Below are 144179 nucleotides of genomic sequence, written 5' to 3' on the forward strand. Positions count from 1 at the left end.
GCGAAGAGTTATGGAAGAGAACTATATTAATACTCTCTTTTTGTCCACGTTTGTTTCCTAATATATAATATGGAATACTAGTTCTGCCTTCAGCAAACACAATTCGTCTTAGTAAATGATAAGAATTATATAGCTTACTACAGGATTAATTTATTGAGTTAACCGGTTAAAGGCCAGCATCAGAATTTAACTATCGTTGCCAAAGGAGGTACAATGTTTATAAACCTTAATGTAAAAATGTGTTACACACCTGGAGTGAGGCACAAACACACAGTAAACAAAATCTTTGAGAGTGTAATGGTAAAGCAATTTAAAAGGTAAAAAGCTGAACGATAAATGAGTATAAAGGGTGCAAACAGGAGAAACATTAACACTATATTCGAAATCTGTGCCTATATAACAGCTTGCATTAAATAAACAAACCAAATAAAATAAAATTAGTACTTGACGAGACGAGTTCAAGAGGTGTTAGACAAGGAAAGTGATACTGAAACCAACAAGTCAACTCATTAGGTTAACACTCTATAAAATAAGCAATATAGTACTTTCCATTTATTATAGTGTTGTTCTACCAAGAACCGACAGGCGAATCTGTTCTCGTTTGTTAATACCCAAGCAAGTTCCTGAGAAGTTTCTCCATCTACGTTGGGTTTATTTATTATCTGTCAAATGACATACAAAGAAATTTTTCATTATAATACATAAATGATTTTGAGATTATAACATTTACATTGATAATACATTTTTAAAAAATTTAACAAAAAATATATACCTTAGTATTACAAACTGATGTTCAGCTGGCTGTCTGACGTTAGCTGTACAGCTATTATTTTTCTCCAGTTTGTCAATCAGAATTTTTTAATGTTATCCTACGTAATTAGCCAAAATGATAAGCTGAAAAGTGAAATTATTGATATTTTTCATTATTGGTTAAAAACAGTCTTGGTTGCAATTTTAGTTTTTTTATTTTTCAGCTACGCTTTTCGTCTTATTTAGGCATCTTCAGGTTGAGCTTAATTTGGTATTTCTTAGAGCGATCCTTCAGACAGTGCAGCCAAAGGGCATCGTCGATTACATCAGGCCAAACATCGCCTTCGCAGTGTCCTTTGGCTACACTGTCTAAAGGATCGGTCTAAGAAATACCAAATTAAGATCAACCTGAAGATGCCTAAATAAGGGGCAGGCGTAGCTGAAAAATAAAAAAAATAAAATTGCAACTAATACTGTTTTTAACCAATACTGGTAAGCACTGGTTTGCTGTATGCCACATATGGATTGGAAGAATTTCGATATTTTTCATTTTTTCTAATGGTGTATTGTAGTACTACTGTATTTATATCACGTTCTGCTGTCAGCAGAGATTCATTGGTTTACTGGTTAACTGTCGTATATTAGGTTGAAGTACTAGTTTTCGAAAATATGTTGGAGGTATGGTGATTATAAATGCGCTTTGTAAATTGGTGAGTAGGAGGCATTTGAAGGTTGCCATTGTAGGCCGAAACCGGTTATGATTGTTTCATTAAAAACGATTGTTTCAAAAATAAACAAAGATCGTTATTCTTTTCTGTTTATACTCTGTTTCAACTTTTGACATACATCTACATCTACATCCATACTCCACAAGCCACCTGATGGTGTGTGGCGGAGAGTACCTTGAGTACCTTTATCGGTTCTCCCTTCTTTGTGAGTGCCACGGATTGTACTGTTGGGAATATCACAACAGGATCGCGAGGTCGTTTGTGATCTCGATTAAGATTTCAGAAGTGCAGCAGACTCGCTGAAGAAAAATCTTCCTAAGAATCGCCACACTAGCTAACTACTTTTTTTTTTTTTTTTTTAATGCAAGAAGAAGCGACTGCCTTTGATGCTCTTACTGTCTGGCGTAGTTCATCAGCAGCGTTTTACGCAACGTGTCCTTCAGCCAGCCCACCAGTAGACGGCAATTTCTGTCGATGCTGCTGTAACAAATGGTTCTTTACGTCTTCTTTTCTGCCGAGAACACTAATCAAGACACTTGAGTCATGCTTGCGAGTGATTCGTTACATCGTTGAACATCAGCACTTTTTAAAAGGAGATGGCCTCACCACACTGTCTTACGTAGGTTTCAAAAATATTGCGGCATCATCTAACTGTATTTTATGAAACTTCATTCCGTAACAGCAGCTATTTCTGATCCACGCTCGTAAGTTCCCGTCGCCTTTGTTCCACCGAGTTCCTCTGTTCGCATCAGTGTACGAAGCATGCTTGTGGCAGTGGATGCCTTTATACACGTCTGGTTAGGCGCTATCACTACTCTTGTGTATTTTTTTTACCTTACAGGTCGCACATATTCATTCAAAAAGGTAAGGTAGGAATTGTACTTTTCAACGTCTCGTTGAAGTCGAAATCATTTGTGACGGAGTAAAATGTTTAGTTTGCACTGATTGAGCAGAAAGTGGGCCACATTCTTTTCATGATGTTTGACTCAAATGACAAGCGAAAAGGCCGCACAAGAATCTGAACCGCTTACACGTCGATTTCCAGTTAATTATTCCGACGACTGCTCACCTTTTAAAGATAAGTAATTGATATTTTTCATGTCTTTCTAGAATACCAACCATTTTACTCTGAATTATGTCAATGACAATCAGTTTTTCATTCGTTTTGATTCATTATTACCGTACCTAATTCTGTTTTTAACGTAACTTGATTAAACTGAACTCAACGATCTGGCCCAGACTACCGCGCCACGCCGACCAACCACCGTGTCATCCTCTGCCGTGTGACGTCATTCAGATGCAGCGTGGAGGGAGGTGTGGCCAGAACGCCGCTCTCCCAGGCATTGTCGACTTTTGACATTGGAGCCGCTACTTCTAACTCAAGTAGACCCTTTAACTGGCATCACGAGGATAACTGGGTGCTGTTCCAGTACTCCCGACAAGGAAAAAATCCCCAGCACTACCCGGAATCGAACCCGAGTCCACCTCATTGCAGCCAAATACGCTGCCCACTCAGCAACTGTCCTTTTTTTTTTCCTCGGGCCTCCCGTCTCCCATTATAGCCGATACTCGCTCTGTCCAAAAATGGCTTCTACGCCTAGCTTCCCTAATCAATATTTTTCCCCTTATTCTTCTTTTTCTTTTTTATTTTGAATTCTTGAAATTAAACTTCTTCACCCTCAAAATGGAAAAAAAGAAAAAGAAGTCTCTTTCTTGGGATTAGCATATTCTATAAACACGTTCCTCAATTGCGGATGTTCACCGATCAAATACTTTCTGATCTAGTAAAAGACAATTAGCACTCCAAGACCGTCGTCGGTCTTCGCTGAATTCCAACTTGCCTTTCTCGTCATTGCAAACCAGGAGAGATTATTAAGATGTTCTGGAACCACTTAGCATATTTTCCGTCGCTCCCTTCTCGGACGATTCGATGTTGCTGTTGCAGATAAGACCGAAAGTCCAATATATCCGCAGTAGCTGTGATTATTGAGTAGTGGCTGACATGTGCCGCATACCAATAATATGACAATGTTTGGTTCCTTGGAACATGTGGCAGTTCGGCTGTAAAACTACATTCAAATTTCTGGTGGTGGAGCAGGTTCCGGTAATTAAAGCCAATTGCGTTTTGGTCAGAAAAATTGAATATATATCCGCGGATTTCGTGTAACTGACACTTTCTACAAAGACAGGCCGGCATTATAGTGATGTTCTGTAACATGTCTCTAGTTGTAACCTTCCCATAGATTACAACCAAGCCAGTGGATATGACATCTGACGGCAAGAATTTTTGATTAAGATTCTCTCGATGGATTCCTGTAAAGTGGCTGTACAGCTGAGTTCTGAAATGCTTGGTAGCATAAAAAAGCTATGGAATGATACAGAGAGTCCTCCCCCGTGTATCGTACCATAACGAAACTCGACTGCACGTAATGCGACGGGGTTTCTGGTCAACTGGCCTAGAGGCGCTAAACAAGACTTTAGTCACAGTATTTCTGGCAGCTGATAAGAAAATGAAAATGGATCTGACGCAATTAATGTTGACACTCACTAGAGGATTGCGCAAACACGAACTTCGTTCGGAAATTGGATTGGCTGTCGTCAGAAACGGTAACATGAAGATATTAGACGAAGAAGTTGCCCAAGCAGTTGCTGCCCGAATTTATTTCGTTGCGTTGACCGGGATGGAGTAAACTCACGCGGCATGGTGGAACTTAGGTAAAGCTTTACGGAGGTGGACCTCTGAACTATTATGCGAAACTTTATATCTCTGCCATCTTAGTCACGCTTGTTTTGAGAACGTTACGCTTGTAAACGTGGTAGAATTCTGGATAATGGTGGAGGTATTCTCATCTGGGAAATGTTTATGTGGGATGATGTGGGACAGCTGACAAATTTGTCATCGTCTCCCATCTGCAGGCGATACATGAAGTTGTTATATGGTTATGTGCATCTATCTGTATATTCGCTTACCACACCCGGCAGGCCATAAGTATCTTCAGCAAGACAAATTGTCCCACGTTCGTTCTCAAACTGTATAGTGAGGAACACTCCATGGACATGGGGCGCTTGTGTGGCCCCCAATATTCCATGATTATGGCCCTAATGAGCCTTTCCATGATGTTGATGAACGAAATTTGCACAACTTTGACCAAGTTGCGAACAATTTCCGTGAGTTGGTGCGGTCATGGGTTTTAATTGAAGGCTTTCTGTATGTAGGGGAGAGCTCCTGCCACGAGGCGATACCGCCGTTAATAGGGTCATAGTAAGGGCGACACTGGATTGGTAACGGGGCTGTCGACCAACACAGTTACTACGACACAAAATAGCAGTTAAAGTTTCAGACCATTTTACTCATAACTACTAACCCTATGAACACCCAGCAGGGTAGCCGAGAGCGCTAATGCGCTGCTTCCTGGACTCACGCAGGTGCCCAGGACCTGGATCAAATCCGCCGGGTCCGCAGCTCGTGGTCGTGCGGTAGCGTTCTCGCTTCCCACGCCCGGGTTCCAGGGTTGGATTCCCGGCGGGGTCAAGGATTTTCTCTGCCTCGTGATGACTGGGTGTTGTGTGATGTCCTTAGGTTAGTTAGGTTTAAGTAGTTCTAAGTTCTATGGGACTGATGACTATAGATGTTAAATCCCATAGTGCTCAGAGCCATTAGAATCCGCCGGCCGGATTACCAACGGGGGCCAGTACGCTGGCCAGCCTGGATGTCGTTTTTAGGCGGTTTTCCACATCCGGCTAGGTGAATACCGGGGTGGTCCCCACGTTCCGCCTCAGTTACACGACTCACAGACATTTGAACACGTTCGCGCTATTTCATGGCCTACACTAGATGCAGAGAGCAGGGGTACACTACTTACGTCCCAGGGGGTTTGGGATGGCGGCAGGAAGGGCTTCCGACCACCCTCTGTAACTAACACTCCCAAATCCGTAATTAACACGGTCGACCCCGCGTTGGCGCGGGACATGGCCCAAGGAAAGAAAGACAAAATAATTCTGTGGATCTGCGGTAGTCTGCAACAAACTCTTTTACGAGTACAACTTACTTTTCTCGAGAGTTTCCTGCAAAGTTGTTTACTGTCTTAAGCCCACGATTCGCTGGGTAATGTAAGTTTCTGGATGGCCAGTTGCCAGATGACGACATACCATACATGTCACATCACTGACGCGGATCCAAGGAGGGAGAGGGTGATATGTGTTTTGAAGAGAGTACTTCGATATTCTGAGTGGCTCTGCGTCCGAAGTTTTTTACTGGAATATAGCCTTAGGAGAGTGCTAAGACTACCCAAGTATGACTTCAGCTTTTACGGAGTCATTCAGGTAGCGCAGTTCACAACAGGCGAGTTCATCTTTAATACCTGATGGGAGCTCGTATCAAATGGCTCAAATGGCTCTGAGCGCTATGGGACTTAACATCTATGGTCATCAGTCCCCTAGAACTTAGAACTACTTAAACCTAACTAACCGAAGGACAGCACACAACACCCAGCCATCACGAGGCAGAGAAAATCCCTGACCCCGCCGGGAATCGAACCCGGGAACCCGGGCGTGGGAAGCGAGAACGCTACCGCACGACCACGAGATGCGGGCAGCTCGTATCACTCTGACACCAACTGCCAAGAATGACGAACTCTAAAGCTTGCTGAGAAACGGCGCTCAAGGGGTTTTTAAGGCCGGCCTCTGTGGCCGAGCGGTTCTAGGCGCTTCAGTCCGGAACCGCGCGGCCGTATGGTCGCAGGTTCGAATCCTGCCTCAGGCGTGGATGTGTGTGATGTCCTTAGGTTAGTTAGATTTACGTAGTTCTAAGTTTAGGGGACTGATGATCTCAGATGTTAAGTCCCATAGTGCTTAGAGCTATTTGAACCATTTGACGTTGTTAAGTAACTACGCGTGTAGGTATACCAACTCACGTAGGAGTTTCACTGAAGAAGTTGCCTGATGAGATAGGCAGATACAATATCACGTGAAATCAGTGAATCCATGAACTACCACAGAATTACCGGCTCATCCTGTTCTACTTACTAAATACGAGTATTTCTTTTTCAAGACTCTCAACGCCTAGACATATTTCCCTAACACAAAAAGTAATTTAGCGGTGAAAGAACTTCCTCCCACTCGTGGATCGATCACATGTCCATTTTTCAACTTAGTAGTTTGCTCGCATGAAGGCCATTTATATCGGCAAAGGACCTTCAATGTCCTCTCCTTCCCCTCACCTTGGTGGTTTATAGTTAAAAACTAGTTGAAGGCGATACATTGTGAGTCTGAGCACGCAAAACCCTTCTGCACGCGACAATCAATCCGAGAGGCAGCGTACGCATGCGCACGTGATGTCTGTTTATAGTCTTTGGCGTGTCCAGAAGGCTTTTCAGTATCCGTAAATTTCATTATAATCAAACTGATTGGTGTATTCAGTTGCTTTGTCACAGGCTGTAGCAAATAAATGAAATGACACTCGTTGCAAATTTACAAACAACTAAGGCCTGTGTGGCTTGGTTTGCTGGTGGCCACTCGTGGATCGTCCGCAATGACACTTCTCAGTAAATATACTGTTGTGAGCGAAAGATAATGGAATCCTCAGAACTTTTTGTTTCAGTGTGCACTACTGTATCGCATACCTAATGATCTAAATACACTCAAGTAACCAAAGTCATTGGATGGCGATATGCACATACAAAGATGGCCGTAGTATCGATGTATAATAGGGTAGTGCATTGGCGTATCTGTAATTGTACTCAGGTGATTCATGTGGAAATCTTACCGCGGTCATTTTGGCAGCACGACGGAAGTTAACAGACTTTGAACGCGGAATAGTAGTTGTAGCTAGATGCATGGGACATTCCATTTCGGAAATCGTTAGGGATTTCCATATTCCAAGGTTCACAGTGTCAAGAGTGTATCCAGAATACTACATTTCAGGCACTATCTCTTACCAGCGAAATAGCCGGCGCCCTTCGCTTGAAGACTGAGAGAAGCGGCGTTTGCAGAGAGTGGTCAGTGCTAACAGACAAGCAACTTTGCGTGAAATAACCGCATAAATCAATGCCAGACGTATATGGGGAAGAGGTTGTGAGTGATAGTGCTGTGGGGAAGTGATGCACGAAACTCTAGGCTGGTAGCACAGATGAGCACGCTGAAAATGGTCGAGGAAGACATTCAGATGTGAATGATGAACTCGTGCAACATGGTGACGAAATTGTGCATGCGAGATGTCGCTTCACAATTTCCGAACTTTCAGGAGATATGCCTCAGATTTTAAAGACAACGTTGTTTAACATTGTCACGGAGAGGTTACGTTTTGGGCACGTTCCGTACCGAGATTTCTAATCAATATTCATGATATTGAATGAATGGGTTCAGACTTGACTTTCCTTCAGCGCTGCCGTGAAGAGGGGAAGCAATTTTCGAAGAGAATCGTGACTGGGAACGAGACATGGGTGCAGTATACGAAATATGAATCTGAAGAGTAGTCCTAACAGTGTCACTCATTTTTCCAATGAGCCTAAAAACTTGATGGGTGAGAGAGTGGTGTTGTGAGGCAGTGGTGCAGAAAATTTGAGGCTGGTCGCACAGATGTACATGCTGAAAATCGTCGAGGAACATTTTCAGATGTGGCTGATGAACTTGTACAACATGTTGACGAAATTGTGCGTCCGAGACATCGCTTCAAAATTTCGGAACTTTTAGAACAAGTGTCTCAGATTTCAAGGACAAGCTTATTTGACACTGTGAAACAAAGGTTAGGTTGCCATCAGATTTCTGTACGTTTAGGACAGAAATGGCCAATCAGTACTCACAAAACTGGAAGAATTGATACGGTCTTGGCATTCCTTCAGCGCTACCATGAAGAGAAGGGAGGAATTTCTGAACGGAATTGTGACTGGGGACGAGACACTGGTACAATAAGTGATATCTGAGTCTAAGAAAAGTCCAAACAGTGGATGCACACTTATTCTCACAATAAGCCCAAAAAATTCAACTGACACTGGCAAACTGCAAAATGATGGTCACAGTTATTTCGGGCCGCAGGCGTATTTTGACAACAGATTTCATGAGAGTAACGCATGAGGTGCAGTGGCATCACATGTTTGTTGTGAGAAGCCAATGAAACTGCGAAGTGGATGAAGCAGGAATGCCACAGGATGGTTACCGAAGCAATCACGACAATGTGTTACCCCACGCTGCAAATCGAACGAAAAAAACACTCAGAGTTTCTCGCTGGGAGATTTTTCAACGTCCTCCCCATGTTCAGAACTTGGCACCAATCGACTTCCATCTCTTTCGCAGGATGACGGCGATAGAGGCTACTCAGCACTTCACGATGGACAGTATTCTGTCAACAACGGGCTGAAGCAGCAGGTGACCATTCTTTGCAGAGAGGTAAAGAAGCTGGTGGCACGGTACAACAAATGTTTTCCAACTGAGCTACCCATACACGAATCACAACCTGTCCTCACAGATTAACTTCGAACAGCACCTCATCGATTACCTTCCAAACTTGCTAGTCTTGCAAATTTCACAGGAGAGCTTCTGTGAAGTTTGGAAGGTAGGAGACGAGGTACTGACAGAATTAAAGCTATGAGGACGGGTCGCTAGTCGTGCTTGGATAGCTCAGTTGGTAGAGCACTTGCCGGCGAAAGGCAAAGGTCTCGAGTTCGAGTCTGGGTCCAGCACACAGTTTTAATCTTCCAGGAAGTTTCATAGCACCGCACACTCCTCTGCAGAGTGAAAACCAGTCGGTTCCACGTAAACACATTCCACACCTTTACGGAGTCACCACCACCTTGCACAATACCTTGTCGACAACTTCGTGGGTTCTGCGTCACACTGAAACCTTATCATCAGATCTTACCAACTTAAATGTGGACTCATCTAACCAGACCACGATTTTCCAGTCGCCAAAGGTCCAACTCATATGTGATCAGGAGCCCAGGAGAGGCGCTACAGTCGATGTCACGCTGTTAGCAAAGGCACTCGCGTCGGTCGTTTGCTGCCACAAGCTATTAACGCCAAATTTCGCCACATTTTTTATCTCTTGCGAACAGAAACCAGACTGTCGCCATGTTTTTTAATTGTGTGTCTACTATCTTACTTGTCTGATTCCTGTGTATTTTATTAACATTGCCAAACCCTTTGCTTTATGTTTTAACTATCCACAATTTTCCGCCGTTTTACAATTTAAGTCACCGTTTTATCGCCTGTTTTTCTTGTTTCTTTTCTCCTTACGTTCTTTTTAAAAGTCTGTAGGCTGTAGAGCAGCGTACTGCTGCCAGCCCGCCCCCCTTCGGGGGGAATTGAAATTCAATAAAGGAAAAAATATGGGTATAAAAATCTTTTTATTTATGTAACTTTGACTAATTGCTTGTAGATGACGTACATGATTACATACTAATATTATAACTTTACAGTGTAAATTGCCCTGAAGATGATCCCATCGCGGGTTGAAATTGGTTGGCGGCAAAATAAATAATGCGATTGTGACTGTCATTTTGAATAATTGATTATAAGTAAATTAATCGCTGTTATCTCCACACAACTATGTTGTCTAAAAATTTAAACACTGTCGAACATGATCGCTTTGGTGGTCCAGCTGTTATGGCGTGGGTGGGGGGCCTACCGACCTCCAGATCTTTGAACACGGTACACTCACTGGTCAACGTTACTGCGCCGCTGCATTCCTTCCCCGTGTGCTTCTTTTCCGGGGACCATTTGGTCCTGATTTCATTTTTAAGGATGACCTACCGCATCGAAGAGCACAGGTGGAGGACCTCTTGGAACGAGAGGAAATTCGGCGAATCGACGGGCCCGCCCTTTCATCCGACTTAAATCCCATCGAGCACGTGGGGGACACGTTGAGCAGCCGTATTGCACAACATCCACGTGCGGCAACGGCCATCCAGCAGTTGTCAACCGCGCTGGTGGGGAATGGAACGCCCTACCACAAAGACTCCTCACCATCCTTCTGGCCAGCATAGAAGAAAGTTGCAGAGCATGCACTGGCGTCCGTGGTGATCCCACACCTTATTAAGAACGTCTTGCCCTTCGTAATGTTCAGAGGACCATCACGAAAACTGGTGACTTCAGTGTAATTATTGTCTTTGTGTAAAAGCGTGACTTCTGTTCGTCTCATTGCGCGTTCCTGGAGTTACCTCTTGTACTGTACCGCAGCACTGCTTTCCGGGAATGGTTACACCGAGCCATGTTACTTGGCAGTGACACATCTTGCGAATGTCACTTTCTTCCTTAAGTTTTGCACACTATATTTACGCTGGTCAGGAACAGACTGAAAATCTTGCAAGGGTATTGCAGGGTAATTGTATTGAGAAATAATTTTTAAGAAAAAATTCGCTATGTTACACAGTTTCCGAATCAATTAGCATTGAAGTTATCCAATCACGCCGTTGCGCGCGCAGGTCCCTTTTTACTGGAACGCTTGTGCTTTTATTATTGTATACTTTCAAGATTTTCGGTTCGATCCCCAGCCAGTCTTACAATTTTTAGCGGTCACTAGTCACTACTTTCTCCTCTGTCAATGTTTGTCAATGTGGAAAATGCTGCGTTCCGCAGCGTTTCAGAGCGCACATTAAATTGTAGGCCTCATCCCCCATAACTGACTAGATAAATCAGTTCAGAAATCGGAGTAACGCAACGACTTACCACAACAGAACCATGCCTGGTGAAGCTCTGTGGTGTTCGAACCAACCTCCGGGCTGACGGTTGCTTTCTCTTCCTTTTCTGCATTGAGATATGTGCGTCTTGCACCCTTGAATACAAAAACCATGTAATTTTACTCAAATTATTGTATGTCTAAGTTTCATGTCACTGTGTATATTCGTGTGATGTTTTATATTGGAAAGTTTAGTGTTAACATTAGCTTAAATTCAATTGAAATAAGTAGAAATGCTGTTTGCAGCGACTGCGATGTATATTCTATAGAAAGTATTTAGAAAGTACGGGCTCTGTGTTCTCTGCAGCGAAAGAAGTAAAGTGAAAGCAGCGTTGTTCTATGACCATCGACATTTACAAATTTTCGATGTTGGGGTTGTAAATCATTGTTTCAAAATTGACAATGAAGTAAGCGTAACATCCAAGTTAAAGACAAAATATCTACCTTCGACGTTCCTGAGTTACCGCTGTGAATAAGTTTTACGTCATTTAAACAAATCTCTTTTTTAACATGACTCATTATGACACCTTTGCAACACTTTTGCGACTTGTCAAGCGATGCCGTGGGACGGTGGTGGCGGAGGGGACGAGAGGGGAGGGGGAATGGAAGTAATATTTATGAACTAATTAAGCTAGGCAAATTAGCTATTGTGGCTAAGCGTGTACTACTGCTATTCATTTTCAGTTCTGTTCATACTTACGTGGTGCCAAGTAGCGTATGCCTGTATTGTTTGGAATGTTTTTTGCTTAATTACTAAAAATAATTCTTCGAATTTATGAATACATTCTCCGTTTGTAACACGAAACATTAAATGTGAGTCATGTAGATATACGTACTTACACACAAATTGGCTAAAAAAGTGAAGCAACCAGAAGACATGGTCACAGATCAAAGTAATTACATTCATATACAAATCAGCGGCAGGCATGTAAATGAAATGCTCCGTGCAAGTCTCGTATGAGACGGCATTATCAGCACCTGACAGAGATTAGAAAGAGGCCTCATTGTGGGGATCGACTTCGCGCACGATTGTTATAATAAATCTCATTCCAGAAAAGGCAGCTGAAGGTATTGTTAAGGATGTCCTTCAAAGAATTATTAAGTGGTGCTCAGAAAATGGACTCTCCCTTTAGTTTGAAAAAACTCTCTATATCCAGTTCTGTACACCGAACAGAGCCATACCAACTACTGATGTAGCATATGAACAGGGCTCAGTTAACAGGGTAGATTTCTCCAAATTTTTGGGTGTTCACATTGATGACAACGTAAACTGGAAGAAGCATATTAACTGAGCTTCTCAAACAATTAAGTTCAGCTTCTTTCGCTCTTCGTATAATCGCTAGTCTTGCTAATAAACAAATCAGCCTCCTAACGTACTTTGCATATTTCCACTCAATAGTTTTTGGGGTACTTTATGTCACTTAGACATAAAGTACTGGTTGCACAACAGAAAGCAGTGAGAATAATTAGTGGTGTTCACCCAAGGACGTCATGTAGGCACCTATTCAAGGAGTTAGGTATTTTAACTGCACCACCAGAGTTCATATATTCGATAATGAAATGCGTTATAAATAATCCAGCTCAATTTGCGAAGAACAGTGATGTTCATACTACAAGAGCAGAGGGAAAAATGACCTTTCCTATCCTATTGAAGCTGTCAGTTGCTCAAAAAGGAGTAAATTATTCAGCAACAAAAGTCTTTGATCATGTGTCCAACAACATAAAGTGTCTAGCAGGTAACAGATCAAGATTTAAAAATCATTTCTTTTGGACAACTCCTTCTATTACAAGAACGAGTTTCTCTTTCAGAATTGGTAAAAAAATTGTACCTCTAAATGTAGCTGCATGTATAAAACTAAAAATTTTACAGGGTTGAAGTGGGAATATTCCACTATGTCCCTAAACAAATTCCGCATTTTTTCACTCTAAATCAGCTGGGAACGAAAATATGTTGCATTAGTCATTGAACGCCCCTCATATCTGTAGGTTGCTTTCTTCACTATTCTATGTTTTTCATTTATCGATGGTAAAACTATTGATGTTTTGGGACCAATTATCATCGATCATTGATATTGAGAGGTCGATGGTTAAATCAAAATCAACATGAGTAGCCGTCTTAGATTGTTTGCAGACGATGCTGTCATTTACCGTCTTGTAAAGTCATCAGATGATCAAAACGACTTGCAAAACGATTTAGATAAGATATCTGTATGGTGCGAAAAGTGGCAATTGACCCTGAATAAGGAAAAGTGTGAAGTTATTCACACGAGTACTAAAAGGAATCAGCTGAATTTCGATTACACGAAGTCACACAAATCTGAAGGCTGTAAATTCAACTAAATACTTAGGGATTACAATTACAAATAACCTAAATTGGAACGATCACATAGATAATATTTCGGGTAGAGCAAACCAAAGACTGCGATTCATTGGGAGAACACTTAGAAGTGCAACAGGTTTACTAAGGAGACTGCTTACACCACGCTTGTCCGCCCTATTTTGGAGTATTGCTGTGCGGTGTGGGATCCGCATCAGGTGGGACTGACGTATGACATCGAAAAAGTACAAAGAAGGGCAGCTCGTTTTGTATCATCGCGAAATAGGGCAGATAGTGTCACAGACATGATACGTGATTTGGAGTGGCAATCATTAAAACAAAGGCGTTTTTCGTTGCGACGGGATCTTCTCATGAAATTTCAATCACCAGTTTTCTCCTCCGATTGCGAAAACGTTCTGTTGGCACCCACCTACAGAGGGAGAAATGATCATCACGATAGAATAAGAGAAATCAGGACTCGCAGAGAAAAATTTAAGTGCTCGTTTTTCCCGTGTGCCGATCGAGAGTGGAACGGTTGAGAGACAACATGAAGGTGGTTCATTGAACCCTCTGCCTGGCACTTTATTTTGAATAGCAGAGTGATCACGTAGATGTAGATGTAGCATCGACGATGTTACGGTGCCCGTTTATTTCCAAGTCCGTATCGATCTTAGTGCTGAGTTTTCACTCATACGGCGCTTTGGCGTTTGGCGGTTGTTTCCGTGTGTGATCGCTGGCGTGAAGACAGTTCGGCTCGGCTGGGGTTGTTTGCGTCTGGACGCCGAGTGGGGCCCGATGGGAAGACCAGACCGTGATTTTACGGTTAATAGTGTGGACAGCGGCGTGGTGTGCCGTTTGACTTGATTCGCAAGGGGAGCAAAATATCACCTGTTTAGTTTGTCGAGCCTGAGTTTGAAATACCTTCTATGTGCGGCAGGATGTCATTTCGTCGTCCTGTCTCTCCGTCGCTGGGATTGCTATCCTCATTTACCTTCCCATGGATGTATATCGATGGGGTACGCTGCTCTCCGTACTCTACTAGACGCTGGTGATGGAAGTGCGCCGTTCAGCGGCATGCTAGTCTGGGTGCTTTATGTTTGATCTTCAAGTGCATAGTCTTCGAGTTTGCCTTGCGCAGTTGGATTGGAGTTTATTTTGTCTTGTGGTGCTTCCGCTTTCCGTTAACGAAGGTTAAGCTTGATTCGGCACTGCGTACGACGCTTGCCACCTCAGCAGGCGGGTCGGAGGCACCTTCGCGACTAAACGGGAGCCTTTGGACTGAGAGGTCTTATGTTTTGCATATTGATCATAAATTGTTGTTTTGGTATTAAGTTGGCTGACGTTTCTTATGGATTTCCCGGCATTTTGTCTGTTGTCCGGCCCGGGCTAGGTCTCGTTATGTTAAAAGTCGGTCCTTGTTTTGGCTTAGTACGATTTTGGTTTACTGTCTGGTGGTTGTGGTAGTACGCCGGGTCGCTATGGTTGTGTTGCATTTTGTATGGGGCTGTGTGCTCGGAGCCGTGGAGTACCATTTGTGTGAACTGCTTCACTGGGGAGTACTGATCGGGCCATTCTTGGTTCTCTGCTATAGGAAATGATTTTATTATTATTTTAAAGTAACATTATCACTTAAATGATTTAATTCTTGTTGCGTCAATTGCAACTTGGGTACTGAGAAATTTAGTAGTGTAATTACGGAAGATTTAATAGTGGCACATGCCCCTTTACCTGTTTCGTAATCTGTTAATTACCGAAAGACCTTAAGCTTATAGTCATATGATGTGATTTTCTTAATTTATTGTATTTTTATGTCATGTTATTGTTGCTTTTATTTGCTGATCACTGGTGTACTGTTCCAAGTATTAAAATGTTTTCGCCCGCCGGTGTGGCTGAGCGGTTCTAGGCGCTTCAGTTTGGAACCGCGCGACCGCTACGGTCGCAGGTTCGAATCCTGCCTCGGGCATGGATGTGTGTGATGTCCTTAGGTTAGTTAGGTTTAAGTAGTTCTAAGTTCTAGGGGACTGATGACCTAAGATATTAAGTCCCATAGCGCTCAGAGCCATTTGAACCATTAAAATGTTTCAGGTAGCTATTACTTGGGTGGAACGCGCGGAACCGCAACGGAGAGAGTAGTTGCGTGCATTACGTGTCCGTTGTTGGCGCGGCCTGGTGTCCGTTGTTCGTTTTGGTGCACCTGAGTTAAGTATTGTGTTGCCACCACCCTTGCGGCCCCGTCGTAGTCTTCTCATAAACATTTCCTTCAAGGCATTTTAGTTAATTTTATGCTAGTATTTTTTTTTAATTTCTTACATTGGTAAAATTGTGCGGCCTTCATTATGCACACTGTTTGTCATAGCGGAGTTGATGTGCCATTGTAATTTCTTAAACTCCATTGTGTGTGCCCTTCGTGATACGTATTGTCATAATAAATTGAGTATGGCAATTATAATCTCATATATCATGATGTGCGTGTGTAATGGATGATTGTTATTTCTGTTTTGGCGCCCTTCATGCCTCCTTTCTTGTCCCTATTGGTACGCTATCCTTGTGTTGGTAACCCACACCAGATGATTTGCCAGCATCGCCCATCCGCAGGACACTCCACTGCGGAACCCGTGCTCAATGAGGGGCAAAACGACTGTGCACGTTACAGTAGACATTCGGTGCTGAACGTGATGTTGCGACGCGGGGTTCTGTAGCGCAGGGAGGGCGCGGGAGCCGAGCTGCGTGGCGGGGTGAGGCCGCTGGCCCGGCCCGGCGCGGCGCGGCGCACCCTTGACTTTTATCGCGGCCGCCAAGGCCGGCCCGCGGCTGCCAGAGCGCGAGGCGTGGTGTTGCGCGCCAGTCGCCGCCACCATGTCTTCGCGAGCGGCCGCTCTGCTGCTCCTCCTGCTCTCAGGTGAGCCGAGCCGCGCAGCTGCGCACTCGCCGCGGAGCTTCAGCAAGGGGAGAGTAGAAACCGATCTCTAGCTACCCTCGTTTATACTTTCCAAACCGCCCTACCGCACGTGAAGGAGGGTACTTTGTCACTTCCCGCCTTTCGTCTGCCAGTCGCGAATAGTGCGCGGGAATGACAATTGTTGGCAAGCCTCCGTGTGTGTTCTAACTTTTCTAACTTGAACTTTATGTCTCTCCATGATATATACGTATCAGGAAAGAATACATTAGTACACACCCTCTCCAAATTTTAACAGAGAAGAACATCGCGATACACAATACCTCTTGTAACGTCTCGCACGGGCGTTGAATGTCCATCTCCGCGACGCTTTCCGGCTTACAACTTCTGCTGCTCTGAAATTCACACTCATATTTGGCAGAGCGTTCACAGAATCGCTTCCACACTATTTCTTCACTGTTCCACTGACGCATAGCAAAAAAAGGGCTCTGAGCACTATGGGACTCAACATCTCAGGTCATCACTCCCCAAGAACTTAGAACTACTTAAACCTAACTAACCTAAGGACAGCACACACATCCATGCCCGAGGCAGGATTCGAACCTGCAACCGTAGCGGTCGCGCGGTTCCAGACTGAAGCACCTAGAACCGCGGCCGGCTGACGCATAGCACCTGGCAAAAATTAACCCTTCAGTCTTACGGTATGACCTATGATTTGTTTTATTACTCCAGTCATTTCTCCCTGCGTAGACCTGAGTCATAAAATATTTTGGCACTCGGAAGAGAAAGTTGATGGTTGAAATTTCGAGAAGCCGGCCTGGGTGACCGAACGGTTCTAGAGGCGCTACAGTCTGGAACCGCGTGACCGCTACGTTCGCAGGTTCGAATCCTGCCTCGGGCATGGACGTGTGTGATGTCCTTAGGTTAGTTAGTTTAAGTAGTTCTAGGGGACTGATGGCCTCAGAAGTTAAGTCCCATAGTGCTCAGATCCATTTGAACCAATTTCGAGAAAATATGTCACCGCAAGGAAAACCGCCTTTGTTTTAAAGAATATCACACCAACGCACTTAACATGTTCGTGACACTCTCTTCCCCACTTTGCGGTAATATAAAACGAGGTTCTCTTCTTGAAACTTTTTCAATATCCTACTTCAGTCATATCCGATAAGGGCCCCACGCCTCCCAACAATACAACAGAAGACCATGTACCAAGCGTAGTGCAGACAGTCTGTTTGGTAGTTTTGGTACAGCTTCTAAGTGTTCTGCCATTAAAACGCAGTCTGTCGTTCGCTTCTCCACAACATTTTGTGTGTCATGATTCCAATTTAAGTTTTTTTGTAATTGTAATTCTTGGGTCAACTGCCACTGTTATCACCCTGCACATATCTTTTGTACATCATTTTACAATTAATTTTGGTTTCCTGTTGACTGTACTAAACAGTGAACGATAACGTCATTTGCAAACAGTCTAATAGGGCTCCCCAGATTGTCTGTTAAAACGTTTACATTGAGTAACAACAGTAGAAACTCTGTAACTCTTCGTTGGGGAGCCCCACATACCATTAGATGACTTTCCGTCACTTACTACGAACTGTGATTTTTCCGACAGGTAATCACGAATGCAGAGGCATAACTGAGATGTCACTCCATAGGCGCGCAATCTAATTAGCCTCCTCACTTCAAAATGGTTCAAATGGCTCTCAGCACTATTGGACTTAACATCTATGGTCATCAGTCCCCTAGAACTTAGAACTACTTAAACCTAACTAACCTAAGGACATCACACAACACCCAGCCATCACGAGGCAGAGAAAATCCCTCACCCCGCCGGGAATCGAACCCGGGAACCCGGGCGTGGGAAGCGTGAACACTACCGCACGACCAAGCCTCCTCACTCCTTATATACTACATCTGACTTTCATTTTTATTTTTCTAGCTCAGGAAATAAACTAACGCCGCTGTGCGTGACTGTGGCATATACTTTATGCAATATGAGGCTTGCTCCTTCGGAATGCACGTACCGCTTATAGGCGTTGTGTGCGTTCACTGCTCGGTAAGTTCTGGGAATGTTCAGCTGTCTGCGGTATAGCGTGGCGTAATACATCTACATTCTGCATAGCACTACGAAGTGCGTAGCGGAGACTGCGTCCCATTGTACAAGTTGCTGGGGCTTCTTCTCGTTCCATTCACATATGGAGAAACGGAAGAATGACTGAATGTCTATGTGCGCGCTGTAATTAATCTTTGTCTTGACCTCAAACTCCTCATGGGAGGCGGCTGTAGTATATTCTTGGAGTCGTCAGTCTTGAAACTTTGTAAGTTGGCCTTCTCGGTCTAGTTTACGCCTATTACCTATGACTATTCGTGCTGCCCTTCTCTGTATACGTTCTGAGTCCCCTGTTAGTCCCACACACTTCAGCAATATTGTACGGTGGGTCGCACACTTATTTGCAAGCGATCTCTTTTATAGAGTGCATTTTCCATGTATCCTACGAATAACCCAACGTATCGTGCCCGCTTTACCCACAACTGAGCCTATCAGATCGCTTCATTTCATGATTCTACAAGGTATTACACCCAGGTATTTGTATGAGCTGACCGATTTCAGCTGTGACTTATTGATACGATAGTCAGAGGCTACTACATTTTTTGGTTTTGTGCAGTGAGCGATTTTACATTTCTGAACGTTTATAGCAAGCTGCCAAACTTTGCACCACTTTCAAACCTTATCGATGCGTGCAGCTTTTTTCGGGCAGTATTTCACTACAGATAACCACGTCATCTACACAAACTCTGAGGTTACTATTAATACTGTTTGTCAGGTCATTTACATACAACACGAGCAGAGCACATCCGAAGTTATTTCTATATCTGTCGCTAATTCTTCATCCGACGTAACTTTCTGCGTTCTCCGCTCCCAAAAAATCTTCAGTCCAGTCACAAACTTCACTTAATAGCCTATACTATTGTACGTTTGATAATAATCGTGAATCAAACGCTTGTCTGAAATCGAAAACTACTGAACCCTTACAGCACTACCGAGATCGGGCGTACGTAAGTAGACCTCCGACGCAGAAAGGGTAATGTGTTTGTCAAGGCTACGGTGAGAAGACCTTCGGCTGTTATGATTTCATCGTCGCTGGTCGCATCCGTGCAAGTGAATCCTGTATTCCCTTTCTGTTATTTTCCGAAAGCAGTGGAGAATATTTAGGAAGATTTCGTCTCCTTAGTACTGTTTCCAGAGGACTGTCTTGGCGGTTGTTAATGCATATGACGCATGTTGGCTGCCTCTACGCAAATATTCTGTTATTGAGAGGAATAGCGTTTTCAGATTCAAGTATCAGTAGCGTGTGATCTTATCCCACTATTCGTTCACAATACATGTTTTAGCTGGCTCCCTTAGGTGCAGTCGGTAAGTCGAGTTCGCGAAATAATGTGTGGGTTTGAGTACCACCGTGGGCATCCCTGCGTATTTTGGAAAAATAATTTCGTTCTTGAAAGTGCTGCCATACTGTCTTCCAGCAGCGATTAAGTGTCAAGCTGCCCACATGATCACCGAAGCTCGCCTCTGTGTCAACTTATTCTGAAAAGATACACACGCACGTCACACGAAGGGACGCAACACTGAAGATCAAATATCTCAATTTATATTCTACTGTTTGAAGTTCACAAAGAAATCTTATCCAAACCGCTTCTTCCAGTCTAGTGTTTTTCTCAAAATCGAAATGTATGGAAGGTGGAGCCGTGTATGAGGCACAGGTAAGAGGCAATTATCTCCTGTAGGTTTGCGTCAGTACCTTTGCTGAACGTCAGCTGACTACATACAATTCATTCCTCTGACGCAACGTTGCTAGGGTAATTATTTTAATCGAAGGACGAAGGTGAACAGACCATGGATTTAATGTGTAAATGTATTAATTACTGTTAAAAAATTGAACGGACATAGTCTCCCTAAATAAGATTTGAACATGGGCAACTGGAACTGGCTCAAGACCGTCTGCGTGGTGTCATCTCGCTCAATACTACGATCCCAATTAAATCAATAAAAGGTCCAAAATAAATGTAGAGCAGAAACGGTACTTGATAGATTGGCACGGGAGTAGCTCTGTAAAGTATAACCTGCCATAGCTCGCATTCTCACCGACTTTCCTTCAGATCCTCTCCTTCCACTTGTGCTGCGTTGTTACGAATGTGTGGTTACACCAAGGAGCAGCGGTTTCACTCACTGACCCAGAGCCATCGTCCTCAGTCTGCGCGTCCCTGGGACCTACTTAGCGACTACGGCCGACAATCTGCTTCAGTCGCAGTTTTCAAGGCTTTGCCGGTGAGATTCCCTCCCTTAGAGTAGCTCTGCGGAACAGGTAACCCTCTGTCAGAAGTTCAAATACTCTAATGCGTGAATGCATACAGTAGCCTAATTTGTCAGTTTAGGCCCACTAGGAAGCTAAGGTCAATCCCATTAAGTCTGTTCCCTGCCTAGTGTATTTTGATCTTGAAACGATTTAGGATCCTCAATAAATAGGGTTATGAGTTTTGCTGTATTATCATTATAGCAAGGTAAATTAAAGCAGATCTTCTGTTCGAGATCGCCTTACTGAGCAATACCGTCCTCAAATCAGCGCTAACCATGGTCACAGTATTTTGGCAACCAGTAAGCGCCAGGGGAAGCACTGTGTGTGTTTGTTGTAAACATTATCCCTATAGAGGTTCTCTACTATTCTACAGCGTGAGTAAACTTCCCGTTATTATGTAACTTGGTATGTGTCAAGACAAGATAGATTAGGCACTTATGTAATATTAAACATTCAATTTTGTAATTGTAGGTAATTGTCCAGCTATTTAACAACATGGAAAAATGTCTTCGTAGATTAACATGAAGTCCCAGTACTAGCTACTAACGCATTTATATTAAAATAAATTTCAGTTACATATCCTACTATACAACAAACACTTCGCACAGAACTTTTTACATTATTACGCACATTTAAGCTCACTCCTTCCTTAATGATCGTCGTTAAGTCTGTTACTGAATGGCTCTTGTGTATACTTGCCTCTCGTCTATGGATAACAGAACCATAAAATGTCCCACTTTGTTGTAGTAATCCGACATGTAACACATAAATATACAGGGTGAACCGAAATTCTCACATACTGTATAGAGCGATTGGTAGCATGCTAACAGTGCAAAAATGACTCCAACAAACTTTCGTCCTATACATATTTTCGGCAGATAGAAATGTAACTTGGCAGCACTGTAAACCCATGTCTCACAAGCGTCTTCATTTAGTGCTGTGTGCTAGCGTAGTATAGTTAGTACAGTAGGCAGTTTGGCATTAGAATAGTCGAGTTGGAGAATTTCGAGGCTAGCTGTAACTCCTTTTGTTTCCTTGTTTTGATCTCTCCAATAATGCTATAGCAAAAACTGTTTCTTAAATGATACATACCTTACAACAACTATTTTTTAAACGTTGGAAATAACAATTATGCCGCCCGGGGTAGCCGCGCGGCCTGGGCGCCTTGTCACGGTCTGCGCGGCTCCCTGGTCGGAGGTTCGAGTCCTTCCTCGGGCATGGCTGTGTGTGTTGTCCTTAGAGTAAGTTAGTTTAAGTTAGGTTAAGTAGTGTGTAAGCTTAGGGACCGATGCCCTCAGCAGTTTGGTCCCATAAGACCTTATCGTAAATTTCCAAATTTAACAATTATGCGTCAGAAATTCAGAAAAACTCATGCAGAGTAATAATCAGTTGAAAATAAATAGGATTAAATTCATCAGTATGAAAATGTTAGACATATGTATCACATTGAGTGAGAGCGGCCTGTTGTAATATTTTAAACAATCAGTGACAGCATGTCTTTCATTGCACCTCAGTTCTGTGTTAGTATTAAATAATAGTTCACGTGTTTGGCATAAAACTTACTCTAATTGCCGTATAATAAATGCGACAGCAATTACCATATCACGCATTGTAAAATTAGAAAACAATAAAAGCTGCACCTAGATCCATAATCGAACCCTCCAACTCGAGTGTTGCAAGGCAAAATACTACCCACTGCTGCCAAACTGGCTTTCTTTCTAGGCGAAAATATGCAGGAACAGAAGTTTGGTACAGTCATATTTGTACCGTTAGCATGCAAGGAATCACGCTATTGCATCTGAGTGCGCGAGTTTTGATTCTCCTGTGTATTAGAATTGCAGCAGAGCTTTCGAGCGACGAGTCAATTCCCTTCAGTTGTGTGATCTCAATTTTTAAATTTATACCAGGCATCTACTGTTCTCTAGACTACTACTCCGCAAACCACTGCATTGAGGACTGCGGAACGTACTTTGCACCATTGGTGGTCATTCCTTTTCCTGTTCTACACGAAAATGAATGGAGGCGACAATAACTGCATGAACGCCTGTATACAAGCCTACGCCCCTCTTACAATGCCCTCAGTACTAAACGTCTTAATAGCGTTCCAAGAAAATTAAAATATAGCCTTTACTCCGCCGTCTCTGTTGCACATTTATTTTTATTGTGAGTATTTGATCATCTTCAGAACCATGTAAGCAACATGCTCTATGCATACAGATCTACACAGCACAATGACTTACATAAGATGTCCCTTCTACACTACACTCTTGTATGCAGAATATGTCTTTTCTTTCAAAAACCACTTCTTCTTAACCCAAGGATTTTCATCTAGGCTCATGGAGCATTTTCGTAGCTCACTCTTAATGAACGATCTGCATGTTAACAAATCTAGCAGCAGGCCTCTGAACTGCTTCGATTTTTTTTTAAATGCGACTTGCTGGTGTCCCAAAGACTCATGCAGTATTCAAGAATGGGTCAGACGGTGTTACGTACGCATTCTCTTTTACAGGTGCAGTGCACTTTATCAGGGCTCGTCAAATAATCCTTAGCCACTCCTTCGCTTTGCCCTCAACTGATCTTATGTACTTCTACCATTTCGAGTCGTTTCTCAGCACTATGCCTAAACATTTAATCGATGTGCCCGAGGCAAGCGGTATGCCGTTATTACCGCATTCAAACACTACACGAATCCATGGAGGTATGTCCTGTCTTTGCGACTAAATGAAACGTAATTTGTTATTTTTCATACGTGTTTCGCTTCTTTAAATGATGAATCTTCTTCAGCGGCCCTTAATACAGGTTTTTTTATACATAATATAGAGTGACAATTGAACTGTATGGAAAGAAACGTAAATTAGTTATAAACTGCGGCGTGCACACCCTTTATTCAACATGTAACCGTCACTACAGATATTCGAATTTAGGTTCCGACATGTTCGATATCGTCGCCATCACTGGTTATGATGTGGCACAGACGAATAGCGAAATTCTGCATGACCCGCTGAAGTGTCGGAACATCAATGTTATCGATGACCTCCTGAATGGCTGTTTTCAGCTCAGCAACGGTTTTGGGATTGTTGCTGTATACCGTGTCTTTAATACAGCCCAACAAAAAGGAGTTGCATGAAGTTCAGATGCGGAGAATATGGTGGCCAATCGAGACCCATGGCAGTGGTCTCTGCGTACCCTAAGAGTCAGAACGCGGTCCTCAAAGTGCTCCTCCTGGACGTGAAACACTCTCCTGCTTCAATGGGGTCGAGCTCAGTTTTGCATGAACCACATCTTGCTGAAATGAGGGTCACTTTGGATAATGAGTATGAAACCATCTTCCAAAACCTTCACCTACCGTTCGGTAGTCACCGTGCCATCAACGAATATCGCACCGATTATTCCGTGACTGGACATTGCACATCCCACAGTCAGCCCTTGAGGGCAAAGAGACTTCTCGATCGCGAAATGCTGATTCTCAGTCTCACAAATGCGGCAATTTTGATTATTGACGAACACATCCAAATGAAAGTCGGCTTCGTCGCTAAACCAAACCATGCATGCGCATACTAATTCGCATCATGCTCTGCGGCCAACTGTGCAGTTTCAACGTCCTAACGCAAACCGTTCAGAAGTTATGAAGATTTTATTTCTTATATTTCAGTAACTGTCATCCTGTACATTATGCATTAATTAGAAGTGTGTTACTATGTTACGTTGTCTCATGGTATTCTCTTGTTTTTCCGGTTAGAAACGACTTTTGCAGCGTAAGTTTTGTGAGCTAACGTCATCGTTTGGTGTTATTTGCGATTCCCCATATTGGTAGTCGATGTGTAGAGTCCTGGAGATATGTTCACTTGGTTCCCATGTTCCAGGTGACCGATTTCCGTCGTTTTATCGCCCATATTTATAACAACACTTCAAGTTGCACTTTCCAGTGTGTGTTGAGCATGTGTGTGTTTACAGTGTGTATTGTTGCCAACCGTCGCTGTGTGTTTATCTTTCGTCCTTTATTTGCTTGGTCTGTGTAGTTTGATATTTGTTCATTTCTTTTATGTGTGTCTGTGTTTGTTCTATGTGAAGGTGTTGTTCTTTATGTGAGTGGAGATTTTGTGTGTGTGTGTGTGTGTGTGTGTGTGTGTGTGTGTGTGTGTGTGTGGGTGGGTGGGTGGGTGGGTGAGAGAGAGAGAGAGAGAGAGAGAGAGAGAGAGAGAGAGAGAGAGAGAGAGAGAGAGAGAGAGAGAGAGAGAGAGAGAGAGAGTGAGTGAGTGAGAGGGAGAGAGGGAGGGAGGAAGAGGCCTCCCCCCCCCCCCCCACCCCACACACACACACACATACACAAAGAATATCAGCTTCACACACTCACACACACACAAGAACACACACACACACACACACACACACACACACACACACAAAACAAATGAAAAAAATTTCAAACTAAACACACCACACACAAAGAAGGATGAAAGACAAAAATACCGTCACAGTTGGCGACACTACGCACCATAAACACATACACGCTCGGCACACACTGGAAAGTGCAACTTGAAGCATTGTAGTAAATGTGACCGAGAAACCACCGGAAATCGACCATCTGGAGTATGGAGACCGAGTAAACATTTCTGCAGGACTACACATATGGACTGCGAACAGGGGAAATCATACGTAACACCAAACGATAATGTAACTTCATGAAACATATGCTGCAAAAGTCGTTTCTAATCAGAAAAACAAGAGAATAATACTGGATAACGTAACATAGTAATACACTTATAACTCCTATGTAATGTATTCATTATACACACATCAAAAAAAAATTTGCATCACCTCGGTTCCGAGAGTTTCGGAACCTGCACAGAAAATTGGAATAGAGACCAACATAACATCATTTCCTCCCTTTTTATTGCTCGTGGAAACCACACATTGCATATTGTACCACCATATAGCGAGACCAGATTGCTGTACACACTGGTACCTCTAATACCCAGTAGCACGTCCTCTTGCATTGATGCATGCCTGTATTCGTCGTGGCATACTATCCACAAGTTCATCAAGGCACTGTTGGTCCAAATTGTCCCACTCCTCAACGGCGATTCGGCGTAGATCCCTCCGAGTAGTTGTTGGGTCACGTCGTCCAAAACAGCCGTTTTCAATCTATCCGTGGCTTGTTGGACCGCGTTCATGTCTGGAGAACATGCTGGCCATTCTAGTCGAGCGATGTCGTTATCCTGAAGGAAGTCATCCACAAGAGGTGCAAGATGAGGGCGCGAACTGTCATCCATGAAGACGAATGCCTCGGCAACATGCTGCCGATATGGCTGCACTATCGGTCGGAGGATGACATGTATCGTACAGCCGCTACGGCGCGTTCCATGACCACCAGCGGCGTACGCCGGCCCCACAAATACCACCCAAAAACAGCAGGGATCCTCCACCTTGCTGCACTCGCTGGCCAGTGTGTCTAAGGCGTTGAGCCTGACCGGGTTGCCTCCATACACGTCTCCGACGATTGTCTAGTTAAGGCATAGGCGACACTCATCGGTGAAGAGAACGTGCCAATCCTGAGCTTTCCATTCGGCATGTTGTTGGGCCTATTTCTACCGCGCTGCATGATGCAGTGGTTGCAAAGATGGACCTCGCCATGGATGTCGGTAGTGAAGTTGCGCATCATGCAGCCTATTGCACACGGTTTGAGTCGTAACACGACGTCCTACAGCTGCACGAAAAGCATTATTCAACATGGTGGCGTTGCTGTCAGTGTTCCTCCGAGCCATAAGCCGTAGGTAGCGGTCAGCCACTGCAGTAGTAGCCTTTGAGAGGCCTGAGCGAGGCATGTCATCGACAACAGTTCCTGTCTCTCTGTATCTCTTCCATGTCCGAACAACATCGCTTTGGTTCACTCCCAGACGCCTGGACACTTCCCTTGTCGAGAGCCCTTCCTGGCACAAACAAGCAATGCGGACGAGGTCGAACCGCGGTATTGACCGTCCAGGCATGGTTGAACTAGAGACAAAACGAGCCGTGTACCTCCTTCCTGGTGGAATGACTGGAACTGATGGGCTGTCGGACCCCCTCCGTCTAATAGGCGCTGTTCATGCATGGTTTTTTACGTCTTTGGCCGGGTTTAGTGACATCTCTATACAGTCAAAGGGACTGTGTCTGCGATAGAATATCCACAGTCAACGTCTATCTTAGGAGTTCTGAGAACCGGGGTGATGCAACACTATTCTTCATGTGTGTACATAGAAACAAACATCTATTAAAGGCCATTGAAGATGATATTTATATAAAAGAAGCGAAAGGCGTACGGCAAAAAACAAACTGCCTTTTTTGGTTGAATTGCAGGGACAGAACACATGTCCAATAATTTTGAAGAAACTAAGCAACCACGGAAAACGGAAAAATGAGGACATTACAGAAATGTCTACACCACCTATCCGCTGTTCATTTATCCACAAAAGTTTATTGTTTCCAGTTCAGTGTTGATTGAATAGGAAATCGTCGGAAAATTATTTGCTGTTTTAAGCGTTATGTTATGTTAACTGGGGACCTAGAAACGACGGAGAGGCTCCGTCCCCGCCGCAGCCGCAGTGGTCCGCAACCCCACGACGACTACCGCAGTCCACTTCACTTCTCCGCCGCCCCACACTGAACCCAGGGTTATTGTGCGGTTCGGGCCCCCGTGGACCCCCCCCCCCCCCCCCACCCCCCCCCCCACCCCCAGGGAACGTCTCACACCAGACGAGTGTAACCCCTATGTTTGTGTGGTAGAGTAATTGTGGTGTACGTGTACGTGGAGAACTTGTTTGTGCAGCAATCGCCGACATAATGTAACTGAGGCGGAATAAAGGAAACCAGCCCGCATTCGCCGTGGCAGATGGAAAACCGCCTAAAAACCATCCACAGACAGGCCAACTCACCAGACCTCGACACAAGTCCGCCGGGCGGATTCGTGCCGGGGACCAGGCGCTCCTTCCCGCCCGGAAAGCCGTGCGTTAGACTTCACGGCCAACTGGGCGGGCTGTTTTAAGTATTTATTTGGAAGACAGTACGAAACGTAGATCAGAGGGGGGACAGGGAAACTGCGGGAGTCTCTTTAGAAAGTTGCTGCGCTCGGCAAAACCACGCAGTTGCGGGACGCTATGGGCCGGAGAAGTGAGCGGGGCAGAACAGAAGAGGCCGCAAGAAGCCGGCGTTCTCGCTCGAGCCCACTGCCCCGGTCGCTGCCCTGTCACAGACAGGTGGCCGGTCCGCGCAGCAGGCAGCCACCGTAGAAGGACAGCCTGCCGAGTAACCGGTCACCCGCTGGCGTCTGCACAGTCAGTTGCGGCTCTTGTAACGACTGAAAACAAAACAGAAGCTACAGAGAATTTCGATTATTACTTGCACTTTCTCTGATCCTGTTGCGGGTGGTATCCTGATAACATCGGGTGTCATTTTTTCAGGGACATGCGAAGTCGTCGAAGGGGCGTCCAACTGAAAGATTTGCACCGGGCTGTTGACCCTTGCGATGCTATTATTATTATTATTATTATTATTATTATTATTATTACTAGCTAACCCGGCGAACTCTGTTCCGCCTTAAAGCCAATGAATAATCAGATTTTGGATATTAAGTTCAGTTTTTATTAGGAACTACAAATAAAAAGTATTTTAGTGATTCTTCATTCTTTGTTTTTTGGTGCATAGCTTCCACTCTTCAGTTAAGTACCTTGTGATACACTACATTTTTTGTTTTATTATCAGGCGCAAGAACAAACAACGCAGATGGTGCTTGAGGCTTTCCCGACGGACAAAAATGGTCCAAATGGCTCTGACCCCTATGGGACTTAACTTCTCAGGTCATCAGTCCCCTAGAACTTAGAACTACTTAAACCTAACTAACCTAAGGACATCACATTCCCGAGGCAGGATTCGAACCTGCGACCGTAGCGGTCGCGCGATTCCAGACTGTAGCGCCTAGAACCGCTCGGCCACTCAGACCGGTCCCGACGGACATGTTGTATATATGGTTCTCGGGCGAGACGTCGGATGTCATAGTGAAAACTACCCAATATTTCATCAGCGCATCGAGCAGAGAGGAGTATTATTGCTCATACTACGGATGCCGATTCGCCAGCAACATAAATATTCTGTTGACAACGGGAGGATAGTCACGCACCTACGCGGACGCGCATGTTTGATTGCGGCTTCCGACAGAAGTCGCTGGGGCGGCCGATGGCAGCGCAGAGCAGCAGCGGCAGCCTCCGCGCGTGCGCCGAAGTCTTTGGTTCTTCATCCTGTAGGTGGCGTTGCTGTCCTTCCAACTATCGGTTGATATCGTCGCTATTGGCCATCGAATTTGGCGCCTCCTCGCAAGCACACTTTCTGCCTAAGACATAAATAGGGGGCTCTGGTCCTGCCTTAGCAGTGTGTTCGTCGCACCTAAAGATGTCGGCCAATTGCGCTGATGAAATATTGTGGAGTTTTCACTATGACATTCGACGTCTCGCCCGAGAACCATAGTCATGCCTTATCAGTGTGTTCGTCGCACCTGATGTCGGCCAGTTGCGCTGATGAAATATTGTAGAGTTTTCACTATGACATCCGACGTCTCGCCCGAGAACCATATATACAACGCAGATGGTCTTCCGACCCGTGAACATGCCACATATAGTTGACCATGTGAAAAACATGGATATTCCAGATTTAGACCACAAACTTTCAAGGACTGGCCTTGTGATTTGTTAACGGTCATGGCGAATGCAAGACGGATCGGAAATTGAAGTCTTTTAAACTCAAACGGCATATCGGCTGGGATCATCGGGATCGTCGGAATGAGAGCTTCCTCACCTTCGAATTTTCCTTTGAGTATCGTCGCGTAAATAACATTGTTCATCAATTTACTTACCACCAAACTCGTACCGTTGCACAGTTTTGGTTGGTTTATGTTTCCAAGCATTATTACTACGGAGCCAACTTTTAGGTGTAAATTGTGCGGTGGTAAGCCAGGCACATTCAAGGAGTTTAAAAATTCAATTGGATAGTTGGTGGCTTTATCTTCATTTGTTACACAGTCAACAGATTTGAATGAATGCATTTTACCAATGATCTCATTCTGAATCATGTAGTTTAGGTCATCTACATGTTTATTCTTAGCCGCTAAAATTGCTCGCTCACTCAACCATTCATTACTTTTGTAGTTAGCAATGATGTTTGGGAATACTTTGTTGATAAGTTCGTCTTTCGATGAGACAATGTTATAGAAATTATGACGAAACGAAATTTTTAATTAATGATATATACTGATACTTAACCATAGACATTTAGCTGTCATTTGCGTTTTGTTCTTCCATGTCAGATGCGTTTTTGTTATATCACGTTTTATAGTGACGTTTACCTGACATTTGCGTTTTGTTATTCCATGCCAGTTGCGTTTTTGTTACACCACGTTTTATAGCGCTCGAACGGGATAAAAAGTATCCTATGTCCGTCTCCTGGTTCTAAGCTACTTCTCCACCAATTTTCAGCCAAATCGGTGCAGCCGTCGTTTAGCTGACATTTGCGTTTTGTTATTCCATGCCAGATGCGTTTTTATTATACCACGTTTTATAGCGGTCGAACAGGATAAAAAGTATTCTAGTCCGTCTCCTGGTTCTAAGCTATCTCTCCACCAATTTTCAGCCAAATCGCTCCAGCCGTTCTTGAGTTACAAATAGTGCAACTAACACGACTTTCTTTTATATATATATAGATTATTACTAGCTGGATAATTCCGCATTGCCTGGGTATTTTTTTGCCAATATTCTATTAGAAATGAAAACAAAAAATGAAGGCTGTTTGTACTGAAGTGTCGAAAAAATTTCATTTCAATGTACTCGTGAGAACATCTTTGAAATTATGAAACGGTCGTACAAAGAAATATGCGTAATGTACAGATGTGTAAGTGCAATATCGAAATTAAGAAACATGGTCCCAGACTGTTTCTGCACCCTTAGCGCAGCTGCTTCGCGTGTCTACAACGTGACTTTGTAAATGTCTCTGTGACAACGCCTCTCCACAGGACTTTAGACGGCTATCATTTCGGCTACAGTCGTTTGCACTTCGGAGTTGAAGGCTGTCAAAAGCGCTATCAGCTGTCAGGAATTTCCTTAGGCTGACTCAACTGTAGGAGTGTCTTGGTAGTAAAGAATAAACGTGTTAAGACATCATACATGATGAGCACTTTCTCACGCATCTCAGTGTTTATGACGTCACATCTTCTGAACAATGTGGGATACCACGATATGCTTTTATAGACGCTCAAATGGTTCAAATGGCTCTGAGCACTATGGGACTTAACATCTGACATCATCAGTCCCCTAGAACTTAGAGCTACCTAAACCTATCTAAACTAAGACATCACACACAACCATGTCCGAGGCAGGATTCGAACCTGCGACCGTAGCAGTTGCGCCGTTCCGGACTGAAGCGCCTAGAACCGCTCGGCCACAGCGGCCGGCTTTATAGATGCATTTAGCAGCATATATGGATACCTTTTGTGAAATGTATTGAGAATAAGTAAGTAGCACAGAAGTTATACACTTAAATGTCATGCATATGCATATGGCGGCAGTTTTTCACGCATCTAATTGTTTATGACGCCATATCTCTTAGCATATGATAGGCAGGTGGTTGTTACTCGACAGCGATTGACAGTAGGGGATATGTGCACCAAATACACATACACACACACGTTTTTATAATATGTGTGGATTATATTAGAGTAACCTCTCTGTTTCCTATAAACACGAGATCTATACAACTGGCACTACACTGTCAGGGCTCTGTACTGCGAACTGCGTGATGTACCTCAGCCATTCACTGTAAAACATTACTCAGTGAATTACCGCTAAAATCTCTTCACCAGCTGCAGAATGTAACTGTGATCTGTTAATTTTTTCTTGATGGGATACTCATTGTATACAGAGAAGGGCAGCACGAATGGTCACAGGTTTATTTGACCAGTGGGGGAGTGTCGCACAAATGGTGATGAAACTGAACTGTGAAATACTTGAAAGTTTCACGAACCGGCTTTAAATTATGACTCCAAGAATGTACTACAAATGTCATGCATTGCTCCCGGAGGGACAAAATAATAAGTGAATGGAATATATACCTATATAGGTAAATGAAGGAACATTCCTTGCTGTGGGGTTATGCACTCACTCAGTCTTCAGGCCACGAGTGGCCTACCGGAACCATCCGACCGCCGTGTCATCCTCAATGGAAAATACGGATAGGAGGGACGTAGGGTCAGCACACCGCTCTCCCGGTCGTTATGATGGTATTCTTGACCGAACCCGCCACTAATCGGTCCAGTAGCTCCTCAGTTGACATCAAGAGGCTGAGTGCGCCCCGAAAAATGGCAACAGCGCATGGCGGCCTGGGTGGTTACCCACCCAGGTGCCGACCACGCCCGACAGCGCTTCACTTCGGTGATCTCACGGGAACCGGTATATCCACTGCGGCAAGGCCGTTGTCCGCTGTGGGGTTATGAGCACACTTTATTTAGTTATTTTGCAGAGATTTACACCAATGAATTATAATTTCTTAGCAGAATATTATTTTTTCTATCATATAGTTGGTGTACTTAAAACCAACAAAGTACAAATTACTTTAAATCAAATTGCTAATAATTTTAGTTAGTGAGCTGGAAGCGTTCGAAGTTTTAGGGGTCTATGCAACGCGTGTACATAACTGGCTGAGCTAAGATGGAGATTCTGGTGGCGCACTGTTGATTTAAATGAGGTTGTCAAACGAGTTTTCAGAATACGCAACTCAATGAGCCTTTCAAAAGACGTAAGGACGAGATGTATAGTTGCTGGTCTCACGGAGCGACACGCTTCCTTGCTGCACTGTATAAGGTCATATATATCCCTACTAATAAATCTACAAGTGTCAAATTAGGCAACTGTGCATGCCAGTCCTGAGGACCATGGAGCCCTAACTATCTTCCAGCAAATACAATTAAAAGGACAATCATTCTGTCACACAAAAGCACTTTGGGTACAATCACTAAAATTTTCCTCTTCTTAATCTTGTCTATGATCTACAATCAGAAATTATTTAGAAGACATCGATTTATTCCACCCTCACAGTCTTGGAGAAAAAAATTACGATCTTTCGTTAATGTACTTAACATACAATTTTCCTAAAGAACAGTTGAATTTGTTGTGCGATTGCTTGCCTCTAGCAAACAGCTGGGAAAAATCAGGCTATTGCTTCCGATGCGTTGTGAATCTGGCGCCGGTGCTGTTAACGTTTCGTTCCCCACTGCTGTCTTTGCATTGTGTTCAAGATAAACATTTTGTACGATTTCAGTTGGAAGTCCTTCTCCCTTGCCAGGTACGATGTACTTTCAAAGTATTTCGAAAGAGACAGTGGTTTGAAGCATGCTCTTTTTTATCTAATAGATAAAACGTGTCGTCCACAGTTCAGTTAACGGTTAAGTTGTGTCAAAAATAGAAGTAAGGAATCGTCCCTAATAGCGGGTAGTAACAGTTTGCACTATTTTTGGTACCCAAAATTTGGCTTCACTTTACACAAACAGATGTTCCGAATTTTTTTTCAGATGCCACATTTCTAGTGTTTGAGAGACAAATGGCGTTGGGCCATTAATGGGTTGGACATACTATAGAGCGAGAACAATGGAAGCGGCTGCAAACGGTTTCAAAAAATGTAGGACTTATCCTCGTGACCTCCTGGTTTCTTCACTTATGGATTTTCCTCCTTGCCAATCAGCTATAAATGGGGTTAAGGCCTCAGAAGCCACAGCAGTGCCATTGTCGACTGCAGTTCATGGAATGCAGGAAACAGTGGTTTCTACTTTTCAGCGTAGACCATATTCTGTACTTGCACCATCAAACCCAACGCCAACAGCCGGTAAAACAGTAGTGTTGATTTTATCTCCTTTTAAAAACGAGTCACCGGCTAAAGAGAGCTAGAAAGCAAGTACCAAGACTACAGGGAATACACCACTAAAAATCTCTTTCAGGATCATCATTTGATGCTTCTAACAGAGCTTCAACATCTGGCTCTTCCAAAAGGAAGTTTTTCGTAAGAAAGAACCAGAGAGTTAAGAAGAAGGAAGATCATGACGAGGAAGACTCCGATTCAAGCATTGATGAAACTGTGTTGAAAGACTCATCATCTGAATAGGAAGGGAACGGGGAGTGCATATACTGCAAGCAGCTGTGATCAACTAGTACCTCTAAAGAGACCTTCATGAAGTGCATAGCTCGCTTGCGGTGGTGTTACGAGCTTCGTGCAGGGGTCGACTATGATACTTTGCAAGCTTTTAAATGATATTTTTTGCAATGTTATTATTTAAATATTCCGTGGTAGTAGTATAGCACATTTTCCTTAGATTAAGACCTATAATTTACTGGTAATTTTAAGTTTAAAAACGTTATCCGATAAAAGGGAACTTTCCTCTAGTATTGCCAACATGACAGCAGAGAAATGTCACAAAATTTTCTAAAAGTCGGAAAAAAGACAGCAGACTCCTCCCTTCTGCGTACACCACATACAATTTACTTTCCGAAGTCGATACGAGAGTGAAACCGTTGTATTTTTGATCGGCCTGTTCATCTGCACCCAATGATAGGCGAACTGATGCAGTTATTGGCTGAATCATGCTTTCAGGCGAAACAGAGGCTCCGCTCCAACGTTCTAATGGCGCCAGCTCATCTGTCCTCAAGACGCCAACGCAGAGCAGCCTAATTATCGTACTCACTTATCTCCAGAGGGTAGTGGGCGCCCTCCTGACGTCGCCAGCCCAGACAGAAAATGTGGTAGGGTGCGGGGTTCAGACTTACGCCACAACTCGGCCACGAACCATGGGTGCGTGGCTGATACAGTGAGATTTACTGTCGGGCTCCTCAGTCCGATGGAAAGCTTCTCTTTTCCACACATACACAGCCCAACCGAGCTCGAACGTTAAAGAGGAAACTATGCTGGCGCTGACATGAATCGATATTGTACAGTGATATGCGACGATCATGACACAAATTATACGTACCAGCAAAACAATATTGCGTTCGGTTACCCAATGATGCTATAGGTATCCTGTTCGTTGTTTGTATGTATATCAATACACAAAAAATAAGTAGCATGATTGTGGAAAAACTACACGTAGGAATAAAACAAAGACAGTTCGATTTGTTGAACAACACACATTTTTCTTCCCTACAGATGAAATATCTCATCCTTGTTTATGCGTACATGATCTCTTGGTGCTGTGAGGCGTTCACGTGGGCGTCTGAATTGGGTCGATTTGGTTCCAAACTTTTTCATGACTGTCCCCCCCGTCTACGAGTTCAACATTTCCGAATATATTTCACCGCAACATAGACAGTTTCTTAATACCTGGCTGTGGAAACAAGATAAGTAATTTCCCAGCAGATATCATAAGCTTTAAACATAAGCGAACTTGTTGCGTTTCCGTAGTTTTTACATTAATCTACCTTTCAATCATAAAAAAATTGAGTTGATCGAGGGAATCAGAAAATGCAAGTCTTCCGGAAAACGCATACACCACACTCTTATTGATATCTTTGTATGGAAAAACCTCAAGTCTATAATCACCTGTGGAACATGTACTTCACTCACATCTCACACTCTGCTTTCAGAGAAATGATGGCCCCCGTCCCGTCTTTTTGTAGAACGCTGTGGCGCCCGAGTGACCGACTTCGTTGTATCACGTGATCGCGGTTGCCCTCAATCACGAGGGTCGAATACGTTACGAAAAGAGGACGTCGTCGAATTTCCCGAAACATTTATACAGGGTGTTACAAAAAGGTACGGCCAAACTTTCAGGAAACATTCCTCACACGCAAAGAAAGAAAATATGTTAAGTGGACATGTGTCCGAAAACGCTTACTTCCCATGTTAGAGCTCATTTTAGTTTCGTCAGTATGTACTGTATTTCCTCGATTCACCGCCAGTTGGCCCAGTTGAAGGAAGGTAATGTTGACTTCGGTGCTTGTGTTGACATGCGACTCATTGCTCTACAGTACTAGCATCAAGCACATCAGTACGTAGCATCAACAGGTTAGTGTTCATCACGAACGTGGTTTTGCAGTCAGTGCAATGTTTACAAATGCGGAGTTGGCAGATGCCCATTTGATGTATGGATTAGCACGGGGCAACAGCCGTGGCGCGGTACGTTTGTATAGAGACAAATTTCCAGAACGAAGGTGTCCCGACAGGATGACGTTCGAAGCAATTGATCGGCGTCTTAGAGAGCATGGAACATTCCAGCCTATGACTCGCGACTGGGGAAGACCTAGAACGACGAGGATACCTGCAATGGACGAGGCAATTCTTCGTGCAGTTGGCGATAACCCTAATGTCAGCGTCAGAGAAGTTGCTGCTGCACAAGGTAACGTTGACCACGTCACTGTATGGAGAGTACTACGGGAGAACCAGTTGTTTCCGTACCATGTACAGCGTGTGCAGGCACTATCAGCAGCTGATTGGCCTCCACGGGTACACTTCTGCTAATGGTTCATCCAACATTGTGTCAATCCTCATTTCAGTGCAAATGTTCTCTTTACGGATGAGACTTCATTCCAACGTGATCAAATTGTAAATTTTCACAATCAACATGAGTGGGCTGACGAGAATCCGCACGCAAATGTGCAATCACGTCATCAACACAGATTTTCTGAGAACGTTTGGGCAGGCATTGTTGGTGATGTCTTGATTGGGCCCCATGTTCTTCCACCTACGCTCAATGGAGCACGTTATCATGATTTCATACGGGATACTCTACCTGTGCTGCTAGAACATGTGCCTTTACAAGTACGACACAACATGTGGTTCATGCACGATGAAGCTCCTGCACATTTCAGTCGAAGTGTTCCTACGCTTCTCAACAACAGATTCGGTGACCGATGGATTGGTAGAGGTGGACCAATTCCATGGCCTCCACGCTCTCCTGACCTCAACCCTCTTGACTTTCCTTTATGGGGGCATTTGAAAGCTCTTGTCTACGCAACCCCGGTACCAAATGTAGAGACTCTTCGTGCTCGTATTGTGGACGGCTGTGATACAATATGTCATTATCCAGGGCTGTATCAGCGCATCAGGGATTCTATGCGACGGAGGGTGGATGCCTGTATCCTCGCTAACGGAGGACATTTTGAACATTTCCTGTAACAAAGTGTTTGAAGTCAAGCTGGTACGTTCTGTTGCTGTGTGTTTCCATTCCATGATTAATGTGATTTGAAGAGAAGTAATAAAATGAGCTGTAACATGGAAAGTAATCGTTTCCGGACACATGTCCACATAACATATTTTCTTTCTTTGTGTGTGAGGAATGTTTCCTGAAAGTTTGGCCGTACATTTTTGTAACACCCTGCATAAAAGCTCTTTCTAAAAGGGTGCATTTGGGAGATATGTACAATTCGGCCCATCGACTACACTGCATAGTTGCATAGTAAGCAAGTATAAACAGTAAAACCACAAAATAGAAGCCGGCCGTAGTTGCCGAGCGATTCTACGCGCTACAGTCTGGAACCGCGCGACCGCTACGGTTGCAGGTTCGAATCCTGCCCCGGGCATGGATGTGTGTGATGTCCTTAGGTTAGTTAGGTTTAAGTAGTTCTAAGTTCTAGTGGACTGATGACCTCAGCAGTTAAGTCCCATAGTGCTGAGAGCCATTTGAGCCACAAAGTAGAGTACTTTAGTTTCACAAACACGTAGCAATAGGATGCCAGCTCAGTTTACTTCTATCATCCAGTTATAAAATGGGGTATGTGACGTTTACGCACGCGTCACATATTACAGATGGAAAAATTGAATTCACACTGCACGAGTAGTAAGCCAAATTTTAGACAGTTACATTCTTTGGCGCAGCCAACTAAAAACTTTCAATCTAACACCGAATGCTGGTTACCCTACACCTTCACTATCATAAACTTCATTTTACAAAACAGTAAAAATATTATTGAATACATGTTGAAATAAATGTTCTCAGGTCCTGTTTTGTTGTCAGAAACGCATTTGCACGTCGTCACATGGTCTCGAACGAAGTAGACGTCATGTTGATTTACTTGTTTGTGAAACTGGGCTGTATTTGGTGGTTTCCATATTTATGCTTGCGCCCTATGAATAAACGCAGTTTAATTGACTCACCGCATTAACGATCTCTCCAAAATGCCTCATCTTCGGCACGATGTGTTGTGCAAAATTGTAGGAGATGTGACGTTGACTCCAAGTTATAAGAAATGAGGACTTCATTATTGAGCGAAAGGGAATTTTTGGTGCTGAACCTAGGAAGCTTTTGAAAAACATGAAGAGACGAATACCTCAAGCACAGGTGAAGGTAGCAATACAACACCTTGCATTGGTCTGCAGCTTTGAACTACGATGAATACTCTTGCGGGCACAGATACACTTCAGTCGGTGTACACAGTCCTAAGTTCTTGTTTCAACCCCAGGATGACTAACGCTGACAAGGCCTGTCTCGAAAGTGTAGATATTCTGAAGAGATACAAACATCTTCATAATTTAGTCGAAAAGTAATTTTCCTTGTGAGCAGAATACATTGTCAAATGTATACTGTTGTGCTGAAGAAAGTTTGGCATCCACTTTGAAATCCAGGCCTTAAGAGGCAGCTCTCACACTGTAGTGAAGTGTTGGTGAACCAGCAGCATAAGAACTTGGAATTCATGTCAAATATTCTCAGTAGAGTATGGTCGAATTATGGAAGAAAGACAATGCACCACCCCATCGGTCCACAACAGTCAGTGATTTAAGGAACATTCACATGGACATGCAGGACCTTTTATTCAGCCGGCTTAAATCCAGACATTTGCCGCACAATGGTTTTGAAGAAGTACTGCGGTTCCGTAGAAGCACGGCTAACCTTAACCACACAGCGAAAACAGTTACCATATGTGCGCTTGCAAATCGCTAGCGGTCGTCAGACATGCAAATAACTGGCGCCTTGTGTCATCCAAGGCCTCAGCCCGAACTTGAAGTTCCTACTTGATGGGAAGGTGAATAGCGAGATTGACGGCAAGTGACTGCTTGCGTCATCAGCACGCTCGTGGCCTTCCACATGGTTATCCCTACGTTTGCAGCAAAGTTCATTTTAATTGTCCATTTCTTATCTCGACAGCTCTCTGGGAAAAAACCCAGGATACAGTATGAACAATACTGGTGTAGTCCTTCAAAGGTGAAAGGTCTTGACTCCTGTTATTCGTGTAACGCATGTAATACCAGTTTAGAAAATCGACGATTCTGTGATAATAGCCTTGCAAACTGTTATAGAAAATGACAGCCATTGCTTTTAATATTGTTAAAGCTGCTATAATTGCTTTCAAGAAAACTGTTTGGACTTATAATGTCCTTTAAACTGGTTTTCTACTTCGTTCTTTTTCTGTTTTACTTCCTAAGGAATCGTTATTTGATAACATATACTTTTTGCTCGTAGTTTAGTAAAAGTAATAACACATTTTCTACGCATGTTTGGCCGGGGGAGTGGGGAGGGAGAGGAGCAATGGTTGTCTTTATACTTTCGTAATTACGAGAAGGGCTGAAGACTCATAACAGAATTCTTCGCAAAACAAAAACGGATAGTAAGGACTGGCGATGAACAAACACACGAAACGAGTATTGGAAGAAGTGCTAGATGAGGATTTTATTTGCAACCTACTCTTTTCAGACTAACAGTCAAAGCGAAGCATTAGAGAACGGGTGAGGAATAAAAGTAGCAGGAGAACAGTTGAAGACAATTAAGTATGCAGACGACCAAACAGTGTTCGCTGCATCAGAGGAAGAATTACAATTTATGATGAATATGACCACAAAACGGGGGAAAAGAGAATAAAATTAATAAATTTTCAAAAGACCAAATTGATAAAAATCAGAAAACATGAGGGTTTGACGGAAATACCATAAAAAGGTAAGTCCTCGGAATTAGTAGATTTTTTTAGGTCCTTAGGATATTTGGTGACAAAAAATGAAAGCTGTACGGAGGAAACAAGAAATGGAATATCTATGAACAAAGGGGTTTATAAAAAGGTGAAAGGTTTATTGACAGCAATAGAAATTCCGATGGGATTAAGCGATTTGCCGAGAGTTTCGTCTGTGAAGTACAGGGCAGTGACCCATGGTATATAGAAAGAAAGAGGAAAAGTACTAGGATACTTCTGAAAGGTGATTGTGAAGAAATTTTCCGAAAGTAAAATGGACGGACAAGAATGATAAGTGTTTCTAACAGCAGGAGAGGACAGAAAATTAATGGAAAGAATAAAAATGAGGAAAACGTCTTAGCTGGGATATATGCTACGACGAATTTTCCAGCAGCGAGAAGCCATCGAAGAACAATTGTAGGGGATGAGAGGAAAAAGAAGACTTGGAATGCTGAATGATGACATTGAAATGACTCAAGTTAGCCGCAAATTAAGAAAGAGACACATGAAAGAGGAAACTGGAGATTATTCAATCCAGACCTGTCTAAGATAGATACTTCAGGCATTAATTGTATTATTGAAACAGTGATAATTTACATTGCATTGATTGACTATTCCGTCGGTTCTTGGTAGAATATTTTATACGTAATGAAAACACATACAAAACTGATGTCGTACTCTACAATATTTGTTATTTATTTCAGAAAACCGGTTTTCGGCTGTTACACCAACATCAGGTACAAACGTAAGTATGTTGTGCAGCGAAATTCCGTTGGAGCACAGATTTTAAACTAGTGCATCTATAGAGCACCTCCATTTCCAGAGATGAAAAATGTTAACGTTAGGTTTACGAATAAAACAAGAGGGATTGTTTCAGTGTCAATGCAACGTAAGATTGTTTAGCTAAGATAAAATATATGACACATTAAATAATGAACTATATACAAATTATGACAATTGTTCATAGAACAAAATAAATTGAACAATCAACTTTGGTGATATGTTCCAAAGGGATGGCTGAACTAAATAATCTTGTCTTTAATAGGTCCTAAATTAAAACGGATATGATATACTAGTGGTTCTAGGCGCGCAGTCCGGAACCGCGCGACTGCTACGGTCGCAGGTTCGAATCCTGCCTCAGGTATGGATGTGTGTGATGTCCTTAGGTTAGTTAGGTTTAAGTAGTTCTAAGTTCTAGGGGACTGATGATCTTAGTAGAAGTCCCATAGTGCTCAGAGCCATTTAAACCATTTGATATACTAGTGAGGTTAATCAGGTAAATGAAGCAGCTGTGATTGTACAAAGTGATGCTTTATCACAATATGACAAAATATAACAACTGAAATAAAAGAAAATGGGGCATTTGAGAAGCGAGATAATTTACAATATGGCCTGGATGGATTATGAGTAGTAGCTCATGTTGCTTGTAACAAAACTTTTTGGGTCCATAAAGTCCTTTAAACTGGTTTTCTAGTTCGTTCTTTATCTGTCTCACTTCCTAAGGAATTTTGTGATTTGTTAAAAATACTTTTTGCTCATAGTTTAGTAAAAGTAATAACATATTCTCTAACCTTGATTGGCCAGGGAAGGGGGGCACGGCTAACCTTAACCACACAGCGGAAACAGTTACCATATGTACAAGATCGCTATTTCACTTGCAACAAGAGAGATTGTTTCAGCGTAAATGCAACGTAAGATTGTTTAGCTAAGTTAAAATATATGATACATTAAATAATGAACTATATACAAATTACAACAATTGTTCATAGAACAAAATAAATTGAACAATTAACTTAGGTGATATGTTTCAGTATCATCACTGTCAGTTTGTATCTGAGGATGGCGTAACAACCGAAATAAGTAATAAATATTGTACAGTATGACGCCAGTGTTGTGTTTGTTTTCATTCATAAAGTAATAATTTAACACATATAGTTAATGCTTAAATGTGTCTGATGGACATATGTTTATTAATTTCCACTGTTCCAAGATAGTTCGCCTTCCTTCCTTTATGGATTTGATGATACTTAATGTTTCATCTTGCAACTAAGGCCTTCTTTAAGTAGGTGGTCCTTAAAAGATTAGTCCCCTTTTCTGAGTTTCCAACTTCTGTGACGTCCTTTCAAGCAGGTGCATATTGCCCTGTCAGACTGACCTATATTGATTTTGCCACAACTACAAGTAATATACAGAAGCTGGAAACTTAGACCATGTGCTTGAAGACGGCCATAGTTACAAGATAAAACATGAAGAATTACATCACGTCCGTAAAGGAAGAATGAGTTGTCTTGAAAGAATGGAAATTAATAAACTTATGTCCATCAGTACAAGATTAGTACTGAATGACCGGACACAGTTCCCTTACTCGCCACTTCTAACTGCAGATACTGCTCATAATCCCATCCAGGCCATGTTTCAAATTACCTCTCTTCTCACATTTCCCATTTTCCTTCATTTCATTTGCTATATTTTTTCTTTTTGTGATAAAATATTACTTTGTATAATCACAGCTGGTTCATTTACCTGCTTAACCCCTCTAGTATATCCGTTTTAATGTAGGACCTCTTATAGACAAGATTATTTTGTTTAGCCATGCCTTTGGAACATGTCACCAAAATTTATTTTACAATTTATTTTCTGCTGTGAACAATTGTTGATTTTTACATAGTTCATTTGTTAATGTTTCACATATATCATCTTAAATAATCTTAAAATGCAGGAGATACTGTGTAGATGCACTAGTTTGAAATCTTTGCTCCAACAAAATTTCACTGCACCTCATGCTTATGTTTGTATCTGATGATGGTGTAACAACCGAAAACCGGTTGGCGAAATAAATATTAAATATTGTACAATATGACAACAGTGTTGTGTGTGTTTTCATTCATAAAGTTATAGTTTAACACACACAATTAATGCTTAAATGTGCCTATTGTGCTTCTTTCCTTATGAAGCTTTTAACCAATCAGGAAGAAAAAAGTACTCAGGCGCAAAAACAGAACCCTCTCGTCTTTCAGCCTGACACTGTGACCATTTCACTACATTAAGCAGAAACAATGTATTCCAGTTCTTGGTATTGCTCTTCCAAAGAAGCATCATTTCCTGTATTCGTTTTTCGTTTAAGATAATTTAAACCGTGTCACCTTGTTATCAAAACACAGAATGCAGAACCATTAGAATCGGAACAGTTTAAAATTCCCAAAAACGAGCACGCGGCTGCTACGGTCGTAGGTTCGAATCCTGACTGGGGTACGGATGTGTGTGATGTACTTAGGTTAGTTAGACTTAAGTAGTTCTCAGTCTAGGGAACTGATGACCTCAGATGTTAAGTCCCATAGTGCTCAGAGCCTTTTTTTGTAGCAAAATTCTGATTTTAAGTTTTATATCACACGACCTAAAATCGAAGTTACAGTAAGCAACTGTACTACTGCTTAGGAGCAAACATTAAAGGCAGTTTTGTACACTTTGACGTAGATTGGTGCAACTTTGCATGCGAATTTTTCACATGTGCACCACACACAGTTGCGTCGTGCCCAAACTGTTAACTCGGGGGTGTCGAGTCATGACGACATATCTACAAAAAGTGGCTTATGAGATGAAGGCAGGGGAAATAATGCAACACTAGGAACACTATCACTGCCACCACCAAGTTCATGTTGCTGATTATCATGATATCTCACTGCGGTATGTTGATAATTTTTAATTGAGGTTGAAGATGATGCCTCATGGTTCTTAGACTGCGTTTACATTTATTCAACAATTTCCCAACTTTAACATTAAGACAGTGGTGAAACAGATCGCTATGAGATCAAAAGTATCCGAACGCGTGGCTGAAAATGACTGACAGGTTCGTGGTGCCCTCCATCGGTAATGCTGGAATTCGATATGGTGTTGGTCCACCCTTAGCCTTGATGACAGCTTCCACTCTCGCAGGCATACGTTCGATCAGATGCTGGAAGGTTTCTTGGGGGATGGCAGCCCATTCTTCACGGGGTACTGCACTGAGGAGAGGTATCGATGTCGGTCGGTGAGGCCTGGTACGAATTCGGCGTTCCAAAACATGCCAAAGGTGTTCTGTAGGATTCAGGTCATGACTGTGTAGGTCAGTCCATTACGAGGATGCTATTGTCTTGTAACCAATCCGCCACAGGCCGTACATTGTGAACAGGTGCTCGATCATGTTGAAAGATGCAATCGTCATCCCCGCATTGCTCTTCAACAGTGCGAAGCAAGAAGGTGCTTAAAACATCAATGTAGGCCTGTACTGAGATAGTGCCACGCAAAACAACAAGGGGCTCAAGCGACCACACCATAACACTACCGTCTCCGAATTTTAATGTTGGCACTACACACGCTGCCAGATGACGTTCACCGGGCATTCGCCATATCCACACCCTGGCATCGGATCGCCACATTGCGTACCGTGATTCGTCACTCCACACAACGTTTTTCCACTGTTCAATCGACCAATGTTTACGCTCCTTACATCAAGCGAGTCGTTGTTTGGCATTTACTGGTGTAATGTGTGGCTTATGAGCAGCCGCTCGACCATGAAATCCAAGTGTTTTCACCTCCCGCCTTTCTGTCATAGTACTTGCAGTGAATCCAGATGAAGTTTGGAATTCCTGTGCGATGGTCTGGATAGATGTCTGCCTATTACACATTACGATCCTCTTCAACTGTCGGCGGTCTCTGACAGTCAACAGACGAGGTCGGCCTGTACGTTTTTGTGTTGTACGTGTCCGTTGATGTTTCTTTTTCACTATCATATCAGAAATAGTGGACCTAGGGATGTTTAGGAGTGTGGAAATCTCGCGTACAGACGTACCACACAAGTGACACACAATCATCTGACCACGTTCGAAGTCCGTGAGTTCCGCGGAGCACCCCGTTCTGCTCTCTCACAATGTCTAATGACTACTGAGGTCGCTGAAATGGAGTACCTGGCAGTAGGTGGCAGCACAATGCACGTAATATGAAAAACGTATGTTTTCGGTGGTGTCAGGAACTTTTGAACACATAGTATGTACCCAAATGGCCAGTTTTGTAGACACTTCGCTACGACTGCAAATTCCCGAACTTGGGTTGCAAAAACTAGCCTCTTGTTTTGCAATCACCTGTGACGATACTATGCATTGTTCACGGACAAATGTGCTAAATTAGGTATGCACGCTTCAACATTCTCCCAGCATGCGTTTCTTTTGTACGGACAGAAAATATTTCAGACGCTTTTGAGACATAGTAGATACTTATCAGTGACATAAGTTGCCCAATTTACACTCTCGTGTTTCTAGTACTATAGACAAGACTATCACCTCGAGCTTCAATAAGAATCCTTAACAAATTCTTCACTTTCAAATTGCCCTTCCATAAATGTAAGTTATTAAGGCAGTATCCAGTCTTTCTTTCTCTTGTCGATTTAATAGCCAAGACGAACAGCAGAATTCTGACGGTTTGCCATGAAGAGAGCAACTATTCAGATGTCGCCACATTGGAACAGCATTCCTTACGAGACGACAATGTTTTTAGTACCGTACGCTTACTTTCATGAATAAATCTAATATGAGCCTACACCTACATCACACTCAGTTTGTTCGTGCCTAAGTTACAAACACGCTGTAGTTTCGTTACTAACACCGGTCGTTTAAATAAATGCACCGTATATCACCTTACTAATCAAGGCTGTTTACCTGTGCAATATAGTCTCAATGTTAGCGGTGTCACTTTCACCGAGCTGGATGCCGCATCGTGCAACCGTAACATCGAGGTGCCTTCCCGCTCGAGTCACGAATATCGTGAGCTCTTCACGCAATCCTCAAGCCATCTAAATCTCTCTAAACAAGAACTAGAAACCGTAAATTATGTCCTTGCAACCACCCCCTCCCAATTCCTCTCCAACCTCCACTACTGTATCATCATTTGCACAATTTAGCTAACAAGTTGGTCATGTTTCTTGGGAAGATAGTATCAAAAGTGGAAATCAGCTGTGAAATAACTGACGGAAAGGCCTGCACACACAACACAAGATTACGTTCGAAACAGAGATGCATGCTATGATCTCTTGCCACTTTGTAAAACTATTAATCCTATCTTGTGTTTGAGAAACATTCTAGAATGGATGGCACGAGTATGCTGTAAGCAATCACCGTTGTAGTCTGCATTTAACCAGTGTAGGCTGCTATCAGTGAACCGAAGTCTGATACCTGCTTTGCCTACGAATGCCATTTCACATTCCCTCAAAACGTTACATTCGGGTACTTGTAATAATTGGCCGAATCAATTTGTGAGTCACAGATGTTATTTCCAAAGCATACTATGTTTCTGCGTTTTGTGAAGTACTCTATTTGAATCACTTTCAAATTTTATCAGGATGTGAATAGATATTCGTGAATTTTTTTCTGGTGTTTCTTCATTGTAGGTAACTGCATTATTAGCAAAAATCTGAAGTTACTATCGATGTATATCTGCCAGGTTGTTAATACACAATCATGTCATTGAGGTACATCTGAAGATACGTCTGCATATGAAATAAATGTAATATTTGCGCATAAGTAGACGAGAAGATACAGTCCAATTCGATTACGGTGGTCGACGAGAAATCTCTGGAAACAGTAGCCACTGTAAAATACCTACCAGTTACTATTAGGAGCTACTTAAAGTGGAATGTTCACTTCGAGGAGAGCATATGTCAATTCAGATTCAGTGGAAGAGTTTCGAGGAAATACAATTAATCGACGATGGAAATAGCTTATAAATCACTTGTAAGGCCAGTTATCGAGTTCATCGGCTAGCAAGTAGGATTAGCAGAACAGATAGAGAAGATCGGACGAAGAGCGGCACGTTTCTTGACGAACACATTTAGGCGACGGTAGTTTCTTACGGAGATGCTCAACAAACTCCAGTAGCAGACTCTACAAGATAGGCTCTGTGCATCACTAAGAGGTCTTACTGTAGAAACTTCGAGAGTCGGGCAACATACTTTGTCTCACATACGAAGTTTGGCTATAAAATGACGGGACTATCGCTGTAAAACATATTCTTTCCGAATCATACACATTTAGTTATTGTCACCCTCAATATACTCCCCTCCTCTATACCTACAACATTACTGGAAGTCTTCCTCTATGAGCTCCTTAATGACGTGACCCGCTTTTTCTTCCACTGCTTCAGTGGGCTGATATTTTGTTCCTTTTAACGTAGGTTTGACCTTAGGGAACAGGTAAGTCAAGTGGTGCTAGGTCAGGCGATTAAGGAGAGTGGCCTAAGACTGCGATGCTGTGCTTCGCTAGAGTCCTGCAGTATAATGTAGTATAAGCCGGTGCCTTGTCTTGATGCAGAAACCATGGGTTCTTCTTCCACGATGCGGGTCGTTTTTTCTCTTATTTTCTGACTGAGTTGAGCAAGAAGCTCAAGGTAGTAATGTTCATTGATAGTTCTACCTCCAGGAACCCAGTGAAGATACAAAGTTCCATGAGTATCAGAGAAAGACAATCATCATCGCTTTGAATCTTGATTTTCTCATTCTAGCTATTTCCCTATCTTTGAGGCTGCGCCCATCCAATGCATGGACTGGCGCTTAGTTTCTGGATCAGAAGTGAAAAACCATGATTCGTCATATGTTATAACTCTTTCCATGAAATTAGGATCATTTTCAATTGTATTCGGACTGTCAATACAAACATTTTGACGAGCTCCTTTTTCTTCGATCGTGAGAGTTTTCGGTGACAGTTTCGCACACACTTTTCTAATATTGCATTGATTACATAAAATTCGCCTTGAGCATTCTTTGACAGTTTCTGCAATTTCATAAATCCATAGAATAGCCAACCGACGGTCAAATCGAATCAGATTACCTACCTTTTCGATATTTTCATCTGTTTTTGCTGTTGAAGGGCGTCCCGTTCATGAGTTATCTTGAACATCTCAGCCATCTTGGAAACGGCTGAACGACTGAAACACTCGCGAACGTGATAAACTGTCTCCTTTTAGTAAAACGTATATTTCAGTTCCAGTTTTGTGTGAAACTTCACGACAATCGTTGCACTGCTGTTACACTTGTCATCTTTCCGCCAAAACCAAATAAAAAAAAAAAAAAAATGGTTCAAATGGCTCTGAGCACTATGCGACTTAACTTCTGAGGTCATCAGTCGCCTAGAACTTAGAACTAATTAAACCTAACTAACCTAAGGACATCACATACATCCATGCCCGAGGCAGGATTTTTACCTGCGACCGTAGCGGTCACGCGGTTCCAGACTGAAGCGCCTTTAACCGCACGGCCACACCGGCCGGCAACAAAATAAAAGCTGTTACACTAACAAAGATCACGGCAACACGGATTTGTTTACACACACCAGATATGCCGCCAGAGAAAGCTTCACGCTTCACAAATATTGTTCGTTTGCCTTTGGGGCATGCGTACTTACTGTGTGACAGCTCATTTTATAGCTACACCTTGTATGTCTCGCGAAACGACCAAGAAGAATGTAGGAGAAACTAAAGCTCACACTGAGGTTTGTAGACAGCCGTCCTCTCCCCCCCCCCCCCCCCCCATACACCATTCGGGTATGCAAGGGGATAGGGTGTAAGTGAAACTATTATTAGAAATGCCCTCCACTACTTGCCGTACGGTAGCTTGCAGGGTTTAAATGTAGATGTAAATATACACGGGCTGACAAAAAAATGAAGCACTCATAAGGAAAGGAGGAAACGAAATGAAACACCACGGGTTGAGAGGGTGTACGACTTTACTTCCGTGATTAGAAAAGGGAGTAAGATATATGGAGAACTTGGCAGTGTGGACCCACTTCTCAGTATGACGTTGCACCCTCTCTGGCCTTGATGCATGCACGATTCGGTTGGGAAGCCTGTTATCAGGCCGTTGTATCATCACCTGACGCAAGTTGGCCCTTAAGGCCTGTATTACATTATCAAATTTCTTTGTCAAAGTTGATATGTCAAATATTTTTGTCAAGGAAGTTTGATGTTGTAATAGGGCACTGTGTTAAATCTCGTCTGTCCTCAAATAAATTTGATCAAATCTAGGGCCTCGCTGTATATCTGATCATAAAAGTCGCTTGTTTTCTGTTCACTGTAATGTGACATGTTGCCACGTGCAGCGTTCTGTCATCTGTAGTGTGTTTATAAACATGGCCGGTAAATACAATTGGTGTGTACCGACAACTACAAAATTAATGGAGGTGTATGAAGCTGATGAGGCGCTTTACAACGTGAGGCACTCTGAATGCAAAAATAGATTAAGAAGATTGGAGACCTAACGTAACCTAACCTAACTCTCTCCTGTAGCAAGGAATCGGAGTGTTACAGCGAGCCTGTCTTCTGCAGATATAGCAGTTTTTAAGTGAGTATTGTGCTTAGTGATATGAGGATACACTTCGCTGAGCAAATACTGAAATGTATGCTCATCCATTCTTAAGTAATTTATGTACGACTTGACGTCCTCCTCTACAAGCTCACGTAACAAGTTTTGTTGAATGCTTTTATCGTCTCGTGGGAAAACCCACGGCTTCACCCAGGTACGTTCCCTTTTTTTTCCCCCGCTTCTCTTCCACGTGCACACAGTACAGTTGTCAAACATGCAACTGCTGCGGTTAATGTTGGCGATCTTGAACTTTGACGAAAAATATGATGAGAGTGTAATACCCCTTTTTAGCGCCACGTCAAAGATTTTGTCAAATAAATTTGACGAATATTTCATCATATCTTTGATCAAATCTTTGACAAAGAAATTTGATAGTGTAATACCGGCCTAACTGTTGCACCTCGTCCTTGATAACCTGGACACTGGCACTGGGGCGGAGTTCACTTCCAGCTGGCCCCACACATGTGCTATTGGAGACAGATCTGGGGATCTGGTTGGGCATGGGAGTACCTCAACATCACGCAGGCAGTTCATACAGACACATGTTGTGCATGGAAGAAAGACTGACCTGTTGAAAAATTGCACCACGATACTGTCGCTTAACAGGTAACACATGAGGGCGCAGGATACCCGTGACGCAGCGCTGTAAAATCAGAGATCCGTCAATCACCAACACCTGTGACCTAAAGTCATTACCAGTGCCTCCCCACGCCATGACGTCAGGAGTGTCACCAAGGTGTCTCGTTGCAACACTAGAAGATCGAAATCTCCGTCCAGGTCGTCGCTATACTCGCCGACGGCGGTCGTCCGCGGTAGCAGATGTAGATGGAGTACAGAACCGCGATTCATCGCTGAACACAACGCGACGCCTGCCCGGACACACCACCACTCGAAACGCACCTATTTTCTGGAGTTAACTGCAGCCTACATATGGGACGATAATTCACTAGTCCGACAGCTGTTAGTCTGTGACGTATGGAGTGGAATGACATAGAATGTTGCAGGGAGTCTTTTATTTGTTCTCCAATTGAAAGTACGGACGTGCAGGGGTTAAGATTTGCACGGTGCACAATACGGTGATCCTGCCCTGTGGTGGTCAGGCGTGGTCCACCGGAACCTTCAAGACCAGTAAGCTTGACCTCGCACTCCCATGCAGCCCGACATTGGGCCACTGTCGCATCCGAATGCATCACAAATCCGGATATTGCATGATTCGACCAGATCACCATACGCGTACTTACAATAAGAACCCTTCCAAACCCTGTCTGGTGCTGATAAGGAATACACTGTGTCTCCGTGTGCTTCACAGCAATCACTCAACACCTGACGCTGTTCAGGCCCCTTATATACCCTAACAGTCCTGGTAACAACACTAAACACGAGCAACACTAATGCATTATTTTGGCTGCTCTGCCTGTCACACAGAATTGTAGCTCAAATGATTTACATACCCGCCGATGGTATAACGCACACCGTCCAAATTTGCACTGTCGCGCAGCTTTTTCAGTGCAACAGAGACAGAGAGTGGTAAGAAATGTAACGAAATGCAGTTCTCCTGCAACGAGCCTCCGGAACTATGGATCCACTGTGCCAAAATACTCAGATAATTTCCGTCAACGACTTTTGAAATTTTGTCGGTGGATTTCTGATTCATATTGTGTATCATATATAAAAATCAGTGTTTCTGGTATCGAATGTTCGATATATCGAAAATAGAGACTCTTATGTGAAAAACAGTTGTTAGATTCGGAATAGGAAATTTATTATTTACATTTGTTCTGTGGAAAGTTTCTTATTGATGATTTACACATAGGTTTTCCAGCAAATTTGTTTCATTTTTAAAAAAGTTGAGATTTTGATTGTTATTAAATCACAGAACATTTATATATATGTTTGAGTCTAATGAAATTTTATTAAGTGGGGACGTCGATGAAAAACACACACTATTTCAAAACTGCACCAAATCCACAGTTTTGGAGATATGGCAATGAAATTTTGTACCATGCTTTAAGTGAAAGTAACACATTTACAAATAAAATCCTTAGATTATATATATTCAACTTTTTTAATGAAATTTGAAGTTTTGTTTTCAAAAAATAATGTGTGTTCCTTTTTCTCAGAAAATGTTCAAGAGATATCTACAAAAGTTTCTCTGTTTCATCTCTTCGTACATTGTAAGCTTCTCTCATGAAGTTTTTGGAATAGGTCAAATAGGAGAATTTTCATAATTTTTTAATTATATTTCCACAAGTACAATTTCAAATTCATAAAAAATTCCAAGCACTTTGCCCCATATCTAAGCCTGCAATCAGAATTTCAAAATCTGCTCTTGAGACAACGTTTATTAAGTTAACAGAAATATGTGTGCAAATTTCATAATTCTAGCATTCATAGAATCTGAGGAAAAGGTACGTAAACTTTAAAAAACAAACTTTTCAGGAAATGCAATTTAAAGTTCAACCTAACTTTTTTCCTTATGTCACTTCTTCAGAAGGCACCACATTCGTGTTCTGAGTCATCTTTCGCTTCAAGGCTTCTCTTTTGGTTTCTTGTTGTCTGTCTTCTTTCCTTTACCAGGTCTTCAATTGACTTTTCAGCTGTAGAGACGTGCTGTAAATCTATTTTTCTCAGGATGTCGTGAGTAAAATTTCCTATGTTGAAGCCCATTCATTCTTTCTAATACCTACATCCTCCGGAAGTTCCTATCTTTGAAGACACTAACTACATCATAAGTTGCAATTCTGTAGCAGATGCAAATGTGTTTTTAGGGAATCGTTTACATATGAGTGAATTTAGAGACTCATTTGGATTTGGGGTTTTGCCATGAACACACTTTTTGAGAAGTGCAGGATCAGCCAAAGATGATCTATAAAACCAAAGAGTATGTATCACGGCCTTCTAGATGTATCCCCCACGTTTGGTTGAAGGTAATACACAGAATCATTGTTCACTGAGCTGGTATTGAAGTGCTGCTTCAAAACGTGGGCGTGGCAGGGAGGCCGCGTCACACTTTTAATTAATTTTCAGGCACTTCGTATGCGATTTCGACATTGAAACTTAAGGACCTTATTGTCCATGAATTGTACTAAAATAAAAAAAAAATCGAAAATTGACATTTTTGGTCAATTTCATCAACGTCCCCCCGTAATAAAGTTACAAGAAAGAAAATATTTCTCCGAACTTGACAGAAAGGAAGGGTCGGTTGATAGATTACATCTTCTGAGTCACAAGGTAATTTACTGTGTTCCGCCGCCGGCCGCTGTGGCCGAGCGGTTCTAGGCGCTTCAGTCTGGAACCGCGCGACCGCTACGGTCGCAGGTTCGAATCCTGCCTCGGGCATGGTGTAACCTCCCCACCGTAATTTTATAAGAAAGATAATTGACAATACTTAATAGAAATGTGGGAGCCAAGTGTAACCTCCCCACAAAAATTTTAAAAGAAAATAACGATACTAATTAGAAATGCTGATGGACATGGCTCTATGCGTAACCTGCCCTCAATCAAATGTACTGACAATGGCAACAAATGTGAAATTCGCAATCTGACTCAAATATAAATTCCACATGAAAAATTAAAGTCCATTCAGTGATAAGAAAATTCAATTAAACCGAAACATCGGTCTTTGGCCCTGTGTAAAACAATCAGAATTACAGTCTTACCTCAGAATAAATGGATGTCACATATCTGCTCTTGTTGTTGCGCACCGCTTGGAGGAACTGCATTGCAAATAATAATATTCTCTTTTTTTGTGATTTTAGTGGAATTTCTCTTCAAAAGAAGTGGAATGAAATGGGAAGTGCAACGAAATCTTGAGTTCAATAAAATTAAACTTTTGAGAAAATGCTTTTGAAATAAAAAATTATTATTGGGAGACTTGTTGGAGAATAATTACAATAAATAAAATTTTTCATTATCTAATGATTATATTAATTAACAGTATACCTTATTCCTCATCTTGACCATTGTTGCCGACCGCCTACATCACACAACCGCACTGGGCTGCTACTACTGACCGACCGCTCTGCATGACGACTACAGACTGAGTACTGCTCTCAACTAGACAGAGCTACAGACTCGCAACGACTGAACTGACAGACTCGCAACGACAGACTGACTGCTACTGACTGAGAACCGCTCGCAACACTCGCGCGGTCAAGCGCATACTCTCTGGTCACAGATGCTACAATGCCTCGCCATCGCTGCTGCGTTACATACGTGTTTCATAACCCTCCACTCGGGGGGCAAAAATTTGGCAGCGATGGTGAGTCATTTGGACTTGCCAAGCGCGGCAAAATTTTTCTTTAATTAACAAAATCCTACAACTTACAGAATATTTAAATGTTGTGCACACGCACTAAGTACAAAATATATCAGACAAGGACAAAATGTGAATACTAAACATAGTAGCAAATCAGAAAAAAGTATATACAAACTTTTTGACAGATAAAGTGCACAGGCACTGAAAAAATTCTTTAGCATATGCAGAACAAATAAACAGACTGGCAAGAATAATTAGATGTAGTACATAAAGTAAATGTTGTGCACACGCACTAAGTACAAAATATATCAGACAAAGACAAAATGTGAGTACAAAACATAGTAGCAAATCAGAAAAGTATATACAAATTATTTGACAGATAAAGTGCACAGGCACTGAAAAAATTCTTTAGCATATGCAGAACAAATAAACAGACTGGCAAGAATAATTAGATGTAGTACATAAAGTAAATGTTGTGCACACGCACTAAGTACAAAATATATCAGACAAAGACAAAATGTGAGTACAAAACATAGTAGCAAATCAGAAAAAAGTATATACAAATTATTTGACAGATAACAAAGTGCACAGGCACTGAAAAAATTCTTTAGCATATTCAGAACAAATAAACAGACTGGCAAAAAATATTATGTTGACAAGTGTACATGCACTGAAAAATGTCTTTAGCATTGTCACAACAAATAAACATAATGGCAAAAAAAAAATTCATGTCCAAAGTGCACATGCACTGAAAAATGTCTTTAGTATTTTCACAACAAATAAACATAATGGCAAAAAAAAAAATTCATGTCCAAAGTGCACATGCACTGAAAAATGTCTTTAGTATTTTCACAACAAATAAACATAATGGCAAACATCATGTCGACCAGTGACATAAGTGTACTCACACTGGAGTTTAGCGAATCGAAAAATGTATAACCTATGAACATAAATGATGTTACCAAAAAAAAATTTTTTTTTTTTTTTTTTTTTTTATGTGACAAGAATCAGGATAGGAAAGGGAAGGATTGCATCATGGTTGTAGCACTTTAGATTGCACACAGCTGCTCTGAAAGTCCATATCTTTCCACAGTAGTACAACACCAAGTGACACAACTTGAAGTTCTTTTCCCATCAGAATTTATCAGTGTAGCCAAGACACTGAACTGTCGTAGTAATGTTCCATGTTTTCATTTTGGCAGTACATTAGGTACACCAAACAGTGGGACCATAATAATGTCTTCATCGCTCATGGTGGTGGACAGCATGTCGTGTCAACACCACACTCTTACAAGGCACACCAACGTAGAATTAGTGCAAAACCAAATATAGTGCTCCATGATCACTGGGATAAACAGGACAAATGGACATTGCAGTAATTCAGGGTAGTCAGCTTATGAGGTGAAGGACATCAAGTCACATAATATTGACAATTACAGTCTTCATTGATAGTTCGTGGCATTCATAGCCCAGTTATTGAACATTTCTGTACCAAGTATGTAGTATTACAGAAAAATGTTCATTAATTGTTTTACATAGAATCAGTAGCCTTCTTTTCCTGGTTACAAAATATTATGAAATAATCGCATTCTTTTCAGTTACAGAGTATAATTAAGAATCATTAACCTTTTCCTAATTACAGTTAATTAATCATTTGTCATTAATTAATCATTTGTCTAATTACAGTTAATTAATCATTTGTATAATTACAGTTAATTAATCATTTGTCGTTAATTAATCATTTGTCTAATTACAGTTAATTAATTAATCATTTGTAGCCTTAATTAATTACAAAGCATTATTAAACAGTACCATAGTTAATTAATTATGTGTCATTCCAATCTATTAAGAATCATTAGTCTTTTCCTAATTACAAAGCATTATGAAACAGTCACATTTATTTCCAATTACAAAGTATGAACATTGAAAACAAGAGTTAATTAATGGCATAATTAATAACAATTCGTGGAGTGACATTAATTATTGGCACTCAGTGGCCATCAAGTATTGAATAGAATAAAACATAGTTCATCATTCAGTATTATTCAGATCATTACAAAGTCATTATTAAAAATCAGTTAATTACAGTCAAATCATTAGTAATCACAGGCATTACAATAAACAGTGGCAGTTATTAGCTAGTGACAAAGCATTATTTTGAATATAGTCTCATTAAGAGGTCATTACTCGAGTGACATGCTATTCAGAGTTGATCAGTATTGTTCAGAATTATCATAAACTAGTGACATTATGTGGGACTGGTAATACATTTTTTTGGTAGCAATGCATTGCGTTGGGATCGATAATTAATTGCTGAGGCATAATACTTTTTGCTTTTGACCTATTGCTGCAAATGAGGATAGGTAACGTCATTCGTCATGAGTCAGCTGTAGCAAGATTATGTAACAAGGCAGTACATGTGATCACATTTATAAATGATAAACACAAATGGGTAAAAAATATAAAAATGCAAGTACTAGAACAGGTATAATAAGTAACAGGTTTAGTAAGTGTCATGAAAAACTTCTCCTGGAAAAAATACAAAAACGGATTATTGACCTGAAAGAAGAAACGCACACTATGCTGAAAAGTAGTGAACTTCGAATTAACAAGTAGTGAAATGTGTATAAAATGTGTTCCATAGCTGTCCTTTCCAAAACTTTCCGTCATCCTACTATGCAATGTAACACCTGCTGTCAAAGCAAACCGCAACAAATACTTAAATAACTACGTGGCATATCATCATAACTTCACCATTATCATCACCTGTAAAGAAAAACTTCATTATTCATAATACCATATCCTTCGTCATTATTCATCAGTATTCACTATCATCTGCAAAAAATCACTTCATTACTCATTACATAACTATTCCTTATCTCTAGCATATTTCATCACTAAAATAAGATGTGTAGTTCTCTCTGACAGCCTGCATCAATCACCTTGTATTCTGAAAGAAAAAATTAGTTAAGACTGCTATTCTGTGATGAGTATAGTATAGTCTTGTTAATGCTTGTTAATCCTGATCCCTTTACTCTTCCTCATAAAGTTATTGCATCTCCTTTCGTTTATTCCGTAGGTGAAATTCCCATTTATGTTAAATTTATTTCTTAGAATCATCATTCCTTTCTGAAATTGATGAACAAAGATTAATGTCTTGCATTTAAATCCTATACCCACTAAATAATGACTGGTTTATGGTGACACAATTAACCATACAGCATAACATGACAGAAAACGTAATATGTCCAAGACATTGACAGTGTTCGGATGTAAAAAAATGTACACAGAATAATACAATGCAGTAGCAAAAAAAAAATGTGAAACAGTCACGATGTTGAGATGTCATAAGGCAAAAAAAAAAATGTCAAAGTCAACTGGTGTGTGTTATATCTTAACTATTTCATAGTGCATACAAACAAAACTGGAGTACAGTCATATACACAAAAAAATGGAAAATGTGCACGGTCTGATGTGTAACGACAAGAAAAGCGACCTGCTAACCTTACCTTGCCGGGCACTTGCCAAGAAAAAAATACGATAATCATCAATAAGTAGTCACATAAATATAATTGCAGAAATAGTCGTAAATGTGTAAATTCATCTGGAAAAATATGCACGGTCTGATGTGTGACGACAAGAAAAGTGACCTGCTAACCTTACCTTGCCGGGCACTTGCCAAAAAAAAAAAAATACGATAATCATCAATAATTAGTCAGGTGAATTAATTGCATTAGTAAATGGCATCATAGTGTGTTGAATCATACAGTGGTTTCACTCAATAAACGGTTTAATGTTTGAGATATGGTGATTGCCTTTCGATTTTCTGGTTCTCAAAGTTTCGACGTGTACAACATTGGGGTGAGGGATGCTGCGAATCCGATACGGACCTGCGTATAGAAGTTCAAATTTACTGCACTTACCTTTTAATTTGCTGGATAAATAGTGTGTACGTACTAATATCTTCTGTCCAACGTGAAAGTCGCGGCGTGTACAAACCTGTTTTTGCTGTCTTCTCCGGCGCTCTGCGGCACGTTTGATGTTGTTCAGCGCAATGTCAATTATTTCGTGGTGTCGTAGGCGACGATTTTTGGGGAATTCTATTAATTCTTTAATTTTGTTCGGTGGTTCAACGTTTTTCAGTATAACAGTCGGAGATAGCATAGTGGATTCATTTGGAATGGAATTAATTACATCTTGGAATGAGAGTATGTGTGTATCCCAATCAATATGTCTTTTGTGGCAGTATATTCTGCACAGCTTACCAATTTCCTTCATTAATCTTTCACAAGGGTTCGAAGAAGCGTGGTACTTGGATATATAGATCGGAGAAATGTTTCTAGCTCGTAACATGCGTGTCCATATACTACTACGAAATTGTGATCCATTGTCGGAAATTACTTTCATTACATGCCCTACATGAAATAGAAAATGTTTTACAAATGCTTTCGAAACAGTTTTAGCAGTAGCTTTGCGTAACGGAGTGAAAGTAACAAATTTTGAAGTGAGCTCAACAGCGACAAAAATGTAGCAAAAACCTCTGTTAGTTCTCGGAATCGGACCAAAAATATCTACTGCGGCCATGTGTCTTAATTTCACAGGTATAATGGGATATAAAGGAGGAATATGTGAAGTGGTGTCTGATTTAGCTTTCTGGCAAATTTTACAAGGCGCTAAAACTCGTCGTATACGTTTTTCCATGTTGGTAAAATAACAGTTCTGTCTCAGTATAAGAAAACATTTTCGTGCTCCGTAATGTGCGTAACTTAAATGAGTGTACCAAATTAGTTTGTTAACCAGTTCGTCAGGAATGCATAATAACCAAATGTTGCTGTCAGGATGAGAGCGGCGAAACAGAATGTCATTGCGTACAGTGTAGTGGTTCCTAATCGTAACATTATTCTTATCTTGCCAAAGCTGTTTAATTTCTTTCCACACATTGTCTTTGTTTTGTTCTTGTGCTATGTCCTGTAATGACGATGAAATAAAATTTTCAAATGCAACTTGCTGAATGTACATGACACTGAAATTTGTTTTGCAGAAGTGGGTTGCTACGTCTTGCTGATTGTTGCTGAGAGAACGCGATCGTGCGTCTGCTATAACATTTTGTGTGCCAGGAATGTGGACAATCGTAAAATTAAATTCTTGTAAATATAGTTTCCATCTGCTTAACCTGTCGTGAGTGAATTTAGCTGAAAGTAAAAATTGTATCGCTCTGTGGTCTGTGTAGACGGTGGTGTGTCTGCCATAAAGAAAGTGCCTAAATCTCGTGAAAGCCCATACAACACATAATGTTTCAAGTTCTGTGACGGAATAATTTCGTTCAGCAGGTGACAAAATGCGACTTGCAAATGCGATGTTTTTAATTACTGTAGAACCATCTTCTTCAATTTCCTGAAAAATATGTACACCTAAAGCGGTGTTAGAGCTGTCAGTGGCAAAGGAAAAATTTCTGGTGAGATCTGGGTGCGATAAAAGTAGAGCATTCAATAAAGCATGTTTCAAATAACATTCTCGTGAACAAAATTCTGCGTGTCAAAAGTAATGTTTGCGTTACTGTAGTATGCAATCTGTGCTGTATCTGGTTAAATTCTATCGTTCGTCCTGTTATTTACGGGAGGATGCTGTGGCATATCCACTATATGAACTGTTCTGTTATTTCTTACTGACGTGTTACGCTATGGATGACACCTATTGTCTGTTCCATTCATGATTATTTGTTGTTGCTGATGTTGTTGCTGCTCATAAGATCGACTGTTATTAAATGTACGCTGAAAATTGTGCTCATCATTCTTTTTACGTCTGTCATGATAGTAATTTCTATACGGCGCTTTGCGATACGAGTTGAAATAGTGTGTTGTCTGTACGTAGTTATTTCTTTGCTGCCATGCGTTACTATTTGTTGGAGCTGGGACTATACGTGCACGCGGCGAAACATTAAAGTTTGGTTGACCTTGTAGACTGCATTGTTGGTTACGTATGCTAAGCGGCTTACTTTCATGCTGTTGTGGTGAAAAACATCTATTGTTACAAAAATATGGTTCCTATTGCTGATAATTTTACACATACTGATGATTACGATTTTATCTGTTATTAAAATTACGGCGGTAGTTGTCATTACGGGAGTGCCTACTGAAAATTGTCACATTCGGTAAAAGTTTGTCACATCGGATATTCATTACATGTTTCTTAATACTACAAAGAGCAATAGTTAAAGAGCAGTTTGGATAGATATAAAGGATAGTAGAAGAGAAGGCAGCAGTGCAGAAAACTAAAGATGAAACAGCACTACTACAGCTCGGGGCCCTATGCTCGCTACGGCACATATTCATTAAAGCGTAATGAATCCCCTGAGGTCTATTACGCACTGCAAATAAATTTTAGTTTCTGCGTTACAGGCAATAGCGGTAAAAATTCAAAAGCAAATAGTTGTATCCATGTTAATTCAAGTTTCCTTATTACGGGCAATGCTGATGAAAATACAAAAATAAATTGTCGCATCTGGTTCAAAGCTAGCTTTTGCATTACAGGTAATAGCGGTGAATGTACAAAGATAAATTGTCGTATACAGTGCAAAGCGTGTATCTGTGTTCTCCCATTATTAAATTCCTTACATTTTCTTACAAATGCACACTGCTTATTATCAACGTTCTCGTCACTGAATTTGATAACATGCTCAGGCTTGTGTGTGAATCCGCTCGTCTGTGTCATTTCGTACTTTAAGTTGTGTAGCTTTTCAGATTTTAATTCGCGTGGCTTTTCGGATTTTAAGTCGCGTAGTTGCTGTAAATTGCTCACATTATACACGCTGCGTGAGTCAGACAAATGCTCGCAACGTGGCGGATTCTGTGACGTATTGGTGACTGAGATAGTTTTTAATTCTGTTACTTGAAAACTTTCGACATTTTGGTTGTTCTGTCGTTCACTTTTATAATTGACTTCCGTATTCGCAGTGTGTGAAACTTCCACTGACTCTAAATTAACTTCGTCGCAAATCTGTACTGCGTTTTTAGGGCATTGTTCAGTGATTGCATTAATTTCGTGTACCTGTGTTTCGTTTGCTGAACATTGTTCGGTGACTCCAATAATCTCGTCTTTATGTGATTCTGTTGTGCCTACACGTGTGCTACTTAATTCTTGTGCAACAGTGCCAACTTCTTTATTACTGTTTTTAGCACAAGCCTCAGTATCCTCACGTAATTGTACTTTATTGTCCCGACATTGAACGGTAACAGCTGTAATCTCTTCCCTAACTTGTCTGCTCCGTTCGTTAAGGTTGTCTTCAATAAGTTTGTCAAATCTTTCATTAAGCTGTTTGAAATTTTCCCGCAAAAATGCCATATATTGATCCCAATTAACATTACCTACTCCATGATCTGTGCTGTTTAATAGTGGATCTGGAACTTTCTCGCTTACTGTAACCATTTGGTTATTCTGAGATTTAGAAAAAAGTTTGTCAGTCGAATGTACATTATCAGTCATTATTTCGCAATTAAATAAATCCGTCCTACTTTCATTACATTGTTCATTTTCACTAGACAAATTTGTCTGTACGTTACTTGAGTTTTCCGAATCGGGTGTGTTAAGCTGGGCAGCGCTCATTACAATAGAGCGTTCTGCGTCATCAATTGTCAAATTAACAGACGAGACAATTGAGTTCGTTTGTTCATCATTAAGGTAAAAGTCATCATTAGTGGTTGGAATGCACTGATTGTTAGTGAACGCAGGATTGTCATCATTACGCTGCGTATCACAATTACTATCGGTCACGTTGTTTAAGTCGGTAATTTCATTCACAATACTTCGCGATACACTATTCACAGTCTTTCGCGGCATTTTTACAATAGTCAAAATTTTTCACAAAACAAATAAGCACAATGCAAAAGCAACACACAAATACAACAAAGCAGCAAATTGCCGTTGACCTGTAGAAAGAAAGTCACAATATTATTAAAAGCGTTGCGCCAAATCCTAATTATCTAAGCAAATAAGAGCAGATATCTGACTGTCGCTCAAAAGACTCTCAACGAAATACGATCCTGGACTGGGTGTCGCCAAGTGTAACCTCCCCACCGTATTTTTAAAAGAAAGAAAATTGACAATACTTAATAGAAATGTGGGAGCCAAGTGTAACCTCCCCACAAAAATTTTAAAAGAAAATAACGATACTAATTAGAAATGCTGATGGACATGGCTCTATGCGTAACCTGCCCTCAATCAAATGTACTGACAATGGCAACAAATGTGAAATTCGCAATCTGACTCAAATATAAATTCCACATGAAAAATTAAAGTCCATTCAGTGATAACAAAATTCAATTAAACCGAAACATCGGTCTTTGGCCCTGTGTAAAACAATCAGAATTACAGTCTTACCTCAGAATAAATGGATGTCACATATCTGCTCTTGTTGTTGCGCACCGCTTGGAGGAACTGCATTGCAAATAATAATATTCTCTTTTTTTGTGATTTTAGTGGAATTTCTCTTCAAAAGAAGTGGAATGAAATGGGAAGTGCAACGAAATCTTGAGTTCAATAAAATTAAACTTTTGAGAAAATGCTTTTGAAATAAAAAATTATTATTGGGAGACTTGTTGGAGAATAATTACAATAAATAAAATTTTTCATTATCTAATGATTATATTAATTAACAGTATACCTTATTCCTCATCTTGACCATTGTTGCCGACCGCCTACATCACACAACCGCACTGGGCTGCTACTACTGACCGACCGCTCTGCATGACGACTACAGACTGAGTACTGCTCTCAACTAGACAGAGCTACAGACTCGCAACGACTGAACTGACAGACTCGCAACGACAGACTGACTGCTACTGACTGAGAACCGCTCGCAACACTCGCGCGGTCAAGCGCATACTCTCTGGTCACAGATGCTACAATGCCTCGCCATCGCTGCTGCGTTACATACGTGTTTCAATGGTTGTGTATGATGCCTTAGGTTAGTTAGGTTTAAGTAGTTCTAAGTTCCAGGGGACTGATGACCTCAGATGTTAAGTCCTATAGTGCTCAGAGCCATTTGAACCATTTTTTGTGTTCCGCCAAAAAGCATATCCAGCAACGATACACTGCGGTCTATGATGCACTTTGTTTTCCTAAGCAGCAACATGTTTATTGTATAGTTTGTAAGTATCACAAAAGATGCCAGCTACACAGAGACACACACAAACCTTTATGATTTTTCGAGATTAGTGGCACATGATAACGATGGTTCGCTATAGTTTAGTAGAGACCTATAATTAAATTACGCTCCACCAACTGATGATACGATATCAAAACTAACGTTTAATAATGTAATGCAATATTACTCACGGCAGTCCTGTCTTCCTTTATCAGATTTTTTCGTAGTGTATGAAGCTTCTGACTGAAGTAACGGGAAAAACAGGTTTGTGCAATTCTCAGAGGCCACAGAGCTCAACATTAGCTCAAGGCGCACGCACAGAAATTAACTGCACGCTGTCTGTATGTCAGCATATGGCAGTGACGACACATGGCGTATTGCGTACGGACTACCACTTCCATCAAGCACCAACAAGTACCGCTGCTGACGGGTTTCGCAACGAAGAGGCGCAAAGGTAAATATCACGGCACTTCCAAACGAATGCTTCCAGACAAGCTGACATATGTACTGATTCTTTATATGATGCTCCCCGTTATTCGATGTCACGTCATTCAAGGAACGTAATCTGAGTACTTGCAAAAATTAATGCTCTCTATTTCCTTTCTTTATTGTTCATTACAATTATGCAGTTTACGTGGCGCACTGTCATAGTGGCGTAGCTCTGAATAGTTTGCATCCTTAATGCTATTACAGAACCTACATTTCTAAACACATAATTTAAATTTTTAGCAGAAGGTGACTTTTTTCCTTGTCCTGGTTCATTGTCACAGATAACTCCAAAATACTCTCAGCACAGAGAACGAGAAGAAACTTAGTACTGTTGATAATGAGAAAATTTTTAGTATTAATCTCTTTTCGTTATTCTAACAGCAGTTACCGTTACAACGTTTTCCATTGAGTACCAGTTTCTCGTAATATCTAGTTGCTTTTAGACTTATCGGGAAGAGCTCACAAAAATAGAAAATAAAAAACGTCTTGAAGGAGGGAAGGTTAGATTTTAACGTCCCGCCGGCGATGAGGTCAGTGGAGACGGGGCATGAGCTGGTAGGGAGCATGAGGAAAAAAAAGGACGTGGAATCCTGGCTGGCATTCACCTTCAGGTACACTCCTGGAAATTGAAATAAGAACACCGTGAATTCATTGTCCCAGGAAGGGGAAACTTTATTGACACATTCCTGGGGTCAGATACATCACATGATCACACTGACAGAACCACAGGCACATAGACACAGGCAACAGAGCATGCACAACGTCGGCACTAGTACAGTGTATATCCACCTTTCGCAGCAATGCAGGCTGCTATTCTCCCATGGAGACGATCGTAGAGATGCTGGATGTAGTCCTGTGGAACGGCTTGCCATGCCATTTCCACCTGGCGCCTCAGTTGGACCAGCGTTCGTGCTGGACGTGCAGACCGCGTGAGACGACGCTTCATCCAGTCCCAAACATGCTCAGTGGGGGACAGATCCGGAGATCTTGCTGGCCAGGGTAGTTGACTTACACCTTCTAGAGCACGTTGGGTGGCACCTGATACATGCGGACGTGCATTGTCCTGTTGGAACAGCAAGTTCCCTTGCCGGTCTAGGAATGGTAGAACGATGGGTTCGATGACGGTTTGGATGTACCGTGCACTATTCAGTGTCGCCTCGACGATCACCAGTGGTGTCCGGCCAGTGTAGGAGATCGCTCCCCACACCATGATGCCGGGTGTTGGCCCTGTGTGCCTCGGTCGTATGCAGTCCTGATTGTGGCGCTCACCTGCACGGCGCCAAACACGCATACGACCATCATTGGCACCAAGGCAGAAGCGACTCTCATCGCTGAAGACGACATGTCTCCATTCGTCCCTCCATTCACGCCTGTTGCGACACCACTGGAGGCGGGCTGCACGATGTTGGGGTGTGAGCGGAAGACGGCCTAACGGTGTGCGGGACCGTAGCCCAGCTTCATGGAGACGGTTGCGAATGGTCCTCGCCGATACCCCAGGAGCAACAGTGTCCCTAATTTGCTGGGAAGTGGCGGTGCGATCCCCTACGGCACTGCGTAGGATCCTACGGTCTTGGCGTGCATCCGTGCGTCGCTGCGGTCCGGTCCCAGGTCGACGGGCACGTGCACCTTCCGCCGACCACTGGCGACAACATCGATGTACTGTGGAGACCTCACGCCGCAATTCGGCGGTACGTCCACCCGGCCTCCCGCATGCCCACTATACGCCCTCGCTCAAAGTCCGTCAACTGCACATACGGTTCACGTCCACGCTGTCGCGGCATGCTACCAGTGTTAAAGACTGCGATGGAGCTCCGTATGCCACGGCAAACTGGCTGACACTGACGGCGGCGGTGCACAAATGCTGCGCAGCTAGCGCCATTCGACGGCCAACACCGCGGTTCCTGGTGTGTCCGCTGTGCCGTGCGTGTGATCATTGCTTGTACAGCCCTCTCGCAGTGTCCGGAGCAAGTATGGTGGGTCTGACACACCGGTGTCAATGTGTTCTTTTTTCCATTTCCAGGAGTGTATTTCGGGGGAATCATGGAAAAATAAAATCTAGGTAGATGGACGCAGATATCAACCACGGTCCTGGGTTTGCTGCGCCAAGACGCGCAGGAATAAGCGACAAGCTGCAGAGACCGAAGACTGGACTGGCGTTGCCCTCCACATTAGTCTGTCTTATGCAAGTCTCTTCATATCAGCATGACTTCTGCAGCCTACAATTGTTCCTGACCCTCACCCCCGCTGCTGCCCCACCCCCCACACCCTCACCCCAGCGTCACTCTACACACACAGTCTCAGACTTTATCATATCGACTTATCCCTTCTCTTGCGCACGACGCACTTTCTTCTTCAGTGCGACGCAGTACCTCTTCGTCAGTTACTCGACATACCCAAGCTTCTCATCTCGGGTTGTCTTTAACGCTTATTGTCCATGTTTGATTTCCATTTAATATTACACTCTACACGAATACTTTCAGAAACCACATTCCAAAACATTCGTATTCAGTGCTAATGTATTCCTCTTCCTCAGAGACACTTTTCTTGTAGCTGCATGTCAGTATTTTATATTCTTTTTACTTCGAATATTTTTGCTTCCAAAATAGCAACACTCTTTTTGGTGTTTTATTTTCTAACCTATTTCCCTCACCTGATTTATTTCGCCTACACGCTGATATACTACATTTGTTTTCGTTGTGTGTTCATTATACATATGACCACTGTTCAACCTCTGTTCATTCCATTCAAATGATCTTCGAAGTCCTTAGCTGTCTCTGGCATGATTGCAGTATCACTGGCAAAATCTTTAATATCTTCTTACGTCTCCCCGAATTTGAATTTCGTTCCAAAATTTCTCTAGGCTTCCTGTACTATTTGCTCTAAACACACTCACAGACGAAACAACGGCCGGCCGTAGTGGCCGTGCGGTTCTAGGCGCTACAGTCTGGAACCGAGCGACCGCTACGGTTGCAGGTCGGAATCCTGCCTCGGGCATGGATGTGTGTGATGTCCTTAGGTTAGTTAGGTTTAATTAGTTCTAAGTTCTAGGCGACTGATGACCTCAGAAGTTAAGTCGCATAGTGATCAGAGCCATTTGAACGAAACAACGTGTGGGACGGGCCTCAATCCTATCAAACAACTTTCGCAACTGCTGCCTCACTTTCAATGCCTTTGACTTCAGTTAGAGCGGTTTGGTTCCGTACACGTTGTAGCTAATTGTACTTTAACCCGACGACTCCAGAATTTTAAAGATGGTATCTCGATCAATATTCAAAGAAGCGTTTTCTAAACCTAGAAATGGTACAAATCTGGTTTTGTTTTTCTTCAGCATGCCTTCTAAGATCAATCGTGGGGGCAGTATTGCCTCGCATTTTCCAATGTCTCCGAGACACATAAAGATCCTCCTCTCGGTCGGCTTCTACCAATCGCCCCATCCTATGTAAATGTATCCATGGAACACTATAAAACCTAGCATAATTAATTATCAGTCTGGATACAACCACTAGCTATCAACGAAACACTTGATTGTGACTCTTGATTCTGACAGTCGCTATACGATTCATTTCGTTTAACTGTCCATGAGCATTACTGTATACGCTATCTTCAGACAGAAACGCGAGTAACTGCCAGTAACATCTCGCCGCGCCCTGAAACTCAGTCAGCTTCCACAGTCGTACTGTGATGACTGGGTGTTGTGTGATGTCCTTAGGTTAGTTAGGTTTAAGTAGTTCTAAGTTCTAGGGGACTGATGACCATAGATGTTAAGTCCCATACTGCTCAGAGCCATTTGAACCACAGTCGTGCTAGAGGCATTTGTCAATAAACACGCGATTGGCGACGGATTAACGGCAGCCATAACAGCAGCTTTCACACCGCTGCGCAATGAACTGCACCTCTGTAGGCCTTCAGTTCGATACGAACACGAGCGATAGTTCGCTGTAGAAACCGTGTTTTAAAAGGACAAAGAAGCATATCAGCCATATAGAATACTTCTGAGAGTTCTGACAGATATGGGATCTAGTTACGGGGAGATACAACGGAAGACTCCAGTCTTTCTGGAGTCAGGATTTAAGATCTGTCCGTTGCTTTTCGAAGGCAGGAACAGAGAGAGCGAGCAGTCTCATAGTTCCGAAAGAGGTAAACCTCACTTGATTCGTCACGGGACATCGACACGACTGAAAGGCTTTTTACTAGATTGTGTGTGGTGTGCTAAAACTTTGTTTGCCTCCAGGACAGCCGTCGGCATTCTACGCCGTTATCCTGTAAGTTGGTAAGCGTGCTACAAACAGCGTACAGAATGGCCTGTAGGTGGCAGCACAGTGCAGATGCACACATACCGTCGCAGTATAAAGATGGCCGCCCCACTTGCGACTTGCACCAGGGAAGAACAGCGTTCTCTTATTCGGTTTTTGCGTAGTGAAGGTGTGAAACCTATTGAAATTCATCGACGAATGAAGGTTCAGTACGGTGTTGCATGTTCGTCACAGCAGCAAGTCTACGAATGGAGTAGGAACTTCGCAAATGGTGTGACTTCAGTGGGAGATGCTCCTCGTCCAGGTCACGCACAACGAGTTGTGACTCCACAGAACATTGCAGCAGTTGAAGCCATAGTGAAGGAAAACCGCCGAGTGACACTGAATGACACTGCATCATGTTTACAGATTAATCATGGGTCAGCACACCACATTGTGCATGATGTGCTCCAGTTTCACAAGGTGTCTACAAGATGGGTGCCACGGCAGCTGACTCCTGAAATGAGAGAACGACATGTAGATGCTTGTGAAGAACTTCTTCGGCGCTTTGAACGAGAAGGTGATGGCTTCCTTGCAAGAATCGTTACTAGGGACGAAACCTGGGTTCACTTTCACCAGCCGGAAACGAAGAGAGCGAGCAAGGAATGGTACCATTCCTCATCACCAAAACCAAAGAAGTTTCGAACAGAACCATCAGCAGGGAAGGTTATGCTGACACTCTTTTGGGACGAAAAAGGCGTCATTTTGGAGCATTACATGCCTAGCAGGACCACTGTCACCAGTGCATCATACACAGATCTCCTGAAAAAATCATCTGCGGTCTGCAATCAAATCAGAGCCACGTGGATTGCTGTCAGCAGGTGTCCTTTTGCATCTTGACAATGCTTGGCCCCACACTGCCCGTACAACAGTTCCAGCAATCACAGACCTACATTTTGAGTGTTTTCCTCATCCACCATACGCACCAGACCTTGTCCCAAGTGATTTCCATGTACTCAAAGACGCAATGGGAGGTTCAAATGGTTCAGATGGCTCTGAGCTCTATGGGAGTTAACTTCTGAGGTCATCAGTCCACTAGAACTTAGAACTACTTAAGCCTAACCTAAGGACATCACACACATCCATGCCCAAGGCAGGATTCAAACCTGCGACCGTAGCGGTCGCGCGGTTCCAGACTGTAGCGCCTAGAACTGCTCGGCCACTCCGGCGGCCGCAATGGGAGGAAAGAAGTTCCGTTCTGATGAAGAGGTACGCCACGTGGTGCATGAGTGGTTGTGCTGACTATTCAAAAATGGTTCAAATGGCTCTGAGCACTATGGGACTCAACTGCTGAGGTCATTAGTCCCCTAGAACTTAGAACTAGTTAAACCTAACTAACCTAAGTACATCACAAACATCCATGCCCGAGGCAGGATTCGAACCTGCGACCGTAGCGGTGTGCTGACTATCAAAAGAATTTTTTTTTTCTAAAGGAATTTATGCACTTTGTAAGCGCTGGAGAACTTGCATTGAGCGTGGGGGAGATTATGTTGAAAAGTGATACAGCTTTGTACCACTTCTGCACGATAAATAACATTTAAAAAAAGTTTAGGTTTTCATTTGACTCACCCACGTACACCTAAAATGTTTAAAAATATTTTCCTGATTTTTATTTTTGTGTTATAGATTGGCATGTCAAGGCAGAAAACAACTGAGCTAATTATGTGAGATACTGCGTTGTGGGTTGGCAGGAGAGCCAACACCGGGTACTAGAGGAAGCCGAAAGGCATGCGTTTTAGCTCACGCAGGCTGGTGTGAGGTCTGGAACAGGACAAGGAATTTAGACTTTAGAAAAACGGACGTAGCTGGTGGAATACTTAACTTTAATCCATAAATGATGAGCATCGCTCTTGACTGTACATGATTCAGTATTAATAGTAACTGGTAATGGCGGCTTGCTAGGTCTTAGCAATGACGTAGCTGAAGGCTATGCTAACTATCGTCTCGGCAAATGAGAGCGTGTTTTGTCAGTGAACCATCGCTAGCAAAGTCGGTTGTACAACTGGGGCGAGTGCTAGGAAGTCTCTCTAGACCTGCCGTGTGGCGGCGCTCGGTCTGCAATCACTGATAGTGGCGACACGCGGGTCCGACCTATACTAACGGACCGCGGCCGATTTAAAGGCTACCACCTAGCAAGTGTGGTGTCTGGTGGTGACACCACATTCGTTCCCCGCAAATCGGCGCACGGTTGTGGCATAAGGCTTCCGCCCGCTGTGGGGAGGACCCCATGTTGACGTATGCGACGAGGTGGGGAGCCTAACAACAGGCGAGGCTGTGCCACCCGCACCCTGCCATTCGGACCGTGGGGAGCTAGGAAACGCCTGAAAACCTGCTCCAGGGTGCACGCCAACATGCGGTGTATGCGCCCGCAGAGAAACAGGAGGGGCCGAAGGGTCAACCTCCATCGGGCCGGGGCACCCAACGGGGGAAGACGACATATGGTCCGGAGCGGGCAAGAGTTCCATGTCGGAGGACAACTGGTCATGGGAAGCGATCGGCGGCGCGTGACCCAGGGAGGCGCCTGGCAGTTGCAGCATCGCGTCCACTGCGGGAGAACAGGCGGCGGCGCGTCGCCATGGGGCAAAATGGAAGGCAGCGTCGGTAACACCTGGGGCGGAGGCGAGCCAGTAGATGGGTCCCCAGGGCGCTGACCGGACGGCACCGTCGCTGAAAGCAGACGGGGAGCGGCAGAGCCCGTGCGACGACAGAGGCGCAGCTGATTGAGATGCCGAAGCACCTCAACAGAGGCCCCCAAAACCAGATACATAGCGCGGCCGAGGCAGCGAAGAATGCGCCCTTCGAGCCAACGCCGTGAACCTCGATAGTGACGGTAGTAGACAACATCGCCTGGGGCAAAAGCAGGTGTCTGCTGCTGCACAGGAACCTGATGCGGCGGATGTGGCAAAGACATCAAGGTTCGATGAGGGCGACCGTGGAGCAACTCAGCCGGCAAGCGACCATCTCGGGGCTGAGAGCGATACGAGGACAAAAAGAGCAATAACGCATCCTCCCGAGAATGCGACTCGTTCAAATTCAACATCTGTGACTTGAAAGTCCCCACCAATCATTCAGCGGCACCGTTGGACTGTGGCTAAAACGGCGCAGACGTCAGATGTTGAATACCATTGACCTTGCAGAATGACTGAAATTCTGTGGACATGAATTGTGGGCCATTGTCGGAAACAATAGTCTGTGGAAGACCTTCAATGCAAAAGATAGCGGATAACGCTTGGATGGTGGCAGATGACGTCGTGGAAGACATCTGGACAACAAAAGGAAAATTACTGAATGAATCTACCACAATCAACCATCGAGCATTCCAGAATGACCAGCAAAATCGATGCGTAAGCGTTGCCAAGGGGAAGTGGCTTTTGGCCATGCAAAGAATTTCCGCGGTGGTTCTGATTGTTGTTCGGTACACACTGTGCAAGAAGAGCACATACTCGTAATCGCGGCATCGATTCCGAACCAAGTACAGTGCTGACGAGCAAGTTGTTTCGTTCTCACTATACCCCAATGCCCTTGGTGGAGAAGCTGTAAGACAGAGGACTGTAACGAACGTGGGACCACGACCCTGGACTGATCATTATCTGAACGCAACAGCAAAACACCAAGTCGTACAAAAAGTCTCTCCTTGTGAGCAAAAAATCGGCGAACCAACGGATCCCCGATCCGTGACTTTGACAAGGGCCTTTCCGTAGCAACAAAACGCAGAACGGTAGCAAGGACAAGGTCGGCAGCTGTGGCTGGAGCTACACGACGAAAATCAATCGGAAACGATTCGACCACGTCATCAGTTTCCGAATCAATGAACATGCAAGCAAGTTGGGAGGAATCGAACGCTCTATCCTCAGCAACAGGCAAACGGGACAACGCATCGGCGTTTCTGTGCTTAGCAGTGGACCGATACAAGATATCGTAGCGGTACTGCGAGAGGAAAATAGACCAGCGAATGAATTTCTGCGCTGTACGTGGAGGTACAGGCTTGGTCGGATGAAAAAGCGATGTCAAAGGTTTGTGGTCTGTGATGATGGTAAAGTGACGACCATACAAGAAATCATGAAACTTTGTAACACCAAATACGAGAGCCAATGCTTTTTTCTCGATCTGTGAATAATTCCGTTGCGCAGACGAGAGCAATTTGGACGCAAAGGCAATAGGGCAATCGTGCGATCCATCTTTCTGCGCAAGCACAGCACCGATCCCGAAATCCGATGCATCCACCATCAACAAAAGGGGCTTCTGGGGATCGAATGGCGTAAGGAAAGTATTGGAAAGCAACGCCGATTTCAACTGGCGAAAGGCGCGTTCGCATTCCGTCATCCAGACGAACGGAACACCTTTACGGCATAAGCGATGAAGCGGAGCTGAAATGGAAGAGGCCTGTGGAACATATTTGTTATAGTAATTTATTTTTCCCAGCACACTCTGTAGCTGCTTCAAATTCTGCGGCGAAGCCAAGTCTTGTATGGCCCGGAGGGGCTCTGGACTGGGATGTATGCCTTGAGCATTGAGTACATGTCCCAGGTAGGGTAAGTCACGAGCAAAAAACACACATTTGTCCTTCCGCAAGCGAAGACCATTTTGTCGCAAGACCTGAAATAATGTTCTGAGATTGGCTAAATGTTCTTCTTCCGTCTTTCCGGAGATCACAATATCGTCCAGATAGTTTGCTGCAGTAGGGACCGACGCACAAACAGTTTGTAGATATTGCTGAAACAATGCAGGGGCGGGTGCACACCCGAATGGCAGTCGTTTGAATCGATACAAACCAAGATGCGTGTTAACCACCAAAACGCGCTGGGATTCTTCGTCCACCGGTATTTGCAAGTACGCATCTGCCAGGTCCAACTTCGAAAAATATTTACCCGGGCACAGTTTGTCAAAAAGATCTTCCGGGCGGGGTAAAGGAATAGTTGCAGTCACTAGTTGTGGATTCACTGTTGCCTTGAAGTCCACACAAAGCCTCAATTTTCCGGAAGGTTTTGGCAAAATTACTAAGGGTGATGCCCAGAGAGAAGCCTGCACACGTTCAATTACACCTTGTGGTTCCAAATCGTGTAATGTTTTTGCGACCTCATCACGCAATGCGTGGGGAACATTGCGCGCTCTGAAAAATTTCGGTTGCGCATTTACTTTCAGTTCCAAATGTGCTTTATAGTTCTTAGTGCAACCGAGGCCCAGTGCAAAAATGTCTACAAATTCTTCACATAGACGAGAAACACTGTCTGAAGGCACAGTCTGGTTCACTGATAGGACCTGATTAACTATGTTGCAATAAGGCTGCACTGTCCTAACTCAGGGAGCTGGTGACCTGAATAGGCAGTTAACAGTTGCGGCACACAACGGAGGTGTGCTCAGCAGTTTGTAAGTGTCTTTATTGATCAGTGAAACTGCAGCCCCAGTATCGAGCTGGAATGGTATGACTTTGCCGTTAATGTCCAAGTCCACAAAAAGTTTATTGTCCTGCTGACGACAAGAGCGACTGTCTTGTGCAGCGTGAACTGACACTTGTACAAAATCACTTGCGACTTGACGGGAGTTCCTGCGATGTCGACGCACACTATTTGTGGGACGAACACAGTCACTGTTAGAGAGAGTGGCACTGGGCGGAGTGGCATGAACTATATGAATTTCCATGGGCGATGCTTCGCGAGCCTGAGTATCCTTGGTTCGATTCCGATTCCGGGGCAAAGCAAAGGGCCTGGAATGGTTTTGAGCTTCCGATCAGAGCTTTTTCTGGCAAACACTTTGAACATGTCCTTTTTTATTACAGTAAAAGCAGATAGCTTGGTGTGATGGACAATTCTCATGCGAATGTCTAGTAGCACACCGCGGGCATGATTTTAGCACTGCATTTGCTTGCCGGCGCGTTACACGTGGCTGAGAGCCTGGTGGCAGCAGCGCAGTCGGGCACGAGGACTGTTTACTGTTCCGTGCTGCTCGCCCGGCGGGCCGGTTAACCTGACATACAGGTGGCGAAGTTTCAAATGATTCCTGAGCAAAGTCAAGTGTGTCCTGCCGATCCAATATGTCCATCATTTGTTGAAGGGAGGGATTGACTAGTTTCAAAATCTGTTCCCGTATACGAACATCAGAAACGTTCTGTGCAATTGCATCACGCACCATAGTATCTGAATAAGGGAGTCCACATTGACACTCAAAAGCACAATCCCTAGTAAGGCCTTGCAAGGTTGCAACCCACTCCCGATTAGTCTGACCTGCCGTACGTTTTGTACGAAAGAAGGTATACCGTTTCGCAACTACATTGACTGATTCTTTGAAATATGCATCTAATGCAGACAAAATACATCGTAGGACAGAGTTGTTACGTCGCGTCGGGGAAATAATTTGACTATCACACGGTACGTGTGCATCCCTACGGAGGACAACAGAAAGGCTGCCGCTCGTTACCTTGAATTCTGTAGGCGGCGAGATGGAATCCAAATTGGCGTGACCACTCCGTCCAGCTTTCCAGTGCAGCATCAACAGGACGAAAAGTTGGTGCAACTGCGTGTTGTGGCCCCGTTAGCGGTGGAGCGGCGGCTGCCGCATCGTTTTGCATTGCACGTTGACCCTGGACGAGCTGTCCAAGGGCATCCAGTAAGGCCTGCGTCTGCTAATTCTGGAAGCGATAAAATTCGGACAGTACATCTGGAGATGGTGGCGAACACAAGTAAATCAGGGCAGTATAGTTACGAACGCGGTGTTGCCTCGTCGCCAATGTTGTGGGTTGGCGGGAGAGCCAACATCGGGTACTAGAGGAAGCCGAAAGGCACGCGTTTTAGCTCACGCAGGCTGGCGTGAGGTCTGGAACAGGACAAGGAATTTAGACTTTAGAAAAACGGACGTAGCTGGTGGAATACTTAACTTTAATCCATAAATGATGAGCGTCGCTCTTGACTGTACATGATTCAGTATCAATAGTAACTGGTAATGGCGCCTTGCTAGGTCGTAGCAATGACATAGCTGAAGGCTATGCTAACTATCGTTTCGGCAAATGAGAGCGTGTTTTGTCAGTGAACCATCGCTAGCAAAGTCGGTTGTACAACTGGGGCGAGTGCTAGGAAGTCTCTCTAGACCTGCCGTGTGGCGGCGCTCGGTCTGCAATCACTGATAGTGGCGACACGCGGGTCCGACGTATACTAACGGACCGCGGCCGATTTAAAGGCTACCACCTAGCAAGTGTGGTGTCTGGCGGTGACACCACATACTGAAACTGAAATCTTTACGTCTTTAACTAGCATCGTTAATCACAACACAATAAAACAGAGTTATTGGAGGTGACATTCTTGCGCAGATCGACAAGTACTCCAGAAGAAATCCCATAAAATGACCTAGTCACTACACGAAATAAATGTCGCGGAGTATAGAGCCTTTTCCTCTTTATTTCAATACCAAGGCATTATTACACTTTCGTACCAGTTATCATTGGCCGCTTTTTGTTCAGTGCCATTTCCGTTGCGGGGATTTTCAAGCATTTCCGCTGCCAACTACAACTGACTAATGCAGGTTAATACGTCAGAAATACACAAACCTCATAAAGAGTCAGGATTTACTCTTCCTATTTTTATTTGTAACAACCATACGTCGTGTGTAATATTCGCATTCAACACTTGATTGTTTAACTTGCGACCATTATATTAATACTGAGCACATCTTTATCACCGCTTTTTAGCCTCTAGTAGCTCTGTATTAAGTTCTGAACTCTGATGTTCTGATGATAGGCTATGCCTGAAATGCGCAAAAAAAACGGGAAAAAATAAAAACAAAAAATTAAGAAATTCGTTCTCGTTATTGTCGGCGAGAGAGCGGTGATAAGGATACGCTCAACAGCTGATTATATTTTAGAGGATGCACACAACTGTTTCCTATGTTCTGAGTGTTTAGGACGAGAGGATTCACTGGTCTCCCGTTATTACATTCAAATGATGATACAGAAAACAAACTTTGACATGACACATATATCACCTTTATTCCAACAAACGGTGAGATACATAATGGGTTCTGCTCACAGAGGAGCTCGCCAGGCTGACACACGCGTCCGCGCTCGCTGTGAACTCTCGGAACTACCAGACTGTCCTGAACAAAGGGACACATGGAAACAGACAACAAATACAGTTTGCAGGACTTCTGTCAGGGAGAACTCTGTGCTGGAGCGGCAAAAGTGAGTGTGAGAGCTCAACAGTGGATCGTTCTTTCTCATCGACAACGTTGCCTTTAGAAACAAGAAAGGGTCATTACAAACGGAGCACAACCACAAATAGGACAGGAATGGGGAAAGAAACTGACCATGTGCCTTTTCCAAAGGAACTGTCCCATCGTCCATCTCAGTCTAGTTGATCAATGCGATCTGAACCCCGCAGACGTGAGTCCAGTGGCTCAATAAATGCGCCGCCTCGCTCCGGTACCGAGCCTGCAGTTTTGTTGTTTTGTTTTCTCCACCGCTGATATAGTAATAGTGGGAGCGATCACTGCAAAACTCTGATGTCTTCTGGTTTCTTCAGATTCCGCCCTGAATGAAGTCAAGACATTCGGAGAGTAGCGTGAAATATTAGGCGACCCATTGATGCGGTATTCTTGTGGCCGAATATCGGATGCAATTCCCTTGACTATTTCAGTTGGTGTCGTAACGACTACAAATAGTTTGCTTATCCATTATTCACAAAAATAGATTAATACTTTCTTGATAATCTCGTTACAGTCTTAATGGTGAAACAAATTGTATTCAAATGTGACAAGATTAATAGTTGTGTTTTGAAATAGGATGAGACTTCGTACTTTGAATGACGACCCCACTGATGTATGTTGCGTGAAAAATACACTGACGGAAAAAAAATCACAGCACCAAAAAATAATCAATGTAGAGAAATGCAATTTTGGGAATACATTTGTCTAGGTAACATACACTACTGGCCATAAAAATTGCTACACCAAGAAGAAATGCAGATGATAAACGAGTATTCATTGGACAAATGCATTATACTCAAACTGACATAGATTACATTTTCACGCAATTTGGGTGCATAGATCCTGAGAAATCAGTACCCAGAACAACCACCTCTGGCAGTAATAATGGCCTTGATACGCCTGGGCATTGAGACAAACTCATATTGGATGGCGTGTACAGGTACAGCTGCCCATGCAGCTTCAACACGATACTACAGTTCAGTGACTGGCATATTGTGACGAGCCAGCTGCTCGGCCGCCATTGACCAGACGTTTTCATTGGTGAGAGATCTGGAGAATGTGCTGGCCAGGGCAGCAGTCGATCATTTTCTGTATCCAGAAAGGCCCGTACAGGACCTGCAACATGCGGTCGTGCATTATCCTGCTGAAATGGACGGTTTCGCATGGATCGAATGAAATGTAGAGCCACATGTCGTAACACATGTGAAATGTAGCGTCCACTGTTCAAAGTGCCGTAAATGCAAACAAGAGGTGACCGAGACGTGTAACCAATGGCACCCCATACCATCACGCCGGGTGATACGCCAGTATGGCAATGACGAATACACGCTTCCAATGTGCATTCACCGCGATGTCGCCAAGCAAGGATGCGACCATCATGATGCTGTAAACGGAACCTGGATTCATCCGAAAAAATGACGTTTTGCCATTCGTGCACCCAGGTTCGTCGTTGAGTACACCATCGCAGGCGCTCCTGTCTGTGATGCAGCGTCAAGGGTAACCGAAGCCACGGTCTCCGAACTGATAGTCCATGCTGCTGCAAACGTCGTCGAACTGTTCGTGCAGATGGTTGTTGTCTATCAAACATCCCCATTTGTTGACTCAGGGATCGAGACGTGGCTGCACGATCCGTTAAAACCATGCTGATAAGATGCCTGTCATCTCGACTGCTAGAGAAACGAGGCCGTTGGGATCCAGCACGGCGTTCCGTATTAACCTCCTGAACACACCGATTCCGTATTCTGCAAACAGTCATTGGATCTCGACCAACGCGAGCAGCAATGTCGCGATACGATAAACCGCAATCTCGATAGGCTACAATCCGACCTTTATGAAAGTCGGAAGCGTGATGGCACGCATTTCTCCTCCTTACACGAGGCATCACAACAACGTTTCACCAGGCAACGCTGGTCAACTGCTGTTTGTGTATGAGAAATCGGTTGGAAACTTTCCTCATGTCCGCACGTTGTAGGTGTCGCCACCGGCGCCAACCTTGTGTGAATGCACTGAAAAGCTAATCACTTGCGTATCAGAGCATGTTCTTCCTGTCGGTTAAATTTCGCGTCTGTAGCACGTCATCTTCGTGGTGTAGCAATTTTAATGGCCAGCAGTGTATTTGACTGGTTAACATTGCAAGACCACAGATTAATGTAACAGCGAGATAATCCATTGCAAATGTGAAATGCTGGTACATTAATAACCGGAACAATCGCAAAAATGTTAAACGTAAGCATTCAAACGTGCATTCATTGTGTTGTACAAGTGTCGGATGTTAGGCTGCGGGATTGAGTTCCACGCCCTGGAATGCTGTTCGTGAGTAGCAGCGCAACAGGACGACTCACCGTGTTGACGTACACATTTGCAGGGTGCATGGGATAACCACGATAGTGCTCCTAGTGTCATAGGAAATCTCACCCCAGACTATGACTCCAGGTGCAGATCCAGCGTGTCTAGCACACAGACAGGTTGTTTGCAGGCCCTCAAGTGGCCCCCTTCTCACCAACACACCGCCATCATTGGCATCGATACAGAATCAGAAAACGCAATAGAGCTACACCCCGACCTCTAATGAGCTCCCGCTTGGCACCACTGAAGTCCTAAATGGCGGTGGTTTGAGGTCAGCGGAATGCACGATACAGGGCGTCTGGCTCGGAGCTGCCCTTGAAGTGACCAATTTCTAACAGTTCGTTGTGTCAATGTGGTGTCAACTGCTGCTCAAATTGCTGCTGCAGAAGCAGTACGGTGCGGCAAAGCCATACGCCGAACACGATGTTCTGCCCTCTCTTTAGTTCCATGTGGCCGTCCACAGCCCGGTCTTCTTGCGACAGTACATTTTCATGATCACCACTCCTACCAATCATGTACAGTGGCTACATTCCTGCCAAATCTTTCTGTAGTATCGCAGAAGGAACGTCCAACTTCTCGTATCCCTACTACACGACCTCGTTCATACTCAGAAATGTGTTGATAATGGCGTATCCGTTCCCTTAAAGGAATTCTTTGTAACACCCCACCCGTCACTTATCTGGTTTTGGTGTGTGTTCACTCCAGGCAATTGACTAACAGATCAACAGAGACTGCAAAACTGCCGCAATGTCGGATAACACAAAGAAAGTAATAAAGCCCTGCGACTCCTGATTGAACTGCGGTGGCAGTGTTGACGTTAATTGATTTAGAATTGATTCCTTTTAATTAAAAAGGGGTGCACATTGATGTTATATTCAGCTATTGAACACCACATGAAAATGTTGAACATAAAATTAATTAATAAAGTGACTTGGGATTTCAACTACTTGATTAAAACAGATGCAGACGATTGGCACAGATTTATTTTAACTGACGATCTTCAATCATCACATTACATGACTCTCCTAACAGGCAGTGGTAATAAATTGCGTTTGCGTGGAGTAAAGCGCGATAAATCAAAAGTTATTCCTATCGACTGACCCAGGCGTAATGCGAAGTGCGAGAAGAATTCTACAATACACGGCCCCTGAAACCTTCGTTGAAACTTTGCCGACGTGATCCAACAAATTAATCAGTGGCCGGAGCGGGCGCAATATCACCGAATTCAGCGTGGCGGAGCGGCGTCGTTGTGTGGACGTCGGCCGACCTCGTGGTGCTGCAAGGCTGCGCTCGTCTATTCACTCCTAGCTATCTTGCTCAGTACATAGCTGAACCAAAACTTCCTATCTCCAAGCTCAGTCGTTCCCTTTGCTAAGTCCTAAACTGCAGAGATGCTCACTCTTTCTCAGGCAAGCTGAGTCAAGAACGCCACGTCCGCACTCTAGGCACGCTGGGAACGGAAGAGGCTTACGGGGACTTCTCCCAGTCCACTCTTCGCCTCGGTTTCCCAGCCAGCAAAATCACTTACGCCAACTGCAGCGCAAGTCGCGTTAATTGACTTCTAATCAAGCTGCGGGCCTACGAGGTATCGTCTCAGTTGTGCGAATGGATTCGTGATTTCCTGTCAGGAAGGTCACAGTTCGTAGTAATAGACGGCAAATCATCGAGTAAAACTGAAGCGATATCAGGTGTTCCCCAGGGAAGCGTCCTGCGACCTCTGCTGTCCCTGGTCTATATAAATGACCTGGGTGACAATCTGAGCAGTTCTCTTAGGTTGTTCGCAGATGATGCTGTAATTTACCGTCTAGTGAGGTCATCTGAAGACCAGTATCAGTTGCAAAGCGATTTAGAAAAGATTGCTGTATGGTGTGGCAGGTGGCAGGTGGCAGTTGACGCTAAATAACGAAAAGTGTGAGGTGATCCACATGAGTTCCAAAAGAAATCCGTTGGAATTCGATTACTCGATAAATAGTAAAATTCTCAAGGCTGTCAATTCAACTAAGTACCTGGGTGTAAAAATTACGAACAACTTCAGTTGGAAAGACCACATAGACAATATTGTGGGGAAGGCGAGCCAAAGGTTGCGTTTCATTGGCAGGACACTTAGAAGATGCAACAAGTCCACTAAAGAGACAGCTTACGCTACACTCATTCGTCCTCTGTTAGAATATTGCTGTGCGGTGTGGGATCCTTACCAGGTGGGATTGACGGAGGACATCGAAAGGGTGCAAAAAAGGGCAGCTCGTTTTGTATTATCACGTAATAGGGGAGAGAGTGTGGCAGATATGATACGCAAGTTGGGATGGAAGTCATTAAAGCAAAGACGTTTTTCGTTGCGGCGAGATCTATTTACGAAATTTCGGTCACCAACTTTCTCTTCCGAATGCGAAAATATTTTGTTGAGCCCAACCTACATAGGTAGGAATGATCATCAAATTAAAATAAGAGAAATCAGAGCTCGAACAGAAAGGTTTAGGTGTTCATTTTTCCCGCACGCTGTTCGAGAGTGGAATGGTAGAGAGATAGTATGATTGTGGTTCGATGAACCCTCTGCCAAGCACTTAAATGTGAATTGCAGAGTAATCATGTAGATGTAGGTGTAGAATTATGCGTCACTTCCCAGCGCTGACCAATGCCTGCTCTGGGAAGTGAACAAATTCCCACAAAATTTCCCTTCCTCTGTTTAGCTCCTCCCAGGCCACCCATCAAGGTTAGCGTCTGCACAAACACCAATTTTTCCGGAATTCTGACTCCCAGGAGAGTACTTCAAATTCCTCAGTCCTACGTTCTCATCGGAGGCCGGCGTATTTCATTTTGTCGCCCTTCACCTGATTTACTTCAGACTCTGCGGACTGTGAATTCAGCGTGAAGTTGCTGTAGTCACGAACACGCATATTTTGACCTCTGTTGACCACTCCACCGTAGCTTTGCGCTGCTTTCTCGCATGTTTCCCTGAAAACGGGACGACGGACATTTATCAACAGGCGTACAAGTTCTCCGTCTGCTTCCTGGTACACCAGCATGGGGTCAGGGTCAACCACCCATGCTGTGACTCATATTAAGGCGGCTGGAGGCCACGCCGCGTTACCGCTTTCTCAGAGCTTGAGCCGCCCTAAGCTGCCTATTGTCGCTTCCCTTCGCCGTTCCCCAGCCGGCCACGGTCAATTCTAAATACTTCCCTGGGGTAAACTAGCATCCAGTAAATCGACTCGTTTCCACAAAGTTTTCATGTCATGTGAATTACTTTAAAACCATCACCCGACATTAATTATTCCAATACGTCCATACTATACCCTCTACAAGATGCATTGTGCCTTGTCAGTCATTTTGTTCAGCCCTACTGTTCGCTCAACGTGACTTAGGTGATCTTTAATGACTTCATGTAAGGGGCATAGTTCTTGCCATCTTACATCTTATGCGACTCATAGGAAATTTGGATATCGTCTTTCAGATGTAAAAGCACGCATTCCAACGTTCAAATGGTTCAAATGGCTCTGAGCACTATGGGACTTAACAGCTGTGGTCATCAGTCCCCTAGAACTTAGAACTACTTAAACCTAACTAACCTAAGGACATCACACACATCCATACCCTAGGCAGGATTCGAACGTGCGACCGTAGCAGAAGCGCGGTTCCGGACTGCGCGCCTAGAACCGCGAGACCACCACGGCCGGCCCTACGTTCATTTATGTCGCACGACTTTCCTTGGTGCTGTGATTTGTTCTGTCAGTGTAGTTCGGGCGTGTTAGGCCTAAGTGTATGTGACGTTACTAAGTAGAACTTCAGCGTCACAGGTTCGTTTGCCTATAGAGGCAGGCATTAAATAGTGACAGATGTCACGTCCATGAGCCACGTGGGGTAGACGTGCGGTCTAAGGCGCCTTGTCGCGGCTCGCGCGGCTGCTCCTGTCGCAGGTTCGAGTCCTGCCTCGGCATGGGTGTGTGAGTGTGTGTTGTCTTTAGCGTAAGTTAGTTTAAGTTAAATTGTGTGTAAGTTTAGGGACCGATGACCTAAGCAGTTTGGTCCCATACGACTTACCACAAATTTCCTTTCATGTCCCCGAGAAAACAAAAAAGTTTTACAATCTTTGTGGACGTCAGTTATTTATGATCTTCGCTTTTTATCAGTAAACTAAGAGTGTAAACTTTTATGGCTCAAATGGCTCTGAGCACTATAGAACTTAACATCTGAGGTCATCAGTCCCCTAGAACTTAGAACTACTTAAGCCTAACTAACCTAAGGACATCACACACTTCCATGACCGAGGCAGGATTCGAACCTGCGACCGTAGCGGCCGCGCGGTTCCAGACTGAAGCGCCTGGAACCGCTCGGCCACTTCGGCCGGCGTAAAATTTTTTACTGTTTATTTACAAAACAAATGTTTCAGTACTTGGTGCGGAGGATTGCAACGCAAACAAACTTGTTTTACACGGTTGCTTCGCGAAAAATATTTGTTGTTTTCTAGATGGATCTACAGACCTGTGTTGTTCTTTTCGATTAAATTTGGACTTAAATGTAATGGCAGCTTCAAGGTCAACATCGATATCGCAGCGCAACACCACTTGCGGGCAAAATGTGCCTGTGGCTCTCGTTGTCGATACAAACAGAAGGTAGTGGATCAGTGTGACTTCAGCAGATGTGCTGGATGCCTCGCATATGTGTGCGCGAACCGTACCATCAAATCAGTAAGTTCGGAAGAGGGTACATCATTGGCATGAGAGAATGTGACGCATCCACCACGGAAACTGCTGTTCGTGTACCACAAAGAGTTTCGGCAGTGCAACGGATGTGTGCAGAATTTTTCACGGAAGGCCACAGAACACGACTAGCACCTAGCAGATACTCCCTAAGACTTACAGTACACGGGATAATAAAGAGCAAGTGAAACCGCCACAGGTGCTATGACAGGCTCCTTAAAATTAAAAACTAGCATTTCACACTTTTGCTACTATCCAAGATTTAACAAACATGTTGGAAGACGAATCCCTTTGCAACTGAGTCATATAACTGCGAGCACCTGGTAGAATCCACTGAACTACAGCCATCAACGCTTGTTGAAGAGAGACAGTAGTGATTCAGGCGCTTATAAGTCTCTCTGTCCCTGTGAAGTTGTCAGGCGGTGAATTCCACGGCTTGGATGGTTCCGTGAACGTTCATTTCGGATGAACAGGGAAAGTTTAGACACGGGAAGGTATTTTTAGGTCTCGACTGGGCTGTTCAGACATTTCTAGATCTTAGGTAATCAGCATTATCCTGGCGAAATCAGGAAGTCTCTTATATCGGTTGCTGAGCCTAATGAATACCGTGAAAACATTATCAGAGTCAGGTCGCATCACCCAGACCACTCCCCCAGCCTCCTGGAGAAGATCGACACCTCATCCGAATGGCATTGCAGGACAGATCTGTACCCTCCTGAGCTCTGGCGCAATAATGGAACAGTGCACACTATCAGGGGTGACAGTCTATCGCCATTTACTATGGCATGGGTTAAGTGTGCGTCGTCCACTTCTCTACCTACTTTTGACGAAAGTGCAGAAACATGCTAGACAGCGATGGTGTATGGAACGACGTCACTGGGGACAGGAACGGCATCAAATAGTGTTTTCGGACGAATCCAGGTTCTGTCTGCTTGAGGATGATGGGCGCATTTTGGTTCGGCGCAGAAAGAGAGAGAGGTATAACAGTGATTGCATTCGCACAAGACATACAGCGCCAAGGCAACGCTTTATCATGTGGGGTGCTACTGTATACAACCAGGAATCACAGTTGGTACGTGTACATGGCAATGAGACAGGTGTGACTACATGAATGACATCCTCCGACACGTAGGATACCCTTTTGACATCATCCCACAAGCCATTTTTCAATAAGACAATGCACGGCCACATGTTGCTACACGAAAACATGCCTTTTTGGTGTCACAGGACGTCAGCCTTTTGGCCTGGTCCGCAAGATCACCAGAGTTGTCGCCAGTCGAAAATATGTGGGTTATGGTGAAACGAGGAGTTCAGCGCTGTGACCCAGTGCCAGTGGGATGTTATCAGAAGGGGTATCATACATGTCATTCACGTAGGTCACACAGGTCACAGTGGCCTGGACATGCACCAACTGTCATTTGTGGTTCAGTAGCACACCACACGATGAGGCATTGACGTGGCGCTGTGTGTCCTGTGCGAATGCAATCACTGTGATACCGATACCTCTGTCTGCTCCGAACCAAAATGCGGCCATGATTTTCAAACAAGCAGAACCTTGATTCGTCCTAAAACACTATTTGATGCCATTCCTGTTCCCAGTGACGTCGTTCCATACACCATTGCCGTCTAGCATGTTTCTGCACTTTAGTCAAAAGTAGGTAGAGAAGTGGACGACGCACACGTAATCCATGCCATAATAAATGGCGACGGAGTGTCACCCCTGATAGTGTGCACCGCCCATTGTTGCGCCAGAGCCGAGAAGGGTACAGATCTGTCCTGCAATGCCATTCGGATAGGTGTCGATCTTCTCGGGGAGTGGTCTGGGTGGTGCGACCTGACCCACCTCGTCTTGTTCTGTGGCCTTCCGTGAAAAATTATGCTCACACCCGTTGCACTGCCGAAACTCTGCCCCACACGAGCAGCAGTTTCCCTGATGGATGCGTCACATTCTCTCATGCAAATGATGTACCCTCTTTCGAAATTACTGATTTTTTCGGTACTGTTCGCGCATACATCTGCGAGGCATCCAGCACGTCTGCTCAAGTCACACTGGTCCTCTACCTTCGGTTTATAGTTACAACGAGAACCGCAGGCACATTTTACCGGCAAGCGGTGTTGCGCCGCAATACCAATGTTGGCCTTGAACCAATGGGCCAGCATGGACTAAATGCCAGTCATACTAATGTACAAGTTCTCTGAATATGTAGATCCTATCTCTAGTCGTTCAAGTGTTCTGTATTTTCTGAACATGAGTTTCTTATTAGATTTCACGATAAACTGCTCTGGGCACACTTAGCTAATATCCATTACATGTTCTGGCTTTCACTAAACTGATACTGATTTAATATGACTGTATGTTTCACAAGACTGGACGTGCGTTTCATTTGCAAAAAAATGTTTATAGGGATTTGAGGGGGGCAGCTGGCCTTCTGTACCCCTCGCTGTGTACGCCCTTGTCCGTGTCTCTGAGCGCTGACACCTGTGTTGCAGCGGCGCTGCTAGCGGCGGCGCAGGCGCAGCAGCTGGAGTCGTGCCTGGACTTCTGCAAGAACGTCTACCGGCCGGTGTGCGCCGGAGACCCCGCGGGCGGGACCTTCACCAGGCAGTTCCGCAACTCCTGCGAGCTGCGCAGCTTCAACTGCCGCAACAAGACCAGTCAGTACTGCACCTAGCAGGCCTTACTGCCACAACCATTACTGCAGCACCTAGCACATAGTCCCAAGCCTTACTGCTCCAGTTGCTGCAGTACAACACCTACCACACAGTCCACAAGCCGTGCTGCTTCAACTGCTGTAGTCAGACCACTAGTGTTATACCTGACACGTAATCTCCAAGCCCTACTTCTGAAAAAGCTGCAATAATGACAATCAGTACAGCACCTAGCAAATACTCTAGTCTTACTGCTGCAACAAGATGAATTAGTACAGCACCTAGCAGATACTCCCCAAGCCTTACAGCACACGGGATAATAAAGAGCAAGTGAAACCGCCACAGGTGCTATGACAGGCTCCTTAAAATTAAAAACTAGCATTTCACACTTGTGACGAGAGCTACTATCCAAGATTTAACAAACATGTTGGAAGACGAATCCCTTTGCAACTGAGTCATATAACGGCGAGCACCTGGTAGAACCCACTGAACTACAGCCATCAACGCATGTTGAAGAGAGACAGTAGTGATTCAGGCGCTTATAAGTCTCTCTGTCCCTGTGGAGTTGTCAGGCGGTGAATTCCACGGCTTGGATGGTTCCGTGGACGTTCATTTCGGATGAACAGGGAAAGTTTAGACACGGGAAGGTATTTTTAGATCTCGACTGGGCTGTTCAGAAATTTCTAGATCTTAGGTAATCAGCATTATCCTGGCGAAATCAGGAACTCTCTTATATCGGTTGCTGAGCCTAATGAATACCGTGAAAACATTATCAGAGTTATAAATGAAAAATAAAATAGTGTGTATGTTTTATAGGATTAATTCCTTTAGCTAACAGGGTTTCGCCTTAGAAAACAATAGACAGACTTTAACTGAGTGTCGTCGTCAAAGAAGTTACAATAATTGAAAAGCAACACAAGAAAGATGTTACTTATCTAGACTGAGATGGGAATCCGCAGTAAATGTAGTCTTTGAAAGTGCAGCGGTAATGCACAAGGGTAAAAAGTTGAATAGTAAATAAATATAAAGCGAGCAGACCACGAAAGACATGAACACTAAACTCGAGAGACACTGCATATACAGGGTCAAGCAGGGCGACTCCTCACATGCCAGCGATAAAAAATGTCTCCCACAAAATTTCGTTTCTGCGACTACATCCGGCAGAAAAAGGACGTTAAAGAGTGGCAACCTGACAACACTGTAACCACTTGTAGGGTAACTACCTCTGTCAGCACATCTGAGTCGTGTTGTATAGTTGGTGCAGTGGATAGAGTTTTGGGTTAGCATGCTGCAGATCGACGGTTCGATCCTGAGTTTAAACACGAGGGCAGTTCAATAAGTAATGCAACACATTTTTTTTCTCGGCCAATTTTGGTTGAAAAAACCGGAAATTTCTTGTGGAATATTTTCAAACATTCCCGCTTCGTCTCGTATAGTTTCATTGACTTCCGACAGGTGGCAGCGCTGTACGGAGCTGTTAAAATGGCGTCTGTAATGGATGTGCGTTGCAAACAACGGGCAGTGATCGAGTTTCTTTTGGCGGAAAACCAGGGCATCTCAGATATTCATAGGCGCTTGCAGAATGTCTACGGTGATCTGGCAGTGGACAAAAGCACGGTGAGTCGTTGGGCAAAGCGTGTGTCATCATCGCCGTAAGGTCAAGCAAGACTGTCTGATCTCCCCCGTGCGGGCCGGCCGTGCACAGCTGTGACTCCTGCAATGGAGGAGCGTGCGAACACACTCGTTCGAGATGATCGACGGATCACCATCAAACAACTCAGTGCTCAACTTGACATCTCTGTTGGTAGTGCTGTCACAATTGTTCACCAGTTGGGATATTCAAAGGTTTGTTCCCGCTGGGTCCCTCGTTGTCTAACCGAACACCATAAAGAGCAAAGGAGAACCATCTGTGCGGAATTGCTTGCTCGTCATGTGGCTGAGGGTGATAATTTCTTGTCAAAGATTGTTACAGTCGATGAAACATGGGTTCATCACTTCGAACCTCAAACAAAACGGCAATCAATGGAGTGGCGCCACACCCACTCCCCTACCAAGAAAAAGTTTAAAGTCATACCCTCAACTGGTAAAGTCATGGTTACAGTCTTCTGGGACGCTGAAGGGGTTATTCTGTTCGATGTCCTCCCCCATGGTCAAACGATCAACTCTGAAGTGTATTGTGCTACTCTTCAGAAATTGAAGAAACGACTTCAGCGTGTTCGTAGGCACAAAAATCTGAACGAACTTCTCCTTCTTCATGACAACGCAAGACCTCACACAAGTCTTCGCACCCGAGAGGAGCTCACAAAACTTCAGTGAACTGTTCTTCCTCATGCACCCTACAGCCCCGATCTCGCACCGTCGGATTTCCATATGTTTGGCCCAATGAAGGACGCAATCCGTGGGAGGCACCACGCGGATGATGAAGAAGTTATTGATGCAGTACGACGTTGGCTCCGACATCGACCAGTGGAATGGTACCGTGCAGGCATACAGGCCCTCATTTCAAGGTGGCGTAAGGCCGTAGCATTGAATGGAGATTACGTTGAAAAATAGTGTTGTGTAGCTAAAAGATTGGGGAATAACCTGGTGTATTTCAATGCTGAATAAAACAACCACTGTTTCAGAAAAAAATGTGTTGCATTACTTATTGAACTGCCCTCGTATATGTTTTTTATTTGATAAATGTAGTCCAGGTGTTACGGTACCTGGCCTCTTAATCGTCAATAGTGATTGCAGCGGGTTCTATAAAACAATTCTACTTACTACAATCGTAGAAATGGAAGACTGGTCAGCTTTGAAAGAAGCCTTTTCCACGTCGTGGGCATGAATTTATTTCCACCACTTCATCTTGGTTCAAATGGCTCTGAGCACTATGGGATTTAACAGCTGTGGTCATCAGTCCCCTAGAACTTAGAACTATTTAAACCTAACTAACCTAAGAACATCACACACATCCATGCCCGAGGCAGGATTCGAACCTGCGACCGTAGCAGTCGCGCGGTTCCGGACTGCGCACCTAGAACCGCGAGACCACCGCGGCCGGCCCACTTCATCTGCTAGATGAGAAACCTGTTTTCTTTGTATCCTCCTCCAGTGGTCCTGTAGATTAGTACTAACTATTATTCCTGCCTCGTTCGGGTCCATTACATTTCGTTAGAGCATTACATTTGCAGTAGGACTAGCAAAGTGCTTTGTGAACGATGTCCTAACTAGGTTACTATTTGTATCTGTTATCACCCTGGTCCCACTAATTATGCCTTTTAACACTGAGTCTGGTAACTGCAAGCTGTTTTGTACGTGTCTCAGTGCATTATTGTTATTATTATTCTATCCATGGGATTGTGGAAACATCACGACTTTTACCATTAGGGAAAGAGTGTTATTCGAAACCAAACATTTCACAATTAGCAGTGTCGGGATGAATCATGCGAGTTAGGAGGAACAGCACGCAGCACTGACGGCGTGTTTATACTGTGTGTGCTGTCCATCAGAAAGGGACTAGTTGTGAACGGAGTAACGCGCCTGTGACATACTCCAACGTACATGCGTACACATATCGAATTTTCTCATTTTAAACCTCTAGACTAGTGTGGCAGACGTATGGCATACACAAATGATGAATATGTGGATATGCTTCTGGTCCTTGGTGCATCTGATAACTGGGCAGGTGTTACCACTCGTGAATATGCTGCTAGATATCCTCGTCGACGCCATCCAGATAAAAATGTATTTCGTCATCTGGAGCTGCGCCTTCGGGAATCAGGTTCTCTCATTCCACCATCGCATGACGGAGGTCGTCAATGGACTCGCCATAGTCTAGCTACTGAGGAAGCTGTTCGGGAAGTCATACACCAAGAACCTCAGCGAAGTACATGCAGGGTAGCAAGGCAGCTGCGTGCCTCGCAACGCACGGTCGTTAAAGAGCTGCACAAGTATGGGCTGCACCCCTATCGTTCAGCTTTCACGCAACACCTGCTTCCTGCAGATCACCATCAGTGGATGCAATTCTGTGAGTAGTTCCAACAACAACAGGAAGCCAGCGATGACTTCGTGAACACTTTAATGTGATCGGATGAAGCAGCAATCACTCATGAGGATGTCTTCAATATGCACAATGCCCACTACTGATGTGTTGTTAACCCGCATGTCACCCACAACCGTGGATATCAAGTTCGCTTTGATATCAACGGCTGCGCCAGAATACTGGGCGACAGGTGTTTGGCCCCCTACATGTTGCCTGATCGGTTGACTGTATTCCTCTCAAACTATCTGCCTGATGCGCTGGATGATGTTCCACTACATGTTCGGCAGAGGATATGGTTCCAACATGATGGTGCACTTCCACACTCTGGAATTAATGTGCGACAGTATCTGGAGAGAACGTTTCCATGGAAACGGCTCGGACATGGAGGTTCAGCTGTATGGCCACCTTGTTCACCTGACCTAAATGCCCTGGATTTCTTCCTGTGGGGATACCTGAAGGAGTATGTGCACTCTACTCCGCCCCCGCCCGACGAATGTAGAAGAATTGGCAGTGCGTGTTCATGTTGCTCTTGTTAATGTGGATGCAGCTCTGCTGTGGACGGTCCAGAGCTGTATGATGTGGCGGGTTGCGCAATGTTTGGACGTGAACGCAGGTCACTTTGAGCATTTGTTGTTCTGAGGACAACATATTCTATTGTGAAGGTCATGCGATCATTAATATGGACATTATTATTGTCACTGGTTGCTAATGTTACATGTAGTATATATGACAAGTAGATGTTGTGTTGTTGTACTATGCTATCATCTTTAGCATCTCGAAATTGCTATTGTTTTTGTAGTTATTCTGTCCTATGACAGGTTATTTGTTTCAACTGTCTACTTCTTATTTGTGTAACCACGTCTTTGTTATATTCAGCGTTCTAAATGTTGTAAACTGATGATACACGTGACCGAAGAAATGGGTCATATTACATTATGAAATGTCAGAATGAAATTAGCAAATAAAAAAATGAGCCCCAACCCAGGATCTAACCCTGACCTCCTCCATGGTAACCCACAGCTCTGTCCACTGTGCCATCTATACAACACGACTGAGAAGTGCTGACAGAGGTAGTTAACATATATGTGATTACAGTGTTGCCACATTGCAAGTCTCTAACGTCCTTTTTCTGCCGGATGTAGTCGCTGGACGAAATTTTTTCAGAGACATTCTTTTATCGCTGGCATGTGAGTATGGTAGTCTCGCTGCAAAGCCCGAGTGCGTGAATTTCACTTCACCCTTTATAACAATTTAAATAAATAAATAATCCCAATACAGTTAAATTAGTACTTGATTAAGGTACTAAAGAATGGCTTTAAGAGGTATTACATATACATAGAAAATCATACATAAACAGTGTGAAAGAAAGAATTGACAATTGTAATCATTGAGTATGTGGAGAACATGGTCAACCAAAATAAAATAAAGTAAATAATGACATGAAAACAGGTTAGCTAGATAAATTAATCCTGTATAATATAAACAACATTTTGTTTCTCATTTATGACTATGTTGATCTAGCACAAAGCATCGGAAAAATCGTTTAACATTCACCGGAACGTAACGCTACCCTAACAGTCTTGTGTACTTATAGCAAGTGTTGCCTGTTGTCCGATATTTACCACTACCTACCCAGCATAACACAGAAATATGTCAGAGATTAGTGATCAGCAGTACACATTTGATGCTGTCAGCCATGCTCAATTACTTTCCGGTGATTCATTTCCTCACCATCTGTCTGCTCAAGAGTTTACTAAACTGATATGGCATGGGTCTACTTGCTCCATGATTTGTATAGAAAGTGAAAACGATTAGTCCTCATGAACATCAGTACCACATGGAGCTCTGCAGTTTTGATGATGGTTACTAACAATGGTGCCACTGATCCCCTGACTATACACTTTCGCTACAAAAAACGCGACAGGTTTAGCAAATTCGTCGTCCAGAAATACTGCCACATTTGACACAAATTCGTTTTGAAAATCAGATGAGTTACTTCCTGTGTTGTACGTCAGCAATTAGCGAACTACTTCTTTCAAATACCCAAGTCATAGTAAACTTCATAATCGAAGACTTTCTTCATTAAAGTGCATACAGTTGAGGTGTAGTTCCTGCCTTAGTTTACTTTACTTTTTATGTACCCAACATTTAAGATGGCATCTTTTTCTTAATAGAAACTATTTATTTCACTTTTCATTGATTATACCCTTGTGTGACTACCAACAAGATCACTTAATTATGTGCATCAGTTGTAGTGTTTACAGATGAGTCATTGTTGAATATTGTGGAAAATTTTTAATCTTTTTTATCATATTAGTACATCCTTTATACTTATAATTCCGATTAAATGAGGCAGAAATTAGAAACAGATGGAAAATTTATCCATTTATGGCGTATCTGAAACAGTTTCTCTGTCGTTATATGAATGTTTCTATTCATTACATGCATTCATCTACACCAATAAAAACTTAGAGCACTATATACCAATGTCACATGGTAGACTGGTTTTACAACATGGATTCGTACTGAATTGTATTGAAATGTATAACATTTATGGCTTGTGAGCAAAAACTTGTAAAGGAAGTGGAAGCAGTGAATAAATAGCTGAACAGTGGGAGACAGAGAGAAGGAAAGTAATTTTGAAGTCAATAATACACCAAATGCTCTTGTTCCATTTCCTCGAACTTTTATAGCAACCAAGAAAATAACACCTGCACAATACTAAGACCTGTACCTTACATTAAGCAAAAGTCCCAGCGCCATTATTGTGACTATGTTAAACAAAAACTACATTTTCCCTACAGATAACGCTATGGATAATCAAGAAACTAATCATGCAAACAAGAGAAACCAAGCATTCACATTTTACATAAATTAGTCTTCTGTTGCCCAGAGTTGGGGAGCATGGAAAGAGCTAATTCTCTATGTCTTGGGTGGAAAGTAGGTTTTATTATATATCTATGACAGAATTTTTTATATTTAAATGTTTTATGGCACTCAGACAATTAATATCAGTTTGAATGTATTCATGTGAATAAAATAATCATAAATATTCTCATTTAGTGTCATATTACATCACAAAATTTGGTAGGATGTAATTCTTCATTTAAGACAACTGTAAGACTGCTTATTTCTAGATATTTATTTTGTTGCAGGACTGAAAATTATTGCTGAAGGACGATGTAAAAGAGACAAGGGTACCAACAAGAACAACGAACAAAATGAACAAGCCTCGGCAATTGATACTGGGAGTAACAGATGAGGCAACTACACAACTTTTGTTATTTCTACTTTATAATTTTTCTACTTTGAGACTTGTGATATTTTTTATAATGTTACCTCCAAAAATGTTAATAACACAGTATTATAATTGTAAATTTATTGAAATAAACTTATTACACTAAACACATTTTTATTCTACATCTCTCTTCAATAAAAATCTAGTTAGTTACCAAACAAATTCCTATGAGCAAGGGTGCAATCACTTACAGATCTAATTTCACATGGTGAGCAGTTATTTTTATATGTAGATACTCAGAAATCAGTTACCTGATAGTGCCAAAGCTAATGTTACACTATTCAATTTCATCTCATGGTAGTCATTGCACACAATATACAACTAGTCTTTGAGTTGATATCAGTACCATGGCAGTACCCTTACCTTCCCATTATGTTCTTCCTGCTTTCTCATATGTCTGCAAAACTGAGTCAGCACAGCTCCCTAAGAAGGATATATTGGACTCCGTGAGATTATAGGAAACCAACATTGTTCATTAGTGATCTTGTGCATACAAGTTTCTGATACTATGTGTTATATTGTATACATATGTTATAAAATGGCAAATATTTGTTATTCATTTATGTAGCATTTTCCCCTACCCTTTTACTTTGTTTATCTAATTTATACCTTAGATGTAGCTATATATGTGTAATCTTTAAACAATAAATATGATTATTTAGTTATTATTGTTATGTACCAATCCTGTACTTTGAGTTCTGTGCCTGAATGAATGCAAATAGGACTAATATGTAACTATTAGGAACTTGTTTCTTTTTCTGTTTTGCTTTTACTCTGATGACAGGACTGTAATGACATAACATGCTAGTGACTTTCTGTATCCTAGCATTTGCACTCACATCATTTGACAGTAGCGAAGAGGAAATATTTTGTTTGTTACACAATTTGAGGAATTAGCTCATTTAATTTCACATATTACTGCTGTCCTTAGCCCGCAATTCATGCTGTTTGTTTCTCCAGTAATCAGTGTTAGTTTATTGGATACTGCTGAACTGTCACATCCCTTAAGATTTAATTAATTTTCCCCACCAAGATAGTAGGGTAGGCAACTTTCAGAGGTAGAAGTGTGGACCAAAATCGTAAAAAGAAAGATTGGTAAATATGGAATCTGAAATGCATACCTTAAGAGGTACAGAAACTTGTTCAGTAGAGGAGATATGTTTCAAATTAGTGAAGGTGAACAAGTGCTCATAACTCTTAAGTCATGCATTTTGGAGAGTAAGTTTTTCTAGATATTCTTTTTAATTTCCTTTGGTCTGTACTACCATCTTCTACCCCACGTTGTTAGCAAAAACAGTGCTGTCACATGTATTTCACTGTGAGAGGTATCAATGATTTCTCACTTATAATTTTCTACCTAGTTGTTTCCATACCTGGGCCTCTCATGTCAAAGTGACACATTTACAATTGTCCATCATCTCTGAAAGTTTGTATGATCATCACGAAATCTCCCTGTGTATATAGACTACAGCGTTGCTGCTGTTAGCAAAGAAAACTTTTCCTCTTCCTCAAAATTCACTGGATGTCATAGTTGTATATCCCAAGTTTCAACTCCAAGAATCTCTTATAATAATATGTTTTAGATCTGTAAAACCTTTCATCCAAAATATTGCATCATTGTCCACAAATGAACCCTTTGAAAAGTGAACTGAATATTATTTCGCTATTACATCATGTTGATGTCAGCCTCACTTGATAGAGAGCAGAATTCCTAGATAAGAATAAAGCAATAAGTTGATGAAGCAGTTAAGGAGTAGTTACTCTCAACTCAACTGATGGGAAGTTACTGAGTGATGTACTTGTAAGAATGTTGTCACTTCCTACTAAATGAAATTGATGCAAATCAGTAGTACATGTTTAACACAAATACACTGGAAGCATGGTGCTGATCAGTAAATTAATTTATTCTATCTTTACATTTAAATGGCACATTATATATGAATGCTGTTATTACAGGAGTCTTTGTTGTGTAACACAATTTTATAACAGAAGCTGCATTTTATATCTTATCTTCCTTCTGAGTCGCCACAATGTTGCCAATCATGCATTCCTCCAGTCTCCTTATCATTTTTTCCTACATAGCTCAGAACCAGGCATAAATTATTTAGCAGAATATTATGGTTAGCTTTTCCTGGGTTTTATCTTATAATACTGAATATAATTCATATGTCAAATTATCAGTGTTGCAACTATTACTTTTAAATCTTAAAATATCAAGTTGAGATGCTCAAAACTGCTGACCTGAAATTATAAAAAAGGTACTGTCTGGAAATAAAAAGTATTTTAGTTTTGAAGCCTTGCAAAACTTATTTTAAAACGTCTGTGATGCAGTCATCACTGTCTAGTACATAAAGTAACACTTGGTAAACTCTTCCACAGCCGATTATGGACTTTTACTACTGTGGCAAGCAAACTATGCTTTCCTGAAGAAATATTTAGTATCATTAATATGTTTGTGCTTAATTGATATATTTTTGAGTATGATGACAACAAATAGACATACCTACAATTTTCTATATCTTGTTATTCAGCATCCTTTTACAAATCTTCGACTCATCTCTCATTTAGGTACTGCAAGGATGCCTAATTCTGTGATATTTTTCAGCTAGTTATGCACAGTACTCATAAATGAAAAAACGTCATTTAAACAGCAACTCTGTAAGACAGATCGAAAGTTCTAGAACATTTTTTTATTTGAATAAGTATTGTTAAGTTTTAGCAAATGTATTGAATTGTGTGATGATACATCTAAATGCTTGACAGGATTCCTAAATCTCCATGTTAGTGGTATCTTAATTCTGTGAATGGTGTCCTAATTCCATGTAACTAAAAGCAACGAACATGAAATATACAAAACCACTGTTTGCTAATATTACATAGTGATCCACTACATTGTGTTAATATTGCTAACATATTTATTTGATGAAAAGGTCCTAAATGTGCAAATGTACGAAACTCTTTTTGCCTAAGGCGACACATGTCCTAAAGAAGAAAAAAGGGAAAAACATATACAAACAGTATAACACAACAGGATATTGTCTTTTTGTTCAAGCACAAGTATTAATCTGCGATTACTTATCACATATAAACGTCTTCATCATAATCATCTCTTAGATTCTCACATTTGTTGTGGTACTTCTCTAGGTAGAAACAACATAGCATCCATTCTGCTCCAGTGCGATTCTGTACATCATATATCTTTATATCTGTACATTATATTCATAGACGAAATTGCGCATGGAACAAGTAGTGTTGTCATGAAATTTGTCGTTTCTTCCCTGTGGCTTTTTAGAAGATGGGCTAAGTTCAGGATCAGCATTGCATGTCGTTGGGGTTGTGGTATGAACTTGTGCAGTCCGTTATTTTCTGCGAGTGTTCGTTGCTGGGAATGGTTCACATACGGGAATGGACGATAACTGTTTTTCCTCTGAGATCTGATAAACTTCAGCAAGTAGCTGGTCGGAGACTGAAAAGGGTGGTAGAGCCTCTGGTGTAATTGCATCTCTGTTAAAAGGGAGAATGCGGGCCTTCTTGAACCCAGATTTAATTATTTGAGGACAGGAGGCTTTCTCATAGCATGCATTGGAGAATGCCGGCAAAGCATATCTGCTTGGTGCCTTTCCAGGGTTCATCCTCATTTGCGAATTGAGTTCAGATTTCCAGGAACATTTCAGTCATTTGTGGACACTTACATCTAGCAGTAGTAGTAGATGTGACGTATGCCACAGAACTTTCTCAGGACAGTCATAAACTCTTTGAATTAACGTGGATTGCACAAGATGATATTTAGATAAGTTTTCAAGTTTTTCACATTGTAAGACAGAATGAGCTCTTAAAACTAGCATACTACTTTTGTCTAGCAACCTGCCTTTTACAGCTGAACCTTACTATTGCTCTACATTTTTCTCTTAATATGTAGGTAAGTTTTCTTATTTGGATAACATATGGCCTAAAGGCGATCCCCTGCATTTCAGCTGTGTATGATGTAAGCTGTTGTTCAACCTCCAACGAGAGAGCAAACGGCTTACCCACTTTTTCATGTTCAAATTTTTGAAACAGATTCGTGTTGCAGTCGAAGTGTTGTGTAGGTTTCACGACATTTGCTTTTAGAGTAGCCCAAGCAATTGAATAAAACTTTGAATCTTTGAAAATGATCCAGTCTTCCTGTAAAATTTTCCTTATGGCCAGTTCAAGCTTTCTAAGCTCATATGACTTGATGGAATGTTTTACATGTTTCGTGTCTGTCTTTACTTTTCCTATTGCTGACAGCGGAACAAAACCAAGAAGTAAAAATATGCAAGTTACTCTATATTACTTCGAAAACAAATATAGAACAGCGTGAATCTCATTGTGGTACAGAGAGGTATATTTGACAATATTTTCCGCTATTTTCGTACGCTACTAATCAATGAAAATTATATATTACTTCTCTACGCACTTCATAGAATGTGAATGTAAGCATAGCCTCACTTTCACAAACTATTTTATTTAATCTTCTTTTGTATCTACACTCCTGGAAATGGAAAAAAGAACACATTGACACCGGTGTGTCAGACCCACCATACTTGCTCCGGACACTGCGAGAGGGCTGTACAAGCAATGATCACACGCACGGCACAGCGGACACACCAGGAACCGCGGTGTTGGCCGTCGAATGGTGCTAGCTGCGCAGCATTTGTGCACCGCCGCCGTCAGTGTCAGCCAGTTTGCCGTGGCATACGGAGCTCCATCGCAGTCTTTAACACTGGTAGCATGCCGCGACAGTGTGGACGTGAACCGTATGTGCAGTTGACGGACTTTGAGCGAGGGCATATAGTGGGTATGCAGGAGGCCGGGTGGACGTACCGCCGAATTGCTCAACACGTGGGGCGTGAGGTCTCCACAGTACATCGATGTTGTCGCCAGTGGTCAGCGGAAGGTGCACGTGCCCGTCGACCTGGGACCGGACCGCAGCGACGCACGGATGCACGCCAAGACCGTAGGATCCTACGCAGTGCCGTAGGGGACCGCACCGCCACTTCCCAGCAAATTAGGGACACTGTTGCTCCTGGGGTATCGGCGAGGACCATTCGCAACCGTCTCCATGAAGCTGGGCTACGGTCCCGCACACCGTTAGGCCGTCTTCCGCTCACGCCCCAACATCGTGCAGCCCGCCTCCAGTGGTGTCGCGACAGGCGTGAATGGAGGGACGAATGGAGACGTGTCGTCTTCAGCGATGAGAGTCGCTTCTGCCTTGGTGCCAATGATGGTCGTATGCGTGTTTGGCGCCGTGCAGGTGAGCGCCACAATCAGGACTGCATACGACCGAGGCACACAGGGCCAACACCCGGCATCATGATGTGGGGAGCGATCTCCTACACTGGCCGTACACCACTGGTGATCGTCGAGGGGACACTGAATAGTGCACGGTACATCCAAACCGTCATCGAACCCATCGTTCTACCATTCCTAGACCGGCAAGGGAACTTGCTGTTCCAACAGGACAATGCACGTCCGCATGTATCCCGTGCCACCCAACGTGCTCTAGAAGGTGTAAGTCAACTACCCAGGCCAGCAAGATCTCCGGATCTGTCCCCCATTGAGCATGTTTGGGACTGAATGAAGCGTCGTCTCACGCGGTCTGCACGTCCAGCACGAACGCTGGTCCAACTGAGGCGCCAGGTGGAAATGGCATGGCAAGCCGTTCCACAGGACTACATCCAGCATCTCTACGATCGTCTCCATGGGAGAATAGCAGCCTGCATTGCTGCGAAAGGTGGATATACACTGTACTAGTGCCGACATTGTGCATGCTCTGTTGCCTGTGTCTATGTGCCTGTGGTTCTGTCAGTGTGATCGTGTGATGTATCTGACCCCAGGAATGTGTCAATAAAGTTTCCCCTTCCTGGGACAATGAATTCACGGTGTTCTTATTTCAATTTCCAGGAGTGTAATTACTAGTTACTTTGCTCTTCACTAAAACGTCAGTGTCTCGTATCTCTTTCTGAACACTGCTAATTTGAAGATAAACCTTTAATTTGCAGTCTGTCTGTGAGCATCTGTGGATGGGTTTCGTTCTTTTCAGTGTGGAGGAAAAAGTTGCTCTACACATACATAGATCCAACACTGACATAATCGTACATGCAAACTTGGAAGCTGCGGAAATTTACGTTGAAGAAAATTTTTGTACGAGTCGACAAGACTTATTTTATTATGAAACTTGTCACTGAGCTGTCCATCACACTGCTGCTCTGTAAGTCCTCCCTGTAGCAAGGCAGCCTTCACTGAGGTGTTACACTGTTATACTCGTAAACTGATACTGCTTTGAAGTTCCTAAACTAGCCATAATGCTACTTTTCGTCGAATTTAAGAGAGCTACTCGCCACTTTAAGCACTGTACCATTAAGTATACACACTTGGTTTTAAAACTATTGCTAAATTACCGCACTGTCTTCCCTCTGAAGACAGCGCACAGTTTGCACTTTGCCTGCGCTACATAATGACGTCTGAGCGCCACGTTTTACCGTGAGCGCTCACTATCATGGCGGCGAGCGAGCGTGAATGCTCACGGTCTACTAGATGTGTCCTGAACACATCTGTTCTAGAACATTACCTGAGGTGTAAGATTTCTTTAGTACGTTAGTTAAGGCAACTTGTATGCTCTCGATACATTCTTCCACAACACAGACTGGGAGGTCATTTAAAAATGCTGACTTTTTGTTTCAATATTTGTTACTGTTTCCCTGCCTTCATCCTCTGGTCAGTCACTGTACTTTTGCAAACTTCTTTTTTTACTGGAGTACGCCTATGATATGAATTTGTGTTGTATCCTCTCTTGCAACACTTTATAAATATACCCCCATAAAATATGCTAGCTCCCATGGATCATTTATTGTAATGTACCTTTATTGTAGATACTTGTCTTTTAGATGTAAGCTATTGTGTTTCTGTTCATTTTTACCAGTTTACTGTTTGGCGACCTTTCAGACTGGTTTCCTTTTATTTCAAGCAGTAAGTATTATTTTCTCGTTTTCCACATGCGATCCCTACCAGCTTTTGATCAACATTAACTCTAAAAATCTGCGAAAAATGTTTTGAGATATGTATTTCGTAGGATTTTTCCAAAGCAATGTCTTTTCTTATCATTTGGAGGAGCTTTCCCAGACACATCACGGTATTCCGAATCGGTGCTCATGACCATGTGATCAATTACTGATGCCAAATCCTTAGTTACTACATGACCAACAGTGATGTGCTGAAACACCTGTAGAGGAACAGACACATCTAGTATTACTTTTCCTCAACAGTAATTGTCGTTCCCATTTTATTTTTCGAGTTTTGGGCAGGTCAATATTACCTCAGTTACTTTTCTGAAAAGTTTCATATAATTTTATACAAAGCTAAAATTTATGAAAAGTAATCACTTTATAAAATATTTTAATCTCGATGTTATAATCGATAAGTACTAGTTCTGAATGTACAGCTAAAATTATTTTTTAGAAACATGTGAAATTACGAATTACTGACACACTTAAAATTTCTGTTATTAATTAAGCAATCGCGTACTGTTTACTATGTTTATTTCTGCATTCATTTATGAAATAATAATAGAAATTAGTAATGTAACGAAAACTAGTAGAAATTCATTTGTTAAGAAAAATGGTAAGCCCTTTGGAGTATTGTTAATTCCGTAGAGTCTGAGGGTCGTAAGCATGCCTCTGACGTGATCGGACGTATTTTTGTACTTTGTGCGAACAATGTAATTTTGGTTTTGTTAATGTGAAAAATCAAAATTCCATATGGTGTACTAAAATGTGAGAAAATATATTTATGCAAAAAATACTGCAAGAACAATCTTCAAATTTATTTAGTTCAAACCACCTGTGAGTACCTGGTGTGACATTTTCCCCTTCAAGAATCAGGCCCCCAGACAATAACTGTAGCCAACTTCACATGACAAGCTAAATAAACTAGAAAGTTTATTGTAATCTTCACTCCTCTCAAATCTTCGTAAAAGACTGTGGTTATTAATTACTTGGACTGGACATTGTTTAATGTGGACAATAGATGGAAGTATGAAGGAGGGGGGGGGGGCGGGGCATTACAAGTGTGGGCGTCGTCCGTGATTAATTGACTGGGGAAGGGGAACTGGCAGTTGGCAAGACGGCAGCTAGGAGGAGGAAGTATTTAGACAGTTCTACTTTTCGTATATCCAATAGATTTGACCAACTGTCAGAGTTGAGCGGAGAGGAGCCTCCTGTAGCTGTAGATGTAGGGAACATGCAGCAGTCCTCAGCAGTTAGGAGACCTAGGTCAGTTGCAAAGTCCAGCACAAAGAAGAAGATTCTGCTGCTAGGTAGTTCGCACGGTAGAGGTGTGGGCCAGCAGTTGCAGGAAGTGTTGGGGAGTGAGTACCAGGTCACCAGAACTGTGAAACCTAGTGCACAGTTGGCACAGGTGACTGACAACATAGGGGAGTTATGAAGGAATTTTACGAAGGAGGATCAAGTAGTGATAGTGGGTGAAGCAGGGAACAGTCGTGATAGGGATGAGGAATATTATGTAGGTGGTGACCTGGTAAAGATAGCTTCTCATACTGGTGGCTCCAATGTGCATTTCGTGCAACTGTTTCAGCATCATGATCGGCCTCATCTTAATGCGGCTGTTAGATGCGTTAACATGGGGCTGGAAAGGGCGCTGATGGCATAGGGCATGGGTCACATTTCAATGGTGCCAGTTGGGTTTCACTAGGCATGACCTACACCTCAATAGGTATGGGAAGGGGACGCTGGCAAAGATTATAGGTGATAGTGTAGTGGGTGGTGGTGAAATTACTCAAGAAAAAATTCCTGTAGTAGTCGGTGTTAGAGCTGCACCGTTTTTAGACTGAAGTCAACTGATAGGTATACCTGCTTAATGGAAGTCCCTCTAACTAAGGGCTCACCTTCAGAGGACGTCATGGAATTAGTATATTTCACCAAAATATGAGAGGTATTAAAGTTAGTGAACTGCTTATAGATGTTGACTCTGAAATTATTGGTATGTTGGAGCACCACTTAAATAATTTGACAATTCATAGGCTTCCTTTACCAGGATACAGATTGGCTGGCTGTTTTTCAAGGAGTTCCTTGCAGGGTGGGGGAGTGGCCATGCACGTAAAAACCAGTATTCCATTTGAGTCAATATACGTATCACGGCGCTGCACTGAACAGATATTTGAATGTTGTGCGGGGGCAGCTGAATTTAGTGAAACTAAACATCTAATTGCTGTTGTTTATAGATCGCCTAACTCTGACTTCAGACCATTCTGGCTCAAGCTAGAGAGTGTTCTTGACTCACTTTATAGGATGTACCAGAAATTAGTTATATGTAGTGACTTCAATATAAATTTTGTATATGATGGTACAAGAAAAGGGATCTTGGTAGACCTGCTAAATTCATATGATCTGACACAGACTGTGTTTTCTCTATATAGGATGCAGAGGAACATTAGCACAGCCATAGGCAATATTTTTATTCCTTCTTCATTACTAGCTGGACATTCTGTCAGTAAAGGGGTGAATGGCCTTTCAAACTATGGCGCACAAATTTCAATACTAACAGGATTTTGTACTCAATCAAATGTCACATATAATTACAAACTACGTAGGAAAGTTAATTCAACAACAATACAGAGTTTTTTAAACCCTGTCAAGATACAAGAGTGGCAGGATGTTTATAGTGCCCATAACGCAGATGATAAACATAATGCTTTCCTTAACACATTTCTCATGCTCTTTGAGAGTTGCTTTCCATTAGAACGTTCTAAACGGGATACTAGCAGTAATAGGCAGCTTGGTGGCTGACTAGTGGGATAAGGATATCATGTAGAACAACGTGGGAATTATATCAGAATGTTAGAAGCTGTTACAATAAAGCTGCAGAACCCCATTACAAACGGTATTGTAGGGTGCTTAAAATGTTATTATGAAGGCAAAGAGTATAAGGTATGCAAATAGAACAGCTAGTTCGCAGGATAAAATTAAAACCATATGACCAGTTGTGAAGGAAGTGTCTGGTCAGCATCACAAGGTCTACGATGTAAAGTCAATTCGTAGTAAAAATGTTTCTGTTACTCATAAATCAGATATGTGTACAGTATTTAACAATCATTTTCTGAGCATTACTGGTGAATTAAATGAAAATTTAGTTTCTACAGTGAATCATTTTTGGCAGATGCCTTTCCGAGACTGATGCCTGAAATACTCCTCTGATACAGACAAGGGGGAGATTGAGTCAATAATTAAATCAATGAAGACTAAGGACTCTCATGGTTATAAAGGAGTGCCTAGTAGAAGATTAAAGTACTGTGCTGCACATGTTAGCCATATTTGTAATTTTTCCTTTAGGAATGGTCAGTTTCCTGAACGATTAAAGCAGTCAGTAGTAAAGCCGCTTTATAAGAAGGGAGAAAGGGATCTTTTGGACAATTTTAAACCTATTTCTGTGCCATTAGTATTTGCTAAAGTTATTGAAAAGCTTGTGTATGTAAGGTTAATTGATCATTTTATATCACATGATTTGCTATCAAATGTACAGTTCGGCTTTAGAAGTCGTTTAACAACTGAAAAGGCTATATCTTCTTTTCTCTGTGAGACACTGGATGGGTTAAACAAAGGGTTTCGAAAGCTAGGCATATTTTTTTGATTTAACTGATTGCCTGTGTTGATCACAAAAAGTTGGACCATTACAGATTACGGGGAGTAGCTCACAAATGGTTCACCTCTTACTTTAGCAACAGACAGCAAAAGGTCATTATTCACAATGTTGAGAATATCTGTTATGTGGGGTCTGAGTGAGGTACAGTCAAGTGGAGGATGCCCCAGCGATCAGTGTTGGGGCCACTCCTGTTCCTTATTGATATAAATGATATGCCCACTAATGTTATGGGTAACTCTAAAATATTTCTCTTTGCTGATGACACTAGCTTGGCAGTAAAGGATGTTGTGTGCAACGTTGCTCGGTTTCAAATAGTGTAGTTCATGAGATAAGTTCATGGCCTGCAGAAAATAAACTTGCGCTAAATCACTGCAAGACTCAGTTTTTACAGTTTCTAACACACAATTCAACAAAACCTGACGTTTTAATGTCACATAATGGACATATGATTAGTGAAACTGAACAGTTCAAATTTCTAGGTGTTCTGATAGATAGTCAACTGTCGTTCAGGATCTTGTTCAAAGACTTAATGCTGCCATTTTTACTATTCGAATGGTATCTGAAGTAAGTGATCGTTCGACGCGAAAATTAGTCTACTTTGCATATTTTTATTCGCTTATGTCGTATGGTATTATATTTTGGGGCAACTCTTCCCACTGTAAAAGGATATTTTTGGCTCAGAAACGGGCGGTTTGGGCAATAAGTGGTGTAAGTACACGAACCTCTTGTCGACCCCTGTTCACGAGTCTGGGTATTTTGAAACTATCCTCTCAATATGTATATTCCTTATTGTCATTTCTTGTTAACATTACCTTATTCCCAAGAATAAGCAGCTTTCACTCAGTTAATACTCGGCAGAAATCAAATCTGCATTTGGATCGGACTTCCTCAACTCTTGTGCAAAAATGTGTGCAGTATACTGCTGCATCCGTTTTCAATAAGCTACCACTCGAATTAAAAAATCTTATTAGTAATCCACGGGCTTTCAAATCGAAACTGAAGAGTTTTCTTAAGGGTAGCTCCTTCTATTCTGTCGAGGAATTCCTTGAAAAATTATGATGATTCTTGTTGTATTGTTGATTGCGTATACTTAAACTTATGGACTGACTCTTTTCTGGTTCATAAAAATTTTATTTTTATCAGTTATTACTTTCATGTTGTAATTTCATGTACTGACACGTTCCATGACCTTGGAGATTTGCTCCTCAATTTGGTCTAAGGAACTTGACATGTAAATAAATAAATAAATAGAGGGAACATTAAACCAATGTTTATGCATTTACATCCATTCATTCGGTGTCTTCCCCGTCGGACTAATCATTTTGCAGCAGTACACTACTCCTTTCCATAATAAATATAATCACGATAGAGCGTCGTGATGAATTGTTGTTATTACTCCCAAATTTTCCGAATGAGGACGCTACAGAGTACATATTGTACACCAACCAGAGCGTAGAACAGAAGAATTATAAACTATATCACTTTACGCGTCCCACTAGCTAAAATGAAGGAGACATTGGTATAGGAAAACATCGAGAGTTCTGTGTAGGTCATATGACGTCGCCTCAATGCGAACTGACACAGTAAACCGTTTCATAGTCACTTCGGTGAAATTGGGGACATATCAAAATAAGTGGACAGCCATAAGTCACCCAAATGTGCGCTAAATTACGCTTATCGGAGTATAACGAATAAGAATTTTTGTTAGGTGGCTGTTACAACTGTTAAGTAATTCACGAAATGCATATTTGACCATCAGCTGTTTTATTTTTAACCTTCAGCGTCTACTTTTACAATACGTGATAAATTCCAGTATAGTAAGTTCTAATAAGGAAATTTACGGGTGCACTCAATAGTGACATCAGTCAACAGGGCAGTATATACACTAATGAGAAAGCTAGAAAGCTCTCACTGGAATTTATCACATGTTATAACACCTGAGATGTATCTACTGTTAAAATAATGACATGAGAAAGATTTATTTACATGAACTGTTTTTAACATAATATCCGTTGATGATGGTCTAAGACCGAAACCGGTTGATACTTGCAACAGGTCTAATATGCATTTCAAAGAATATCGAATAAATGTTACGGTTGGCTGAAATTGGCGATTAGTGGTGAATGAAGCGTGTTATTTGAATAAAATTTTGTCCTATCTGAACCATGACTTACTTTAACAAATAGTAAAGCCGTTTATTTGTGTACACCCGTTGGATGTACACACCCGTTACAGTGGTTCACCTACTTACTCAATTCATTTTCAGTGATCTGCTCACGGACGGTTTCCTATGCGAAATAAATCTTACGTACCCTGACTGACGACCTTGAATGTCATTTAAGCAAATAGTGGTTCTTACACTCATGAACAAATAAATTACAGACACCAATACGCCACCGCGAAGCACTCCCGTTTATCCCGATGATAACAGTGGCTCGTTATGATATCCAATCCACGACGTATCGAAAGCATTTTGCAACCATCCTGATTTACATCTGCTCGTCTGCCGCTCATTAGCCACGGTGATGTGACGGAGCTATGAACGACGCTCGCACATTTCCCTCGATGGAGCCAGAGATATGCTTTCGATATGATTGAGGTCAAGTGCCCACAGAAAATGATCGAGGGTGAGGGGAGGAAGCTGAAAGTCGGACCAAGAGGTGCCGCATGCTGGACGAAGTGTCCATCTGAGAGTTCTGGAGTGATGGGGTGGTACATTGTCTTACTGAAGAATCGTTCTCTTACAGTGGTTCCCAACCTGTTGCTCAATACCCCAAAAACAAAAATAAAACAATTAAAAAAAACAAAAATCGATTGGAGATTTAGTAGCGACTCTTAAGAAATATGTAAAAACTAAATCCTTTGTTTCTACAGTTAGAATCTAATACACTGCTGGGCATTAAAACTGCAAGGCAGTGAAGGGGGAATCCGATAAACGTCAAACTGGCCAGAGGTGTACTGCATGCGTGGATATGCAAGCGACTAACACTGCAGCGCAGTCGCATAAAGTGGGTAAGAATAACGACACTTACTTTCTGTATGCAAAGAACGACTACACATCGAGTATCTCATTCACAAAATCGTACTTAAACGTTGTTTGCTTGTGAGAAGACTGGTGCTATGCATCGTGTTAGCAGAAAAAGCGTTTACCTGCACGTGTGGGACATCGACGGTAACAGGCTCATCGGCAATCGAGACTGCGACTCGAACTCGGGACCTTTACCTTTCGCGGGCAAGTGATCTACCATCTGAGCTACCGAAGCACGACTTACGCCCGGTCCTCACAGCTTTACTTCTGCCAGTATCTCGTCTCCTACCTTCCAAACTTTACAGAAGCTCTCCTGCGAACCTTTGCAGAACTAGCACTCCTGAATGAAAGGATACTGCTGAGACATGGCTTAGCCACAGCCTGGGGGATATTTCCAGAATGAGATTTTCACTCTGCAGCGGAGTGTGCGCTGATATGAAATTTCCTGGCAGATTAAAACTGTGTGCCGACCGAGACTCGAACTCGGGACCTTTGCCTTTCGCGAGCAAATGCTCTACCATCTGAGCTACCCAAGCACGACTCACGCCCCCTTCTCACCTTGCAGAACTAGCACTCCTGGAAGGTTCGCAGGAGAGCTTCTGTAAAGTTTGGAAGGTAGGAGACGAGATACTGGCAGAAGTAAAGCTGTGAGGACCGGGCGTGAGTCGTGCTTCGGTAGCTCAGATGGTAGAGGACTTGCCCGCGAAAGGCAAAGGTCCCGAGTTCGAGTCACTGTCGGGCACACAGTTTTAATCTGCCAGGGAGCTTCATATCAGCGCACACTCCGCTGCAGAGTGAAAATCTCAATCGAGACTGCGTTTCCTCGTTACGTGATATTGCTCACAGCACTGGATAGGGAGCCAGCTGTTGTCGTGAGAGTGTAGAAGCGATGGGTCAAGGAGATTATGCTCAAAGTCTTACAGCATCTCAGTGGCCTCGAGCGAAGAGCACATGAAGGACTATATTCTTCGCTCAGGTCACGTCGCGTACCATTCGGGAAATCGGCTTGTTTGCAGTGAGACAAGTATCGAAACGGGCCGTGTATCGTCGTCTGGAACACCACGGACTGTTAGTACGGCGACCGCTGTTGCCCCTTGCCTTCAGGAAGCAGCAGAGACAGGCGTCCCGGCTGTGTCGCGCCCGACTACACTACTGGACACATGAGTGGCACTACTAAAGTCCCGGTTCAGTTTGCGTCAGAATGGATGTACCAGTGTGTGTGGATCCTCCGAAGAGGATCAACGTAGGCAGATTGCATTTGACATCGTCACGTGTGTTCAGCACCAACTACGATGATATGGAATGTTATTGGGTACAAGCCATGATCAACTCTGATTCTCTTAGCTGATAACCTGGACAGCAGCCATTACAAATGGTTCAAATGGTTCTGAGCACTATGGAACTTAACTTCTCAGGTCATCAGTCCCCTAGAACTTAGAACTACTTAAACCTAACTAACCTAAGGACATCACACACATCCATGCCCGAGGCAGGATTCGAACCTGCGACCGTAACGGTCGCACGGTTCCAGACTGTAGCGCCTAGAACCGCTCGGCCACCCCGGCCGGCGGAGCCATTACACTCCTGACGTTTTCAGTCTGGTGGCTGTGCCCTAGTTTCGTGATGTCACCTTTCATCAACATACATCTTTCATCGACATACCAGAAGATCGCATTTTGCCAGTTGCGTCCTGATCTGTTTCGGTGTGGAGGCTGTTGGACTGTTGCTCTGGACAGCTCATCGCTCACTCACTCGGAACATTTTATGTTGGCTTGTCGAGAGACCAGCACACCACGTGTCGCCAGCCTCTACGATTGATGAAGTCTGACAGAGCTGAGCAACATGGAATGAAACGGCCATGTCTGTCATCAGAGTTCAGTTCAAACTGACGGCAAGATCGGTTAGAGCTGTTGTCGCTGTCAGAGGTGGCAACTCTGCGCACTGAATTTCGCTCCCTGCATTTTCCCAAATTAGCCTCGAATTTAATATATTCCTCGTAATACAATGTGTACCTACAACAATTAAAATTTAGCTACTTTGCTTTCCTTCCTGATGATGGAGTAATAAGTAGCCGCATTCGAGTAAGTCAACACCTCGGTTTTTGCTTATCTGTTGCAATCTCGAATTTCCTCCTACCTTCTTAGCCTATCCGCTCCTGCATCATTTTAATCAGCCAGAATTCCGTCTTCTACCCCAATTTCTTCCGTGATCTATGGTCGTCACCGCCGAGAGGTGGACAAGGAGAATGTGTTTTCCCCCTCCCTGCCCCCTAATATTTTTTGAAAGGAAATTTCAATTTTTTGAGCCTTGATTGACGAAACATTACCGCGTTGAACAAATATATCCAAGCTTAAGTAAGTTCTCATACTAAAAGCTATTGTGCAGCTAGAATTAATGGTTTACAGGATTCACTAACGCGCCAGTAAATCAAATCCACTTATATTATTCACTAAAAAGAAAATACGCCGAGTTTTAACGGATTGTGTTGGCACAATTACGAGCGATGAAGGAGCAAGGTAGGTAAGCACGAATTTGCTTAGGTGTACTGTAAGTTTGTAGAAAGGTTAACAATCGAATGCCACGCGATCATCACTTAAAAGACAGGCTCAAACTGGCATGCTTTAGAAGTTTTATGTGCCATCGAAATATATTGTCTAAGATGTCCAGAATGCCACAAAAAGCAGTTTTATGTCCTCATTATTTCAATTTTTTCAAGGGGATCCTGAGTTTAGAACCCCTTGTGATCTGCGGATTCAGCCCCACTCCCTCTTCACAATATTCTGCACTGATGACACCCGTGCCATGATAAATTTCTTTCTTTTTCACTGCCTCTGTTAACAATCCCCAACATGCACCTCCCCACTGACTGCTGAACAACTTTCAGATTTAAAAAAATGTCCATTATAGTCCACGTCTAACTGCTATTAGCAGAACCTGTTACACTTATGAGCTGTAAATTTTTAGACTTACGCACGCTGAAAATCAACTTCTGAAACCTGTAACGTATTAGAGAGTGGTAGGGATAGGTTGACCTGCGAGTAATCATTATTTTTAAGTTTCTTTTAATAAAATGACAATGAATCAATATAACACTTGATAAAAAAAAACTTAATAGAAGCACCGCGTCAAACTTCACTACCAGATATTCAGTAACAGACTCATAATGTTGACTGGAATACTCTTTTTCAAATTCTAAAAGTTTCAGGGGTAAAATACAGGATGCGAAAAACTATTTACAATCCTTGCAGAAACCAGATGGCAGTTATAAGAGTCGAAGGGCATGAAAGGGAAACACTGTTTGAGAAGGGAGTAAGACAGGGCTGAAGCCTGTCCCCGATGTTATTCGATCTCAATATTGAGCAAGCAGTAAGGGAAACAAAGGAAACATTTGGAGTAGGAATTAGAATCCAGGGAGAAAAAATAAAAGCTTTGAGGTTTGCCAATGACACTGTAATTCAGTCAGAGACACCACAGAACTTGGAAGAGCAGTTGAACGGAATGGGCAGTGTATTGAAAGGAGGATATAAGATGAACGTCAACAAAAGCAAAACGAGGATAATGGAATGTAGTCGAATTAAATCAGGCCATTCTGAATGAAGTAGATCATGAAATAAGTCACTTAAAGTAGTAGATGAGCTTTACTGTTTGCGAAACAAAATAACTGATGATATACTAAGGGGGAGGATATAAAATGTAGACTGGCAACGGCAAGAAAAGCGCTTCTGAATAAGAGAAATTTATTAACATCGTGTACAGATTTAAAGGTCAGGCAGTACTTTGTGAAAGTGTTTGTATGGAGTGTAGCCATATATGGAAGTGGAACATAGACGATAAATAGTTTAGACAAGAAGAGAATAGAAGCTTATGAGATGTGGTCTACAGAAGAATGCTTAAGATTGGATACGTAGATCATGTAACTAATGAGGAAATACTGAATAGATTTTAGGAGAAATTTGTGGCACAATCTGACTAAAAGAATTGATCGTTTGGTAGGAAACATTTGGAGGCACTAACGGTTGGCCAATTTAATACTGGAGGGAAGCGTGTGTGGTGAAAACCGTAGAGCGAGACCAAGACATGAATACAGTAAGCGGATTCAGAAGGACGTCGGTTGCAGTAGTTACTCGGAGATGAAAAGGCTTGCCGAGGATGGAATAGCATGAAGAGCTGCATCAAACCAGTCTTTGGACTGAAGACAAGAACAACAACAACATGCTATGTATACGTCGAACATGCCCGACAGAAAAGACACTGTACCTATACAGCGTATTTCTTGAAACATGAGGTATGTAAATATCTCGAAAACGACGCATCGTACGAAAAAAATGTTCAAGTTAGACACTTGATATTAGTAAAGGGGACATATCTTTGTGCTACAGCTGGCCTCCTCCTAACCACCCTTCCTCCGTGGGCGGTGCCATCTTTTTATTTTCATATTTATATGCATTTTTGTTGTATATTCGGATTATACGCCAACAAATACGTATGATTTATTCAAACCATTGTTTCCCATCCGTTGCACATGGCGCTGTAATCGACAAATATCAAATGTGCCTGTTTTTGCAATTAAGACTCGTCGCATTTGATTCTACATTTAATTTATGATGAAAATGTAAAATGTCAGTTTTCTAATGGTTGATACTGAGTTCAAATTTGGCTTGATTGTTGCATAACAGTACAAATAATATCGCTAATCAGACATATTTCTCGAAACTAAGCTACTTGTATGGCAATGTCGTTTTCTCCTCTATATGGGGTTGTTTGTGGTGAGTGCCTAAATCATCGGAATCTATGATTTCAGTGGCTGTCCTCGAACGCCGCCATCAGGATTTCGGTGTGTTCTTCCATCCAACCACCGTCATTCACGCCCCAGTCATTTTGAGCTCCTGAGGAATGCAAGACACAACCACTGTAATGAGCTATAATGTCCATAAAGTGATACTGACAGGTGCACCAGCCCTGGATACATACGTATCGAATAAAGAAACGTTCCCTCGTCATATTGCTCAGATTGCTCGGTGTCCCACCACGCGCCACGTCCCGCTGCAGCCGGAACCTTTATAACCACCTACGATTCCTCTCTGTTGCCTGTTCTGACACAGCTAGTGTAATGGATGTTGTGTCTCTTGCAGAGAAAATCGAAATAATTTTAATTTATGGCAAGACTGTGTGAGGTAGCGGACGAGTTGCGGCGCCTTGGAAATAATCTAAGGTCAGAGTTGGCGGCCCCCGCTCGGGCCGCTGGGCAAGCCGCGGCTCGTTAGCAACCGTATGATGCTGCACAATGGCCGGACCACGTGGTCCATCGCCCGCATGGCTGGGAATTCCATACTGACGCTGTGTCGGTGAAGGAGACACGCCGGGAGTGCTAAAGATGCCGGACTTTGTGAAACCATCATGGCGGACATTTCACAGTTCATACAGAAATTAATAGTAGCCAGATGAATCATGATACCTCAAAAAGAAACATGTACATTACTATCATTTGTATCTGACGGTAAATTATACAAGTAACACAAAGCAACGAATTTCCAAAATTTAAACGCTTCATCCGATTTCGTCGATCGGTGTGTCTTTAGAAAGCTGTTAGTGTAATCCTAAATTGGTATAAATTACAGGCATGTGACTTGAATAGTACTTGAGTTATTGGAGGTCAAAGTCGTCGATTACTATCGATCGCGTCAAGCCATAAGTACACAGTTACACGAAAAATCGGTAGCAGCATGGTTTGTATAGAGTCATTGTCTTCAGTGTAGAAAGGTATTACATTTATATCTGTGTATGGCTACTTAATTATCTAACGGATCATTTTTCGACTTCTTAAACAATTGCGTATTATTACAGTGAACAAACAAAAAATACAAACTACATTAGTCTTCTATGGATTTTTGGTTGTTTTAAATAATATTTCTCCTTTCGTTGTATTAAGCTATCACCAGCGGTTATAAGATCTAAGTATTCGATTAATGATACAGACATATTTTCAAACATCAAAACGGAGAAGCTAATTGTTCTAATACAATCACGCTCAAGCTATAGATAATTTAGTTACTGTACAAAATAAAAAGAGGTACACAGGAATTACAAAAATAAATTAAAAGAATAATAAATAAAATCCTTACATTAGTGTAAGCATCTGCAACGAAACGTGTATATTTGCTGTTTGTAAATATTAGGCGACGTAACTTCCACAACACGCCTTAACCAAGGTGTTTTCTTGTGACAGTAACATACCTACAGCTTGTTAGTGTTAAATCTGTAGGTAATAGTATTATAGGAAGAAAAGCAATCTTGCGACGTTATGATCGTTACATTTATTTCATGTGTTGCTATTAACGACAAAAGGCGAACGTTACAGAATATTTCGTTTCTAGAGATGCGGCAGTTTCTCTGCAGCCAGGACGTCGGCTTCGAAATGCAGGAAGAAGAAACGTCGTCGCTCTTTCAACGGCTCCAGACCGGCGGTGGCGGCGGGGGGATCGTGATTCGGTTCCAGCACTGGGTCAGGGGACTAGTGCTCCATACCGTGGTACTCGTGTTGAGGCAAGAACCCGTGGTGAAACTCAGGGTACGGTATGTGCTTCCAGCTGTGAGGGTGGCTCTTCCGCTCTGCAATGAAGGACACTTGTTAAAAACAGAACGTAAAAAATAGCAGAAAAAGATATTTTTCAAATTATCGAAGTATTTAGACATGAAATTTAGAGATATGTAATGTACTTTTCATTCTCATCGGCAATTAATTTCTTAAATTGATGTGTATGTAGGCTCGTGAAAGAGTGGCTACATACAAATTATTTTAATATGTGCTTCCCATGCTTGTTTTCCTATGCCAAATATTAACTCTACTAGCCTTAGATGCACACTGGTGTCTTTTCTCTCGAGTTATGAGAAAGTGATCCCTCCAGGGAATAGTTTTCCCACTTGCAACTATTATGACGATCTAAAAAACATATGGTAATATGATATTCATGTAATTATTTCAGACTGCATTCTGAAGAACTGTGTTAAAAAGTAAGTCATTTCCTTAATGATATATGTAAGGTAACATAAACACAAGGATTTTTTGTCGATAGACGAAAATGTCATTGTTAAACATCTTTATTACAAAGATGAGAATAATTGTTCATATTTCCTTAATGACATCTACACGTTATCGAGGAAATAACGTAGGGCCTACTCAGCAATAGTATCACACTTACATAGAAACAAATTACTGAAGAAGGTTACACTTATGAGGGTTGCTTGAGTGTGAATTTCACGTACATGCAAAATTTTGTCTGCTTTATGTAACAAAATATTTTTGTGGTACTTCTAAGGTGTCTTATATTCTCTTTAAAAACATTAACTAGTCTGGAATTGGTGAGTTTATAAACAACTGATTTGAATCATATATCAGGAACGAATGCAAAGTGTTATGATGATAATTCAATCAATGCTGGATGGAGAAACAATTCAATAACTGGGCATGATCTTCCACAGGGCTCATTTTTCGAGCATCTGTACATATACATGTGAATGTTTTCCTACTTAATAATCACAAGAAAAGTTTCCATTACTTTTTTTGCATTGATGAGTTTATAAACAACTGATTTAAATCAGATATCAGAAACGAATGCAAAGTGGTATAGTGATAATTCAGTCAATGCTGGATGAAGAAACAATTTAATAACTGGGTATGATCTTCCATAGGGCTCATTTTTCGGGCATGTGTACATATACATGTGAATGATTTCCTACTTAATAATCACAAGAAAAGTTAGCATTATTTTTTGCAGATGCTCCGGTCTTATAATTAATTCTACTAGTCTGGAAGTGACAGATAATACAGTTATCAATCGTTTACAGGGAACAACCCTGGTTGCACAGGAAAAGTGCATTACCACACACTTTTTGTGTTCATCAATCAATACAGTTCGTGTCCTTAAATGTGGCATTCCATTACGAGCAACAACCTCTAGTTACCGGATCCTATATAGTGGAAACTTTCCAGCAGTTGGTTCATAGACTTACCACCAAGACTGCTAAGGTAGCAATCGATCTGGTTCCCAGTCTTCGTACAACCATACCAATCAGTGGCTGCAAGAAAACATAAAAATAATTTATATCGTTTTTAAAACAGGAAAATAAAACATTTCTGTGTATAAGTGCAGTATGTGACCTAGAAATGAGTTCTGTTCCAGCTCGTATAACTTACCCTTCCCACTCGCCGGCACCAAAGGCTCGTGTGACCAGAGGCACAGTCTCAGCTCGCACGAGAGTCTGTCATCCACTATATCGCAGTGATACCAGTTCTTTCGGCACGGCGGCGGATCTACAAAGTTACAGTACTTACATCAACGAATGTTGTCGTAGAAATAGACTGTTCTTGTCATAATATATTCTATTGTATGCTGTGGTCGAATTTTCATCACTATGCAATAGTTTTTCTCCTTACGGCTTATCTTCAGTGGAACTCTTTCTCAATCACATCTTTGGAATTTTTTCTACTAATTCCTCATAGCCATGCAGTCCAAAATGCTATACAAGGTGTTCCTAAAAGTAGACTTTTCTGCGAATTGGTGTACTTTGTAATGATGGAATACAGATCAACTCCACAGAGCAATAGGATAGCTGAAGAATCCGTGAACGAGATGGAATACGAACTGCAGAATTCTAACGAAGCTCGGGAGCTCCTCAGAGATTGATTTGTACGGTAGTGGATAAAGTGAGTAGGGCCTGTTGCATGAGCACTTTGTATCCAGAAACTGAAACCTCTTCATTTTGCTTCTGGAAGATTTACTGCGGGTGCAGTTAGTACACAATCCGATTGAGTGCGAAGGCTGAGCTCAGAATATGAAACCTGACCGCGTTTGAAGAGGTTGCAACTGCCTCTCTGCAGCGGGTTTTAGCAGAAATCAACTAAGGAAGGGTGTCTGCCACAAAACGAATAGAAAATGCGACTACTGTTAAAAAAAGTAGAAGGTGAAAAGAACGTGACTAATTTTCTATAGAATGGTCCAATTAATTTACACTGATGAGCCAAAGAAACTGGTACACCTGTCTAATATCGTAGAGGGCTCCCGCAAGCACGAAGAAGTGCCGCAACAAGACGTGGCATGGACTCGACTAATGTCTGTAGTAGTGCTGGAGGGAACTGGCACCATGAATCCTGCAGGTCTGTAAATAAATCCTTAAGAATACGAGATCTCTTCCGAACAAAACGGTGCAACTCATCCCAGATGTGCTCAATAGTCTTCATGTCTGGAGAGTTTGGTGGCCAGCAGAAACGTTTATACTCAGAAGAGCGTTCCTGGAGCCACTCTGTAGCGTTTCTGGACGTGTGGGGGCGTCGCATTGCCCTGTTGGAATTGCCCAAATCCGTCGGAATACACAATGGACGTGAACGGTTGCAGGTGATCAGACAGGATGCTTACGTACGTCTAATCTGTCAGAGTCGTATCCAGACCTTTCAGGGGTCCCATATCACTCCAACTACACACACCCCACACCATTACTGAGCCTCCTCCAGCTTGAGCAGTCCCCTGCTCATATGTAGGGTCCATGGACTCATGAGGTTGCCTCCATATCTGTACACATCCATCCGCTCGATACAATTGGAAACGAGACTCGTCCGACCAGGTAGCATGTTTCCTAACATCAACAGTGCAATGTTGGTGTTGACGGGCCCAGGCGAGGCGTAAATTCATCAAGGGTAGAGGAGTGAGCCTTCGGCTCCGAAAGCCAATGTGGATGATGTTTTGTTGAATGGTTCGTACGCTGACACTTTTTGATGGCCTAGTATTCAGATCTGCAGCAATTTTCGGAATGGTTGCACTTTGTCTCGTTGAACGATTCTCTTCAGTCGTATTCGGTCCGGTTCTTGAAGGGTCTTTTTCTTACCGGAGCGGTGTCGGAGATTTGATGTTTTGACGGATTTCTGATATTCAAGGTGCTCACGTCATCGCTACGTCGGAGATGCTCTGTCCCATTGTTCGTGCGGCGACTCTAACTCCACGTTCAAACTCACTTAAATCTTGATAACGTGCTATTGTAGCTGCAGTAACCTATCCAACAACTGCGCCAGACACTTGTCGGCTTATATAGGCGTTGCCGACCGCATCACCGTATTCTGCTTGTTTACATATCTCTGTATACCAGATCCTTTGGCGCTTCAGTTTATATAGCTATGCATAATTGTAAAACTGTTATTGAAGATCTTTGTAGCTGTGTGGTTAATTGAAACTGAATATTAATGCCAAGCAGTGTCTGAATACAACTTTATTTTCACAATTCTCATTTGCGAGTGAAATTTCATTAACACTCTTTAAATCTGCTGAGTAAAGAAATCGCAAATCGGAACATGGAATAAGGAACCAGATAAGCTGAGCTAACCATTTTTGATACGGATACTGTATGGTACCCACCTGCATATCTTTGTGTTGCGATACTCTTACACGCACAGAGACTAAAAAAATGGCTCTGAACACTATGGGACTTAACATCTGAGGTCATCAGTCCCCTAGAACTTAGAACTACTTAAACCTAAGTAACCTAAGGACATCACACACATCCATGCCCGAGGCAGGATTCGAACCTGCGACTGTAGCGGTCGCGCGGTTCCAGACTGAAGGGCCTAGAACCGTTCGGCCACAGAGTGCTATCAAACGCAGATAATGTATGCATGCTTCCTTTAATAATTAGTAATTGCTTCAGTATCCCAGCACATTAAATGTTATTAGTATTAGTCATATAAAAGGAAACTCGACCTTCGCTTGTGTTGTAATTTGTCACAAATCTTATTTCGATAAGGGTACCACTTATGATGTGTCAGAATGGCCTTCGCTGCGTGATAACCTTATTACGTTTACCAGTCGAAAATAGGCACAAGAGGACAACTGCTGTAATACCAACGGTGAAAGAAGATCGCAGACTGACGAAGTCGGAAAGGCGTAGCTGCTTGGCTTACTACCACAAGCAATTTTGTTTACGTTCCAACACCAACGCCTCAGTGTTGCCACAGTGATCTAAGGCCAAAGCTTGCAGGCAATACTGACGGCCGACTTTTGCATCTCGCGCTTAATACATCACAGGAGTACTGCCATGTGTTGTTGTTGTTGTTGTTGTGGTCTTCAGTCCTGAGACTGGTTTGATGCAGCTCTCCATGCTACTCTATTCTGTGCAAGCTTCTTCATCTCCCAGTACCTACTGCAACCTACATCCTTCTGAATCTGCTCAATGTATTCATCTCTTGGTCTCCCTCTACGATTTTTATCCTCCACGCTGCCCTCCAGTACTAAATTGGTGATCCCTTGATGCCTCAGAACATGTCCTACCAACCGATCCCTTCTTCTAGTCAATGTCATGTGTTAGGGCTCTTCATTTACCATACGGACTATGGTACATTTCGCAAATAAAAATATTTAAAAAGATTATATATGAAACACGCGTATTCACAAACATACGTTCTGTAGGCACTCATATTCAAAACAAACTTGCACATAAGAACAAACAATTTGATCTTCTCTTGAATACGAGATTTATATACACGCCACGCCCACAGAGAATTCATTAATGTAAACAAAATCCACCTTCCACCTTGTTACGAAGTGTCGTATTGCTTACGATCTGCCTCTTGTTGCAGCCCACGTTATTGGGTATGTAAAGTGATGTGAATGTTTCAGTTGGTGAACATTATTTTTATATGTTTATCAATAAACAATAAAATCCATGTTAAGCTGTTATCACTAATATCATCAATATTTTGTTTAGCATGCCATATTAAACAAACGTGAATAGTTATTACCTTTATGATGCCATTCAAGTGGTTCTGACCATGTTCTGTCCGATTTGGAGCAATATCTCAGGGATAATTTTATTTGCCCTGCGTAGTTGATATAATTGTGTATGAAACCGAAGTCATCATGTCCTGTGAAAAGAAATGCACGTCCGATATAAAACACCATTTTTATTCCTTTTAAAAGAGGCTATATAGTATGAGAACAAAATCTGTCAACAAACTTTTGTAGATGGGTAGCTGGTAATAGAGCACCACTTTCATATGAGGAAGTTATGATGTCCAATGATTTATCATTCAGATGATTCACGGAAATTTCTACGTTATAAGGAAAATCAGTCAACTATTAGTTACGTTCTGAACTGTTAGGTTTGATTTTGTCGATGCTAAAGAAATGTTGGCAAAACAGATTACGAATATTGCAAGAGCTACGAAACAATCATCAGATATTGTCGACAACTGATACTTTCTTCTGCTGCAGTCACAGGAAATAATATTCGGAAGCCTCTGCAGCACTGTCTTACGTGAAGTACTGAGACGCCTCTGTGTAATGCGGAATAGGCCACTAGAAGTCTCGAGAGGCGTTTCAGATAGTACAAAGGTTGGCGGGAAGAGTATTGTGATCCCAGTATAGATTAGTAGTAGCAGAGTGGGTCCTTCAGGACACCTCAGCCCGGGTACCGGGTGTATGTTATTTTCCTCATCATTTAATCATCATCATCATTCGTCACAGTGGTTCAATTGGATTGCGTCAAACTGTGTGAAAAAATTGGGACTTTGTACGGGCACTGATGACCACGCAGTTGAGCGGCCTATAAGCCAAACATCATCATCATCATCATCATCTTCAGGACCCCTCAGCGTCTTCGAACGAGGACAATCATTCGATGTCACGTGAATAACAAATCTATCAGAGACATTTGAATCCATCTTAAGCTTCTCAAGTCGGCTGTTAGTGATATACACTACTGGACATTAAAATTGCTACACCAAGGAGAAATGCAGATGATAAACGGATATTCATTGGACAAATATATTATACTAGAACTGACATGTGATTACATTTTCACGCAATTTGGGTGCATAGATCCTGAAAAATCAGTACCCAGAACAACCACCTCTGGCCGTAATAACGGCCTTGATATGCCTGGGCATTGAGTCAAACAGAGCTTGGATGGCGTGTACAGGTACAGCTGCCCATGCAGCTTCAACGCGATACCACAGTTCATCAAGAGTAGTGACTGGCCTATTGTGACGAGCCAGTTGCTCGCCCACCATTGACCAGACGTTTTCAATTGGTGGGAGATCTGGAGAATGTGCTGGCCAGGGCAGCAGTCGAACATTTTCTGTATCCAGAAAGGCTCGTACAGGACCTGCAACATGCGGTTGTGCATTATCCTGCTGAAATGTAGGGTTTCGCACGCATCGAATGGAGGGTAGAGCCACGGGTCGTAACACATCTGAAATGTAACGTCCACTGTTCAATGTGCCGTCAATGCGGACAAGAGGTGACCGAGACGTGTAACCAATGGTACCCCGTACTCACGCCGGGTGATACGCCAGTATGGCGATGACGAATACACGCTTCGAAAGTACGTTCACCGCGATGTCGCCAAACACGGATGCGAACATCATGATGCTGTAAACAGAACCTGGATTCGTCCGAAAAAATGACGTTTTGCCATTCGTGCACCCAGGTTCGTCGTTGAGTACACCATCGCAGGCGCTCCTGTCTGTGATGCAGCGTCAAGGGTAACCGCAGCCGTGGTCTCCGAGCTGATAGTCCATGCTGCTGCAAACGTCGTCCAACTGTTCGTGCAGTCGGTTGTTGTCTTGCAAACGTGTCCATCTGTTGACTCAGGGATCGAGACGTGGCTGCACGATACGTTACAGCCATGCGCATAAGATGCCTGTCAATCTCGACTGCTAGTGATACGAGGCCGTTGGGATCCAGCACGGCGTTCCGTATTACCCTCCTGAACCCACCGATTCCATATTCTGCTAACAGTCATTGGATCTCAACCAACGCGAGCAGCAATGTCGCGATTCGATAAACCGCAATCGCGATAGGCTACAATCCGACGTTTATCAAAGTCGGAAACGTGATGGTACGCATTTCTACTCCTTACACGAGGCATCACAACAACGTTTCACCAGGCAACGCCGGTCAACTGCTGTTTGTGTATGAGAAATCGGTTGGAAACTTTCCTCATGTCAGCACGTTGTAGGTCTCGCCACCGGCGCCAACCTTGTGTGAATGCTCTACAAAGCTAATCATTTGCATATCACAGCATCTTCTTCCTGTCGGTTAAATTTCGCGTCTGTAGCACGTGATCTTCGTGGTGTAGCAATTTCAATGGCCAGTAGTGTATTTTTGAAGCGGTAACGCGAGGGAACAACTACACCTAAACCAAGACAAGGTGGATCTAATGTACTAACGGACAGAAACTATCCAGTATTGTCAGGAGTGTCGCGTGAATTCTGTGGAAGGAATCATTCGTGTGTTCCAAATTGCCAACAGCAGTCATCACACCGTGGTCTTGTGGTTAGTCTTGCTGACTCTCGATGACAGGACGCAACATTCGGTTCCCGGAGAGTCGGCGAATTTCTCCATTCGGGACTGGGTGTGTATGTTATCCTCACCAGTATTTTATCGTCATCGACACACAAGTCACCGAAGTGGCTTCAAATATAAAGTCTTGCAACATTCCAACGAAATCCTCAAAAGGCGACTCCTGGCCCAGTATGTTATATGCACATCTCATTTTTTGCTACCAGCTAGCAGAATGACTGTGCGTAGGGAGATGGGGTACAATGATCAAGCAGCTTCTCATAAGCCACACATTTCCTTAAGCGATGCTAAGTGACGCTTCAAGCGGTGTAAAGAGTGAAACCTCTGGACAGAGGATGACTGAAAATGGGTGACTTTGAGTGATTTAGGTTTGGCAAATGCCTGGAGAACGTTATCTGACATCACGTGTAGTATGAACAGTGAAGTAATGAGGATTTGAGTTAGAACGTCGACTTCACTCTAGATCCTAGCAACCGATATCACTATATTTTCTGTTGAAAGACAAACAGCCCTCGGTCACTATTTTTAACAAATTAATCTGGTTTCAACACTGCTAGGAGTGTCTTCCTCAGAATTTAAATCAAAGAATGGTCTATATTCTATGAAATGGTCACAGAATTATGACTAAAAACGTATGATAGGGTATAAGTACGGAATCATCGTCAAAGACTGGCAGTACTTATATGTCATTTTAAAACAATAAATATGCCAAAATGGCATTAGTCACAAAGCTATTTAAGATAAAGAAAACTTAGATGTTGAGCCACTAAGGGCTGCTCGTTACTTGCGTGGCGCAGGTTGCAAAACGGACGGGTAGTATTAAATGTATCAGTCAGCAGTTCTGAACAAATCATGTAACTCCAGCTCCATCAAAAAACTAAAGAATGGTTTACCACAAGGATCAGTGCTTGCACCACTGCTGTTTAGCCTCTATATTGCAGACCTGCCGGAAACACAATCAAGAAAGTTCGGGTATGCTGAATATTGGTCCCTCGCTACAAGATGTAGCACAATTGAAGCATCTGAGGATATCCTAACGAAAGACCTGAAGACAAAATGGTTCAAATGGCTCTGAGCACTATGGGACTTAACATCTATGGTCATCAGTCCCCTAGAACTTAGAACTACTTAAACCTAACTAACCTAAGGACAGCACACAACACCCAGCCATCACGAGGCAGAGAAAATCCCTGACCCCGGCGGGAATCGAACCCGGGAACCCGGGCGTGGGAAGCGAGAACGCTACCGCACGACCACGAGATGCGGGCAGACCTGAAGATAATGGGTGAATATTTTCGTAAGTGCAGACTTCAACCAAATGCTTCCAAAACAGAGTTTAATTGCTTCCATCTCAACAACAAACTCGCTGGAAAGGAACTCAACATTCGATTTGAAAACACCGTTCTCAGGCATAATAAAACTCCGAAGTACTTGGGCATGATGCTGGACAGAACACTATCTTTTAAAGAGCACCTAACAAAGACTGCCGAAAAATTAAAGACAAGAAACAACATTATTCAAAAGCTCTGTGGTACTACCTAGGGAACAACGGCCTCCACTCTCCGCACCTCTGCTTTAGCAATTGTATTCTCGGCTGCCGAATACTGTGCTCCGATTTGGCTAAACAGCCCACATGTAAAAAAGGTGGATGTCCAGTTGCATAACACACTAAGGAAGATTTCTGGAGTAATTAAACCCACTCCAACGCAATGACTCCCAATATTAAACCACATCCCGCCGCCACACCTGCGACGTACTGACGCCCTTGTACGTGAATACAAAAACATCATGGGAAATCGAAGCCTGCCAATCCACCAAGACATTGAGGCTGCAAACACTAATAGGCTTCGATCTAGGAACCCGCCAACAAGAACAGCAAGGAACTGTGTACAGGAAGGTTTCAGTATCACAAACGCATGGTCTGAAAAATGGCCCGCATCTCGTGGTCGTGCGGTAGCGTTCTCGCTTCCCACGCCCGGGTTCCCGGGTTCGATTCCCGGCGGGGTCAGGGATTTTCTCTGCCTCGTGATGGCTGGGTGTTGTGTGATGTCCTTAGGTTAGTTAGGTTTAAGTAGTTCTTAGTTCTAGGGGACTCATGACCGTAGATGTTAAGTCCCACAGTGCTCAGAGCCATTTGAACCAATCAATCTGAAAAATGGAATGCATGGCAAAATCATAACATGCCTTGCGTCACACAAAAGCCACCTGGTTTTGACCTACCACGCAAAACGTGGTCCATTCTAAATAGGATTAGAACTCGTCATGGCAGGTGTGCTTACTCCCTGTATAAGTGGGGTAAAATACCATCCCCTCAGTGTGACTGCAGAGAAAGTCAGACCATCAGCCACATTGTTGAAGAGTGTTCCAGAAAAGCCTATAATGGGAGCCAAGACGACTTCCTGCTCGCAACTCCAGAGTCGATAGATTATATTAATAGACTTGATGTTTGTTTGTAATCCGTAAACTTTGTTATATTAGTAATGTTGGTTTGCAATTATTAACGTTTGTTATATTAGTGATTTGTCTGTTTGTTTCTTATGTGTCTGTATTGCCACACGATAAATATGAAAACATATTGATATTTTATTTCAATTCAGCGCAGTAAATAATTAAAGCATTGTCTTCGGGACATGAGTCAATTTAAATAAAATTTCTTTTGGTTTTAATGTGTTGTAATCGAAAGAAAACGACCGCAGTTTCAGCCACAGTTACATGCATCCTTCATCAGTTAAAGAGGAATGCTGATTAAGTTTGTCCTTCCCAGCAGGCTAGCGATTTTTCTTGAAGTTAGTGGAAAATGGATTCGCTGGTGCCATGCGACACAATAGTGAAGTCAAACAGCAAATGAGTATTATACATTGGGCGCCGGGTATGTGGTGTCTGGAAGTAGAGAAACTAGCTCTCTTAGACTCTTCCAAAGTTTAAGACAGAACACGTACCTGTGTTGTGGTCCTGGTTGCCCGTCTCAATGGAGCGCGTCCAGATTGGTGCTAGCGGTTCGACGGAGCCGCGCTTCACGTTCACCTCGCATATGATGCCGCGATCGTGGTGGCCCCGACACCAGTACCAGTTGTACAGCAGGTCGCACGACGGCCAAGGCGACAGGGCTGGGTCTGCAAGAGTCGTCAGCAGGAGTCACCAACAGCGCCTGCTGCCTGGTGGATAGTTTGATGTTTCTGACCGGTGCGTACCCGTTACTTTTCTAATAACAAGTTTTCTGTCTGTAGTCATTCATCATTAAGCATTCGCATGCATTTAAATATTCTGGTCCTACTACTGTATAGCGCTTTAGTTTTGGTCCGGTATGCGGTTCTTGTTGTAGATATGTTTAGTTAAACTATTTACTGCTACCATTTGATTAATTCTCATGTCTATTGCACATACTTAAATGTAGTAAATAGCACTGTTTTACCTAGTTGTGTTGCTAGATGTTTTGGTGCATTCTTTATATTTGCCATGAAATCTGCTTTTTCAGCTGTAATTCTGAGACCAGGCCTATTCAATTTTTTCTCGCAAAAGATTTATTTGAGTAATAACTTCTATCAGTTGTGGAAAATCGTCTCCAAAAGCCAGGTAGATCAGTCTAATGCCGCTTGATTTCCTTTCCAGAATTACTACTTCAATTTTAATATTTTTAACTCCAAATATCAGATTCTTTGATGTTTATCTAAAACATAGTTGAAGAGGAAATGTTATATACCATCCCCTTGTCTAGCACTACTTATTATTTCCAAATGTCTGAAAAATTTCTAACACAGATTTCATTTTAGATATCGCATTTGTTAGAGTAATACGAATTATACTTGATAACATTGCTTTAGCGTCTTACTCTCTAACGTTCTTTCTGTTCGTTCTCTATCTACAGAAACAAATTTTTTTTGCAGATCAATAAATAATTCTATTACAGGTTTTCTGGTTAACATCGCGTTGCAAATTATTAATTTTAAGTTAAAAATCTGTTCTGTGCATGATATTCACTTTCGCTAGCCATCCAGTTATACCTGCTGTTTACCTAAAATTTCTTCAAGTCTGTTCAGGAAAATTTTTCGTAATACTTTGTACTCCTCGGAGATACGTGAAACTTCCCTGCAGTTGTTCACCTTCCATTTGTAACCATTTCTATGTAGTGTTAGATTAATGCTGTTTACATTCTTCTAAAATCTTTTTCGTTTTCCAGATGTTCTCAAAAAGCGAGTTTAGATCACCTATAACCTTTGGTCCCAGTCTTTATTTATTACTATTTAATAAAGTCCTACCTTCTTTGTATTTATTACAAGACGTCTGACACAAAAGTAGCTCTATATTACAAACAGAACATTACCTATAGGAAAACAAAATGTTTCATACAGCAAAATGAGCACAATAAAATGAAATTTTCGTGTACTCGTCACCAGCTGAAGATCAGAAACTAGACCCAATCTATAATCGTCAAGTGCGGAAGGCTTGTAACAAATATGTTAGAGAAGGCCGCGCACAGAACATCTGTTTTGGGAGGTCTTGCTGCTCGGTTCCTATTCCAGCTAGAAACTTGGGGTACAACGTTTTTGGTTTATACCGGACCAGCTGCCATTTGTATAGCCTTTCGAACATCTTACTGCAGCCACTTTTGAATAACAATCCGTTGGAGTCCAGGTAAATTGTGTAAATCGATTAATTTCTTTTGCAAAAGATGTGAAATTGATTCTCTGCTAACGGCGCCATTTTTATATGGACCATTCGGATTTTATGTGCAAACGGTGTCAAAAACCTATTTCTCTGGGAAGTTTTTGAAGCGCACTGCTTCTACTTTAAATCTGAATGGATTGGTTCAGACTTTGTATTAAGATAGATAGATGGATAAACTCAAAATGAATTTTTTTTGTTAAGTAATCTTTACCCATTGTTGAAATACGGTGGTTTAAAGTCGAGCTAAATGTAGCACGTAAAAATAGCTCTTACATGAACTGAATGCGCGGGAACGGTATAAATGATTCTTACAATAAAACTGAAAACTTGCTTTTAAAAAATATAGCCTCATTCGGATTTTACATGCAGAAAATAAGTGTTTTGTGAGGTTTTTACGCGCACCAATTCTATGTTTCGTGTGGGAATCAGATCAAATTTTGTAGGAAGGTAGACGCATGTAATTAATGGTCGTCCTGTTGTTTTCCCACGATATAAGCAACATGCTCGAAAGACACTAAAAAACCTATACCGCATCAGTCGTCGCCCGAGTCAACAGAACTCTACATTGGTTGCCAAGCTACGGCTGCCTAATGTCAGAATTATATAAGAGTAAGAGTTGGAAATCAAAGTGAAAAATGCTCCTTTCATAGGACAAAAAGGTGAACATGTCGTAGGTGGAATTAGAGATGTAAAAGAAGCGAATTAGCTTTCAGACTTGGCAGGCAGCATCAAAGACATTTAAATCAAGATAATCTTGACATATACGCGCTCTTTTACGAGTTAACTGTACTTCCTCAGCGCAGTGAGGGATCTTAGCTGCATGGTGTTGGCACACCTGCGTCTTGCAACTCATAGGCTTAAGCCCATGATCCTGTGCCCAAAATCCAGTATATTCGCCAGCCACAGCAAATAATATATAATATCATATGGCTAAAATCTATAGTTCTCCTGGAGGATAAAATTTCTGTGAACGGGTTTGTTCCTAGAGGAAAGACATCACGTATCATGTTACTTTACTTTACGCGATGTATTACGTTACGTGACATGGGTACTAATACTAACAAGTAAAAAAGAGCGAATATGCTAAGATATGAATCTAGCAGATAAGTCGTTCCTAGCGAGAGTTTCCCCAACTGAGAGGTGAAGGACAGGAGCCAGAATGAACTATTTCGTACTAAGACTGGATTCAAATAGCCCATCTTTCGGTTTGCTTGCACGAGCTTCGTAAGCCTGTACCACCAGGCCCGACCACTCCATCTATGTACGACCATTTAACACGTAATCCATGTACATTCAAAATCTCATGGATCTCTCAGAAAGTAACTACACTAGCTGTATCTAAGTTACTGAGTACCCTCCGGCTGTCTAGGCACTGCTCGAGTCTTAATGAGTCCTTGCCTTTCTAATTCCGAACTAAATTATACGCGACTTTTAATAACACTTAAAAGAACTACCAAATACACTTACATATTTATAACAATCAACTACTGAAGTCCAGCACACTGTGGTCTAAGAAAACAAGGAAGGGGTGTTGGAGTTTAGCGTCCTACCAAGGATGAGGACGTTAGAGATGGAATGCAAGAACTGCATTCACTAATTTGGCATGGCCTTCAGATGGCGGAGGTGCGTAACTCAGGATGACGGCACATTACGCGAAAGAAGCAGTACTTATATAGGCTTTTTCACGTACAACTCTCTCGCGGATTGTAAAATTGTTGCTCTTTGGTTTATTTATTCTCTTTGTAACAACAAATTTACGAAAAGAGTTACGTGAAATACTTTTAGCAATGCTGTGCTTTGCTTTTCTTTATCATCATTACCCTTTAGCGGAATAAAATGTATATATGGAAGTCTTATTGTTCTGTATCTGGCCTACAATTTAAGGAACGATTTTTCGTAACTGCAACTCATGCTAAGAATCAATATATCTTCCCTACTTCATAGTGATTAAAAGTTGAAATTACTTTGTTATGAGCACTGATGTTACAGTCCGTGTGATCGTTCAAAAACACAAGTTCGCAGTGGATTTTATTTCTCGTTAAAATGCTATTTCATACCACGACTAGCCCAAGAACATGAGACTCTCATTAAAAAATACGTTGTCACTATAAAGTTTGCCAGATCAGAACGGAGCACAGCAAGATTCCTATCAGATTCTGAAGGTACATTAAATTATTTGCACTGTAAATTATATCCTATCAGCAGCCCGCGTCAATCTGCAACACATCATAAAATCTGCTGATCTTCACTGCCAGTCTGGGAGCTAAAAGAAATAATATTATTTTACTATTATTTTACCGCTTCCTTGCGGTATGCTCGACTATATTGTAAGTCGTTTAAATACGCCGCGGCAGCGGCTCTTCGTTCTCCACGCAGCTCAGCACCACAGATAATATTTATATAACTGAAAAATGTCTCAACAGGATGGGGTAATATGCAAGCAAGCTTAACAATAAATAATACAAGTTTTCATTTAAACAACTCTATTAAAACCTTTAAATATCTCAGTGATTACAGACCTTTGTGAATTCACACGTAATGGCGTACATTGCTTAGTCTCGACAAAAGAATGCTACACTAGCGTTCGCTACTACGACACAGGATATCTTACTCGTTCGACTCCCAGATGAAGAAGACAAAGAAATTGCTATTCGTCACGTATTATATACTAGTTACTTATTTTAATCTTTGTTCGACGTTTATCGTCTGTGGCGGTTGCATTACTCGCCGACGCAGATATTCTCAAAAATAAATAATAAAAAAAAAATACATAATTTTATACAATAACACAATATGATACATATAATTTTCTCGTTACTACATAATATATTGTTTTTGTTTCTTACTAGACGTTACAATGCCCCCTGGCAGCAATTGACTAACGTTAAGAATGTTCGGCAATATGCTGCCACTAACGTCTGTTTGGTTATTGTCTGTTACCTTGGTTGGAACATTCACTTTAAACTTCTTAGTTCTTTTACACTGTAGGTTTAATTACACTTTTTATACTGTTCTTACACTTTGCGAGGTGACCATAAACCTAGTCCCAGGGTCATTACATTTATTTGGCTCCCCCATTCGGGCTACGTGCGATCAGAAAACCTGGGAAAACTGCGCCGGAGCCATGGTCATCTCGTCTGGTTTGTTTTAATACCCAGTTTGATCACAAAAAGTTCAGATTCTATCCAATGTTCACATATAACAAAGGCTATTTGTGAGAGCATGTTAAACCTTTAGTCTCTTTGTTACCCATATAATATTTGTGTTTTGGATTGTAATGAAAGTCACTTATTACACATTTTTACAGTAGTATCATGAATCGTCCTTGCATTTACTCGCGACAATTGGTTTAAAATGTCTAGCATTCATGCGAGTATACTTCATTAACATGACGAAAACATATTATATCTATATATCACTGAACCAATGAATACTTTGGGTCCGTATTGAATAACTCAAGAAAAAAAAACAAATGTTTGTCACGTCATTTCGTGTCCACTAAACCCTATTCATGTTAGTGCATTAAACACATATTTGGTAGTTCATTTGAATGACAACAATGTTGTACGGAGCTGGCGGCGCGAAGCAATTGTTGAGTCGCGTCGTCTGGAACGCCGCGTGCCGACGGCCGCTGGGTTCGACGACCTGCTCTCAGTAACAGCGACGTCGTGCTGACGTGGCGCCCAAGCAGTCGCGAACCGCGGCGAACCATTCGCCGATGTCGGTGAGTGGCAGTGGTTTACCGCGACCGGCTGGCTGGCGGCACGGCACTCGTCTCGGCTTCTCCGCATGGCTCCCCGTTGTAGCGCATGAAACAAACATTCCACAACGGTGTACTGTCTTTAAGGACACAGATTACTAGCTGTGGAAGAAGATGCAACTTGTTAAAAGCGTTTATTGTTCAGTAAGCCGTCGCTTCACTGGTATGCACAGGATGGTTTGGCGTGATAACAGGTTTCTTGTGGCATTGTGACACTGGTATTCAAGGTTCGTCACACGCACATTGTACTACACATTTTCACTCACTCCACGGTTGGTACACTGCCAGAGCGTCTTTCAACACGTGAAAATGTTTCGTACCACACATACTACATGTCCCCATCGAGCTAGGTTCGTTTAACTCGACTCCGAACGGATCAATAACTACTGTTTTTATACACTGTCTATTGTTCGTTGAGCACTGCACTAGGACAGTCTGTCACTCAACACTAGACTTATCGACGTATATATTGGTGCAGATACAACAGTCATTTTCTGTCCCTGCTACACACAATATTCCGTCCTTTCCTCCATTGTTTATGCACACAGTTTATTTTTTAATACCTTTTAACTGTTCTTCGCATACTCACTCTCATCTACATGGCGTCTATTTGTTTTTACCTTATCACAACACACTTTTCATATTGTTACTAGGCGTATATAGCCCTTTTGTGAAATTTTTTAATTTTCTTATCAGTGTAGCGTGCCTGGTTATCACCCATCTATCAAACAGATTTTACCATGTGCATGACAGCTTGACTTGGGCATATTGATCAATAAATACTTCATTTAGCACTAGCATTATTTTTAATGATTTTTCCTATATGACTACAGTGTAGGTTCCACATTGGTTGACTTAATTCGCGTATCGCGTAATGAATATTCAAGGGCGTGTACCAAGTACACAGGCTTCAATTGAAGCATTGTTATATACAAAGCGGATTTTCCACGGAACGGGCTTGTTTTTTGATTAGCTTATGCTCCAGTGTCGTTCTCATATCACTACTGGCAGCAAACATCACATAATTGTTGCATATTACAGAGTCCTATGTTTGGCTAGTCAAGACTCTCTCTCTCTCAGGGTTCCTTATCCTAATACAATTACAACAGTTACCTTACTATATTAGATTGCATCATTAATTGCACTTACATACTACACATAGAAAATGGTTCAAGAAATTAATCCTTTGTATAATGATTCAAGAAATTAATCCTCACTTTATCAACAAGAAGATTGTTCGTTGCTTAATGAGCCTATAATTTTTAAATGGCTCTAATTGTCTGTAAACAAAATCTTTCCTGTGTAAGCTATTGCCTACTTTCTGAATCCACTTCCTCCAAGTTTCATTACACACAAATTTCTTTCTTAATACTAACATACTTATATTCTAAAACACAATTAAAATCTTCTTACCACTACTATTTACATCAGACATGTCACTGAATAAATAACTTTACATCTTTACGTGGATACAGTCCTTTTATTTTCCCCGTCTGGGGATGTGCTAACAAATAGCTACATTCGTGTGCCAACATCTTCCGAATCTCTTTAGCTACTAATTCCCTCCTCGACCAAGGGATGGAGTAAGTTGCGCGACAGTATGTTTTGTGGGGCATCACCTCTATGTGATAGTGGTACCCTTTGACTATTCCTGGTCGGTCGGTAAATACCATAGTGTATTCCGATAGCAGCTGCGTCAACTGTTGCTTTTGTTTACCGCTTAAACCTTCAGATTCCTGCACTTTGGTTTGAAATGCCTCAACATTTGTTTCAAAATTTCGATCCTCTAAATTCGGGTAATAGAGGTCTGCTGCATGTGACAAATCATCAAGGTGTAGTACCCAAGGGTTCCTACCCTTGATATTGATTCGATTACAACACGGCACAAGTACCTCCTTCGATTTCATCATAGATAACTCAATCCTCCTACCTCTATTAACTATGCTTAATTTCCCCAAGGAGAGGTCGATCAATGCGTCCCTCTCACGGAGAAAATCTACTCCCAGAATGCAGGCCACCTTCAATCCTTTAACAACGAGGAACGAGCTCACTATGGCTTCGCCCTCCTTACAAATCTCCACCTGCACCTGGTACTTAACTGATTGGCTCTGTGCACCAATGGCTCCAGACACCTTACAATTATTAACCGGGAAAGTCGGAATGCTATGTCCTTTTCCCAGTGCCTTAAATAACTCCATACTCATTACACTTACTGAGGCACCTGTGTCGATGATTATATTCACTGCAACATCATTGATTTTCGCTTCGATAATAGCTTGCACATTTTCGTTATTATCTTTCTTACATTCGTGTGGTTCGTTCAGTAGATCTTTATCCATACTGACACCATCGTTGTATCGCAGCATACGTATCCCAGGTATATTATTATCACTCGTGTTGCTCTCACTCCATCCCTCGGCCATCGATGGAGAGCATATCGAGGCCGATTCTAGTTTGTTGGATTAGTTGCTTGTGAAGTACTTGGAAGGCTATTGTCTGCGACCTCCACTATATGTACACTCTGATTTGTCGGCCGCCACGGCTGCGCAATAGGCGCGTTTTGCGGCGGTGGTCTATTGTTGTCATACCGGTCATTACCCTGTCGCTCTGGGCTTCTTCGCTGATTTTGCTGCCAATTTCGATTACTATCACTATAATTGCTCTGCCACTGACCTCGCGCATTTTTCCAGCGGTTGGTCCCTGACATTCCAGATTCGTACCGGTCGTCAAATCGACGCTTTTTGTTATAAGTTGGTTGCCCATACCCGTTCTGGCTTCTACCATTACTACCATTTTGCGAATGTTCTTGCCGCTTGTTACCACCACCACCATTTCCATGGTTGTGGTTTTGTGCACTACTATTTCTGTCATGTTTACATCCTGACCCATTATTCCGCGAGTGATCACACGCTGATTTTGCGTCTTCCTGTATCAAGTCTATAGAATCTAGAACAGACAGGAAGTTTTCCATATCGCTTTCTGGTACGTGTGTTAATTTCTCTTTGATATGAATGGGTAAATGTGATTTTAGTAGTCTTATTATGTCTCTTGGTGATATAGGCTCGTTTCAGTAGCGTGTTTTGTTTATATATTTTTCAAAATACCGTCTCAAATTCCCCAGACGAGGTGAGTACGGTTCGGGATTATATACTTCTTTTCTTAGCCGCTCTTGTATACAAGGCGACCAATATTTCGATAGAAATGCCCTTTCGAACTGTTCATATGTCATGCAGCTGTCTGCTACTTCTGTAACCCACAACGCTGCATCACCTTGAATGTACGACATTACGTATTGAATTTTCTGTGTTTCGTTCCACACACTGGGCAAGATATTTTTAAAGCTTTTTATGAATACTACTGGGTGTACTGATTTCCGTTCAGTAGTAAACGTTTGAAATTGTCTATTTTTGATTAAACTTTCTTCCACTAATATTTTTGAACTACATGGTTTTGCTCCTTGGACATATGCTGTGTGCTCCGAACCGAAGCTACAGCTCTTCGCATTATCGACTACAGATTCCCCATTGTTGTATCGCGTATAAGTTTGTGCGTTGCCGAAACCATGGGCTGTTGGCGACAGAGGTTCCTGTTCCAAATGTTTTCTGCTTTGTGCTAAACCCTTCTCCAGGTCGGATATCCGTTTGTTCATATTCACTTGCCACTGCAGAATATCCTCACTGAGTATTTGTTTGATGGTTTGCACGTCGTTCTGTACCTGACTATTCACTGCGGTACTGAACGATTCGGAGCCTCTATTTGCTATGGCTGCTTGTACTTTGGAATTAACGTTCTTGTCAATCTCACACTCCTTCACTTCTAGCCATGAGTTGAATTCTGTTTCAATTTTAGTTGTTTGTTCGTTCCACTTCTGCTCTACAAGCTGCGTGGAATCTATTTCTAGCTTTTCTACTCGATTGGCTAATACACCTATTTCGTCTACCCTGTTAGTGTTTGCTACTTGCAGGTTGTTGACCTGTTCAGTCAGCTCCTGCACGGCCTTAGGTATCGACTCATAATTCTGTTTCATATCTGCAATCTCTTTTTTCATGTTTTCTAACGATTGCACAAGTTGCTGGTCCCGCTCAGCTTGCCGGCGATCTCGCTCAGCTTGCTGGCGGTCTCGCTCGACTTGCTGTTGCGCAAATTCTGCCTGGTAATTCAGCACGCGCTCTAATATAGCCTGAAGCGAATACCCACCAGGCAGATTACCACTCTCTGGTTCCTGCTTTTCTGGTGGTGGTACAACTTCTTTCTCTACATCCCCTTGAGGACTAGTGGGCGGTGGCACCACTTCCTGTGCCCCTGCCCCCACATTCTCACATGTTATATCCTCAAAGAGAGTACTAGTACTACTTGAGGTACCCGGTTCCACATTTCCTGCACTAACTAATTGTTGTTCCTCAGTATCCATATTGCTCGGACGTTGACTACGCAACTTAACCATATTCATAAATTGCTTACTAAACCACAAAGTCTGACAGTTTTGCCCCTTGCACACAAAATACGTTAATTTATCTACGCTAACTGCACACTAAAAATTACTATCTACCATCAACTTTGTCCTGTCACAAACACTAACATCAAACTACGCACAATATGCACACCACTAGCGAAATGAGATCACTTCACTGGAGCTCGACTTCTACAAACAGGACAACTACACTGTAGTCTTACCTTTAGTTTATCTTATCTCGGCTGCCCCCGGATTACGTAGTCGTTACAGTTTCTCAGTGCTATCAGGATCGTCTTCTCAGACTCGTTTGCAGTAGTACGTTTTGTCATGAAAGAGTGTTTACACATTCATTAATACATAGCATTGATCATGATATACATACATACATTTATCACTAAATACATATATATCTACACATACATAACAATCAACACTGAAAGAAAAATACATAAAATTTTATATTTGTGGCCACTGCAAATTCGGGCCCCACGTTGGGCGCCAGTTTCACGTACAACTCTCTCGCGGATTGTAAAATTGTTGCTCTTTGGTTTATTTATTCTCTTTGTAACAACACATTTACGAAAAGAGTTACGTGAAATACTTTTAGCAATGCTGTGCTTTGCTTTTCTTTATCATCATTACCCTTTAGCGGAATAAAATGTATATATGGAAGTCTTACTGTTCTGTATCTGGCCTACAATTTAAGGAACGATTTTTCGTAACTGCAACTCATGCTAAGAATCAATATATCTTCCCTACTTCATAGTGATTAAAAGTTGAAATTACTTTGTTATGAGCACTGATGTTACAGTCCGTGTGATCGTTCAAAAACACAAGTTCGCAGTGGATTTTATTTCTCGTTAAAATGCTATTTCATACCACGACTAGCCCAAGAACATGAGACTCTCATTAAAAAATACGTTGTCACTATAAAGTTTGCCAGATCAGAACGGAGCACAGCAAGATTCCTATCAGATTCTGAAGGTACAGTAAATTATTTGCACTGTAAATTATATCCTATCAGCAGCCCGCGTCAATCTGCAACACATCATAAAATCTGCTGATCTTCGCTGCCAGTCTGGGAGCTAAAAGAAATAATATTATTTTACTATTATTTTACCGCTTCCTTGCGGTATGCTCGACTATATTGTAAGTCGTTTAAATACGCCGCGGCAGCGGCTCTTCGTTCTCCACGCAGCTCAGCACCACAGATAATATTTATATAACTGAAAAATGTCTCAACAGGATGGGATAATATGCAAGCAAGCTTAACAATAAATAATACAAGTTTTCATTTAAACAACTCTATTAAAACCTTTAAATATCTCAGTGATTACAGACCTTTGTGAATTCACACGTAATGGCGTACATTGCTTAGTCTCGACAAAAGAATGCTACACTAGCGTTCGCTACTACGACACAGGATATCTTACTCGTTCGACTCCCAGATGAAGAAGACAAAGAAATTGCTATTCGTCACGTATTATATACTAGTTACTTACTTTAATCTTTGTTCGACATTTATCGTCTGTGGCGGTTTCATTACTCGCCGACGCAGATATTCTCAAAAATAAATAATAAAAAAAAATACATAATTTTATACAATAACACAATATGATACACATAATTTTCTCGTTACTACATAATATATTGTTTTTGTTTCTTACTAGACGTTACAGCTTGCATTTAACAATACCAGTTCTGTCTAAGAGCTCGCTTAGAAAAGGTGCAATAACTAATACGCCCTGCTTTTACAACAGAGGTTGGCTCGGTAGCACTTACGGTTGGCCGCAGCTGGATAGAACAGCGCCACCAGAAGAGCTGCGGCTCCAGGAAGGATGGACGGCGCCATCGTCACCGCTGGGTGCCAACAGCGCCCACAGCCACAACTGAACTATTTTTATGACGCAGACGTGCTCACATTTTCTCGATAAGCCTCGCCGTGCTACTGCACATGGACTGCCAAGACTGTGATAGACACGAAACTGTAAACTAAGTAGAAATGTTCACTGCTCGTGGTGACCACAAACGGACCTACTGGACTATAAATCTACAGCTGTATTCCGTGTTCGAAAGTATTAATTACCGCTGTTCTTATTGTCATCATGACCACCATGTCTCCCATCGCTAATTCGTAAAACATTTATCCGATCATGTTAGATTTAGCAACTTCTTAACTTCCAAATAAGCACGAAGACATCATGTAGCTCTTGATCTTCGAAAATTGCGCCCCTCTAAATTGATCCAGCACCTCTATGCTGAAATCATTTGCTGGGTCTTATTGAAGGAAATAATATGTGAAATGTATAGGAAACTTAAGTAAAGACTTCTGCACAAGGATGCGAACCACATTCCTGTTGTTGTGGTCTTCAGTCCTGAGACTGGTTTGATGCAATTCTCCATGCTGCTCTATTCTGTGCAAGCTTCTTCATCTCCCAGTACCTACTGCAACCTACATCCTTCTGAATCTGTTTAGTGTATTCATCTCTTGGTCTCCGTCTACGATTTTTACCCTCCACGCTGCCCTCCAATACTAAATTCTTAAGTTTTAATCTACAGTTCCTAACCAATAGATTGTGGTCAGAGTCCACATTTGCCCCTGGAAATGTCTTACAGTTTAAAACCTGGTTCCTGAATCTCTGTATTACCACTATATAATCTATCTGAGACCTTCCAGTATCTCCAGGCTTCTTCCATGTATACAACCTTCTATTATGATTCTTAAACCAAGTGTTAGCTATGATTAAGTTATGCTCTGTGCAAAATTCTACCAGGCGGCATCCTCTTTCATTCCTTAATCCCATTCCATATTCACCTACTACGTTTCCTTCTCTTCCTTTTCCAACTATCGAGTTCCAGTAACCCATGACTATTAAATTTTCGTCTCCTTTCACTATCTGAATACATACCATCATACATTTCATCAATCTCTTCGTCATCTGCGGAGCTAGTTGGCATATAAACTTGCACTATTGTGGTAGGCGTGGGCTTCGTATCTATCTTGGCCACAATAATGCGTCCACTATGCTGTTTGCAGTAGCTTACCCGTATTCCTATTTTCCTGTTCATTATGAAACCTACTCCTGCATTACCCCTATTTGATTTAGTGTTTATAACCCTGTAGTCACCTGACCAGAAGTCTTGTTCCTATTGAATACATAAGTTGAATAACAGAATAAAATGGCTCTGAGCACTATGGGACTTAACATCTATGGTCATCAGTCCCCCAGAACTCAGAACTACTTAAACCTAACTAACCTAAGGACATCAGACAACACCCAGTCATCACGAGGCAGAGAAAATCCCCGACCCCGCCGGGAATCGAACCCGGGAACCCGAATAACAGAATAGCCATCATAACAATTATCCTACGATTCTGTTGCACTATCAAGTGTTCATTACACGTGTAAAGCATACACAATAAGTGTGAAGTGTCTTAAATATTTGGTTCGTGTGGATATTTGGTATGGACAGAAGCTGGGCAGTGTGCCTTGCATGTCTCGTGCTTGGTAGTAAACAGTTCACGTCTTTCATTCAAATGTAGCTGCACAGGCACTTTCATGGTTCTGTACTTTCATGCTGCAGATGTCAAAATGTAAATAATTATGTGATTTATGCCAATTCATATACCGCGCTTGAGAATGATCTGAGGGCAGAGTAACGGTGAAATAATGTATTAAAACATAGTGCAACTACAGTGGGCCGGTCTTTATGGCCGTGCGGTTCTAGGCGCTTCAGTCTGGAACCGCGTGACCGCTACGGTCGCAGGTTCGAATCCTGCCTCGGGCATGGATGTTTGTGCTGTACTTAGGTTAGTTAGGTTTAAGTAGTTCTAAGTTCTAGGGGACTGATGACCACAGATGTTAAGTCCCATAGTGCTCAGAGCCATTTTTTTGAACTACAGTGGAAAAGTCGTTTGACATTCTTCGCAAATCCGAGGACAGTCGTACATTACAGAATTGTGGGGCCATTGAGCGGATAAAAATGCGCAATTGCTACAGCATCAACCACTATACAAAATGAATTGAAATGAGCGTATGGCATCGTTGGCCACGAGGCCCCATCCGGGGAAGTTCGGCCGCCAAGTGCAAATCTTGTTTCAGTCGACGCCAGATTAGGCGACTTGCGCAGGTGATGCGGATGAAAGGATGAGGAGGATAGGACAACACCCAATCAAAAAATGGTTCAAATGGCTCTGAGCACTATGGGACTCAACATCTTAGGTCATAAGTCCCCTAGAACTACTTAAACCTAACCAACCTAAGGACATCACACACACCCATGCCCGAGGCAGGATTCGAACACCCAGTCCCTGAGTGGAGAAAATCTCCAACCCTGCCGGTAATCGAACCCAGGCCCGCTTGCATGGGAAGCGAGCACGTTACCACCCAGCTAAGCAGGCGGACAATCACTGTACAGAGACTGTACAATAATATTTACACATCTCCAAGCTGCTTCAGCTTATGGCAGATTTTTATTTGCTGCTATTAAAACTCATTTTCTCTTTCCCATCATGGGTTGTGACATCTATGGAGCCTCAATTCCATAGCCACAGCTTTTGGAACAATGTATTGTTAAAATAATGCAGAGCCTTAAATGAGGTGAAATATGAGTAGTTACCATCTGAAAAGCATTTTGTTGATATCATACATGAATAACTAAGTTTCTTTCACAGTTAGGTTTCTATGACATTCCCAAAACAAGTTTACACTCTGTCATGTTTTTTTCCCTCCAGATCCAGTTTAAGGAGGTTGGGTGGGGTTTGTACAACACCCCTCAACATTAGCCAATCATATCAGCTACACCGGCATACACCAGATAGTGTGTTCTGGCGTACATTGTGAACCACAGACACACTCGGAGCCCTGTCTTCAGTGCCAGTAGGCGGCGTAGGGCCCACGACCAGTTAAGAAGATGCTTCATTCCCATTCGGATCATCCATCTATGGCAGGAAAGATAAATTGATGCCGGAAGAGCGATGCGCCCCTATCGTTTTTAGCCAAATATAGATCGGCAGCAACTGAATCGGAACGGAAGACTCCATGTCAAGGAGGTACTGCGTTACGAATCAATGGCAGATTTGGTCAACATTGCTGACAGTATTTCAAGAAAGGTCTGGGCAGCGAGTTATCAACCAACCCCCGTCTACTGCGCTACGAGTGGTTGCGGCAGAAGATCGAGAAGCAACGCAGCGAAGGCAGATGAGTCAACAGCTGCGGAAGAGGAACTGCCAACACAGTAAGGGCAGCCATCGTAACACCACCAGAGAGAAATGCAGCCGTGGGCCGTGTCTCGTCACCCAAGGAACCAGAACCGGCGTGACCTGGACTGGCGTCTGGCTGCGCTCACCATCGGTAACATCGATGCTCGCTTGGAACAAAGGAATCCTTCACTACAACCAGAGAAGCAGCAAACAATGAAAGAGGCAGATATAATCACAATGCCGTTCAAGCACCCAAGGAACCGGCGGGGCAGGCTGATATGCGGAATATGGGAGACAAAAACTGAAGTTATCATAACAGTAGTGCATATAGATTTGGTACTAAGTGTAGCTTTTGCTCATAGTGGAAATAGTATTTAATGACTATTATAATTATAATTGTTTTTATTATTATTAATAATAGAAATAGTTACGTGATGGAAGGTAGTATTGTGTAGGATAAAATTTAGTATCAATGAATATTGCATAATTTCTTCTGTAAGAACCATTACAGCTTGTGTTTACGTTATAGGTAACATGCTACAGTGGGATGGAACTAATAAATAAATGAACTGGGAAAAATCTGATGCTCTTGTTCAGTACATTTAGTGTGGCTAGTTCTCGCTACACCGTATGTGACCTAGGGAACACGGTCGTAGCTTCAGAGAAAGCTGCAGAAGAAGATCACTGCAAAGTGAGTGAAACATGTAAATACATAAAACTGCAACCAGTCACTTATTTGAATATTATTTATTATTCCGTGAGCCGGTTTTCGAACCTTTTCAGGTTTTCTGGATGTTACATTGTTGATTCTAATATAAAGCATAAAGCTTTGTTACAAGCAACAGTTGTATAGCACATGATGGATGCTGGCAAAGTCTCGCTGTCACAGTTTAAATAAATAAAGTGTGTGGAGGGATGTACCAATTGGCCATCAAAACGGAAGCAGGCAGATAGACACTAACGAAAAAAGCTACCCATACTGTCGCGAGCCAGCACCCCGCATTATGTTAGAAATAATGATATAACTTCCAGAAAACCATCTTAAGATGAACCTCAAGAGGTTCGAAAACCGGTTCATGGAATAATAAATAATATTCAAAAAAGTGACCGGTTGCATTTTTATGTATTTACATTCAACTAAAAGTCACGGGTTCTAAAATATCCGTAATGGATAAGCTTAAGTGAGTGAAACTTTTTTGTAGGAAAAATGGAAGGCGCCGCTGCAATACGATTCACTTCATTGGCCAGCTGATGCCAGAACCTTTTACGTGTTTTGTGGAAATTCGAACTGCTCTGTTAGCTATCATGTCAGCCTTATAGGGTTATAGGGCCTAGCCAGTACCCAGTCTATCACTAATAAGAACTATCTATACTCTAAATAGGACTTAAATTTTTCGAGGAAAATAATACTGCCAATGCTTCCAACTCGTATAGAAAGTATTTAACTACTGCCAAGGAAGAAAGCCCTCGATGCATATGTGATCAGCGGAGGGTGTCCATTATTTTTTTGCAACAGGACTGCAGAAATTCCAGAACTGGAGACACCAGTCTGGAGAACCGGGGGCATTACTGAGAGCCTGCTTGAATGTATCAAAAGCCGACTGCTGAGTATTGGACCAGCGATACTGCTCTCCCTTATGATGAAGGTGTATTAAGGCGACGGAGAGTTGGGCGAAGTTTCAAATGAACTTCCTGAAGAAGTTACCCTTTCCAATAAACAATGCAAAAAATGGTTCAAATGGCTCTGAGCACTATGGGACTCAACTGATGAGGTCATTAGTCCCCTAGAACTTAGAACTAGTTAAATCTAACTAACCTAAGGACATCACAAACATCCATGCCCGAGGCAGGATTCGAACCTGCGACCGTAGAGGTCTTGCGGTTCCAGACTGCAGCGCCTTTAACCGCACGGCCACTTCGGCCGGCTAAACAATGCAATTCCCTTCTTTCCTGGGAGAGACGCAGTTCTAATGGCCTTGATATGCTCATTATCAAGTTAAGCCTCTGGCTGAAGCTAGGCGACTCAGATAAGAAACCTCAGCATGGACTAAATTTTAAACGTCTCCCCTTAGAAAAATTTATAAATGGCAGTGCTAGAAAACCTCTACATTATTTGATTTTCAAACATCTGAGCAAAACAGAACGTGCTCAGACATTTCTCTCTTTCCTTATTCTGATCAACACTAAACTGACACTTTACTTTTTTTTTTTTTTTTTTTTTTTTTTTTTTTTTTTTGGCGCAACGCAATTTGACTTTCAATAATCCCTACAAAAGAATGGCCCTGACTAACAATAACCTATACCTTACATGAATCACTTTCCTCACAAAAATCTTCGTTACTCAAACTACTGCAATACAACCAGTGCCAATACTGCCAGCTAAATAAAAGATTCTAACTACTGAAGGCACTAACTAATGATAGATATAGTTAACAAATGAAAGATTTTGATGGATAACGAACAATGTATTTACCTTAACAGTGTTCAAAAGTCATATATATCAGTTCGTGACATCCAGTCTTTCAAATTTCCTTTTTCTGACGGACACACGTCCAGATCGTCCACTCTCAAAACTCTGCCAGCTCTCTCCACACATCCACCACTGCCAGCGGCTAACCTTCAACTGCACAACGCTACGTGCTGTTCACATCCAACTGCCCAACACTACAATAGCGAATATTGCAACAATGCCAACCAGCCACAGACTGCACACAGCACAGTCAGTGATCTTCATACAGAGCGCTACGTGGCATTACCAACATAAAAACCTAAACAGCCTACTTACAAATTAACTTTAGCAGTGTACCGTCTCCGGAAATGATTTTAGTAAAGACATTAAATGTACGTTAAGAATTGTTTCTATCTAATTCGAAGGGTTAATTGAACCAAAGACGTAATATTGAGTAGCGTGTGTGTGTGTGTGTGTGTGTGTGAGAGAGAGAGAGAGAGAGAGAGAGAGAGAGATCTCACAGAAAAAGACAAAACCACTACAAAAACTAGATAGCAAGTTTTTTTATCTGGCTAGTACCGCTGAACTGAATGGACGCACTAACATTTTGCTCGATGTATATCTCTCAAGGTTGGTAGCAATTAATAATTTCTTAGTTTGTGTTTGAAAATACATGTATTATGATAAAGTTTGAAATAATATTCTTTCGTTGTGTAAAAGTAACGCCCTTTCCTGGCTAGTACGATATTAAGATTAGTGGACTTTGACTGCGATTAACCTGGGAGCAAAGACGATTTGCCTGTTAAATCAGCCACAGCGACCTCATAGAATCTTGGCCCTCGCAGATCAGAGACAGAAAAGATTAATATGATGTGAGTAAACTGTTGGAGCATCCAAAGAGAGGCCCCAGAATTAGCATCACTTACTGAAGGTTATAATGCAGAGCAAGTGTTGGGAACAGAATGATGGTTGAAGCCATACGTCAACAACAACGAAATCCTAAATTCAGACTTAAATGTTTATCGTAAGGATAGGTTAGTAGGCAATGGTGGCGGCGTGTTGCAGTAAAAAATTCGATAAAATCTAGCGAGGTTATTACGGCTTCCGAATGTGAATTAATCTGGGTGAAATTGAGTAATGAAAAACGGTCAAAAATGGTGATCGGATGCTTTTATAGACCACCTGGGTCGGGATCTGTAGTTGTAGAGCGCCTCAGACAGAACTTGCAAAATATCATCAGTAATTTTCCTGCTCATGCCGTTGTAATAGCGGGTGATTTCAACTTGCCAAGTATAGATTGGGAGTGCTATGCCATCAAAATTGGTGCCAGAGACAGGGAATCGTGTGGCATTGTTCTGGACGTTTTGTCCGAAAATTACCTTGAACAGATAATTAGAGAACCAAATCGTGAGGGTAACGACTTAGACCTCCTGGCAACGAACACAACTGAACTTATCGAATCAGTTAACGTAGAGGAAGTGATCATAAGGTTGTGACAGAATCTATGACGACGGGTCCTACAAGGAATGTTAAGAAAGGTAGGAAGACATATTTGCTCAGCAAGGGTGACAGGATACAAATTTCAGAATGTCTTAGCAGTCAGCATCAAATATTTGGTGATGAGGACGAAGATGTAGAGAACAAATGGAAAAAATCCAAAGGCATCGTACAATATGCCCTGGACAAGTATGTTACGAGTACAGTTTTAAGGGATGGGAAAGATCCACCATGGTTTAAAAGCTGTGTTAGAGAAGTGCTACGTAAACAAAGACCACTTCATCTCAGACTCAAGAGAAGTAAAAACCTAGCTGACAAACAAAAGGTGAACGAAGCGAAAATGAGCGTAAGGAGAGCAATGAGAGATGCGTTCAATGATTTTGAAAGTAAGACGTTGTCGACTGACCTGAGAAAAAACCCTAAGAGATTTTGGTCGTATGTAAAATCAGTAAGTGGCGCTTACAACGGTTATCCTTGGCTTTTCCTACGTACTAATACAGTGGATCAAAAATCATCTATTCATTTTCTCAGCGACCACACCGGCACCGAAACGGAAGATAACAGAGAGAAGCCCGAAATACTGAATTCGGTCTTCCGAAGTTGTTTCACCGCGGAAGATCGTAACACTACCTGCTTTCAATCGTTGTGCGAACGAACGTCTAAATGGCAGATATTGAGATAAGCGATCGCGGAATTGAAAAGCAGCTACAATCGCTTAGTAGTGGAAAGGCTTCAAGACCAGCTGAAATACCTATTAGATTCTATAAAGATATGCGAAAGAACTTGCTCCCCTTCTAGCAGTAATTTATCGTAGATCGCTTGAGCAACGAAAGGTACCTAACGACTGGAAAAAACCTCATGTCATTTCCGTTTTTAAGAAAGGCCATAAGACAGATCCACACAATTATAGACCTATATCGTTGACGTCAGTCTGTTGTAGAATTATGGAACGCGTTAATGTTCAAGAATTATGACGTTCTTGGAAAATGAACATCTCCTCTATAAGAATCAACATGAATTCCGCAAACAGAAATCCTGCGAAACTCAGCTCGCTCTGTTCCTCCATTAGATCCACAGCGCAGTGGACAACGGCGCTCAGGTTGATGTTGTGTTCCTTGATTTCAGTAGGGCGTTTGATACCGTCCCGCATTGTCCTTTAATGAAAAAAAAAATACGAGCTTACGGAGTATCGGAGTAGACCTGCGATTGGATTCAACACTTTCTTGCAGATAGAACTCAACACGTTGCTCTTAACGGAACTAAATCAACAGATATAAAGGTAATATCCGGAGTACCACAGGGAAGTGTGATAGGACCGTTGCTGTTTACAATATATGTAAATGATCTAGCAGAAAGCGTCGGATGCTCTGTAAGGCTATTCGCAGGTGATGCAGATGTCTATACCAAAGTAGCAACGCCAGACGATAGTATGAATTTGCAGAACGACCTGCAGAGAATTGATGAATGATGCACTCTGGCAGTTGACCCTGAACGTAAATAAATGTAACATATTGCGCATACATAGGAGAAGAAATCAATTACTCTACAGCTACACTATTGCTGACATTTGGAGACAGCGTCAGCCGTAAAATATCTAGGCGTAACTATCCAGAGTGACCTTAAGTGGAATGACTATAAAACAGATAGTGGGAAAAGCAGATACAAGAGTCAGATTCATCGCAAGAAT

General features: G+C 42.4%; 1 protein-coding gene across 1 annotated transcript; it reads left to right on the forward strand.

Moving 5' to 3' along the window:
- Nucleotides 1-16298: 16298 nt before the first annotated feature.
- Nucleotides 16299-92522, forward strand: LOC124622899 (enhancer of split M1 protein). The gene is made up of 3 exons (XM_047148692.1): nt 16299-16364; nt 84935-85099; nt 92273-92522. The coding sequence occupies exons 1-3, from the start codon at nt 16322-16324 to the stop codon at nt 92377-92379; spliced, it is 315 nt and encodes a 104-aa protein (XP_047004648.1). The 5' UTR covers nt 16299-16321; the 3' UTR covers nt 92380-92522.
- Nucleotides 92523-144179: the final 51657 nt, after the last annotated feature.

Source organism: Schistocerca americana, chromosome 1, assembly GCF_021461395.2.
Source record: "Schistocerca americana isolate TAMUIC-IGC-003095 chromosome 1, iqSchAmer2.1, whole genome shotgun sequence".
Taxonomy (NCBI): domain Eukaryota; kingdom Metazoa; phylum Arthropoda; class Insecta; order Orthoptera; family Acrididae; genus Schistocerca; species Schistocerca americana.

Coding starts and splice junctions, on each gene's coding strand:
- LOC124622899 (XM_047148692.1), top strand. CDS start 16,322: ATGTCTTCGCGAGCGGCCGCTCTGCTGCTCCTCCTGCTCTCAG. Junction 16,365..84,934: donor GCTGCTCCTCCTGCTCTCAG/GTGAGCCGAGCC, acceptor CCTGTGTTGCAG/CGGCGCTGCTAGCGGCGGCG. Junction 85,100..92,272: donor CAACTGCCGCAACAAGACCA/GTCAGTACTGCA, acceptor ATTTTGTTGCAG/GACTGAAAATTATTGCTGAA.